Below are 144179 nucleotides of genomic sequence, written 5' to 3'. Positions count from 1 at the left end.
TTCTCTTGTTCATGATTCTCTTTCGACATCCTAACCATCTGCTAGCTTCCATTCGTTACAGCTTTCTTCAGATGCAAATAACGGCTATGACTACTATAGCATTTCTCTTGTAGAAATATAGCAAAAAATAATGCGCTATATAATACGATTCTTATAGCATTAAGATAAGTACAGTACCAATATTGTGAAGTGACAAAATGCTAATATGCACAGTAAATAGTAGAAACTATGTAAGGGTGTTGTAGGATAAGGATTTTCTGAAAGGTTTTAAAAGCTTTTTATTTAAGAAAGATCTTATTTGTAACCGTAATATAATAGCATGAAGATTCAAAACAAATTTTCAAAATAAAAATAGAAGCTATTAATGGTGGTGTAGATATTATCAATCTGCGTGTGTCTAAATTTGAATTGATGGAGTACTTAGACTTCTAATCTTTTTGGTTTAATACAATACTAAAGTAATTCTGATTAGATAATACATCTAAAATATATGTAATAATTGTACATTACAAATGTAATAATGTATTTTAAACTAGCAAAATTTCTCATTAACACGTTTTTCCATTCACTGTTTTACTAAAATTCTTTGCAGTATACAGTAAGAAACTTTAACATGAAAGGATGTACTGAAGCTTTCAATACGTCTCACAGTGGGATACCAAGATATGATTTCAATCTGAAACGCTTGTTTCTGTTCCCCTGACGTAAGCACCTCATTATTTGCATTGTTTAAAGCGTTGTATCTTCGTAGCTAAGAAATACTTTTGTGAGATTTTACATATGTGGTATGAGATTCGTTCTACAAGATAATGGTTTCAAACTGATACTTTTTGTTGGAAAGAAAATGAATATTGTTCATCAGTTCTCTTTTAGAAGTAGAACTTCTGAAGCGATGCAACACGTTTACGTTCGTTTTTAATTTTGTTTGTATACCGAATTTGAGACCTACAATGGAAGTGAATGTTCACATTAAGAATTTTCTGAATAAAAGATTTAAAACGTTAATAGTAGAAATTTTTCCCTTAAGTAATCAGAGTTTGCAAACGGCCGAAACACATCTTCGATTAATTTCAATTATGAGTTTGTGTAGCCAAATTTCTTACCTCCAACTGAAACGAATACTCACATAACGCATTTCTGTTTAAAACAATAGAATTTTGAATATTATAGAACTGGTTTTACCATTAGATGTAGTATTGTCGAAATATGTATTATCATATTTTTAATTAAGAGTTTAAATACCGAATTTTGTACCTTGAACTTGAGTGAATATTGACATTTCGCAGCTTCAAATAATAAGGAGTCGAATTTTGTAAGGTAGAAATCGCATTTCTTTTTGATTTAAGATTAGAATTTTCGAGAAATACTGAAACCCATGTTCAGTTCTTTTTAATGAGAACCTTATATGCAAAGTTTCATCTTGCTAATGTGAGAAACTTCATTCTTTTGGAAAAATAAGGCGTCTTTAATCTTCCTATTTTCATGCGAAAAGAAGTTTCCTGTTTTAATTGGCTGTTTCTATTTATAGTACATGGCTTTCTGTTGTTGAGTGAGTCACTTTTACTCTTTGATATAATAATACAGATTTGAAAGGAAAAAATCTAAACCACTACAACATATTATAATAATAAGGAAATTTCCAAATACAATAATTTGTATGATACTGATCATTGGCATAGCAACGAACATAACTAGGAGAGCATTAATAATTGGCATAACGGAGAAGTGAGCTAACATACACAAAAAAGCACATTAACGAAGCGTTATATGACGTAATCAGCAGAAATGTATGCTACTTGGTCAGCCAGAATAATTTGCGGGCTTCTGCGACACGAAGTTTAGTATTTTATTACAGTACAGAAATTAAGATGAATTGTAGGGAAGAGACGCAGGTTAGAAAGAAGTATTACTCTGTTTAGTTTTCTTTTCTTGCACAGATCTGATATATTCACTAAATTTGGTAAGAAAAACTAAAGTAAACTTCCTGGCGCTTCAGTTATGAAACGCTGTCACTCGCCAGATCGCTCATGTTGAATTGGGTGATGAGTGACCAGCGCATTGCTTCTCAGACGCATTTAGATCAACCATTCTGGATAAGTTACTACCTCCTAATTCGTGTAGCACAACAATTACCTCATTATAGGGGTCAATACCAGAAAATGTTAGTGCTCCCATCGAGAAAAGAGCCAGCGACCTTGTGACTAAACGAGACCTAAATAATAATAGTACTTATCGAAACATTCAAATCCTTTGGTAGCCTCTATTCGCACCCATACATATTAAATTTTCATGTTCTTGGTAACGAGAAGATTTCGAAAAGACTAAGAGTCAGTCCTTATAATAAATTTTTGTATACACTTAAAAATAGAGCTTATGGAAAGCATGTGTTCTTTTAACATATCCATATAAAGCTTAATTTTCATCTAAACTCATCTACAGGGTACCTGGAAAGTAATTCAATATTTTAAATATTTTTGCCTCCAAAAATATTGTAAGTATACACTTAATGTTTGCATACATGTATTTTGTTAGTTGTTATACCATTATCTTTCCAAAATTTACAACTCAATGTGTGCTCCAGTATTTCATACACACTGTTTCACATGACCTGGTACGAAATTTCTCAAGACCTAAGCAAGAACACCATTTATGAACTCGCGGATTTTATTCTCAAGTTCTCCAAGAGTATTTAATTTGCTGCGATATACATTTTCCTTAGCCGACCCCATGAAACGAAATCGTATAGGGTGAGGTCAGTATCTCCAGCTGGTATTTTCCTTTAAATTTTACCGCAGCTGGGTTAAAAAGACAGCAGACGTTATGAAGCCTCCTATCTTTAAATTCGTCCGAATGGTTTGATATCATAATACCGGACTTTAATTTTTCGAATCTTGTAATTATTCATTTAATCTGTTTACGTTTTCAAAAGGTAATATACGTATTATTAGATTTACATGAAGAATTTATCTTATACATTACACTAGTTCGTTATGATTCAGTTTTTTAGTTATTATCATTTGTATGCGAATTTCTGTCATCATGACATGGCACGTGCTCAGGTTGCGGATCGAGGAGATCTCTAGATGTAGAAGTTACCTATGAATATACTGTATAAGCAGTTGCGGACAGTCGACAAAAGATGATCCTCTAGCTTGTTGGTTTTGGGCGAGACTTACAATCCCCTGCCGTACAAAAAGTCACTTCCTCAGGAACATTCACAGAAGTCTCGCACAATGTGATTGACAACTTTGCACGACTTGAGCAAAGTAAAATGGAAATGGAATATAAATTAAATTTCTTAACGAGTGAGTTTGAGAATTATAGGTTGGACTAATATGAGAGAACGTTAGACTGGAAAGAGAGGGAGTAGTGAAGTCCAGAGTGCACGTTCTTTTACGGGGAAAGAAATAAAAATCACTAAGAAAAGTTTTTCGCTCATACACGAATAATATTGGCAATTAGGTGGGTTGAATTGGTTAATTATAGACTTTCATTTATTACTCTAAAAGGTTACTGGCGTGATAATATTGTTTTAATTGTACATGCCCCAACAGAATGTAAGGGTGACGACATCATAAAATACAGTTTCTACGAAGAAATAGAATGAATATTTTACTAATTCCCGCAATAGCATATGAAGATCCTATTATTGAATTTCAATAGGAAAATAGGACGAGAAGATATTTTCTAAGGATTAAAGGGAATGAACATCTACGTAAGGAAAATAATAACAACGGTGTTAGATTCATGAACTTCACATCATCCTAAAACCTTATCGTGAAGAGCAGAACATTCTTACATTCCACATTGATTCGTGATGTCTGGACTTAACCAAATGGGAGAACATATACTCAAGTTGGTCAAGTTTTAATAGAAAGAAGGAGACGGTCTAGCACAACTGATATTCGGTCGTTCAAGGGAGTTGACTCTTACATTGATCACTATATGATAGTAGCGATAATAAGAAAGCTTATCATTTAATGAAGGAAATATTAAATACCTAGAAGCGGAGAGATTTAATTTAAAGAAATTAGGTCAGGGCAAAACGAAAGAAGAGTATGTAGTGAAATCATATTGCGGATACTTGGGTTGAAATTAGACGCAGCATTAAACTTCCAGCAAGAGATAAATCAGTGCACAGAGAAATATGTACGAACAAACCATGATTTGACAAAGAATACATAAAGCTAGTGGAGAAGGGAAAACAGGCAAAATTGCGCCTACCACAAAATCCGAAGAAATTAACTACAAAACACATCAGGTAAAATTTCGGTGACATCGGACGAAAGAAAATCCAAAACCTTTAGAAGAAGGAAAAGCTATATTTCGAAAATTAAAATTAATAAACCTAAAGAGAACAGAAAAACCTGGACATGAATGAGGCCATCGACGAATTTAACCTCTCTTTTATGTATTAAAAAAAACTGACAGGACAGAACAATTCTCACTAATAAGTGTAGAATCTTGAATAAATGGGAAAAATCTATAGCGATTACCTTAAAACGCAGCAAACAGCCAACAACTAATGTATGTGAGGAAACGAAAATGCACACATTTGAACCATATATTGAAGAATCTAATTAAACAAAAGTAGAAATCTCTACGAAGAACCTAAAGAAACATAAATCTTCAGGTGTAGCCAATATTCCGACTAAGTTAATATTTATAGAACACGATACACAATCTCATCCTCCTTATCTGAAACAAGAAGAACTGCCACAACAGTGGAAAGAATTAACAGTTTTTCCAATTCACAAGATAGTGAAAAAACTGATTGTCTTAATTATCGAGGCATTTTTCTTCTGTCAACATCATTTGAAATTACCTCAAACATTCTATTAGCAAGATTGATTAGATACGAAGGTAACGTTATTTGAGATTAACTACCCCATGGGGAAATGCCGCCGATGTCCGTCTCCGCAGCGAAAGGACCACCCACGACTGTACGACTCGCGGAAAATATGCTACGAAAGTAGCCGTGCAGGCACAACAACTTCGGAACAACTTCCCACAGGTCGAGCTTGGATTTGCAAAAGTGCGGCAAACCTACGACATTGATTACAATGTGCAACAAATTTCAACTTTGTTTCTGTCCTTCAAATGTACTTATGTGATTAAAACTAAATGACAGGTGCTGAATTCATTGGTGGATACCAAAATGTTCCATCACGTCACATTTTTGTTGGGCAGACCACAACACATTATACGAAATGTACATATTTGCATATATTTACTGTCTAATGTAGGCTAGGAATGCCTATTATACTGATACTGAATTTTGTAGATTTACCCTTTAAAATATTTTTTTTCTGGTTTGCGATGAAGACATCTTCTGGAGTCTCTCTGATGATAGACTATCAGTACTCAGCCAGCATACTTTCAGTACATTTTCCCTTGTAGCGCTTTTAAAATATGGCAATGTCCTGATGAAACCGTTCTCCGTATTCATCACTTACTTTGCGAGGTTTCAAGGGAAAAGCTCAAGATGTGAGTGCAAAAAGTGTAATGTTAATGACATATTACATCCCATGTGTTGAGAACTGCGCATCATGTCACTAACAATAGCTTCATAATTTTCAGCCTTTACATTTCCAACAAAACCTGAACATAAATATTTAAATGTCAGCCAGCTAATTTCTCAATTTCATAGAGTTTAGTTTCGAAGTCTTCATTCTGTATGACTGTTTTAGTCTGTGGACTAACAAATACTCCTTATGTTTAGTCTCACTTTAGTTTTGGAATTTCTTCTTTTCTCTGTCTAGTGCTTAACAACAATCTTCATCAACCCAAGCTTAATATAGAATGGTGGCAAAAATACATCTTGAGGGTTCACAATTGGTTTACGAGATATGTTCTAGCTGCAAGGAAGGGTCTAGGTCAAAACCCCCACAGCCAAAACCCCCACACTCAAGAAATGTCAAAACGCCCACACGATTGGTCATAACTCCCACACAAATGGACAAATCCCCCAAACGCACGAACGGTCAAAACCCCCGTAGCCAAAACCCCCACACTCAAGAAATGTCAAAACGCCCACACGATCGGTCATAACTGCCACACAAATGGACAAATCCCCCAAACGCACGAACGGTCAAAACCAACACAGCCAAAACCCCCACACTCAAGAAATGTCAAAACGGCCACACGATAGGTCATAACTCCCACACAAATGGACAAAAATCTCCCAAACGCACGAACGGTCAAAACCCCCACAGCCAAAACCCCCACACTCAAGAAATGTCAAAACGCCCACAAAATCGGTCAAAACTCCCACACATAGCAACGGTCACATTCCCCACATAAATGGACAAAACCCCCACACAAATGGACAAAACTCCCACATGCAAAAATTTTCACAACTTCCACACAAATGGACAAAACCCCCACACAATCGGACAAATCACCCACACTCTGAAATGGTCGTGATTGCACGTGTTTGTTGCAGCTCTTTACGACGCCTACTTTAGTGTTTCTGTCATTACAAAACATGCAAGAAGAATAGTTGCAACATCAGTTTAAGTAGAATAAAAAATGTTATTAAAAAGTACAAGGGCAACATTCAACCAGGACCATTTCAGAGTGTGGGAGATTTGTCCGATTGTGTGGGGGTTTATTCCATTTGTGTGGCAGTTGTGACAATTTCTGCATGTGGGAGTTTTGTCCATTTGTGTGGGGGTTTTGACCATTTATGTGGGGATTGTGACCGTTGCTATGTGTGGCTGTTTTGTCCATTTGTGTTGGTGTTATGACCGTTGGAGATTATGACCGATTACCAGTGTGGGGGTTTTGGCTGTGGGGGTTATGACTGTTCGTGTGTTTGGGAGATTTGTCCATTTGTGTGGGGGTTATGACCTTTTGTGTGGGCGTTTTGACATTTCCTGAGTGTGGGTGTTTTGGCTGAGGGGGTTTTGACCGGTTACCGCTAGGAATTCAATTTGTCTTTGAAGCCAGAAGTTGCCACAAATACGCCTTTGATTTTTTTATATCCAATCAAGTCCGATATTGCACTCATACTTCATACGTTTCCTTTGTACGAGTCACATATGCTACAGGAACGGATGGGTGGAAATTTCCAATATGGAGAAGAGCTGCTTTCAGACTTAGTTTAAAGCTGTCAACAAACAAGCGCCAATCGGCGGGATTATGTTCATGTTCCAAAGACTGAAATAAGACATCTACATCTATACAATAAGCAATTCCTTCATTTCCAACTAAATAGTCCTCAAAATGACTTTGTCATTTACTAAATAAAATTATTTTAACATCTTGAGCTAAGAGATTCCCACCCTGAAGCTTGGAGCATAACAGTTCCGATTTCATTTTAGGAAGATTTAAGTATCGTATAACATTGTCAAGCTCTTATGGTGTGATCAAATGAGGTTGACTGGGATATAGATGGCTGAAAGTCTACATCTTCCCTGTTGCTTGGAACATCTGATGTATCTTTGTTCTGAATCAATAGTATAACGTACTGGAGCTTTAGGTACTGGAAGATCTTTACTGTGAGGAACTGGTCGAATAGCTGACTTTATATTTTGTACTGAATCTGATGTTTAGATTTAGAGGTAAAACCCTTTACATCTGCCAAGCAAAACTAACAGTCAGTTACATGTTATATTTGTTCACATCAAATCATAGGACCAGCAAATTTCACAGAACTACGTTTTCCTTATAGCCAGTTTCTCAAATTCCTGGAACATATAGTGCAACATATGTGTAGGGCCCAAGACAGATAATTGTCTCCAACTCTACAGCCAAATTACAGTTAATAAGCCTTTTTAACTAAAGGTGTAAGGCTGCTTTATGAGTATTAGATATAAGCTCATCACAAACCTAACAAAATAAGTCAGGTGTATTTTTACACGCACGACACATTGCACTCCACTGCACGTAGGTAAACGTTTATTCAGCATTTTTTTTGAAATGGAGGTGTACAGAATACACTACCAAAAATGATAGAATGCGGCATATCTAACATCAGAAGGAAACAATACAATCGAACAAAAAGTTAGTTAAATCCTAGACCATACGGCAGCTTAGTTTAGCAACATAAATCTGAACTAGCTTATCACTAGATAATAATGAAGATAAAGAGTGAGGAGAAATAGGAGAAACTAGCGTTTCCTCGTGTAACACAGAAAAAGTCTCCTACGCAGTAGGAGGAAATTGGAAGTGTGAGGAGATTCTCTCTTTAAGCAGCGTATTTATTCTGTAAACAAGAAAATTTGTCGCTTGGATGGCGTTTAAATGAGCGTATAGTGTATGATATATTACGAATACAACAATTTTTATCTTAAATACATTTCTGCCCTCACCGGTGGTGTAATGGGTAGAGCGTGCGCCTTCGGTGCATACGGTCTCGGTTTCGATTCCCAGTAGCAGAACATTGAATGGCACAGTGGCTCGGATTTCACATTAAACTGTAGGCTCAGTTTCTAATAATCTTGCTGCTGAAGAGGTACGCTAAATATTTATAACCGAACTAAACATTAATCATATTTCATCACCACCCGTAAACATACAGTAATTCACAATACATACTTTCAAACTTCTCGATTCTTCTCAAAATTGATACATAAAAAGTAATCACAGATTTGACTTTCTCTTGCAAAAATATATAAGAAAATCATATTTTCATTTAAAGGACAGATTTCGTGTTGCACAGTGTTATAAACAGATGTCTGAAAGACAATATTCCCTCCGTTGATTTACGGTTGACAAAACGAGGACGTACCGGTAAGCAGTATGGGGTTTTGAAGTTGGTGTAAGGTCGATAATTTGGCGGCTAGTTGCTAATTCGTCTCGAAAACGACGGCGGCACAGAAGGCGCTCTTAACTTCTTCGGCAAAGAGTCGGATTTATTTCACCAGTCTGCCGCGACGTTGCGTCTGTTCCGATATACATCAGCAAAGGGTCGAACAGGGTCAGTGGCTACCTGTCAACTCTGATCTGAGCAGGCAAAGGATTGTTTTTCTGTACATAATTGTCTATGTTCCGAACCAGCGGCCGTCAACCGTCGGCTGTGGCCCTCATACTTTTCGACTGGGATTTACCCATGGGGTATGTAACAAAAGTTAACTTCTGTTTTGTCCTTGGGATGATGTTGTTAATTTCTAATTTAGAGTGTCCGAATATGATGGAAATTGTTTTTTTATATATAATTCAAACTATGTTTGCGTTGGGGATACATTGAATTATTGTCCTTTAACTCATTTAAATTTCTACATCTTACACGGATGTTAGTTAAGTACTACTACCTCAGCACTATTAATCCGATAATCATGCTTTATACATCCTTCTGTTTAGAATAAAACATGCGTTCAAATAGTACCACGCTTACTCACACATGGTGTATCCTAAAAATGAAATTTCGGGAATTTTGGAAAATTTATCTACAGAAAAAAAATACCAGATCTCGCGGCCTTCTGGAGTGACCCTGGACATAGGTTTCCAAAGAAACTCTACATTAGAAAATATTTATGCTCTATAAGTAATTCCTCCGCTAAATTTCATTGCAATATTTTTAATAGATATGAAGAAAATAGTTAACAATCCTTGTTCAAAATACAAAATTTATTACCTAAATAGAAAATAAAATAAAAATAATTTCTAAACAACAGAATGAACTAATTTTCTTTACACATGTACTGTATTTGGGCTTTTCAAAGAGATTGAACTATTTAAACTTCATTATCGGTAAGAACTGTTCTTGCTGACAGTGGCTTGCATGGAAACCATATTTCATTCCGTTCCAATAAATGCTTTAATGCAAAACATTTTCATAACATCACTTTCAAAAGCGTGTGTGTTTCTACACTGACGTTTATATGGTACATCATTCTCCAGAACCAAGGACGAGATATATTCTCTGGAATCTCTCCCCGTTCCCTTTGGAGTAAGCTCCCATGTTTGCTTTCAATATTTCCAGATGTGAATGCAGAACATGAATTTTGAGGGACATCCTACATCCTATTTTACGATTGTTTTCCACGACATTGTCTATCAGCTCCGTATAATTTTCTGCTTTATGATTGCAAAGAAATCCTTGAATCCCTGCTACACAACTTTTCAAGCATTCCCTTCAATTTAAATGAGTATCTGAGGAAATACTTCATACTGAGCAACCTTGTTTACTTCTTGGCGTGTAGAAATTCCGTTTGTTATCTTTGTAATTGACGATTAGGGAACATGCCTTTTAAATATGTGAATGTTGCGAACCATTTATTAACAGTTTTATCAAACTCTATAATTAACCCTTACTTAATATGCACGGGGCATTAGTACCTTTCGAGGGTCTATCAGTGGTCAACTTTAACGTTTCGCTCTCCCACTAAAACGCTGTCCGTAGTAGCCAGTCGTCCTTTGTGCGGTAATGAGCACTAGTGTCTCTAATATTCCAAAGGTAAATGTAGCATGGGAACTTTGTAAAACCACCTTAAAGACCCATTAGGATTGCGATAACTTTGAAGTCTCCTATAACTTCCCATTGATATTTTTCATAACTCAAGAACTGCAATAGAATCTTCACTCTATTGTGTTCCGCCATCAGATGTACAGAGTGAGCCAAGGGAATAGACGGAAACTTGTTTCCATTGTGGGGATGCACTGCTTCCAAACTCTTAGATAAACTATCAATGAACAGCCTCCACTCATGAGGGATACAATCAATACCAATTAACTCGAACAACTCAGTGCCATTGTTACAGAAGCACGACCCTTCTTTCAGAGTGAAAAAACGTGGAAAAGGCTTGTGAGGTGACCTCTGAAAAGATACGTTTACGGACTCGTCTTTTAAATTCCACTGTTTCAATCTTCAAGTTAAAAGTTCGCCATTGGCTTTAGTGAGACCAAGATCTCTGATCAAATCGTCAAGAACTTCCTGATTTGGATAGTACTTTCCTGGTGGCGGAAAATCACAAGTCTAGTCCGCATATTTCAAAACTTTATTATCAGTGTTTCACGAGTCAGATTTTTCAGAACTGTATGGTTTCTCGGGGGAAGACGGTTCAGGATATTGGAGGTTGTGTGGAACTGGTTCCAGAGACGAAGGAATGTTGGGATGCGTTACTTTAGGTGTATTTTTACTACTTCGTCGTTTCGGTGGGCAGAAATATCAGTTGATACTGTGGTCAGTTGGTTCCCTCCAAGTTTGTGGTATTGCAAACTTCATTGATCTCTTTTCCCCGATGTACCATCCTGTCTCGAAAGAGAAACCAAATATTAGCACCATACGAAGAAATCATATACGGTACATATATAGTACAATTAATTTACAATTAATACTGTACAATTGATTTACAGTGCTATATGTTTGTAGCAATGGTGGTCAATTACAAAACATATAGCTGTTTAGCTCACAATTGCATTGGTCTAATACCTAGTTCATAAAAATGGCGTAACATACGAAAGCTGGGTTCTAACTTCATTCTATCCTTATAACGTTAATTCAATTTGACTATCAAACCAATACCAACGGGCCACAAAATTGCCTTGAAGTTAAGTGATGGATAGATACGAAATATATCTATTGAAATAAAATTTGTAGCGCGAGTTGGATGTACGAAGAGATACGAAGACGCTTATATGGGGATATACTCGTAAGAATCTGAAACTTGAGTTTCAGAACTCGATATGTGCAGCCTTTGCTTTCTTTTAAAACATTCAAGATACAAAATTGTTACTTAATTACTATTTAGGAGCACATTAGAGATCACATCGTTGTGCAATTGACTACATCACGTAAGTTAAGTCTTTGCAATTATATGGGCATAATCATTGATGTCCATTGTTCAAACTGATTTCAGTAAATAGTATAAAAGAAAGAATTGAAATGACCCTACGGTAGTAAAAACACTATATATAAAAGGCAATTTTATTAATTTGGTTGTCCGTACCTCGTGTTTCGAAAACTGGATTGGAAACATTTCTTACTATCATGTTCCTTTTGTTGTGTACTGCCCAAATGACATTTTCTGCAGGTCACATTGCAACGCTTTCGTAGAAGTTTACTTACTATATAAGAAGAATATACATGCCTAGCTAATTTATACACAGAAAATACAAGGGAAGCCTACATTCCAAAGTTCTTCGGCAACGCTCACAGGTCACATGCGGAGTCCACCGTTTATCTAAATCACCAATAGCCATTCTAAAATATGCTCTGTAAGCCGGACACATCTTGCGGTATGAATGTAAATAGTATCGTTTTCCTCTGTTCTTGATGAATTCGCCGCAGACATAGCAAAAATCGTCTGGAGAATACTTGCAGTGGCGGGACGCTAACTCCGAAATAAACGAAATATGTAGGAGACACATTAGATCTGTATTACACAGCAGACACATTATTACAGAGTTTAAACACTTTCCTTCAACCGAGAACGAAGATTGTTTCACATCAAATCTTAGTAAAAGGACTCTTTCCTTACAATTAACATGAAAATAGAATTCTGCAGGAAGGTGGAAACACTGTTTTAAACTTAAACATTTTATCAGTACCGCCTGGATACATTTGCTTTGTCACCAACACGAACACTCTCTTTACTTAATAAGATTCAAACAGATTCCTTCTTACAGAAATCTTTAGTACTTGTATCGCATATACGTATGATTACAATTCTAAGTAAATTAGAGATAAAAGTGAACTATACATTTACCTGTTTATCAATATTTCCGGGAGTTATTGCATTTCAGATTTCACCACGTTATTTGCAGCATAAGACATCCACACTAGACCCGTGCAATGTTGCCAGGTTCAATGTGGAAGTAATCTGAAAACGAACTGCCAATACCTCAGAAACTACAGAACTCACAGATGTAATTTTTAGCACAGGTTTTATCCTATACGTCACAAGAACAAATTTTATACAAAATAATATAGCCAATAGAAAATAACAATTAGACTTCAAGGACAAAAGTGTGTTATGTAGTGTTTACAGTGCGGATTTATGGGAAGTCGATCAACTATCGACCAAATATTTTGTATTCGACAAATAGTCTAAATGAAATGGGAATACATTAATTAAGGTACATTAATTATTTATTAATTTTAGAAAGGATTATGACTCAATTAGGAGAGTATCTTTATACAAGATTCTCGCAGAATTTGAAGAACCTAAAAAGATTGTTATATTTTTTTATGCCAGCTAGATGGTTAGCTCCCCCAAAGGGTTATGATCTTTATATTGGAAGAGAAGAAAGAGGATTTTGGACAGAAGGTAATACGGATGCTCTATGAATGCATTGTTTATTTTTAGTTCCAATAAACAAACAAAAACAAAAATATAGAAATATTACGAAGGTAAATACAGAATCAGATGCGAATATATAACAGCATGCAATATAGTATTATGCAATAATCATAAGGATTGGGAGTACGTACGTTTGCAAGAGATGGCATTGCCTTTATTGTGGTTTTGAGATCATATGAAGGACATTATAGCTTTAATGCTATAATCATCAATGAGGGGAAATATATGAGATTGAAATGAAGTGCATCAGACGTCACAACACGTGGGATGTGTTAGTGAACGAATGAGCTTATATTCTGGTCGTGGGGTGGCTCAGGTCAATGATGAGGACCGTGTGAACCCTGTTAGAACAAAAGGACTACTGTGCAACATAAGTTAGAAATATGAGAGTCGGTTTTGAAAGCAGCAACGGCATGAATATCGGGATGATCAGGGGATAAAGTGTAGTGATTGAAAGAAAATAGAAGGGAAAGTGAAGTATGATGAAGGGGGTGAGAAGGGGTATAAGCTATATTAAAGTTCATTGAGTCTAAGAGGAGGGCATGTCGTTCCTCGAACCGTTTATTAATATACTTCACTCGGAGTGTTTCGAGGTGGTATAAAATATGGGGAAAAGTTAGGCGCTCGTAAAGTTCATGTGTAGGGCTGGGTAATTCAATGGGGAATGCAATACGTAATGCAAGGCGTTCAAGAATTTTTAGTTTCCCATAATAAATGGTAGAGGCGTTACTCGAAGCCGCGAACCCATACGTAAGTATTAGCCAGAAAAAATCCTTGTATGTGTTTAGGACGATAGATGATTTGAGGCCCCAAGTCGTTCCAGTGAAGCATCATAATAGATTCAATCTATTATAAGCTTTAGCAACAACCGTCTTTAAATGAGGACTCCAGATATGTTTATCGATGGTGAGACCAAGATATTTAACGCAGTTAGCGGGTTTCAGGCGAGTGTCGTCAACGGATAAATTGAGATAAGATGGATTTTTCTAAATTTTATGTTTTCTGGGAGGTAGAGAAAAATAATGTTTGCGTTTTATCTGGATTGATCTTGAACCTCCACTTGCACCAGCTGAAGAAGGAGTTGATAGCAGACTGCATAGCAGTATTAATTTGTTCTACTGTATTCCCTAAGGCAAGGAAGGTTGTATCGTCTGCGTATTGAAGAAGTTGGATGTTGTCTGGAAGTGCCGGTAAGTCTGCAACATATAGAAAATATAAAAAAAGGAGAAAGTGCTGAGCCCTGAGACACGACGGAATGTGGAAAGATGGGATGTGAAAGTGCACTATTGATAGAGATATAGGCGAATCTGCAAGAGAGAAAACTATAAATAAAACAGACGTAGGGAAGAGGAAGTTTGAAATTCAACAATGTAGCAAAGACATTTTGGTGCCAAACTTCAACAAATGCTTTTTGGAGATTAAATAATACATAAGCAGGATGGTTTGATGTTATTGTAATGATCAGTTGTTATAGTGAGCATTCGTAAGAGTTGGTCGTTGATAGAGTAAGTTGGACAAAAGCCTGCTTGATGATTCGGGAGAAGGTTTATAACAGAGAGGTATTGATGGAGGCTGTGAACGAGTATACGTTCGAGAATTTTGCTGTAGATGGATGTTAATTGAATTGGCCTGTAAGAAGCTACGCTATTGGCAGGTTTGTCCGGCTTTTGAAACATTAAAACCTTAGAGGTTTTCCGGTAGGACGGTATGTAATCTGTTTTGAGTATAAGTGTAAGAATGAGAGCTAAGAGGTGTAGGAGAATATACGGCCCTCCTTTGATATGGCGATATGTGATCTCATCTATGAAAGGAGCAGTATTGCGTTTTCGTGCTCTGGTGTCTTGAATATCGACGGTGGTGATAAAAGCTTTAAGTGGATGGGTAGCTGAAAGAGAGTGGGATGGATTTGGTTGAAGATGATGTGACTTAAAATTAACTTTTTCGATTGGATGAGTTTCCGACTGATTAGTAGGTGGTAGACGAGTAAAAATTGTTTGTAGATAATCAACAAAAGCGTCTGCTTTATCTTTATCGATACGATGAGCTATGTCATGGTGAATTAATGGATATGGTTTATGGGTCTTTTTACTTGTTAGGATGTTGAATCTTTTCCAAAATTTAGTATCTGAAAGTTTATTTCAAGTGTCTATCCAACGGCGTTGTTTATATACCCGTATGTAATTTCAGACTGTCCGTTAAAATTGTCTATGAAGCTTCAAAGATTCGACATGCCAGTGCGTTGATAATCTCTATAGAGTTCTCCGGAACGACTAATAAGTGGAAGATAATGGGGTAGGAGTTTAGGATGATGAGGAAAAATAGTAGACATGAGAATATGGGAGTTAGTGGATGCATGAATACACGATGTGATAACGTCGGGTGCATTATATAATCATTCTGTAGTAGGGGCTTATAAGTATTCAAGGCTGTGTTCAAGAGAAAGGTGGTATGCTTCCCAGTCTGCTTTATCAGATCGTGGGACTTCACGTGATGGAATAGAATTGCAAAGGTTTGAGAGTCGGCGTGTGATAGAAAGTCTAATTGGAAAGTGATCAATGCCCATCGGGTCGAGTACGTGCACAGTGCATTGGTCGATCAGATTATGCGAAAATATGACAACACCTGGTGTAGCGTTAAAAACATGTCGAGTTGGTTTGCGTAGTTGCAGAATAGTGTCTTAAGTATGCGTGGTTATGAAATCCTGGAAGTGGCCTTTTTGACGATTGGTACGGCTGTGAAAATTGATGTCAGCCATGATTATAAACATTCGAAAGTTATTAGAAATATATTTAAAAAAAAAAACAAGTAAGATCATGACCAGGGCGAATGTAATTTGTGGCAATAGTTACATAAATGTTTGAAAAATAGAGCGTAAGAATCAGGTTTTCAGACAGATTTTGTATTGGAGGTTGGAAGATGCGAGATAGTAAGCTTCGAGGGAAACCAATAGCTACCCCACAATTTGCTCTGCGGGCTGGTATGATGATGGTACTAGAGCGTGCAGCTGTAATGCGTTTCTTTAGTAAGAATGCATGAATGTTTTCCTCCAATAGAAGTTCATCAAACAAAGTAATGTGTTCCTGTAAGGAACTGATATTCAGAAACAATAAACTAATATGAGAGTCCATATCTGGAAACTAAATGTGGATCAGTTGTAAGATCAGTAATGAGAATAGAAGAGTGAAAATATACATTTTTACCAGTGTAAGTAGCTTGGAAGATAACATTGAGTATTCTTTTGGTTACCAGCTGAATTTGTTGGAAGACGTGTTGCCGTTGAAATGGAAGAATATTTTGAAGTGCTGCGGTGAGAAAGGATAGAAAGTGGTTGATTTGAATTGGTTGAAAATCTGAAGTTGGCGTATTCATAGGATTGGCGGTAGGTGAATTCGGTAGGTAGGTCTTAAGGGCATAACTATTTCCGGCTTGCTTGGTTCAGGACGGGGCCATGCTTTGCACTTGAAGCTAAAAGTGGGATGAGTATCGCCACAAATACTACAAGCCGGTGTATTTTGGAGATTTGAGCAGGTTTTCGAGTTGTGAAATTGCGAGCAGTGTCCGCATTTTACAGGATTACGGCATTCCGCTGTGCTATTGGAGTTATAAGTTTGGCATTTTTCGAACGCAATGGGAGGGGAGCTGGAGTGTTTGATGGCTCCACTCTGTGGCGTTTTTTTATAAATGAAAGCTCCATTGCAAAGTAAATCGTCAATGGTCTCTTGAGAGTGAGTCAAAACGAAGACATGCAAGTTGCGCCATGTATGCTTTTAATGCGTAAACACTTGAGAATGGATTGTACTTCAGCTTTTAGTTTCTCGGTAACTTCGTCATCGCTTATAATTGGTTCGACTTCACGTATGACTACCGATAAAGCAGGTTGTCGGCGTGGAGGAGGTTACTGTTTCATATGCTTATCTGTTACTTTCTGCAAGTCAGCGTTTTTGCCAAAAATTTCAAGTGAGTATTTATTTCGAATAATGATGGCGAAGTTGGGATCTGGTGATTTATTTATGATCCCCTTGCGACTTATAGTGATCTGAGTCACCTGTCCCTTAGTGAAATACTTTGTTAGTTGAAGAAAGATTTTGTTCTCATTTTGAAACTTCGGATCGTAATTAGTAACTAAATAAGAATGACAACGTTGGTTTCGAGATATCTTCTAGAGAAGGAAATTGCTGCATATCGTCAGGAGATGGTACTTCCATCTCGGTAGATTCAGGTTGCACAGGTTGCGAATAGAGGTGGTTTTTTAGCTGTGGCGATTTTTGCTGACTGCGAGTAGTTCGCATTGGAGCTGGAAATCGCGAATGATATCGAATACCTGTTCGTGATCCCTTGCTGTCTTTCCGTTTATGTCTTGTTGATAGCACCAGTTGAACCAGAAGGTAAGGGTGTTGTTCGACCGGTCCGTGGTAGTCTATATCAATGTGATGAAGCAACAAAGAGGATAACTCAGATGAAGGTATGCTGAATGAGAAAATGAAATGAGGCAATAGCCAAAAATAACTGGCCTCTCTCGGGTGAAACCCTCTATCTCGCAGCACCACTACGCCCGTAGCAATAATTGCCTGGTTGTGTCCACAAGTCAGGATCGATCAAAGCCTAGACTCGATACCTAGGTATCTCGGACGGAAAGTTGAGAGCCAAGTGGAAGTCTGAGATAGTTATATTAATTAAGATATATTTAAATGAATCTCAAAGTAAAGTACCAGCAGGAAATTTCTTCTCCAACAGGTTCCACATCGAGAATATCAAGGAAGAAGGAGATATTCACCATAGGTGTTGTAGAAATTATATTCAACTTTGTTCTGAAGTATGCCCTAAGGAAAAGCAACGATAGGAATCAGGGTCTCGAGCTGAATGATGTCCACCAGGTTATGGCATATGGGATGATAAGAGAACAGCAGAAAGAACTGCTGAGATCTTATTAATTTCTACGTGTATATGGTTCTGGCTTGTTACTATTGATTCTAGATATTTGAACGTAGCTACTTCCTAAAAGTTTTATTTGATATTTTAAGAAATCCTTAATTTGCAGTATTACTATCTCGACGAAAATCCAAGCATTTAGGTTTTTTATTGCATTTACTTCGAAATGAGTGTCACTGCAAGTGTTTAAATGTTAATTACAAGCATGGAATTTGTGTCATTATTCATTTCAAAATCTTTTGTTGTCTCCAGTTTTCTCGAGGAATTTAAAATAAAAAAAATATATAAAACGATAATCATGCCTGTTATGCTGTACGGTCGCGTACATTCGTCACTTATTATGAAAGATCGCAGACTGAAAGTACTTGAAAAAAAACCTCAATCGAACATTTGGACCCAAGAGGAATGGGAATGAGAATGGCGAATTTTTTTAAGGAGGCGATGCATCATTTATATTGTTTACAACACATTCTTAGGTTCAACATGTCTAGGAGTCACAAGTAGGCAAATCATGTAGCCGAATGAAAGAAAGCAGGAATACTTTGAAAGTTTTATCTGGATATCCAATCGAAAAACGGCCACTAGGAAGACCCAGACGCAGATGGAATGACAATATTAAGATGAATCTCGCAAAAATAGGAAAATTAAGTTGTAACTGGTATCATTTGTCTAAGGATAAAAGTCAGTTTGGAGAGTTTATGTAAACGCGGTATTGAACCTTTGGGTTCCATAGGTCACAGAGTTAGGTAATTAGTGTATTTCCCTTTTACAGTTATTTAAATTTTGACAAGTTCCTAGTCTCTAATGAAACTCTATGTATTGATCTAAAATATAAGGAACTTTATATCCAAAATAAGAACAGGAGGTACAACTGTTTTTTTTTCTCTTTAGTTTATATTATGAACATTACGACACATTTGCCTGAAATACAATTGTTTAACAAACACACACACAAAATATAGTTGTAAGTTGGTAACATTGAGAGTAGGACGAATAACAATTGATTCTTCAATAAGAAAAAGTTTCCTAAGGATGCAATACATTTTACTAATTAATGCATTATTAAGGCATACTTAGGATATATCAAATCCAATTAAAAACACATATCGGAATCTTGAATCAAAATCAGAATTTTAAGAAAAAAAATACAGATAACGTGTACCAATTTACAAGCAAACAAGCAGGTTACAGGCTACTTCGATTTTTTCTAATAGACATAAATAAGGCAAAACCGTAAGTGTAGGAGAAGAGCAAATAGCTTATCAATGTTGTTTATTCTATTGAAGAAAATTAAGACCTTAAGCATATATTTATATTATTTTCTTACTACACTAGACTTTCGCTAATCGCCTATGCCTCGCACATATAGGTGCCGGATTCGGGGAAGTGTCGGATTATTGAGACGGTCGGTAGTTGAAACACATAGGAACTATACAGGCCGGACTTTATTAAATACAAAGACACTGTATATTCATTTGCATAGAAAATTTAGTCGTTTAGTGTGTACATATGCAGTAGTATCACTCACTATGAAACGTGTCAGGAATTTTTAGTTCTATCAATGTTGATACGCGAGGTCAAGCGTAACATGTTCTCATTTAGAAGCCGCAATATGTACTGAACTTTACTGTAAGAATGTCACAATTTAAATACGTATGTATAGCATTGCTTAAGATGTTTGTACTAACAACATTGTTGCACACGATAATTCATTATTGTACACATGATTTTGACTTGAGTGGCTAGAGGCTGGGTGTAGGCCGAACTACCAAGAGGCCGGACTATTGAGGAGCGGATTAGAGAGAATCTAGTGTAGCAGTACTTTCTTTCTACTGAGGTTATAATTTGTATGTCCATACGATTCATGAGAAATATAACAACAGAAAATTGTATAATATGCATCCATAAATTTACTGAATGGCTTAGGTAATACTCGTGGAAAAATTGCAAATTAACTACTAATACAAAGAAGGATACTTTTTGTTACTCACCAGTGCCATCACTTAGTTCGTCAGTTGATAATATTGCCATAGCTTATTCTGATTTCAGCTGTAATTATAATTTGGAAAAATAACAATTTTCGATTCGACTTAGTTAAGATTTTTGCGCATTAGCTTTTTGTCCCATGTTTGAGCCGTGGTGTGAGTGATGAGAGAAGTCAACGTCGCAATGATAAGAATACAAGTAACTGCTGCAGCATAAATATTGGCAGAAGCAGAAAAATAGCTTTCCTCTTCACCAATCGTTTAACAATTGTACGCGCAGTAATAGAATATCATGAACGCAGTTTCTTTTCGAAGGCTGCAGTGAAAAATCACTGTAGTTTAATATAACGTAGAATTCTGAAATTGTACGTATTTTGATTCATATCTCTGTAGGTTATTAGAAAATTTAATCTTTTAAATCCTATCATTTTCTGTGTTACAGCCATTAAATCTTTCGGACAAAGGTCATTTTTGATGTTTTCCTACTTTCTCAGTTAGTAACTTATTGCTCTAGAACTTTTCAACCGATTGATACGGTTGAAGCCTTGTTTCTTAGAAAATTGAGTTGACACTTTTTTGGTGTAAGTTACATTGCCGTGTTGCCAACGGGAGGAAAGTATTGAGGGAAATGTGTAGGTGAAAATTAGCAAACACATTCCTATCCGAATAAAAAGTCTTTTTTTTTTGTAGCTGGCACCATTGTTGCCAGATGAGTCCAACTTACCTAAATTTAGTTTGGTGTGTTCACAAGGTACAGTAAAAACCTGAAGTTGGTGGCTGTCATAAAAAGAGATAATAAAAAATATCTGTCATCATACACATTTGATACTTCACAAATGTTGACACTTTTATGCCTCAGAAGCGAAAATCAACAAAACTAACGAGGCTTCCCTAATTATCCTTTTGAAACGTTTTATGGTGCATGTTCTAGTCCAAACAAAAGGCTTTCATATAGTGGTACCTTTGTATCAGTGTAAGCCAGCCAAAGGAACATAAAAGAGGAGGAAAGGGGAACAGTTCGGATTTTTTCACGCAAAATCGGGAATTAACTTTTTTGGGCAGGAACGACTGCCACTAGCGAGTGGTAAACTATCTTAAAATAAAACTTCCTACCCCTACTAATATATCCTACAATTATCATGTTAATATCAAATAAAGTAAGCATGAAATTAAAATAATATCTCATTCTACCTCAGAATTTCACCAATCCCTTGCCATTTACAGAACATGGTTTATTACAAACCTCAACTGTACTTTCTATAATTATCCTACTGAAACTTTTTAAAGTGCGTTGAGTAGAAAAAGGGGTAGGCTTTCATAAGATTTTACGAATGAGATAAAAAGAGAGAAAGAATAGAGACAAAAAAGGTAATTTTCTCCCTAAAATCGAGATTTTTCTGTAGCTCGTAACACTGAAACGACGCAGACGCGAAATATCTTAAAATAAACAGTAGTACACCACAAATATATGCTGCAAGTATCATGGTGATATTTTAGGAACATCGCTTCTAATTATAAAAAATAGATTACGGGAAACAGAAAAGATGGGGAACATTGTAAAAATTATGGGTTACAAACTAAAGAAGATTTTTTTTATTCTTCCTCTAATTATACCACTGTAACGATTTGTACCAGCTTTTGTTCAGTATGATTCAATGTACAACTAGCGTAAGTTGACTTGCACTCGAACGTATAGGTATGGATTTATAAGAGAAAATTTCCAATTTTTAGCCCAAAGTTTATTGAAACTTTAATTTCCCTAATTGGCACCACAGCTCGCGGGACGGCCCAATTGATGTCAACAATTACGTATTCATCCAAGGTATCTATCTGATTTTCTGCAACGGATGTTTCTGCAACGAATGAAGCTAGAGGCGAAAATGAAAATTGGAAATTCGAAAATTTTTGAAGTTTGAACTTTGGGCTGAAATTTCAAAAGTAGATCCGTCACCCAGAAGAAAAACAATCTAATATGACAAACTATAGTCCAACCTTAATTGGCCAAAATTATCCTAATTCCTTAATTAGTGTTTACACAGGAGTGGATTAAAAAGTGACGCATCCGTGTGTTCACTTTGGCCACCCGTGTCCGAAGTGTTAAACCGCCCGTGGTAAAGTAAGAAAGAATATTAAGTGTAGGTTGGAGGTATAGAAAATGATAAATCCGACTGACTGACCAAATCGACCACTTCTGGTTCAACGTTCATCGCTAAATGATAATAAATAGCATCAACTTCTTTTTTTAGCAATCAATTCAAAGTTAAGGAGAATATACAAGACATCAGATGTACTTGAAATATATTTCTACTTCCGGTTTCTATATTGATTTTTATAGAACAAAAATGGCAAGAGGAGAGAGAACCGCGTTTATGTAATCGACTCACCGTGCCAAATTTAAATCTTTTTATATGTTGTTAATCCTCTCTTTTAATTCTTTTCTTCTAAGTGGTAGAAATAAACAGTTTTCGTTTTTAAATCTGATCGTTGTGAAACCAAAAATCAAAAATAATAGAAGCTACCAACAAGTTTTTTTTTTTAAAAAAAAAGCAACTGAACGGATCAAGAGAACAAATTTATCGCTCAACTCAATATTCTACTCAAGCAGAAAGTAGTTGAAATTTACTAGTACATTTCGTTCCAATACTTATTTCCATAAAGCAAAACCGATTAGATGTATCAAGAAACAGTTATTGAAACACATTCAGAGTCTAAAGAATTTTGTCTCCTCTTCTATATAACTGTTAAACAGAATAAGGTGAAAATCAAGGAAATATTGGTTACAACACTGACTGCATAATGGGGATAATAGTTTCCATAATGAGCTCATTTTTTATATGTATGCATTACTTTACTTTATTTCTCTATTACAATCAGACGTGACAGACAGTAACCATCGCTGGCTTTAGTGTTAATTTCCATAGAGTAATAACAGTAAAGGTAGCTAGTAATGGCTTTCTGGTATTAATGAAGAAACCAAAGAACGGGTTCTATTATTGACCTTATTTCTCTTTTGCAACCAATAGTTACGAATGTAGTACATAAAGTTTGAAAATCGAATTCCCATAGTTTGGAAGTCTACCTTACTTTCACAGTGCAAACGAAACACACTTGTAGTTCTTTTATGACACATACGGAATGAGGACCCAGATGTCAAATATATTTATAATCGAAGATTAAGTTTAGAAGTAAATTCGTAATATCTAATAAAACCCATACGTTTGTCTGTAAGGATATTTTTCGGACGCTTCTTAATAGAAGAGCCCGAAAAAGTGCTTTATACAAAAATATACAGGTATACTTTCATTAGTGTATTATGTTTCTTATAAATATTAAAATATAGGACTTCGTTTCTTTGTTTGTTTTGAGCATAAAAATGTCCTCGTATTTGTTTGTTTTTAAACATAGTTACAGCAAATATTGCTGCACAGGTTTATCGAACTACATAATTTTAATTTCTGCAAAAGAAGGAAATAGTTCAATATAGGCAAACTTCTTTTCTATAGCAACGGATATCTATAAGAATAAGAATCAAGCGAGGAAATAAAGTTTTTATGTGAATCATCGATATTAGTCACTTCGCCTAAACACCTTCAAGAATTAATTTAGATTTCCTCTTCTAACCTAGATGTTTGTACCAGTAAACAATAACGTAAAAATATGTACGTGTATATTAGAGATGCAGAAATTCGTAATTTTTATTTTCCAAATCCGGAAAAACAAACTCGGAAAAGGAATTTATGAAAATTCTACAATTTGGAAAAAGGTGTAACTTGGAAAATTTTCAGAAAGCATAAATTTAAGAGATTACAAGGAAACTCAATGCCATGGTTGCATAGAGGAAACAATCGTAGTAGCAAATAGGGAAGACCACAAATTTCTGAATCCGGCGGAACCGGTTCCGCGAGGAACTTGTTCTTGGAGATCCTTTTCAGAACCGGTCCCAGTACTGTATCCGAAATCCCCAAAGACCCGTAAAAGAGGCACAAAGTTCACCATCAAGAGACAGCAAAGAGGACTACGCGCTTGTGCCCTCCCCGCCCAGATCCGCTTGTGCCCCCAGAAAAAAAATGCTGGTCATGCAGTAGGTTTTTACCCAAGTGAGTGTGCTGTTTGCCTGTTTAGCCAATGAGTTTGCCAGTTAAAAAGTTTGTTTAGCCAAACGAGACAAGTGGCCTTCGCCTGGGCGCCTGCCTGTCGCTTCCATCTTTTATCTAGGAGACTGTTCACAGGTTACCGGCAGCTCGGGTTCATCGTAAAGTTCCGGTTCCGGCAGAAAACCGATCCTTGGAGATGAGATTTTTCAGAACCGGTTCCAAACCTGGATCCGAAAAACCGGTACCTGAACAGAATCCTCTAGTGGTGAATCCGTTCAGAGCTGACAACTGGTTCCACCAGTAACCCTTCCCGGCCATCCCTAGTAACAAATGTTTGCCTTTAGTTGTTGAAATTTTGTTTTGCATTGAGATTTCCATATGCTGAAACTTTGCCCAATAATATCAACTCCTGCAGAACGTATGACAGTATGAATCTTATGAAAGGAGCTTGACTTGTTTTCTGTGGTAGTAATTTTTTTTCCTTCAATTTCTGTATGAGAATGCCTTTCGTACAAGAATCAGGGATTTCTCAAGATTATGATAGCATTCAACTGTTTTACTCCGGAAATAAAAAAAAAATCATTTTGTGGAATAGAAGGCATATATCTATGAAGATTCAATATTGTGTCTTAAAACCTAGATATTTTGATTATTATAAGAGAAATATTTAATATTAAAGCATTTAGTTTGGTGAATGAAAGAAAATTCGAATAATACAGATTTAACTCCTCTCAATTTATTTCCACTAGAATTTAATAAGGATTTCTCATACAAATGAAATGATACAGAATATATGTTATTATTATTAATAATAATAATAATAATAATAATAATAATAATGATAATAATAATAATAATTTTTATGTATATCCGTACTATAAACATTTCATACTGGACCACCTTGTAGCTGACAAAATATAAGGTTTAGGATCTCGTACAAACGCTCTAAACTTAAACGCAGCATTTATAACTTGCGATTTCGGCAGTGCCTCTACCATTGGATCGATTATGCGAACGGTTTCGATGAGAAAGGAAAATGCTCTAACCGCACGTTGAGCATACTCACTACATCTAATGGCGCTAACAGCACGTCTGGACACCGAAAAGTATACTATACGTATTTAGTCAAGAAGCATTGATATTTATATTGTTTAAAATCCAAGAATTTCATTTACCAATCTTGCGTATTCTGCGTTCATACAATTGGAAAAAATAATACCCACTTTTGACCGTTACTAATTCTCCATCTACAATGTTTATATATGCCAGAACTTCCACATCCAAATAATCTTGCTCAACCATATACACATGTTAGTCACTGCCCAGTAAACGCTAACTTACTTGTTTCTACAATATAAAACATATTCTTGTGTGATACTTCAACTCCAAAATACATTGTTAATTTGAATACCTTAGTCTGAATATATATATCAACTTTATTTCAAAAATATGCATATTATTTCAATCGAAAATTGAAAACATTTCAGTTAAAAATAACAAGGAAACAACGTAAAAAAAGCAACATTTTCTCATTGATGTGTCAATAAAACGATTATTCAGGCTTAAACTCTCATGAATCTTTGCTACATATCCACTACAAGTAAACATTGCATCTATTCGTTTTAATAGGAGTGCAAAGCTAGTGTACGAAAAGGGTACATGGTGATCTATTCGTACGGAGAAAGTGCGAAGTTAACGTGGGTATGCAAGAAAACTATTATTCATGTGTAAAACGCAACCAACCTGTATTAGGTGCCTTCTATAAGGATTTTGTCTCTCCTCATTTTACAGCGGTCATTATTCTTGGAAAAATTACAACTACGCTGTTCGAACAATATTAAGATATCCAGCGATCGCGACAGACTTGTACATGGTTTTCTCACTGGGTATTGTCCAATACAGAAGAGATCATTGATGCTAATTTCGTGACAGTAAGATAACACTTTTGTAAGTACCCATACATGTCAAGAAATACATTGATCTTTACTACTTCTTTGCTAATCTCATGACATTGCAGCCAATATCAAACAATTTATTCATATAGATCTTTCATCGCAGAAAATATCAACATGTCTTATATATAAGTTAGCATGTTACGAATATGTTTAAAGGTAAATGTTTCACCATTTACATAGTGCTACTCTACGTCTTGGCTAAACTGCATACAAATATATATAAAAATACAAATCTTAATAAACTGATAAATCGATAAATATAACACCTTATGTAATATCCCGAAATTATATTTTCTTTTAAATTTCCACATGTCAGTGATTTATATTTGTAATAACTAAAGCGTGTAAATTATTACATTTACATTTCACGCCTAAGATTACAATACATATACAAAACGGTAATTAAAATTATTTCTTCTAGTATACATGTGCTGTGAGTTATTTTATAGACAAAGTTATTATAGCAAATGAGCATTATTTTCAGTAATTAAAGAATAAATCAAAAATCAGTTCAAAAATTAGTAACCTTATGTATTGTATGTTGTTCGTAGAGTTTAATCCTTTTTTTCATGATGTAAGCTCTGCATTTTTCGAGTTATATCTTGCTGCCACCACACTCCAAGAAGTTACAGTAATTATTACTTTGCATCTGTGATATTACATAGGCTCAGTACTTCTTCTTACGTGCCCAAAGGAGAAAAATTGGTTTGAACACAATATAATAAATTATCTCAGCAACACTCAAGAAACTCACACCAATGAAAAATGAAAAAACGCCACCAAGAGACACTGAAAAATAAGAATAAATATTATTCTCGTTTGTTCTTACTGCTAGTCAAATAACTTATTATAAAACACCATCTATTTAAAATATATAATATATATATATATATATATATATATATATATATATATATATATATATATATATATATATATAGAATATTGGAAGTGTGAATAAATAAAGAACATGCAATTATTTCAAGATAACAATAATGAATGAACAAATATCAACAAGAGAAAATATGTTTACAGTGAAGATTTTGTTATGCAACGAAGTATTCCCCCTAACAACGGTGCCTACAATATTACAAAATCGTAAAAATGAAAGTAAATATTGCAGAACAGAAAACTACAAATACGTAATAATCAATTTCCGGTTCCTATATAAGTGTTATTCTATTCATAAACAAATTGATATTAATTCTAAGGGAATACTTAGTCATTTAAGTAATTATAAGTAATTTTTTATAGGAAAATAAAAATTCAAAAGAACATATGGTAACACGGTGAGTCAAACCGCTAGGATCGAGGGAAATTAAAGCTTTAACATTTTAGTAACTGAACGAAATTACAACAACTTTTTAAATATTTATTTTCACTGAATTGCATGATGTTTTTGCATAAAAATGGGTACGAAATATTAAATCTGGAGGTGGAATTAATATTCTTTCTGATAACATATATAATTTCTAGTTCTTTCTGAATGTTTATTATACTGGTTGTAATGTTACGTAGTGTGCTATTAAGGGTCTTGGTAAAGTACTGTTTGCTTAACAATTATATGAATGTTTTCCGCAGTACAGTATCCTGCCCCTTGTTGCCATCAGTAGTATAAAAATATAATACTACACATTAGCACGTATCATTTCACCAGTAGCTTCCTATTTGTTGATCAGTTGAAACTGTGACCTTGGACACCGTAACAAAAAATATATTTGTTTTTTCAAGCATTGTACGATAAACACAAAGAGTGAGCTCAATAAAAACGAACCAAGGAAATATCAATACGATGTAAAGTGCTTTGACTCTCTCGACAAATGACTCAAAGTATCGTGTTTCTTGTAAGCAGGTCTTGATAGCGTAATAGATAACAACTCGGAGTTAAGTCATCAGATCGATTCCTGCTGAACACATATATTTTGTTTCAATTAAATCAATATGATTTTCTTAGTTATCCAGTCGTAACAGAAAGGAAACTGTGTATAAACATTTCACTTTGGTATTATCGCGAAGAAACATTTTCATTTCTAGCAGATCAAACCGTGGTCAATAACTTAGTGACTATTTTTTTGGTCTTTTTATAAACAACGTCCAGTGTGTTCTCGTCAGCAAAGATCTTAATGCCACAGGCTTTTGTCGAAAATATTCTATTTATTATTATTATTATTATTATTATTATTATTATATCGACAAAAGGAGGAAAGGGAAACCCACATAGTCGAAACTTTGGTAGGAATATGAGACATATTTTATGTCAGATAAATCTCATATTTACACATGAACATAATAATATTACTACATTTATGCATTGATTTACAGAACTATTATTTTAGGACAACAAGAAATAAAGTTTAAACATTTATTACCAGGTAGCAGTAATCAACTTTGTTTCGCTCTTGTTCTAGATAAGTTCAGTTGATTTTGAGTTTGTCGTCCCTTTCTGCAGTTAGGTTATATGAAACGGGGCTTACTGATTAATCCGAATAACGTGAGTTCCCTCCAACAGTCGAAGCCAGGTCTTCTTAGGGAAAGCAACGTGAGGTGATACCTTGTATAGAATTGTTCTTATAACTGGAATTGTAAGTTCGATAAATATTGATAATTTGTCAAGTTCCTTTAATGCTTTATGCACCTTGCATGTAGCATTAAAAGCAATAATAACTTATTGGCGATAACTTATTGAAGGATGCGTCTGTTTGTATGTTCAAACACGGATCGAACTAACCAGGTCAGAGTAATGTGCGTATATCTTGAACCAATAAACTTATTTTTCTACTGTGGACAATGTTTATCGTAGACTATTCGATAGCGAGGTATTCAGAACATTTTGTTTCCAGTGGATCCATTCGCGCGCCCACCGATCCACTTTTATTTCTTGCGCGCAAGTAGAAAAGGCAAAAAACGAATCGAGGCAGATTAAGTCTGGAGATAACAAGTAAGACTGAACAAAAGGTATAGGTCCTAACGCAACTTCTTTAAAGAAATTTCAAAATGAAGGAAAGATGTGTTGTCTCTCTCTGGGAATATAGGAAAATATAATGAGAAATTGGAACGAGAAAATGGAAAACAGAACATGGCGCTCACTCTTCTTAGAATGATGATTAAAATATAACAATGGATTAAACGAATGTAACACCTTTAAATGTGTACGGCATGAGAGATAATTTTTCTCTCGCCTTTAGTACAGAAAAATTAAATAAACTAAAACATCGTCTTTGACAAATTTCAGCAATAGTCACTCAACTCTTAAAATGTAATAGCAACACATGAATGGAAAATACATGAAAATACAACAAAAGATATTACTTCACTGTTACGAGAATTGCTAGTGGAATTTACAATAATAAGCATAACAAAGAATTTCATTTTCTTAAGATCTTCAAAATGTACAAGATAAATAGAAAAATGAAAGAAATAAAATTTTAACTTGTGACTACAATAGAAAACTTTACTTTAGCTCCCCACAATTGTGCTGGCTAAGTAAGGAAGGTATGTAAGTAAATAAATAAACAAGGGAGTAAATAAATAAATAATATCAGGAAATAAATACATTTTGATTTGTTGGCTTTATCGTATTTACGCGTTCTATTAAATTTACTCTTATCTGTTAGTTTAGCTTAGTAAAAGCAAATTTTGCTGTCTGTTTTAACTTAACGTCCGGTTTATGGTTTCTTTCCAGTTATGGAGATAAGGTATGTGATCAAAAGTATCCGGAAACATTGCTGAAAATGACTTACAAGTTAGTGGCGCCTTCCATCGCTACTGCTGGAATTCAATATGGTGTTGGCCCATCCTTAGCCTTAATTACAGCTTTCATTCCCGCAGGCATACTTTCAATCAGGTGCTGGAAAGTTTCTTGGGGGATGGTAGCCCATTCTTCACGGAGTGCTGAACTGAGGAGTGGCATCGGTGTTGGCCGGTGAAGCGTGGCACGAAGTCCGAGTTCCAAAGCATCCCATAGGTATTCTACAGGATTCCAATCAGCACTCTGTGCAGACCAGTCAATTACAGGGACGTTAAACTAAACATAAGTGTACTAAACATACTTTCTAGTGGACGTAAGTGGACATAAGTGAACAGGGAGTGTACTAATATTAATTTGACTTACTGTCTAATATTTGTTTTATTCCACCGAAACGCATTAGGCAACTCTCCAGAATACTTTACTCAGTGTGTAGTGTCCTTTTTGACTCTTAGTATCCGCATAAACACATAGTATTGAATCACTAGTAAGTTTAAACAAAATCGATTGAGCCATTACTGGGAAATAAATTAAACCCACTTTTTCTGATTTTGCACCATTCCTCATGAACCAATTATAGTTGAGGCTTGGAACGTGAACGTTATGTATCTTTGGTGTGCCTACCTACCACCCATTTGTCATCCAAGATTCATTTCTGCTGTTTCACTATACTTTCCACCCATTCCCTTTCTTCCATATTGAACCAATCACATATGAAAACACTTCTTAGTTTGATATAGTAAGTATAGTACACATTTTTGTCAAGTACTAGTGCACTTTCTCCGTATTTTAGGTTCACTTAAACCCAAGGTCCGTCGACCCTACTGTTCCACGCTTTTACAGGTCCCTTCATAACCCCCTGTTTCTGCGTAGCCACTTTCTCCAGCTGTAGTGTGACGTCACCGCGGTGAAGCAGGGACAAATATCGTGTGCTAAGCCTAAGTTCTGCCGTAGTGATTTGCAAAGGAAAACCAATTTTTAAATGCAATAAAAATAAAGACTAATACACATACAATATGTACTCACTGGATCATTGAGTAGCACTTGAAAAATAGCTTTACATCCACTGTCTTAAAGAACATTCCTTCTGCGGAGTTTCTGTGTTTTTCTATTCAAAAACCGAATTCTGAAGTATGTTTTAGCCGTGCCGAATTGTTTCAAGATCGAAGTGTCTTTCTTAGGACATGAAACGGTCGGCCAATCACATTCTTTTTCTTTTATTTGATTCACAGTTTTTTGTGAAATGTTCGAAATATAACTTCATGCTAGTTTATTGCTTCCATCCACCTGGAAGAAGGTAAAACGAGACGACCACGTAGCCTCATATTGCCACCATTGAACTTCGAAAGAATCGCAACCATCTTGAATCCTGAGACTTCAACTTTAGATATGATTTCGAAGAGTAATTTTTTACTTTTCATAGTCTTATCGAAATCAAAATGCACTGGCTGTTTCCACACATCTATTAAGCCTCGAATCAATGCCACCTAGACATATCTGTGTGGTTTTTAAAATAAAGAAACCTGTTGGCCATAGCATACGCCCCTATTAACATTCATCATATATGAACACTGAAAATTTTTCCACACTCTTTAAGTAGCACCCTTGCTAAGTCAAAATTTTCAAAACTGGAGTAAGAATACCTTGTAAAAACATTAATTTTTCCATTCAACGTCGAACTTTTGACATATTGGGTACTGGGATTCTAACTTGTAACAGCAGATGATTGTATAATTTATCAATGAGGCGTGTTGTGGTAATGCACGAATGATATCTTAATCAATCAATCTTAGTTTTTTGTTGCGATTTATTAGCATATTTACTTGGTCTAGTGTAAAACTTTTTCATAATATATCATCATCCGGTTATTAACCACTTTATTGAAACGATCACAATATTATATTTTAGAACTGGCCTTTGAAATTAATTCTTTATTATATTTGCTTTAAATTCTTTTAACTTCGTTTGTGAACATATTATTTTGGCTTTGTACCTACTGTTAGACTTCAGTTTTCCGTTCTCTTTACGCAAAAAGGAGAACTCTTCTTTTGGTTTGTGATACTCACCCTCTACAGAACAAACGGGAAATAACATAAACAAAGTGTTATTTTTTGTTTCAGTCACAATAGTTACCTCATCTGGCTGCACCCCAATGTCTGATTTGTTTTTTTTTCTTTAAACACCTAACTTCCGTACATTTAATTCTTTCATTATTTACATCAACACGGTTTCGTATGGTAATGGTAAGTTTAGTGAAGGCACATATTGTTTAAACTTTTTCTTGAGTAGAATATTTAGAAGCTCACATTTTAAATTATGTCCATAAGCTTCAGGAATAAAATGATCAAAATAGACCCTGGCGTTTTCAACTTAAAGATGTCTTTCCAACAGCATTTCTTTTGCCCAACGTTCCGCAAAAAATCCGAGGGAAATACATGATATATAACTTTGGAACCCGTAGTATTTCTACTATAATTACGACAAGTACTTAGTGTGCAATTCGACATGCTTATAGGCTAACACGAGCACTACAGTAATTAATGTTTTCTTAATACAGGAAAGCAAGAATCACTCACTTTTCTGGAAAAACCAAAGAAACAAATGCAAGGGTGAATGACAAGGACCTTGGGCGAAAGCTGTTTCTCCTCCCGCCGTGACGTCACAATTTTACTGCATCTTCGGTTTTGAAAGAAGGGTAGTTATGACGCGACCTTAAAAGAGGAAAAGAACAGTAGGGACGACGGACCTTGACTTAAACCTGATATGTGGTCTGTACCTTTTACAAGTAACACAATTTATCTTCAGTGTTGCAATTTCTGAGGTTTGGATTTATGGGAGCACTCCTATAGCTAATAATGATTCATAGGAGTGAAAAGGAGTGTACATGACTTAATATAGTTTATAATATGGTTCTGATATGAAACGGCAGTACTCGTTCTCTTTTCTCTAATACGCATATCATCCAACACTACTTATTTATTTGGTTAGAGAGAGTCAGAATGGATACTACAGACTGAATGAAATATTCTGGATAGGAACCTAAGCAGTTTTGGTGGAGTGAAAGAAACCTAAGACAGTAATTTATTTATTTTTCGTATCTCCATAACTGGAAACAAACAATAAACCAGGCGTTAAGTTTAAAAAGTGAGCGAAATTTGCTTTTACTAACCTAAACCAACAGATGAAAGTAAACTTAGTAGAATTCGCATATGCGATAAAGATAATAAAATATATTTATGCCGTGATATTATTTATTTAGTTATTTGTTTTATGCAATACAAAAACATACGCTTAATCTTGCAGATAGCATTATCGTAAAGTCCATGTGTAGATAGTTTCTGTTGCATACTCACAGCAGGACATTTAAGAACATGCCACGATAACCGGGCTAAGTAGAACTGAGCGCTCGTCAATGAGACGAAATTATCGGTCGCACAGCAAATGGTGAGACATTGTAGCACATTGCTCCAGATCTTGGTTGTGAACCTGAAAGAGTTCGTAAGTGGCTGAATCTTTATGCAAAGAAAGAAGATAGTAATTGGGTAAAGACAAGATATTGAAGAGGCCGGCCACGAGCAACATCTGCAACAAAATGCAGAACTTATTGTGGTGCAACAGGTTCGAAATCAACCTCTGCATCATCGATCAATTTTCAGGGATAAAGCTGTAGAATAAGGTTCTTTGCACGAACCAATAACACAAAGCCTAATGTATGCTGGAATAAACCATGCACGATCCGCAAACAAAACTATCCGAACAGAAGAACACAAGATAAGAGCTCTGAAATGGGATTAGTTGCACGTGAATACTCCCCAAGCGTATTGGAGCCTAATCATCTGGCCCGACGAGAAGATATTTCGTTCCGACCAACAAGAAAGGATAATGTTATACCGGTCGCATGTTGCACTTAGTTTGAACTTAGAACTCTAGCCGTCTCCCAGCTCTATTTTGGGGTTATATGACAGGTACGGGTCCTGGTGAGCTCGTGCCTATTCCTGGGAGTATGACCAGCGCCACCTACTGTAAACCAATTATTAGATAACATGCTACTGCAATACCTTCAAAGTCATTTCCCGGAACAGGACGAATTTATTTTTAAGCACGACCATAATGCTGTTCATTCATCAAGACTGGCGACGGAATAATTCCATGATCAACTTGAATTTATCTCTACAGAGTGACCTCTCAAATCTTCTGACTTTGGGGTTCTGTGCGTTAAGAATATAAAAATACGTCGAGAGAAGTGTGAGATTGTTGTGTACAACTCCGTGCTCCTGGGTGTTCTCGATGTTCTTGTTTCTTCCCACATTATATATTCCACAAATTCTGTCATAAGATATCCACATCATACATAATCGTCTATGTACCATAGCCAACTCAACTGTGGGGAGTTAAAGTATATTTTGTTATTACACTCGAATGTGAAAATTTTAATTCATTCCTTTCTCTTATTTATCTTGTTTGTCTTGAAGCTCTCATGGAAATTAAATTCTTTGTTATGCTTATTATCATAAACTCCACTAGAAATTATAGTAAGAGGGAAATAATATATCTTGTTGTTTTTATATAGAAAACTTCATTTACATATTTTCCATTCATGTGTTGTTATTATGTTTAGTAGTTTAGTAATTATTGCCTCAATATTTCAAAAAGAGATGTGTTAGTTTATTTCGTTATTTTCTGTTGCTGCTTTTGAACGTGACAGAAAAACTATTTCTCACGTAGAAATAATTCATTTCTGACTTTTTTATAATGCATTTTTATATTTCACTTCTCTTGTTTTCCAACATAACGTATAAATTGTTGTATCCTATTTTATTTACACTCGAATCCTACACAGGGAAAATACATCTTTTTTCTATTTTTTTGTTCCAACAAGTCACGAAATGGCTCATACCTTGGTTCGGCATTTCTTCATAAATCTACATTTCATGTCCCTCAATTCGTTTTATGCCTTTTCCACCTGTGCGTAAGAATTAAAAATGGTTCGGCGAGCGCGGGAATCGGTCTGTGGACCACAAAGTCTTCAGACTACCTTGCTTTTGAATACTCTAGGAGCGACGATAACCAGAGAAGAAAAACTGATTAATTTATTCAAGAGCCATGTAAACATGGGCTTAGTAGTTCCATCCTCGTCCGAATTTACAAAACTAACTCAGTCTTCAACTTTTACTAATAATTTGGCCAATAAGTTATCATTAGTTTTAACGCTATACGCAAGGATTCAATAGCATTAAAGGAAAGACACCAATTACAAATAGTAATTGAACTTACACCTCTAATCACAAGATCGATTCGATTCAAGTAGTTTTTCTCACGTTCATAGCTAGAAGGAGACCCGGGTTCGATTCCCGGCGGGAAATCACGGTAGTGGGTAGGTCCCATCTAATATAGCCTCGTTACTGAAAGGGATTATCAACTAAAAATCAACTCAATCTATGACGAAGAAAGGCGAAACAAAATTCATTACTGCTACCAGGTAACAAATATTTACACTACATTTATTGTTGTCGTAAAATAGTAATTCTATATGTCAATCCATAAGTGTAGTGATATTATTACCTTCATATGTAAGCTTAAGAATCATCTGCCATATCTTATGTTCTTATCAATAGATTCGACTAAGTGGCTTGTTTCATTTCGTTTGTCGATATAATAATAATAATAATAATAATAATAATAATAATAATAATAATAATAATAATAATAATAATAATAATAATAATAAATCGCCTGTTTTCGTAGTGTAGTGCTTTGCTGACGAGAACACACTGGACATTTTCCATAAAAAGTCCAAAAAACGTTAATCACTAAGTTATTGACCACGGTTTGGTCTGCAAGAAATCATGTTTTTTTTGCGGTACTGTGAATACCAAAGTGAAATATGTTTCTACAAAATTTCCTTATCTGGAGTCACTGGATAGTTAGAAATGTTCTATTGTTCTAAAGAAAATAACAGATATGTCTTCATCCGGAATTCATCTCTGGACCCCATGATCTTGAGTGAAGTTTTTTACCTATTACGCCATCAATATATGCTTACAATAAAAGCGATACAGTGGTAATTTATCGAGAAAGTCAAAGTACTTTACATCGTATTAATTTTAACTGTTTCGTTTTTATTGCTTTCACTCTTTGTTTTTCGTATAATGCATGAAAAAATACACTTTTTATTAGTATGTCCAGGGATACTGTTTGAACCCATCAGCAAATAGGAAGCTACTGGCGATACGATATGGAGTAATGTCTAATATATTATTTTCATACACCGATAGCAGCATGGTGCAAGATACTATCCCGCGGAAAACATTCATACAATTGTTTGAGAAATAGTACAATTTCGTGGTGTCAATAAATTTGAATTCTAAATCAATATACAAACTCTGTCTCTAGAGGGTGAATTTCAATAACATTATCCACAACAAAATTTTAGAACACACTTATGTATATTTAGAATATTATCGATTAAGAGATAGCGAAGATTATGGCATACAAGGACAGTTTTAAATTCGTGCTTGTTTCTAGCTCCCAGTAATAGTTATATTGCAAAGCTACTTAATATATTACGTGTTCTCTGCAAGAATGGTGAGGAAGTGAAAGAAACTATAGATCCGTACTATGCTATGTTAGTGACATTAAACAACGAAGTTTCTGCATGTAGGGACTAATTAGTTGTTAAATAGGTAATTTATGAACTAGTTCTAATAATATGTCAGACTTTGTATAGACGGGATCAAAAGTGTATTCACACTTCGATTTTCACATCCGTCAGCGTTAGACAATCATATTTGCAGTGATGTTGGCTGGGTTGAGAACAAGATAAGAAGATTCTACAAATTCTCCGCTTTGTTGAAAATGTGTCAGCGTAGCTAACCGAAAAAAATAAAATAAAATCTATGCCTCTGAGGCGAATAAACAATTGAGAAGAACACATTATTTGGTATGCACACAATGATCAATATTGTTTTATCACTTTGAATTTCGGTGTTGGTAAAAATTGTTTTATATTATAAAGTACAACGTCCAGTGTTCAATTAGGCCAATGCATGGGAAACAACGACATTGAAATTTAAAAAAATGAAACAATACGAAGGCATTAGATTCAAAAAGCATGTAAATGTAAAGGTATGAATATGTTGTAGAATGCACGAAAACACGGTCTTTGTAATCTCTTGTATGTTTTCAAGAAATGCTTTGTAAAATCACGATCTATAAAGAAAATTTTCCTACGTACCCAGTTGAGCAAGCCATGAGGCGACAAACGTATGATGTTAAAATAATAATAAAAGAACCCGATTCAGGACGTCTAGGAAGAATGAAAACGCAGAAGAGTTAAGTCATATAAAATTTTATGATTAGGAGATTTCGTGTTTTTTTACTCGATCTTTGCTAGAATTATGTTAGGTGTGGGGTTTTTGCCTTTGGAATTTCATCTTCAAGATTCTAATGATTATGTGTTGACTTTTCGTTGCAACTCCGCCAGTACATCTCATATTGTTATCTTTAAGACTGATTCAGAGGCATATACGAACTGTAATTTAGTCTATGTTCAATATTGTAGTCAGGTACCAATAGGCAATTCTCCATCACAACTAGAAGACAAAAAGAGGAAGATAGAAGCACACCACCTTGGTCAGATTCATCACCACAGATTTGGAGTCACCAATTTTACCTATCCGGAGAAAAAAGAAAAAGACAGCAAGGCGATCCAGAATCAGTTGGAAATATAAGATCAATCTTGCTCATTTCGTAATGTTACTTTCCATGGCAAAACACTTGAAAACACACTCTCTCAAACATTTCTAAAGAATTTAGAATCACACCAAACTTATTAGAACCAAATGCATTCATGTTTTCATTTACACATCACACATCGAATCACAAGGCTTAGGCTGATTTGAAGTTAGTAAGTAATCACAACGGGATCTGGATGAAAATCGCTGACTCCCATTGATATTAAAAATAAGTAGTTCATTTCGCCCCTAATTCATACCAAAGAGAGGTGGACAGAATATTCTGGATTTCGAGTCTAAGCATTAGGATTGAATTAGGTGTAATGCCAGTGGTATCAATTTGTAATTTCATTTATTAAAAACCGAAATAGCGGCGTTCGTAGTCCAACTCTAACAGTATTTCTAATACATTTTTGGAGATGAAAGGATCGAAAAAAATCATTGCCCTGCGGTTGCTAATTTTTCAATTATAACAACATTAATTGTGTTATGAAGTAACGTAACATTTGGAATTAATTGAGGCGGACCAATTCTTAGTGAATAGTGTTAATAAATTTCTGTAAAACTTTCTAGGATCTAATAGATTAAGAATATTTACATATAATCCCATTAAATACATAAAATCAAGATGAAACAGGAGAAAATTTAGAAAGTACCGCAACATCATTTATAGAAGCTGTAAGTAATGAAGATAATAATATATTAGGTTCAGCATTAGATAGTATTTTAGAAACATTGACACCTCCTGCAGTTCGGAAGAAATATGTATTTTCTCAAGAAAAAGACACAAAGCATAGACTTAGAACAATGGCGCATGCACAAACATGTTCAAATTTAGAAGCAGAAGCAAATATGAATCAGAATCGACAGAATAAACAACATGAAGTACAGGAAGGACAAAAACTTCAGGTGCAAATTAATTCAGACCTTGTAAATCAGATCAGATCTTTCTAAATTAAAAAGAAACTTTGATTTTAAGTTAGGTAGAGGCACAGTTATGTTTTTCGAAGAATTTGATGATGCATGTGAGATTAATGAATATGACGAAAATCGAAAGAAGGTCCTCTTGCCGGCAGCATTTACAGGTGTTGGTAGGAAATCGATTAAAACATTTTTGAAAAGGAGAAATGTAAAGGAAATGAATATGACGAAATCAAGATTGAAATAATAGAATAGTTTCGTAATTCAAACTTTAATTTTGATATGGAAGAAACGTTACGAGATGAGTAAGAGCCAGTTGTTAGTTTCGTGTATGATATGTTAGCGTTGGCGGATAAATTTGATAGTGAGATGACAGATAAGAAGAAAGTAGGATTCATAGCTTCAGGATTATTACCATATTACTTAGGCAGAATAGGAGCAAATTCGTTTAGGACTCTAGAGGAATTTATAAAAGAATTGATGAAAATGAAAGAAAACAAGTGTAAGAGACAAGAAAAAAGAGAAAATAATTGAATGGCAGAGTCGGTGCAGGATCTCATTAATAAAGTTAGAAATTGGATTGTAGTGAATATAAATTCGTCAGATAGTGATAGTGAAGTTGAGAAATGAGTCATAAATAAACAGGCACAAACAGTGGTGAAAGAATAAGAGAGAAATACATCTAGTAAGAAAATGGAAAAAAATTAAGAAACGGAACATAATTCGAGGAATCAAATGTCTAGGGCGGAAAAAGTGTTGCAGGAACTGAAAGTTTCAATAACAGACAATCAGACAGGAGATACGAAAAAGCAGGATAAGTCTCAGCAGAATTCGGTTAGAGACAGATATAAGAATTTAGGAGTAATGGCAACAGACATACGTACCAATAGAGAAATTTTAGTAATCCATTACAAAACGAACGTTTTCTTCATAGAAGTAGTTCTAGAGGAAATGAAGAATTTTGAGGTAGAAATAGAAGTGGCCGATCAAGAATGTTTCAAAATATGAACTACAAGAATTCATACCAAACAGAGGTGCTATCACGAGACAGTTACAAAATGATCTTATTTAACCTTAGACATACCAAGGAAAAATTGATATTGTTTAAACTTTTATTTTGTTTTACAGCATCCTATAGTTTATAAAATATTTGAATCTTTTACATTATTCGTATCAACATAAACTTTCACTTTTGACAGTTTTCAGTGAAACAGAACCTGAAACTTTATGAAAATAATATGACGTTGTGATTAGTGGTTTCGCTCCTGTCTTTGTTTTGAGAAAATTCCTTATTTGATCAAAGCCACCGTATTTTTCATTTTCATTTTAATTTGTGAAAACCATTGCACCGTAAGAAAATTTAAAAATATGTTGCAAACAGTACAAAGAATAAAAACCTATATATTTGAGTATTTGTAAGCACATAATGTCTCTTCTTTAGCAGGCGTTTGTCTAATTTAATCTCCATTTAATAATACAAGCATGTCTCGACTAGAAGCCTTAACGACATTAAATTAACACAAGTTCTCTCTTGTCGAACGCTGTAATATATCATTCACTATCATTTGCTATATTCTAGGCAGGTACTGTAATTTGGTAATGAACAATACACAAACACATATTCAAATATGAAAATGGTTCCTGATAATTACCCAATATTACTATTCCTGATAATAATTCAATAATATCTATCTCCATTCTCTCTTTTTCTCTCAGATACTAGTAATATGTGAATGATTCTTCTGTCTCATTTCCAGATCGAAAAAAATGAGCAAAGGGAATTTATTCATCACATTCTAAAGACAAATTAAATTTAAAGGTATTAGTGTTCAGTAAGGTAATTTGAACCGAAGACATTGTCATTACAACAACAACCCCTACAACACCTTCCCTATTCTTACAGTGGTAGCGAAGTCTCCTAATTTAATAGTTGTATTTAGAAAATGAAGGCTGGTGGTATATATAGAGAGAAAGGAGGTGAAAACTAAGAAAAATTGAATGAAGAAAACCCAAAATTAATACAGATACATTTCGCCTCCCAAGTGAAGGTTTAAGTTGCCAAGTTTTGGTTATCATAACCCTTTGGAAACTAATAACCAAGCAGTCGGTTAAATAATACTTTGCTCCTGTAATCTATTTCTTATATGAGTTACCGAGAAAATTGTCAGAAAAGCGTTTTCACCAAATAATTCGGTTGCTTTAGGCAAGAAAAATTAGGCGATAAGCTTTTAGTTTGTTTCAGCTTTCGACCAATAGATATTTTGTCAAATATGCGGTTAAATTAGCAAAATAACTTTTGCTAAGTAGTGGTATGGTAAAATTTTCTTAATATATTGTGTAACAGTAAATCACTATAACTATTATAATATTGGGAAAGTATTTGTAGTCATACATCATAGATACAAGTGATACATTTACAGGGTAAAATTTTGTTCATAAAAATCTATAAACCATTTCAGATACAAAGAACAAAAACGTGAGCCCAGATCCATCGCTATTTCCTCAGATCAGTGCAGAGAGAATTGCATTTTCCCTTCGTTCTTGTATAGATTCTAGCAGCAAAACTTACTAGTGCCAACGGTAGTTGAGCGTGGTGAGGCACTAATCTTTGTAAGGAACCCATGAAAGTTCAAGGTGTGAGGCAATAATTAAATGTGTAATATTTCTCACACATGAAAATTTCAAATTTAGTGCTTAGTTGTCAAAATGTTTGTTTATTGCAATATATAATTGCTTTTTTTACTTAGAAGACTTAGTTATAAACACTTAGAAGACTTATGAGTTTAAAATTTCTAGAATAATCTCCGATACTTGGATAGATATGAAATTAGACTCAAATAAACACAAGGAAGCAATAAATTAAAAATTTATACACTAAACGAATTTTGTATCTGAGAAAATACATTGCTACTGCTAACATATTTGATTACCAATTAATCATAAAATACAGATAAAGTAAAAACAAATATAAGCTAGGTATATACATACATACATACACACAAATATATATATATATATATATATATATATATATATATATATATATAATTGAATTTAGCGAATTAAATTAAGAGTTTCCACAAATATCGCATGGTCACTTCACATCTAATACACAGCTACATCACAATATTAACAAGTATGTTGGTGTACGTAAAAATACAGCTTAACCTATTTCATTCATTCGGGCATAGTCAGCATAAATTTGATACACAATATTTGCACTGATGCATAGTTGTAATTCATAGAATATGACCGAAGTAGAATTACAATTAAATCAAACCAAATTCAAAGTGAAACAAAGCAAGAACCGATTAATATCATAAATAAAATAACACTTCAAATATATATTATTTATTGCTATCGTTTAAAGGATTTGAAACATTGTCTTTTAAGATTAAATTACTGTTCTTATATTCTTGCGAACAAATTGCTAACTTGGCTTTCATCCATTCTACGTCTTACCACATTTAAGTTAAGTTGGCATTGTCAAAAGATTCGATTAGGTTATAGTGAATAGCATAATCTTCATTACGGTCCTGTGTGTTGTTTACTTCACTAATTCTTTGGTTTATATCTCGAAAATTTCTGCCACCCACGTAATTATTACGAAATCCGAGATTTCGTGAGAAATTAGCCCGATTATTTACATTATTTCTAGAAACGGTACTATTATCATTTATGTTTCTTCTGAAGTTAGATTCTGACGTATTGTTGTTACGAGTAAATCTAACATTACATCTTGTACTACGATTACAATTGTCTCTAACGCGTATATTTCGAACAGAAATATAGTTAGCTTGAATTCTATTACTATTACGCTCCAATCTAATATGGCATTCATAACTTTGAACAATCATTATTAAATGATTGAAATTTATACATTGTGAAAAGATCAATACTTGTTGAAGCTTACAAGGTAGTAGTATTCTCACTGATGCCATAATACGTGACTCCTGCTGCTAGAGATTGATTTGTTTAAAATCTTTACTCGCTGGGATTAAAAAATCGGTAAGGATTTTTCGACTAATAGATCAAAACGTCGATTCCTGATCTAAGGATCCCTGTCTGATAACATAAAATCATTTTTTAAATTAGCTAACAAGGCATTTTTAAAATCAGAATCAGAACTACCACTATTGTTAAACCATACAGAACAGGGTGGTAATAAAATATGAGGTAATATCTTAAGGAAATTGGCCTTACCTATGCTAATTAATTCGTATTTTTCCTCAATTTTTTTCTAGAAAGAAGCTTGCTGGAATGTCTTCTGATCTGCCACTGAATTTGGTAAGTGACTTTATTTCACTGAATTTGACCTTCAGATGTCCTTTTAATGCGTACGATTCCTGTGAGGCATCTTCGTTTCCTCATTCTCCGTATTTGAAATAGTGTTCTCCCTGTCAGAACAGTTTAGGATGAATTGTTATCTTCTTCGCATTGTGTCTTAACTCAGGTCTCCTATATTCATCACACATAATATTGAAGGCAGGATCAGGATTACAGTTGATCGCACGGATCTCTTTTTTAATAGTATTGCTTATTTCCTGAAGAATTCGAATTTGATTGGCATGTTTGTTGCCTTGAGTTTCGAATACGTCAACAGTATTTTGCACCAATGCAAAGCTAAGAACAGTCTGTTCCATCCTATTGTCCGTTATCCCCAATTTAGTATTTATCTGTTCTAAACTCCTTTTTTTTAAATTTGGAATCCATTTGTTCCAATCTGTTATCCAACTCATGTCCAACTTGTTATGTCACTTGTTAGAATCTGGTGCCCAATTTGGTATCAAACTTTTGAGACATGGAATTCATTTCTTGTGACCTACGTTACCATGCCCTGCTTCTAAATGTTTATGCAATACGCCAGATTACCTTAAATAATTCAACACGGTAATACACTTCCTATATATATATATATATATATATATATATATATATATATATATATTATCCTTCAACTTATATATTGAACATTCAGATTACACAATATGGTTCATCGTTACATCTATATTTTTCTAGTTACTATGGCAACGACATTAAAACAGGTAAACAAATCGTCATGGCAACGACAACAAACAATATCTCAATATAACACATAATATTTAAATTATTTCTTTATATTGTTTCATGTTCTTCTTCTTGATAGTTTGTGCCCTTTTAAATAGCTCATTTTGCACGTAAATAAAGATAATACTTAAAAGTACTTAAGAAATATACATTATCGTTTTAATATATATATATATATATAAACGAAAGTGACTATGTGTGTGACATCGTAACTTTTTAACCAATTTACCGATGTCAAACAAAATTTCAATATAGTTAAGATTCGGGCCTGGAATGGCTTTTATCTGTTTATCTGTGTTACTTAGAGAGGGTAGGTACAAGAGGAAATGTATAAAAATAATCGAAAATGACCGATATTCTTGTCTGATTCGTAGTTGTTAGGTCGCTGATTCCCTTATCTTACGGGAGGAGCAAACATATATATAAAATATAAATAACATGAAAGTGACTGCATTTACGACAAATTAACTCATCAACTACCACCTGATCTCGAAAAAGTTTTGAACATAGATGAGATTCGGCCGTAGAATTGTGTTTGTCATTTCATCATTCATAATTCTTCGGTTCCCAAGTTGATTGGTGACAGTTCACGTGCCCAAAATGCAACGTATTCTCTCCTTGCAAAGAACGAATATTGCCATAGGTTTTGATAAAATAACCCCCTTTCTTTGGCTAAAAGAGTTAAAATTATTTATGCGTTATATTGATATTTTAACGAAATATATATACGAGTATAGTAAAGAATTGTTTCGCTATATAAATTTTGCTTAAGTGGATATATGGAACGTATGTTCTGTATTTCTGTAATCATGTTCTGTAATGATGTTCTGTATTTCGGTGAAAATGATTGAAACTGTGATATGTTGTAGATGTTGTGATCCTGAGAAAAAGTCTTAATGGGCATAACCGACAATCACTAACCGTTTTGCCACTACAGTGTCGCTTTCTTTAGCAACAATAGCTAACGACATTCTGGATTTCGGTGGAATTGCTTGAAACCGTGATATGCTGTAAATATTGTGACCTTGAGGAAAAGTCTTAATGGGCACAACTACCACTCACTGACCGTTTGACCACTACTAGGCATTTGTTTTAAAGCAACCGAAGACAGTGAAGTTTTTTATTGCGGTGAAAATGACTGAAACTGTAATATTGCTGATATTGTTATCCAGAGAAAAAGCCTTCATGGACACAACCGTAAATCACTAATGCTTTGGTCAGTACAGGGCCACTTTCTTGAAAACAGATAAATTTAACAATGTTTTGGATTTCGGTAAGATTTAGTACAACTCAGATATGTTGAATATCTTATCATGAGAAAAAGTCTTAATGGACACAACCATCGTATTATGACCGCTTGGCCATAGGACTGCCAACTCTGGATACTACTACTACTACTACTACTACTACTACTACTACTACTACTAATAATAATAATAATAATAATAATAATTACAGCTCCCCTTCAAAATTCACTATGGTATAGTCCTGAGTGTGAAATTTCTCTGTCCGGATGCATTCATGGGAAGGAAAAGTACTATCGTGAACAAAAGTGCACTAATACCTGTATTCTGCATATTCTTAGTACAATCACTAATAAGCTTAATATATATATGATGCTATAAATGAGAAACTGAAATCGCATTGATCATTTTATGGTATTTAACAGTAACAACCACTTCTTTAAAGTCATTGAAGCAGATGAACAAACGTATATTAATTTTTACGTGACAATTTGGCATTTGGAAAATGAAATTTATTCTGTAAACTTATACTTCAACTACAGGAAATTGCTTTAAGAATTTTTTTCACTCTCAATAAATACATAAAATTCAAATGCAAGCAAATTTCAAAATTTCCCTGATACAGTCCCTGTCTTCTTTAAAATTATCTAAACACATAAACAAAATACAGTATTTTAATCATTTATAGATGGATATATGTGACAGTTTTGAATTTACAGAATGAAAGTTACTTTTTAAATCTATAGCTCTACTTCGAACTTGATACTAATTTGAGAAAAAAAAGTCATAAAGGAGTTTGGTGAGACGTTACCAATCACCGACTTTAATCAAAGTAACGGCACTATTTCCGGCCATCCCGGCCAAAAAGCGACCAGTTGACAACCCTATTTGGCCACTACAGGTCCATTTAAATACAGCCGGTGTTAAGTCTTATATTATGTAGTAATATTTTTAAGAACTGGAAACACTGTTTTTACGAAATTTAGATTTCATTTGTTATTCAAGATGGAAAGTGTTGAAGAGAGAAGGTGCATAAGGCACGAGGCACGAACATTTCTTCCAGAATTGTAAAGTTAAGTTTGTTATTTAAGTGCAATGAACACAGTGAAGTTGTTATATGTACTTTGTGGTTTATTTTAAGTGTTAGTTGAAAACCAGCGATTAGTAAGGTACAATAAAAACTAAAAACAAGTATTGGAAGTTTCCATTGTTAGAAGACAGTCCATTACCAGTAAAGTAAATGGCGCACGTTTAAGAACATAAGCATAAACAGTTTTTTTGGTCCTCCAGTGCCGAATGGAAGAAGTGTTGTGCCAAGAAAAATAATAAGTGAATCATTCAAACATTCATATTGACTATGTGTGTGTAAAGACAGTGAGTGTTACGAATCAGAAGCAAAATTGACCTAGTGGACTTATCACGTACGCGCCTACGCATTCAGCTGTGCATTGCAATCTGAAGAAAAACAAAGGCGCAATGTAGCAGTCACGTAGCTAAGTATATTTTTTTGTTTCTTTTTTACTTGTGTAAAGATCTGTTGTTATAAGGACTTCAGGTAGATATATCACAAGCAATGGATTCAAATACTAATTCTCTTATAAAGGCAAGAGGCCTAGCTAAAGCTTCCCTTACAAGAATGAAAACATTTGTTGAACAATTTGGAGCAGACGGCGATGTAATGCAAATTAAAGTTAGGTGTGCACGTTTACCCAATATATTCAAAGAATATGATGAAGTGCAAAAACAGCTTGAATTAAAGGACGAAAACGATGAATACACACAGGATAGAGACTTGTTTGAAGCCACTTACTACGATACTCTTGCAAAAATGACGTCAATTGTTGAAACAGCTGAGAAGGCTAGTAGTAGCAATAGAAGTTCGTCAGATAATTCAACCGCGAATACAGGGTGTCTAAAATTACCAGTCATAAAGCTACCAACATTTAAAGGTCAAGTTACAGATTTCAGACATTTTCATGATACTTTCAGTAGTTTGGTTGTAAACAATCAGAGTTTAGATGATATTCAAAGATTTCATTATTTGTTGTCCTCATTATCAGGTGAAGCAAGCAAATTAGTTGAGAATATACCCGTGACAGGTGAAAATTTCAAACTTGCTTGGGAAATGATATGCAAAAGGTATAATAATCCAAAGCTAATAGCAACTGCTCATGTAAAGGCATTGTTTTCATTACCAACTGTCAGTAAAGATTCAGTGGCGGACTTAAGGACATTATTAAATCAAACTATAAGTAACGTAAATGCACTTAAGGCGTTACAGTTAGATACTCCTTTGGAGGATATATTGTTATCGCACCTAGTTTTGGAAAAGCTAGATGAACAAACACGTAAAGACTTTGAAAATCAAACAAATAGGGAACAGTTTGCTAGTTTAGAAGAACTTCATGTATTTTTAGAAAATAAATGCCAGGCCTTAGAATTGGTAAAATCTACGCAATCAAAGTCACATTTCAGTAAATCCAATGTTGTCAAGGAAGTAAAAAATGCTAGTCAATCTTATGTAAGTACTAATGTTTTGTGTTCGTTCTGTCAACAAAGTCATGCGTTGCAAAAGTGTAATGCGTTTCAGAAATTAAGTGTATCCAAAAGATTAAGTTTTGCGAAACAGAACAAGCTTTGTTTTAATTGCTTGAAAGTTGTCAACCATGTAGCGAAAGATTGTTCGCTAAATGCATGCAAAATATGTAATCTCAAGCATCACACGTTATTGCATAGTGATTTTAAGAAATCAAAGCCTAATCATGCTGTAAGTGTTGAAAATGATTCTGTTACGGAACCTGTAGGTGAAAAGTCAATGTCTCAAGGACAGGAAGTTGTTAATACTAGTACTTATTGCTCTGTGAAGCCTAAAAGTAATGTGCGTGTTTTACTTTCAACTGCAGTTGTTCAAGTTAAAGATTGCAATGGTAAATTACATATGGTTAGGGCTTTGCTTGATAGTTGTTCCCAATCTCATTTTGCAACAGAATCTCTCATTCAAAGGTTAAAATTAAAGAAATATCCTATGAATGTTCCTGTACAAGGTATTAATAATGTAAGTTGCAACGTTAAATACGGAAGTAAGTTACAAGTATTCTCTGCTGTAAGTGATTTTAGTGTAGATGTTGAGTGTTTTGTATTGCCAAAAATAGCGGGAAATTTACCTGATGCTGATATTGACATTAAAGAATGGAACTTTCCACCGAATTTACAGTTAGCGGATCCTAATTTCAACAAGTCTGGTAAGATTGATTTGTTGTTAGGTGCTGGAATTTTCTTTAGTCTACTCAAAGCAGGACAACAGGTGCGTCCAGGAGCATTTCCAGTTCTCCAAAATACAGAGTTAGGATGGATAGTTTCAGGACAATATCAGACGCCAAAGCACAACAACTTCACGCCAGAACATCGAACATTCTTTTTGCACAACAACGATGATTTAAGCCATCAGCTGCAGAAGTTTTGGAAAATAGAAGATATTCAAGAAACTCCTCTATCCAAAGAAGAAAGGGAGTGCGAAGAACATTTTATCGCAAACACTAGAAGACATTCAACAGGACGCTTTATAGTGAGACTGCCATTCAAACAAGAAGTGACCCAGTTAGGTGATTCTTATAAGACAGCTGTTCAGCGTTTACAACAACTAGAAAAAAGGTTAAATAGATGCCCCAAGTTACGCACAGATTATATGGCATTCCTTGAAGAGTATGAAGCTTTGGAACATATGAAGGAAGTGGAAGGCAACTCTAATATTACTCAAGGATATTACTTGCCTCATCATCCAGTTATTAAGGAAGCTAGTACTACTACGAAGACTAGAGTAGTATTTGATGCATCCGCATGCTCAACTAGTGGCATTTCACTGAACGATGTTCTCAAAGTTGGTCCAACTGTGCAAGACGATTTGCAGTCAATTATATTAAGATTTCGCACCTACCCTATAGCTTTTACTGCAGATATAGAGAAGATGTATCGACAGATTTTGATTGATGAGCGTGACTGTAAATTCCAGAAGATCTTGTGGAGAAGATCAGAAGAAGAACCCATTAAGGTATATGAATTAAAAACTGTCACATACGGAACAGCCTCAGCGCCTTTCCTTGCTACTCGCTGTCTCCAGCAATTAAGTGCAGAAGAAGCTTGTGAATATCCGAAGGCAGCACAAGTTCTGAAGAATGACTTCTATATTGACGATTGTATTTCAGGAGCTGAAAGTGTGGAGGAAGCTTTAAAGATAAAGGACGAATTAATACAAATGCTACAAAAGGGTGGTTTTTTGCTAAGAAAGTGGTGTTCCAACAGTACTGAGTTATTGGAATCCATCTCTGAAGAATTGAGAGAAACACAACTTCCATTACGCTTAGACGATAAGGGTCAAATCAAAACATTAGGATTACTTTGGCATCCAGCAACTGATCAACTTCAAGTGATGAATGGATTCACTCTAAATCAAAGGTCGAATAATAATTTAACAAAACGCAAGATGTTGGGTATTATTGCTTCAATCTTTGATCCGTTGGGAATTGTTAGTCCAATAACAATCGTATGTAAGATAATTCTTCAAGATCTGTGGCAAGCAGGATTGGAGTGGGATGAAACACTTCCTAAAGAACTACAGCAAAGATGCAAGACAGTACTTGAATTCATTCCTTCATTATCAGATATCAGTGTAGACAGAATGGTTCTTCAGTTGGGTACCTTGATAGACATTCAAGTTCACGCTTTCTCAGACGCTTCAGAAAAGGCTTATGGGACATGTGTGTATTTAAGATCCGTCAGCAAGGATGGTCAAGTTACTTCGAAGTTATTATGTGCTAAGTCCAAAGTGGCGCCCATAAAGAAGATTTCCCTGCCTCGCTTAGAGTTATGTGCGGCAGTGTTATCAGCAAAACTTGTCAAAAAGGTAACTAAGGCATTAAAACAACGAATATCCCAGGTGTATATGTGGACAGATTCTATGGTGGTCTTAGCATGGTTAAGAGCAAGTCCAAATAGATGGAAAACATTTGTTGGCAATCGAGTTGCTGAGGTACAAGAAGTGGGAGGGGAATGGAGACACGTCGCTTCAAGTGAAAATCCTGCAGATATTATATCAAGGGGAACAAGTCCTGACAAGTTAATACATAATAATTTGTGGTGGAACGGTCCTCAGTGGTTACAATGTTCTTCACTTGATTGGCCTAAGACGGAGCCTGCCCCACTCAGAGAGATTCCTGAACAGAAGAAATTAAAATCAAGTTACTTAGTGACAACTCAAGATAATAGTATGATCGAAAAATTCTCTACTTTGAACAAACTTCAGAGAGTCTTGGCTTATTGCATGCGGTTTTTCAAGAATGCTAAAGTAGAAGCATCGAGAAGAAATGTAGACGCTCTTACTTTGGAAGAAATTGAAGAAGTTTTATCAGACTAATACGAGAAGTTCAAAGTTCAGTTTATGCTATGGAAATGGCTGATCTTAAAGAAAGTGGAAGAGTTAGCAATAAGAGCAAACTCTTGTCTCTCAATCCTTTCATATGTGATCAACAATTACTAAGAGTTGGTGGAAGATTAAAAATGTCTGAACTTGAATTTGACGCTAAACATCAAATTATTCTACCACCAGATCATCACCTAACAAGACTAATTATGGAACATGAACATAGGCGATTGCTACATTCTGGATGTCAGTTAATGCTAGCATCACTAAGGCAAAGGTATTGGATACCTAATGGTAAAAATGCCATCAAGAAAGTTATTAGAAGGTGTATTACATGTCAAAGATTAAAGGCGTCTGGACCAGAACAATTAATGGGACAACTACCAAAACATAGAGTAGAACTAACAAGACCTTTTACAAATTCTGGAATTGACTTTGCCGGTCCTATTTACATTAAAACTGGTACCAGAAGGTCAAAAACAAAGGTGAAGTGCTACATTGCAGTGTTTGTGTGTTTAGCAACAAAGGCTATCCATCTCGAAGTTGTGAGTGATCTTACTAGTCAGGCATTTTTAGCTGCTTTGAGAAGATTCATATCTCGTCGAGGTAAATGCAAGCATATCTATAGCGACAATGGAACTACGTTCATTGGTGCCAACAAGGAACTTCAAGAAGTCGAAAAGTTGTTGCATACAGCTGACCATCAAGAAAGGATTAAGAATTTTGCAACTACTGAAGGAATCCAATGGCATTTTATTCCGCCATATTCGCCCAACTTCGGTGGTCTTTGGGAGGCTGCAGTTAAGTCCTTTAAATACCACTTAAGAAGAGTCATGGGAATGTCATATCTCACGTTTGAAGAGTTAACAACATTAACCACACAAATAGAAGCTTGCTTAAATTCGAGACCTCTTGTAGCATTATCCAATGATCCTAATGATCCAGTAGCATTAACTCCTGGTCATTTTATTATTGGTCAACCATTGACAGCGCTACCAGAACGAGACTTACATCACGAGAAGATTAGTTCAATTCAAAGATGGCAAAGGATCCAACAACAATTTCAACAGTTTTGGAGAAGATGGTATATGGAATATTTGTCACAACTACAAGGAAGAAATAAGTGGAAGAGAAGCTGTGCAAACATACAGCCAGGTCAATTGGTGGTTCTCAAAGAAGATAAGCTACCTCCTCTATCGTGGAAATTGGGAGTCATCACTGAAGTGCATTCTGGACCTGACGGTTTGGTTCGAGTGGCTACTGTTAGAACTTCCAATGGTTTATATAAACGCTCAATTAGAGGACTTTGTGTTTTACCAAATAATGATGAATCGTAATGTCATTCATGTTAAAGTATATTTATTTCCTGTTTTAGTCTATTTTATTTGTTGTTATGTAAAGTTTGTTTTCTTTTCTTTTTTTAAAAAAAGGTCTCTAGCCCTTTTTTGGCGGGCGGCATGTTAAGTCTTATATTATGTAGTAATATTTTTAAGAACTGGAAACACTGTTTTTACGAAATTTAGATTTCATTTGTTATTCAAGATGGAAAGTGTTGAAGAGAGAAGGTGCATAAGGCACGAGGCACGAACATTTCTTCCAGAATTGTAAAGTTAAGTTTGTTATTTAAGTGCAATGAACACAGTGAAGTTGTTATATGTACTTTGTGGTTTATTTTAAGTGTTAGTTGAAAACCAGCGATTAGTAAGGTACAATAAAAACTAAAAACAAGTATTGGAAGTTTCCATTGTTAGAAGACAGTCCATTACCAGTAAAGTAAATGGCGCACGTTTAAGAACATAAGCATAAACAGCCGGGTATAACGATTTTTTGATCTCGGTGTAAATTAATGAAACGGTGATATGTTGTATATCTGATCATGAGAAAAATTCGCCAGGTCTTTCCAGGACTTTGTGTTATCCCGCGAGATGAGCATGTTAATATGGGCTATGCTTAAATGATGTTCGCCGTTACTCTTCCCATCCTTTTCGGGGTTGCGGGATATGAATTTTCAGGGTTTCATAGAATTCTGCCAAAATTCCAGAGTATCCTTACATCTGCAGTTTAAAAATGTGGCTCCGCAGTTGAAAAATTGCCACTGATTGGTGGTTGTTACCATGAGACTTTTTCTCAGGGTCGTAATATCTACAACATATCACGGTTTTAAGCAATTCCACCATAATAAAGATTACCGTTACCTTCTGTTCCTTTTTTTAAAGTGTCCCTGCTGGCTGCGCCTGTTGAGGTTTCTTCCAGGATTACAATATCTACAACATATCAAGGTTTCAAGCATTTGCACCGAAATACGGAATAGCATTTGCTTTAGCGTCTTTTTAAAAGTGGTCCAGTAGTGTCCAAACGGTCAGAGATGGATGGTTGTACAAATTGAGACTTTTTCTCAGGATCATAATATCTACAACATATCACGGTTTCAAGCTATTCCACCGAAATCCAAAATAAGGTTACCTTCTGCTGTTTAAAAAATGGCCCTGCATTGGCCAAGCGGTCAGTAATGGATGGTTGTATAAATTGATACTTTTTCTCAGGATTACAATTTCTTCAATACATCATAGTTTTAAGCAATTCTACCGAAATCCAGAATAACGTTACATTCTCCTGTTTTCAAAAAAAGTGATCTTGTAGTGGCCAAACAATCAGTGATTAGTGGTTACTCCCATTAAGGGTTTTTCTTAGGCTCCAAATATCTACAACATATAAACGCTTCAGTCATTTTTACCGAAATTCAGAGTGTCGTTATCTTCGGCTGTTTTCAAAAATGTGTCCCTGTAGTAGCTAAACGGTCAGTGATTTGTGGTTGTGCCCGCTGTGCATTTTTCTTAGGAAAATCATATCTACAACATATCAGGGTTTGAAGCAACACCATTGAAATCCAAGTTACATAAGGATTGTGCTGGGCCCTTTGTCATTTCGATGGTTCATTTCCCCTGCAACCCTTTTCTCGCAAAAACAAAACAACCCGTTTTTCCTATTTTGAAGTCATTTTTGCATTGGCAGAGTTTCGTTTCATTAAAGTGGCCCTTTTAATCACGAGGACTTTTTTCTAAAAGGGACTCTTTGCCCCCTTAAACTATTTTCCGAAAGAAAAAAAATACGTGTCGATTTATTTTCATTCCAAGATCGAATGACAAGGAACCATTGTGAACCAAATATTAATAATGGTTTACAATAACATAAAGGCAACGGATGATTTTCAAGTTAACAAATGTTAATATATACATCCACTAAAGAATATAAAAGCATCACGCTAACGGCTAACAGTTATATCATACTACTACCAATTTGTGTCATTCGGAAACCATTCTGATACATCTGGTTATAATTTAGTGCGAAAGGTATTTCGCGACCTGTAGCTAAAATAGTTGCGAAAAGGACACAACTATATCTCACATTCTATTGTGTTAAATTGACATCTATGTTTGTATAAGAACTCACTTTGTGGAGGGGCTGGTAATTAGTCGCTTGTTTATCTATAATTTTCACTTCTTTCATTTTTAAAAATGCGATTTTTTAAAACTACATTCATACATGCTGCGATGATTTTAATAGGATTTGAATTTTTCGTAGTGACCTCGGCATCGTTGTTCCACGAGCGCCTAATAATAATAATAATAATAATAATAATAATAATAATAATAATAATAATAATAATAACTATTATTATTATTATTATTATCAGTAGCAGTAGTAGTTGTTGTTGTTAGATGGCTGCACGGGACGCAATTTCTAGCCTGGGCTCGGTCCGGCCCATGAATTTATGATGTGAAGCCGACCCGAGCCCGAAATATGTTATAGCATTTAGGTTGGTGGTTGTGGTTGCAGAATAATACCGGTCCTTTTCAATCATTTTTATACATTTTATCTCGCATCACTTCCCCTCTAAGTAGCACCATGAGAGTGAATAGATTAAAGACATTACAGGCCCGAATGTTACCTACACAACTCCAAAAGTGCATTACCACCTGCAATTCTCGTTTTCCTGCAATAGCAGGCAACCCAAAAAGCTCGGCGGTTGGGTTGATTCCGAATTCGAAAGGCGTTGGACCAAACCTCATTTCTCTTAAAAATATATCAGTGTGGCAAACTGAAAAATAAGGAAATAAAACAAATTGTTAAGAATGACAATTTTATTATCGTAACGGAGTTGGATGACATCAAAAGTTACAAAATGATCTTACTTAAGCACCTCAGAAAAGATGAATGGCAAAAGACACATATCAGAAAAAACATTTCTCTCCTTCTCCCCCCCAAAAAAAGAATTTAAAAAAGAAAAAGTTACATAAAGGAAAGCTTTAATATAAAAGCCTCACCCAAAATTTTGAAAACTGACACGCGAAAGGCAAGAATAACTGAACCGAAGTGAATAAAATTGTGCACAGATATTGCAGACGTAAAATGGCTTCATATTTTCCTGAAAAAAAAACGGTAGGGTGGGGCACGCACCCCCTCCAAACCCTTGGTCACGAGTTATAAAAAATGCTAGTGACAGTATGTCAGATGTGTACAAAGGACATGAAGAATTGTAACGAAACTTTTTCTATGGACAACTCGCAAAAAATAAAGGAATACGAGTTTTTACTGTTCTGCGGAAAACAGTTTTAGGGGGCAAAAGCCCCCATGAAAAATTTTTAAATTTGATGCCCGAAAGGTAAGAAGAAGTAAACCGAACTGAATGAAATTCTGCACAGATATTATAAACAAAAAATGGGGGAATACGGGTTTCTTATTTTCCTTTAAAAAAACGGCGGGGTAGGGAACGGACCTCTCCAAACATTTGATCACGAAATACCAAAAGTGCTTGTAACAATATGTGAGATGTGTGTAAAGAACATGAAAAATTGCAACGAAACTTAGTGTATGGATAATATACAAAAAACATAAGGATACTGTTTTTTTTTTTTTATTTTCTGCCTAAAAATGGTTTTACGGGGAAAAGCACCCACCCAAAATTTTGAAAGTTGACGAACGAAAAGCAAAGTCAAGTGAATCGAAATGAATGAACTTGTGGACACATATTGTAGGCGTAAAATGAGTGAATACGGGTTTCGTATTTTCCTGAAAAAAACTGTTGGAAAGGGCACGGACCCCTCCAAACTTTTGATCACGAAATATCAAAAAGTACTAGTAACAGTAAGTGAGGTGTCTCTAAAGGAAATGAAGAATTGCAACGAAACATTTTGTATGGATAATAACCATAAAATAAATCAATACGAGATTCTTATTTCCTGCGGAAAAACTGTTTTAGGGGTCAAAAGCTCCCACCCAAAATTTTGAAAGTTGACACCCGAAAGACAAGAAGAAATGAGTCGAAGTGAATGAAATTTGCATAAGTACTGCAGACGTAAAATGAGGATAAGGGTTTCGTATTTTCCTAGAGAAAACATTTAGGTGGGGCGCCGACCCCTGCAAACGTTTGATAAAGAAAAATCAAAAATACTATTAATAGTATGTGAGATGTGTGTAAGGAAATGAAGACTTTCAACGAAATTTTTTGTAAATACGGGTTTTTCATTTTTACGGAAAAACGGCTTTATGGGGCAAAAGACCCCATCCCAAAATTTTGAAATTTGGCGCCAAAAGGGAAGAAAAAGTGAACCGAAGTGAATAAAGTTTTGCGCAAATATTGTAGACATAAAATGAGCGTATACGGATTTCGCATTTACCTAAAAAAAACGGTTAAGTGTGGCACGGACTCCTCCGAATCTTTGATCACGAAATTTCATAAGCGCTAGTAACAGTATGTCAGATGTCTGTAATGGACATGAAGAATTGCAACGAAACATTGTGTATGGAGAATACGCAAAAAGAAAATGAATACTTGTTTCTCATTTTATGCGGAAAAATTATTTTGCGGGCAAAAGAACCCACCCCAAAATTTTGAAAGTTGACGCCCGAAAGGTAAGAAGAATTGAGCCGAAGTGAACGAAATTGTGCACATATATTGTATGAGGGAGTACGGGTTTCGTATTTTCCTTGAGAAAACGGAGGCGTGGGGCGCCGACCCCTCCAAACCTTTGATCACCAAATATCAAAATTGCAAGTAACAGTATCTGAGATATGTGTAAAGAACATGAAGAATTGCAACATATCTTTTTGTATGGACAATACGCAAAAAATAAAGGAATACGTTTTTTTTATTTTCTGCGGAAAGACTGTTTTATGGGGCAAAAGAACCCACCCCAAAATTTTAAATTTGAAGCTGGAAAGGTCAGAACAAGTGAACCGAAGTGAGTGAAATATTGCACAGATATTGAAGGCTTAAAACGAGGGAATACGGATTTCGTATTTTCCTGGAAAAATGGCTTGGGTGAGGCACGGACTCCTTCAAACATTTTGATCACGAAATATCAAAAGTACTAGTAACAGTATTTGAGATGTATGTAAAGGACACGAAGAATTGCAACATTACTTTTTGTATGGACAATATGCAAAAAATAAAGGAATATGAGTTTCTAATGTTCTGCGAAAAAACGGTTTTAGGGGACAAAATACCCTATCCAAAATTTTGAAAGTTGACGCCCGAAAGGTAAAAAGACATTAGCCGAAGTGAATGAAATTCTGCACAGATATTACAGACGTAAAATGAGGATATAAGTTTCGTATTTTCCTGAATAAAAATGTTGGGTGAGGCGATGACCCCTACAAACCTTTGATCACGGAATATCGAATGAGCTAGTATGTCAGATGTGTGTAAAGAACATGAAGAATTGCAACGAAACATTGTGTATGGAAAATAACCAAAAAATAAATGAATACTGGTTTCTTATTTTCAGCAGAAAACTGTTTTAGGGGTCAAAATCTCCCACCCAAAATTTTGAAGTTGACAGCCGAAAGAAAAGAAGAAATGGGCCGAATTGAATGAAATTTGCACAGATATTGCAGACGTAAAATGAGGATACGGGTTTCGTATTTTCCTAGGGAAAACAGTCGGGTGGGGCGCCTACCCCTCCAAACGTTTGATAACGAAAAATCAAAAGTGCTACTAACAGTATGTCAGATGTGTGTATAGGACATGAAGAACTGCGCCGAAACTTTTGTATGAATAATGCGCTGAAAACAAAGGAATACATGTTTTTAATTTTTGCGGAAAAACAGTTTTATGGGGCAAAAGAACACATCCCAAAGTTTTGAAATTTGACGCCAAAAAGTAAGAAAAGTAAACGGAAGTGAATGAAACTTTGCACAAATATTGTAGATATAAAACGAGGGAATACGAGTTTCGTATTTACCTAAAAAAAGCGGTTACTTGGGGCCCGGACTCTTCCGAACCTTTGATCACGAAATATCAAGAGTGCTATTAACAGATTGTCAGGTGTGTGTGAAGCCCACCAAGAATTCCAAAGAAACTTTCTGTATGCACAATACGCAAAAAATAAAGGAATACGTTTTTTTATTTTCTGCCGAGAAACAGTTGTAGGGGGCAAAAGAGCCCACCCAAAGTTTTGAAAGTTGATGCCCGAAAGGCAAGAAGAAATGAGCCGAAGTGAATTAATTTGTGCACAGATATTGTAGACATAAAATGAGGGAATACGAGTTTCGTATTTTCCTGGGGATAACGGAAGCGTGGGGCTCCGACCCCTCCAAACCTTTGATCACGAAGTATGAAAAGTGCTAGTATGTCAGATGTGTGTAAAGGACATGAAGAATTGCAACACAACTTTTTGTATGGACAATACGCAAAAAATAAAGGAATACGGGTTTTTTATGGTCTGCGGGAAAATGGTTTTAGGCGGCAAGAGACCCACCCAAAATTTTAAAAGTTGACGCCCGAAAGACGGCAAGAAGTGGACCAAATTGAATCAAATATTGCACAGATATTGTAGGTTTAAATTGAGGGCATACGGGTTTCGTATTTTCCTGAGAAAAACGGTTAGGGGGCAGGGACCCCTCCAAACCTTTGATCACGAAATATAAAAAATGCTGGTAACAGTATGTCATATGTGTGTAAAGGCCACGAAGAATTCCAACGAAACTTTTTGTATGGACAAATACACAAACAATAAAGGAATACTTTTTTTCTTTTCTGCGGAAAGACGGTTTTATGGGGCAAAAGAACCCACCCCAAACTTTTGAAAGTTGATTCCCGAAAGGTCCATGTTGTCTCAAAGATCGAAGGCATTCTTTATTGCTATTTTGAGGCAAAAATTTTCTAAGTCCAGCTTCGGGTATCTTCGGGGAAAAGTAAACCAGGTTCGAACCTCGGGGCCAATCTTTGCAATCGGGAGAAATTTTGCAGATGTGTTTTTCTTCTTTTAAGTATAATAAGACTTGTTATTAATTGTATAAAAAAGCAACATTGATTGAAATACTTAATAATACCATATTTCGAAACTTTGTATTAATATCAGCACATGCTTGTTTGTCATTTAGCACTCCATACGTAAAAGTCAAAATAGAACAAAAACAGCGTTTGCAGTGGATATGAATCAGAACCCTGCAGGGGCTGGGCGTGTCCTGTTCGGCCCGGACACAAATGCTATAGGGCCGAACCGGGTGCATGTATTTCCGGGCCGAGCCACGCCGGCTCGGCTCGGCCCGGACACACAAAGACGGGTTGGAAACTAATGTTGTCATTTTTTTCCTTAAATGTCCTCCACTACCCCTGCCTTTGCCGTGTTGGTACGGTCTTACTGTCAGTCTATGTTAATCGTAGTGTGTTTGGGAAACTGACTCTTTATTCAAGACTGCAAAGTAGTTTAATACTACTAATATTACTTCTTCTATTACTACTACTTCTATTATTACTACTACGACCACAGTTAATACTACTATAACTGCTACGATTTCGCGTCAGAGTTGACATGTCTGGTGGTACAGAATTTACCTTCTAAGTTCAGTATTTTATAACAAGACGTTTTAAACAGGGTGAAATATTCCTATTTTCATTTTCCAACCATTTTTGAACATACATCGACTTTTGCGAGGTGAAAAAGGAAGATATGACAGAAAGAAAACAAAATTATTGTAAAAGCATTATCATCAATATTTTGCATTCCAAAATACGAAATGTTTCTTAAAAAGACATAACTTTAAAAGAAATATCTTCTAAAATGAAAGAACAAATCATGGCATTTTAGGCGTGTGCGTAACAGTAATATACAAAATAAATAAATAAATATTACAATACTTTTGATGGTCTAGATCATTTAGATTATATATCGGTATTCCAAAGATAAACAAATGAAATGTTTTTTTTTTACTTTTGACTGAAAACGTGATTTTCAATTATATATATACATATATATATATATATATATATATATATACAAACTGTTCCATAATTCGTGTAATTTTCTACAGCACTGGGAGAAGATGAAGTTTTCACACCATTAATATAAAATTTGGCACTCTTATTGAGAAATATCTGAATTTTTCGAATTTTTAGGGGAAATAGGAGAAAATTGCTGTTTAGCCCCCCTTTTGGGAGTGTAAACACAGAAGTTAATTTTCCTTTTGGGAGATTCAATGTTAAATTTTGGAAGCAGTTTTTTTCGTAAAGATCTTGGGGCAAATGAGTTGTATTTGTTACGAAATGCAAAAACACTCATTCACAAAGCTAGTAAAGCCGTCTCAAACATTATTTTGGGAAGCCCCCCTTTCGGGGGGCAAGGGACGTAAAAAGATGGTGGGTGATATGTTATCAAAATCCCAAAATTTATTTTTGGAGTGCCAGTAAACGTCAGATTAATCACGAATGTCACAGGATCAATGCTCCTTACATGTAAGAGTGACTGATAATGGGGCTACAGCCCCCTTTCAAAAGTAAGAAAATCACCATAAATATCCTTAGTAAAGACATACGAGAAGAAGTTATTTTTTGTTAATTAATGTGAAATTTGGCGTTATTGTAGCAAATGGGTATGCATTTTTGAAATCTGGAATGCTATTTTGGTAACGCACCTCCTTAGGGGGCACAGGGGGCGAAGAATCTGATGATTGATCTTTATAAAAATTCAAAATTTTGTTCCGGAAATGTCAATGAGCGTCAGATTATTCACAAATGTCACAGAATTAATATTCAAATGCTCCTTGCATGTGCCAGTGACTTATATGGGGCTATAGCCCCTTTCAAAAATAAAAAAATAATCATAAATATCCTTAGTATTGACATACGGGAAGAATGTTTTTTTCTCAATTAATGTGCAACTCGGCGTCGAATTAGCAAAAACTTATGCGTTTACCAAATCTGGAATATTATTTTGGTAATTTACCGGCTTAGGGGGCACAGGGGTAAAGCATAAGCTATTGGATCTTTTTAAAGTTTCAAATTTTATTTTGGAAAATCCAGCGTGTGTCAGATTGATCGTAAATATTGCAAAATTAATATTCCGATGCTCTTTGCATGTGCCAGTGACTGATATTGAGCTACAGCCTCCGTTTCAACAATTACATTAAAAATTTATAATAAATATCCTTAGCAGGAACATACGGAAGAAGCTATATTTTGTCAATTAATGTGAAATTAGGCGTTGTGCTAGTAAAAATCTGGGATATTATTTTGGGAATAGGAGGCACAGGGCGCGGAGGGTAATTTGGTACTTTTGGGGATCATAGGGAGGGGGCTGATAGAAATTCCAAATTTTATTTTGGGAGTGCTCATGAGTGTCAAATTAGTTGCAAGATGCGCAGAATTAATACTCCGTAGTGCTTTTATGTGCCAGTGACTAATATGTTACTACAGCTATCTTTGAAAAGCATCATAAATTCAATATGATTATTCTTACGCAAAGACCTACTGGCAGAAGCATTTTTTTTGCTATGTGAAATTTGGCATTATTTTTTAGAAAATAAATGTTTGTGACAATAAGATAATACTCATATGTGGATTTATTTTAGGGGCGTGGACTCGGAATTTCTTTTACCTAATGGGAGTGTGACATAGGTAAATTTGCATTTATAGTTAGAAAATACAATAACACTCTTTCGCTTGTATCTATGATGGTACATGTGTCTGGAAATTTATTACGTCCACTCCTCCTTATTGGGCAACATAAAACAAAGAATTGTCCAGAGCATAGTCATCCAGATATGTTGGAAAAGGTGTTCAGTGGCTCTAGTAAATCGCATTAATTCATTCATGTCTTGCTCGTCTACGAGAGCATGCCGAATAAAGTAAGTTCATTTTATCTGTCTTACACTTAGATTAATGAAATATTTAAGCAATTTAGTTAATGACAACTGAGCCAAAGAAAAGTATTGTTTTTAGAAAGGGATAATATGTTTTCTTGGATTTATGGTATAGCCTGACTCAACCTAATCCTTATCCCTCGCGAGACATTTGTTTTTACTATAACCATGTTTCCATAGTATACGATTTCCTGACGTGCTTACATGTACAGTATACGAGTAGGCTAGTACGTGGAAAGTGGGATCATAAAGTTATTGTGGAACGCTTTTTCTAGGAATAAAGAAAACAATATTTTAATTTTTAAAATATTACTTCTCTTTTCGTTCGTGGTACCTGCGGCATTTTCCATTGTCATTTTGTGTTCTATTTCGAGCTGGTTTGCTTAAGTGTGCAAAAAATATGCTGGTAACTTTATGTATGATTTTATGCTATAAGAAGAGAACAATTTAGTTTTTAAAAACGCAAAATTCTTTGATTATATTCCAGTGATGCCAAGAAAGAAAAAAAAACGAAGCTATATCCTCAATCTGTTACACTGACAAACGATATTTATTAACACTAGATTCGAAATTTAAAAAGAAATTAAAACATTTTTCTACAATAATGACAAATTGCACATTAATTGTAAAGCATATTTACCTCCTTCCCGTAGTTCCTACTAAGGATATTTACCGTAAATTATATGATTTTTGGAAGGGTGGCTGTATTCTAATATCAGTCTTTGGCACAAGCAAGAAGCATCGGAATATTAATTTTGTATTATTTGTGATCAATCTGACACACAATGGATTTTCCAAAATAAAATTTGAAACTTTAAAAAGATCCAATAACTTATGCTTCACCTCCTGTGCTCCCTAAGGCGGTACATTACCAAAACAAATATTACAGATTTCATAAATACATAACTCTTTGCTAACCCGACGCCGAGTTTCACATTAATTGAGAAAAATCATTCTTCTCGTATGTCTCTACTAGGGATATAAATGGTGATTTTTTTATTTTGAAAGGGGGCTATAGCCCCACATAAGTTACTGGCACATGCAATGAACATTAGAATATTAATTCTGTGACATTTGTGAAAAATCTGACGCTCACTGGCATTTCCGGAACAAAATTTTGAATTTTTATAAAGATACGTCATCTAATGCTTCGTCCCCTGTGCCTCTAAGGCGGTGCGTTACCAAAATAGCATTCCAGATTTCAAAAATGCAAACCCTTTTGCTACAATAACGCCAAATTTCACATTAACAAAAAATAACTTCTTCTCGTATGTCCCTACTAAGGATATTTATGGTGATTTTCTTACTTTTGAAAGGGGGCTGTAGCCCCATTATCAGTCACTCTTACATGTAAGGAGCATTGATTCTGTGACATTCGTGATTAATCTGACGTTTACTGGCACTCCGAAAATAAATTTTGGGATTTTGGTAACACATCAAACACCATCTTTTTACGCCCCTTGCCCCCCGAAAGGGGGGCTTCCCAAAATAATGTTTGAGACGGCTTTACTAGCTTTGTGAATGAGTGTTTTTGCATTTCGTAACAAATACAACTGATTTGCCACAAAATCTTAGCGAATAATTATTGGAGAAAACTGCTTCCAAAATTTAATATTGAATCTCCCATAAGGAAAAATGAACTTTTGTGTTTACATCCCCAAGAGGGGGGCTAAACAGCAATTTTCTCCTATTTCTTTTAGAAATTCGAAAAATTCAGATATTTCTCAATAAGAGTGCCAAATTTTATATTAATGGTGTGAAAATTTCATCCTCTCCCAGTGCTGTAGAAAATTACACGAATTATGGAACAATATATATATATATATATATATATATATATATATATATATAAGTGTGTGTGTGTGTGTTATAGTATTTTGACTCAGTTTTCTGACCACCGTTACTTTACTTCTTAGGAATCTACAATTGCGTCACTTTTGAACAAAGAGACGTTTATTCTTGTTTTCCCTATGTAGTTCATAACACTTCATAATTTTAGAGAAAAATAACTGTAATGTGTATCACTTCTACTCTGCTGATTTACATAAAGAACCAATTATCGGTTGGTCGCAAACTGGAATTATTATTTTCCGCTGAGGAATCTTAAACTCTCAATCACATTTGGCCGACACATGAAAAGTAATGGCCTTGTCGCAGAGGAATGATCACAAATTGCATGAAATCAATAAAAGTATATCCACAGAAAGCTATATTGGTCCGTTTATCCACTCAAATTAGTTGATGATTTGCGAATGAAACATCGCAAGCAATATCTCACGGCCCAGAATCTCGCCTGGCGAAAATCTCACATAAAGAAAATCTTGCCAGACGAAATCTAGGCTGGCTAGATGATCGAGGGATAAAACTTAGCCATCTAAACTCTCGCGGGACCAAACCTTGCAGTGGCGATTTCTTCTGTATACAATGTTTAAAATATATATTTAAAATATTCACTGTACACTTTGAAAATAATAATAATTATCATAAATAAACTACAAGACAGAACATAAGTGATTTTATTAATTTTTAAAAGAGGAAAAGAAAGATAGATAAGTAGTTACTTCCCGGCTTATTAACACTTGCGTCGAAAATAGATCTTTACATTTCACGCTCACCAAATAATTTAATTAAATAGAGAGAAAGAACAAGAATTAGGTGGCCACTTGTTTTGGAAAATTTACGGATAAAACCCGTCAACTGAAAAACGAAGAACTTATTTATGTAGGCGGATAACTTGTAACTCATGTAACTGAGATACAGCAGTAGAAAATTTGTTCCATCACCATGATATTGTTCTATATGAACAATGCAATGAACATACGTATTTAGTAAAATTATGAAGTGAATTTGTATTTAATGACTAAAAATTATGAAAAAATCTTTTGACCAGTGGCGTATTTAGGGGCTATCGGGCTAATACCCACAGAAATAATTTCATTATTACGTTTTCGCATCATACGTACAACACAAATGATGATATAAAAGCAATATGAAGAGCATTTATCTACGTTTAAAATATCCTAGCCATTACCCAATTTACTCCAATAATAAATGTGGTTTAAATATTCTTATATCACACTATTCGTGGAACAATCGTGACGCGGAACGGTTGTGAAAACTCCTAATTGAAATTAAGAAAAAATAAGACATACATTTTTTAAACATAAATTAACAAAACTCAGCAGTAAAATTTCGAGACAAGAGCGAAAAATGTTTTCAGTGATCGAGACTAGACTAGACCTATAAAACTTAGGAGACGAGATGAGAAAATCTTACTTCTCGTCTCGTCTCACGAGGAACATTATCTGAACGAAGCAGATATCATTCTTGCTTGTAGTGACTAGCTGGGAGATGTTGGTGCATTTTTTGCATAAATAGTCGATTTTATGGCATATCAATTTCCAAGCATATCATCAATCTGTACGCTATTATTGGTTATTAGCCAAGAATAGAACGCTGTAGAATGCATTAGGTTATTATTTAGAAATGAAATGAAGTCTTTTAGATTTACATCCCACTCTTATACCGGATACACTAAAGGAGACTCTGATGATGAGAATGAACACGAAATGCTGTAATGAAGAAAGTTAGAGAAACGTGAGTACCCCAAGAAAACCCCACACATGGCGTTTGTCCACCACAAAGCTTACTTGGCGCGAGCTGAAATCGAGCCTGGAACCTCATACACCAGAGGTAAGCACTCTACCACTGAGCCACTATGGTCCCCGTTATTATTCAGGGCATAATAACTGATGCAAAAAGAAATCTTGAAATTCCCATATTTTTAATCTGCACGAAAATAGATTTAATAAATAATAATTCTTCTTTCTGTGTTTATTATACTTCCAAACTATGTTATGCATAAGAATTGGAAGTCTAATAGAACGGCTCTGCCTGTTGACAGTTATCAGACCAAAAGCGGTAAAAAAAATATTGAGAAGGATTTTCCGGAATAGATTTAGCGTCATAAGAATAGGTTCCATCTCCTCCGTCAATCTTCTATATAAATCGGAAGTGATAGAGATCGACAACTTGCGGGTCATAATAGCTAGCGACAAGCAAGTTTAGGGAATTGATTCAATGTCCCTCAAAAATGTGCCATTTCTACCCCTATCTTTCTATCAAAACCGGAACTGGTAGAAATTTACTACTACTTCCAGTTTCAATATTGATTTTCATAGAGCAAAGACGATAAGATATATCGAGAAGCAGTTTACTGGAATCCATTCAGCACCCCAAGAATAGGTTCCGTGTCCGTCTCCTCCAACAACCTTATATTTAAACCGTAAGTGGTAAAAATCGACTACAACCAGTTTCAACATTAATGGTCATAAATCAAATACGGAAATAACTAGGGACGAGAGGATTTCGGAAATCGATCAAACGTCAAGAAAATTTACCACCTATACCCTATCTCATTATTAAAACCGGAAGTGGTAGAAATTTACTACTATTTCCGGTTTCAATATTCAGTTTCATAGAGTAAAAACTGTCAGAGAGGTCGAGAAGTGTTCGGGAATTCAAACAACGTCTCAAGAATAAGCTTTCTTTCTTCCGTTAATCCTGCATTGAAATCAGAAAAGGTAGGAATAAACCGTTTTCGTTTTTAACATTGATCGCCATAAAAATTAATTGGTAGTAGATAGCGACAGTTTTCGAAAATCGATTGAGCATCTCAAGAAAAATACTATCTTCACCAAATTCTCTCTACTGAAACCGGAAATGGTAAAACAATTTTACTCTTCCAGTTTCAATATTGATCCCTATAGCTCCATAGAGCTCCCTCAGGCCTATGTGGATAGCATACGCGTCTTTGGTGCGGGAAACCCGGGTTCGATTTCCGGTGGGTTCGTATTCCCTCGCTGTAGGTCCATGTCTCATATAGCCTCCCTGCTGAACGGTACTCGAAGCTGAAATCAAACTAAAATCAAATCCATAGATCCATAGAGCAAAATCAATAATGAATATCAAGAAACAATTTTTTATTATTATTAAAATTCACCCACAATTTTTTTCTATCCCACCAGGCGAATATCACCAGGATGATGTAAATGAAATCTTTGAGTTTTACATCCCACGGTTATGCCGATTAGGCTAAAGGAGACGGTGATGATGAGTAATGAATGAAATTGTGGAATGAAGAAAGTGGGAGGAAACGGGAGAACCCCGAGAAAACCCACGCACACGGTGTTTGTCCACCACAAAGTTCACTTGGCGGGGGCTGGCATCGAACCCGGGACCCCAAGCACCAGAGGTGAATGCTCTACCACTGAGCCACCGCGGCCCCCAGGATGATGTACTCCCCACATATGCTCTGCCTGATTTTTACATTTCTTTGCCTTTGTTATTAATGTTTCGGTATAAAATGGCCTTTCGGCTCCATTTGACTTTTCGTTTTCTAAAATAAATATTAATTAATTAATGCATTTAAATTTACTCGCCAGTTGTGTGTGTGTCTAGCACAGCAACGGTCTATTTCTCAAAACTACTCGTCTTGTAATGTTTTTTGAGAATCCATCAAATATCATGACGCAGAAATGCTAGAATAATAGTAAAATTCATTTCTAAGTACTATTGCTGACAATTTTAATTTGCCGCTTTTTTACAGTATACACAAGTGTAAAATATTTGATTTTGAGAAGTTTCACTAACATTACAAGACTAGTAGTTTTGCAACGTAGGCCCCTGTAGTCTCAAGTTTGATTTTTAAAAAAGGCTCTCGATGTCATTCAAAACGCAGATATGTAAATAAAATATATATAGTAAAAGAATCGTACGGACCGTTCTTTATTTTTACTCATTTCTAGATTTATTAGAAAATGTTGATATAAATATACCTAACAGACAGTAAGTACCAGCATTTAGTATGTCGTCCGTTTTTCCTAAGACTTCTTTTTGATCTGTGTGTAAACTTTTGTCAGTTGATGCAACAAATAAGCGAGTTTGCTCTACTCTCTACAGTTCGAAACTCATTTTATAAGATGAATAGACTTCCCTCACTTGAAAACAACATAGACAGATTTTCTAAAACTGTCGTACCTTGTTAGCTGCAATATTCATGTACAGGTAATTATTCGCGGAGATGTTTACGTACAATCAAGGAAATCTTTACGATCTATGAAGAGAGACAAAACACACTTTGCTCTTATCTGCTGTCAATATGCATTCCATCGGTTTCTTTTTCTCCGCTGGCAACCCTAAGTTCACGCACGTGACCTAGCGAGGGCAGAGAAAGAAAGAAATCTACCTGGTTAGCTTCCTATCTGCGGTTCTGCACTGTTGCAAAATGCGGCCAATATCTTAAACAACTTTTAAATTGAAGAAAGTTAATTTTTTAATTAGCGCGCTCTAATATTACCTTAGCAAGAAAAAGTAAAAGTTATCATGCAATATTAATACTAATAAACATTTGGCCGAATTTTGAACTCTATAAAATAAGTAGATTTTATAAAATTTTGGAAAGAAATATGCTATGTTATTTTATATATATATATAACGTTCCCATCGCGTTCCCCCTAAGTTTTACCTCCCTATATATGAGAATTAACATTTCCCTTTATACTTATTATGGAAATAACAAAATGGATACTCAGAACAGTTTTCGTTTTCAAACACTTAATGCCAAGAAGCAAGCATATCTCCATGAAACAAGCATATCGTTTTGTTTATTTCTTTCTTCACTCTTCTCGCTAGGTATCTAGTGCATCGCCTGAAGGCAAAACATCGTACAGCAAGCAAGCTGATTCGACACGTGCCAACGACAGAACGAAAGTCTTGAATGCCCGCAGGCTTCGGTGCCTTGTAACATTGTGCTAAAAAAAACAATTGTGGTCAGTTGTGAGTTCCTTAGGTGTGAAACACCTAATAAGACTTTTATACAAATCGTTGTTGTTTGAAGCCTCTTTATTGCTCATAAAAACAATACATCCAGATTCGCGAAAGCCCACAGGGATTGTATTAGAAAGTTAAAAAAAATATATTTATCATTCAGATCCTTTATTATTATTATTATTATTATTATTATTATTATTATTATTATTATTATTATTATTATTAGTAGTAGTAGTAGTAGTAGTAGTAGTAGTAGTAGTAGTAGTAGTAGTAGTAGTAGTAGTACCACATAATAGTTTTCGTTAGTCCTTACAGCAATTAATACTTAGCAGCAGAGGTAAAAGTGCTTGGGAATGCAGGGGACGCCGTTCCACCTCCAAAAAATGTGTACGGCGTCCCCTCAGTTCCTAAGAAATTACAATGGGCAAAGATAGGCATGGGGGACAGCGTGACGTCATGCCGCTATCTACCGTTCCCCTACCTTTTCAGATTCACTTTATCTTTGCTTAGCAGGAAATCGATACAAGAGTTAGTAGGACAGCTACTCTTTATTGATAAAAATCGTAATTTGGAGGTTATTAGAAACAATATTTCTGTCTAGAGGTAGAAGAGAGGGGACCATGAAAGTTACTATTGCCACATACAAAAATGAAACCTGTATTCAACACTGACTACGTATTCAACACTGACTATGTATTCAACACTCAAGGATTAAAAAAAAGCAAAGTGCTTACACCTTTTCAAAAGTAAAATTAAAATAATTACTAAGAAATACATTCATTGAAAAACTCAGAGGTAGCAAGTCAACCGTCTTAAATCCGCTTGAGGGGCCGCGGTGGCTCAGTGATAGAGCGTTCACCTCTGGTGCTTGGGGTCCCGGGTTGGATCCCAGCCTCCCCATTGAACTTTGTGGTGGACAAACACCGTGTGCGTGGGTTTTCGGGGTTCTCCCGTTTCCTCCCACTTTCTTCATTCCACCATTTCATTCATCACTCATCATCACCGTCTCCTTTAGCCTAACCGACATATCCGCGGGACGTAAAACTCAAAGATTTCATTTCATTTTTTTTCAAATCCGCTTGAGAGCGCTCGATTCCAAATTCAAGTAAAGTTAACACATGGAAGACCCAGGTTCGATTCCCGGTGGGAGTTCATGTGATTCGGATTTGACGTTAATTAGTAGGACCACGTTTCATATAGCTTCGCTGCTGAAAGGGATGTTAAGCTCAAAATCAACTCAAGAAAAGTTATAACAATGAGAATGTTTTCTACTGTTTTGTCGTATGCAATTCTATGTTAAATAAAACTACATACACTATTTGATAATAGAAGCATTGTCAGAAATACAGTATCCAATAAATCAAACTTTTCGAGGAGGGTTTATCTGAAGATACATACAAATATTGAAAATAGTTTAAAGAGGTTCATAATGCAGAAATACTATTTTATCGCGTATGACCTTGAGGCTTCTAGAACAGCAAGTTCTGATCAGATAATAACACCGCAGAACCAGGATATGATCAAGGGATGGACTAAACCATAGTTTCCAATTTTACCCAATGTAAATAAAGTAGGATTGAAACCCACTCTATCCAGTGTGTACCTAAGCGTCATGGGGGGGGGGCGTCTGTAGACCCTACAAAATTCCTCTTGGATCCGCATTTGTTGAAACAAATTCATATTTCATAACTTCATACACGGCACGATCAAGCACTGAATCTATTGAAATCTTACTATGTAAAATAATTATCTAGTGTCTACACTTTTTCTATTAAAGCTCATAGTATATTCATAATATAAATTGTCACTCATGTAGTGTGTGCTAATGTAACTAGGGATGCGCACGAGACAAGATTTGTGGTTGTCTCGTCTCGAAAATGTGCTGTAAAAGTGATGTCTCGACTCGAAAAATGTATATTTCTCTATTGGAAGTGCCGTGTCTCGACTCGAATTTTGTCAGGAAAATCCTGTCACGATTCGTCTCGTGCGCATCCCTAAATGTAACTCATGACAAAAATGTTTCGTTTTAAAACAAAATGAAACGGTTGAGGTGGACTCTGCCGAGTAGAAGACATCCAATTTATTAAATCGCCTCGCAACCCACTTGGCCGCACACTTAGGTTACAGTCTTCACCTTTTTCCCATGCTATCTAAAGTATTGGCTAATCTTAAATTTGCATTGCGACTCAGGTTTACTAACAAGAATTATTATGTTCCAACTTAATGTGGATGTGAAATCCTGACTTAATTAGCATTTAAAAACTTCGCAGTATGCATTAAAATCATGACAGAAATATAGTTAAATCTCTGTTTTAAATTTCATGTCTACCTTGCATCCAAATACTTGTGCTGTCATTTCTTTCAATGTTGGTAGGAGCCGAAAATTCCAATTGATCCCAATTTTTCGCTTTAATTCCCTCTATTTGTTCATACATTTTTAAAGAAATATTATTATTAACAAGCAACACTTCTGAAATGTAACACTCCGATTTTGATAAAATTTGGAAGGTAGATACTACACATGAAATAAACGAATACGTGTTTCTTATTTTCTGCGGAAAAACGGTTTAAAGGGGCAAAAAATCCCACCCACAATTTTGAAAGTTGACGCCCCAAAGGCAAAAACCAAGGAAACAGAACTAAACGAAATTTTACACACATATTGCAGACATAAAATGAGGGAACACGTGTTTCGTATTTTCCTGGAAAAAACGGTTAGGTGGGGATCGGACCCCTCCAAAACTTTCATCACGAAATATTGAAAGTGATAATAACAATATGACAAATGTGTGTAAAGGACACAAAGAATTGCAACGAAACTTTGTGTATGAGCAACATACCAAAAAATAAAGGAACACGTTTTTTTTATTTTTTGCTGAAAAACGGTTTCAGGGGGAAAAGCTATCACCCAAAATTTTGAAAGTTAAGGCCAGAAGGCCAGAGGAAGTGAACAGAAGTGAATGAAATTGTGCACAGATATTGTAGACATAAAATGAGGGAATACGTTTTTCTTATTTTCCAGAAAAAAAGAAAACCGTTTAGGTGGGACACACATACCTCCAGATCTTTGATCATGAAATATCAAAACTGCTAATAACAGAAGTGTTTGAAGGACATGACGAATTGGAACGACACATTGTGTAGAGACAATACGCAAAAAATAAACGAATACGGTTTTTCTTTTATTTTCTGCGGAAAAAAACGGTTTTAGGGGGCAAAAGCCCCCACACCAAATTTTGAAATTTGAGGCCCAAAATGCAAGAAGAAGTGCACCGAATTAAATGAAATTGTGCGCGGATATTGTAGACGAAAAATGAGATAATTCGGTTTCGTATTTTCGGGAAAAGCGGTTGGGTGAGGCACGGACCTTCTAACCGTTGATTACGGAGTATCAAAAGTACAAATAAGCATACGCAAATGGAGAATTGCAACGAAACTTCGTAAAGGGACTATTTGCAAAACAGTATATGAAACATGTTTTAATTTTTGCGGAAAAACAGTGTTGGGGCCTAGGTCCCATCCGAAAAAAAAGAAAATATTACCGTAATAGCTCAGAAAGGAGTGGACCTAAGCAAATCAAATTGTGTGTAGATATTATATGTAAAATAAGGGCTCTCGTGTTTCTCAAGTGTTCCTATCCGTCTTGCTTCAAATTTGGCATATCAATAGCAAACTGGAAATAAATGGATATGTGTTTTTCTTTATGCTGAAAAAACATTGCAAGGATTAAAGGTGCCTCCTGAAATACTATAAAATACGCTATACTGTTTGTGTTTGCTGTTACTTGATCTGCCAAATTTGAAGAAATTGGACGGAGGCACGACACTTGTGAAACACGGAAGGCCATATTTTACATATCCAATATCTACATACAATTGCTTTCGCTTCGGTCCACTTCTCCCGCAACTCAACGCCTCGGTTCACTCACAAGTTTTTTTTCTTTCAGGAAAATACGAAACACGTATTCCCTCACCTTACGTCTACAATATTAGTGCACATTTCATTCACTTCGGTCCACTTCTTCTTGTCTTTTGAGGTCAAATTCCAAAATTGTAGACGGGAGCTTTTGTCAACCAAAACCGTTTTTAACCCAAAATTTAAAAATGTATTCGTTTATTTTTTGCGTATTGTCCACACACGCAGTTTGATGCAATTCATCATCTCCCTTACACACATCTAATATACTGTTACTAGATATTTTGATATTTCGTGATGAAGGGTTTGGAGGGGTCCGTGCCCCACCTAACCGTTTTTCCAGGAAAATACGAAAACCATATTCCCTAATTTCGTGTCTATAATATCTGTTCAAATTTCATTCACTTCAGTTCACTTCTTCTTACCTTTCGCGGGTCAACTTTCAAAATTTTGGTTTTGGGTTCTTTTGCCCCTAAAACCGTCTTTCCGCAAAAAATAAAAAACATATTCTTTTATTTTTTGTCCATACAAAAAGTTTTGTTGCAATTCTTCATGTCTTTTACACACATCTGACATATTGTTACTAGCATTTTTAATTTTTTGTGATCAAAGGTTTGGAGGGGTAGATGCCTCACCGAACCGATTTCTCCAGGAAAATACGAAACCCGTATTCACTCACTTTATGTCTACAATATCTGTGCACAATTTCACTCCCATCGGTTCGCTTCTTTTTGCCTTTCGGGAGTCAACATTCACAATTTTGTTTGGGAGGTTTTGCCCTCAAAAAACCGTTTTCCCGCAGAACACAAAAAAAACATATTCCTTTATTTTTTGTCCATACAAAAAGTTATGTTGCAATTCTTCATTTCCTTTACACACATCTGACATACTGTTACTATTACTTTTGATTTTTTGATAAAAGGTTTGGAGGGGTCTGTGCACCACCCTACTGTTTTTTCCAGGAAAGTACAAAACTCGTATTCTCATTTCACGTCTGCAATATCTGTGCATAATTTCATTCACTTCGGCTCACTTCTTCTTGCCTTTCGGACGTCAACTTTCAAAATTTCGGGTGGTGGCTTTTGCCTCTGAAACCGTTTTTCCGCAGAACAAAATATATATATATATATTTGCGTATTGTTAATACACAAAGTTATTTTGGAATTCTTCATGTTGTTTGCACACATCTGACATACTGTTGGAAGCACTTTTAATATTTCGTGATCACTGGTTTTGAGGTGTCCATGCAGCACCCAACCCTTTTTTTCCAGGAAAGTAGGAAACCGTATTTCCTCATTTTGCGTCTACAATATCTGTGCACAATTTGATTCACTTCGGTTCACTTCTTTTTGCCTTTCGGGCGCCATCCTTCATAATTTTGTGTGAGAGCTTTTGCCCCTAAACCCGTTTTCCTGCAGAACATTAAAAAACATATTCTTTTATTTTTTGTGTATTGTTCATACACAAAGTTTCGTTGCAATTCTTCATGTCCTTTACACACATTTGACATATTGCTACTAGAACATTTTATTTTTCGTGGTCAAATGTTTGGAGGGGTCCGTGCCCCACGCGGCCGTTTTTTCCAAGGAAATACGAAACTCGTATCCTCATTTTACGTATGCAATATATGTGAAAATTTTTATTCACTTCGGTTTACTTCTGCCTTTCAGTGGCCGTGGTGACTCAGTGGTGGAGTTCACCTCTGGTGCTTGGTGTCCCGGGTTCGATCTCCGCTCCCGCCAAGTAAACCATGTGGTGAACAAACACCGTGTGCGTGTGTCTTCTCGGGGTTCTCCGTTTCCTCCCACTTTCTTCATTCCACCATTTCTTTCATTACTCATCATCACCGTCTCCTTTAGTCTAACCGGCATAACCGTAGGACGTAAAACTCAAATATTTCATTTTTTCTTCTGTCTTTCGGGCGTCAACTTCAAAAATTTTGGATGGGAGCTTTTTCCCTCTAAAACCGTTTTTCCGCGGGAAATAAAAAAACAATATTCATTTATTTTTTTGTCCATACATAAAGCTTCGTTGCAATTCTTCATGTCCTTTACGGTTACTAGCACTTTTGATATTTCGTGATCAAAGGTTTGGAGGAATTAGTGCCCCACCAAATCGTTTCTTCCAGAAAAATACTAAACCCGTATTCCCACATTTTATATCTTTACCTGTGAAAAATTTCTTATATTTTGGTTCACTTCTTCTTACCTTTCGGGCGTCAAATTTCAAAATTTTGAGGTTGCCCCCTAAAACCGTTTTTGCGAAGAACATAGAAAATCCTGTGTTCCTTTATTTTTTGTGTATTATCCATACAAGAAGTTTCGTTTCAATATTTCATGTCGTTTACACACATCTGACTGACATACTGTTACTAGCGCCTTTCATTTTTCGTGATTAAATATTTGGAGGGATCGGTGCCCCACTCAACCGTTCTTTCCAGGAAAATACGAAACGCGGATTCCCCGTTTTGTCCACAATATCTGTGCAAAATTTCATTCACTTCGGTTCACTTCCTCCTGCATTTCGGGCATCAACTTTCAAAATTTTGGGTTTGAGCTTTTTCCCCTTAAAACCGCTTTTTCACAGAAAATTTAAATAAATGTTTTAATTTATTTTTTGAGTATTGTCCATACACGCAGTTTGATTAAATTCTTCATGTCCTTTACACACATTTCACATGCTGTTACCAGCACATTTGATTTTCCGTGATCAAAGGTTTGGAGGGGTCCGCGCCCCACCCAACCGTTTTTTCGAAGAAAATACAAAACTCGTATCCTCATGTTACGTTTGCAACATCTGTGCTTAATTTGGTATACTTCGGTTCACTTCTTGTTGCCTTTCGGGCGTTAAGTTTCAAAATTTTGGGTGGGACCTTTTGCCCCTAAATCCGTTTTTCCGCAGAAAATTTAAAAAGCCCGTATTCTTTTAATTTTTGCGTATTTTCAATACAAAAAGTTCCGTTACAATACTTCATGTCTTTTACACACTTCTGACATACTGTTACTAGCATTATGATATTTCGTGATCAAAGGTTTGGAGGGGTCCGTGCCCCACCCAGCCGTTTTTACCAGGAAAATACGAAACTCGTATTCCCTCCTTTTACGTCTACAATATCTGTGCACAATTTCATTGACTTTGGTTTATTTGTTCTTGCGTTTCTGGTGTCAACTTTCACAATATAGAGTGGGGCTTTTATATTAAAACTTACGTAACTTTATGTAACTTTTTCTTTTTTATGAGATTCTTTTTGTAGGAAGTGAGGAGAGAAATGCTTTCCTCTGATATATGTTTCTTGCCATTCATCTTGTTTGAACTGCTTAAGTAATATCATTTTGTAACTTTTGATGTCATCCATTTCCGTCACGATAATATTATTGTCATTTTTAACAATTTGTTTTATTCCCTTATTTGCAGTTTGCCACACTGATATATTTATTACACAAAATTGAGGTTTGGTCCAGCGCCTTTCTAATTCGGAACCAACCCAACAGCCGAGCTATTTGAGTTGCCTGCTATTGCAGGAAAAGGAGAATTGCAGGTGGTAATGCACTTTTGGAGTCGTGTATACATATGTATCTATATATACATACGTACAAAAAGTATCTGGATATACGTAGTCGATTTCATATATATATATATATATATATATATATATGTGTGTGTGTGTGTGTGTGTATTTCTGTGTGTTTGTGTGTGCCCATACTTTTTACTTTGTCAGTATTATATGAATAATACGTTATCAAATATGTTATCAGTAGTAATGTATTTTCTCAAATATGAAATTCATTTGGCATATAATTTCTCATATCATGTTTCCTTGTGTTTATTTCAGTGTATTATCTCATCCATCCACATGTCACTTCTTAATCTAGATATTTTAAACCGATACATTTTGTAAGCTTTTGTTTTGGAACGAAAAAACGCAACTGTATATAGCAGTAAACAAATATTTTAACAACTAAGCATTAAATTTGAAATTTACATGTGTAAGGATTGTTACACTTTTAAATATTTTCTCGTACCTTTGTGTTTAACAAACACCTCCGACTGAGTTTCATTGGTCACTTATATAGATTAGTGCCTTACCACGCTCAGCTACCGTTGGCACAAAAACATTTTGCTGCTAGGATCAATACAAGAACAGAGGGACAAAGTAATCCCCATCTGAGAGAATTGCGGTGGATTTGGGCTACGTTTAGTCTCTGAAATGTTTCTAGATTTTTCAGAACAGAAATTTTCCCTGCTAACGTATCACCTGTATATATGATGTATGACTACAAATAGTTTTTCAATATTATAATATTTTTAGCGATTCAATGCAACACAATATATGAAGAAAATTTTACAACAGCACTACTTCGCAAAAATGTGTTGCTACTTTTACGGCGTATATGGCAAAATATATTTTAGTCGAGAACTGAAACAAACTGAAAGCTGATTGCCAAGCCATAGTTAAATAAACCTTCATTCTGGAAGCGAATGTTATCTGTATTAACATTTGCTCTTTTTTCATTGAAGCATTTTTCGTTTTCTCTCTTCACCGGTATTCAATTTATAAATACAACTATTAAGTTATGAAGCTTCGCTACTACTGTAAGAATAGTGGAGGTGTTGTAGGCGTTGTTGTGGCAATGAAGCGTTTTCGCTTGAAATCACTTTACCTAAAATAATGCTTTTAAATTTTATTTTTTCATATAGGGTAAAAGTAGTACTGACCCGAGTTGGCGCGAGTAACTCACCCTCACTCTCTTTTATGGTCGGGATTTTTAAAATGTATTTCCTTTTATGGGCAAGATGAGAGACCTGATAACTGGTTCTGATTGGTTGACAGATGTCACGTGATCTTTGACCCTGGAATATTTGAAATTCGTTCTCTTTTACGGGTAAGATGAATGCTTTGGTACCGCAATGATGATTGGCTGATAGAGGTTACATGATCTTAGACCCGCTACACGGTGAACAGGTCACATGGTATGACGTCATGTTTTGCCCTTGCGAGGAAATCCATCACTCGGGATTTTTGAAATTGGTTTCCTTTACGGATAAAATGAGTGCGTTGGTACCTTGATTCTCATTGGCTGATAGAGGTCACGTGATCTTAGATCCTAGGATCTATGAAATTATGGTATCCTTTCTGATGTGTACTTTGGTACTAAGATATTGATTGCCTGATAGAGGTCAAATGATTTTAGACCCATCACACGGTGAGGGTCCGGGGTTCGATCCCAGCCCCCGCCAAGTGAACTTTGTGGTGGACAAACGCCGTGTGCGTGGGTTTTCTCGGGGTTCTCCCGTTTCCTCCCACTTTCTTCATTCCACCATTTCATTCATTACTCATCATCACCGTCTCCTTTAGCCAAACTGCATAACGTTGGGACGTAAAACTCAAAGATTTCATTTCATTTCCATCACACGGTGAACAGGTTACATGGTTTAACATGTGGAAATCCCTCACTCATTCGTTTCATTTTATGGGTAAGGTGAATGTTTTGGTACCTCGATTTTGATTGGATAATAGAAGTCACAAATGTTACCACATCCCAATGCTAGAAATTCATTTTTTTAGGTTACGTGATATAACAGCCGTCCATCCTCAACCCGGATTTTTGAATTTTGTTCACTTTTAATGGTTATACTTTTTGGTACCTTAAAGTTCCTATGGAGGGCTCAGCCTCCTTCTTAAATAACCCTTTTTGGTATCATGATATTGTACTGAAGTTTACATTAAATATTATCGTTCTCTTTGACAGATAAGATGATTACCAACTTTCTTACCTTGATGGAGAGACCTTATATGTTTACGTATGGAAATCTTGTCCTTGAATTGGTAGTCTATGTTTCTGAAGGGATACAATTTTTTAACAATGATGAAAGAGGGCCAATCCTTGTCGCTTGTAGATTTCTTATAATACATTGTTGTGAGCTTAAGCGATTTTTTAAACGCTCAGTAAGCGGTTCATTAATAGAAAGAGTGTTGTCAGATTTTTCTAGTCTAAAGTGCTCCGATTCTTTTCGAAACGGTTCCGCAGAGTGCAATAAATTTTAAACTAAAATTTTTTCGAACTAAAAAAAATCAAAACTAAACAATTTTTCAAACTAAAAAATTTGAAACAAAAAGTTTCAAACCAAAAATTTTCGAACCAACAAATTAAAACAAAGTTTTTCGAGCTAAAAATTTGGAAACTTTTCAAAACTTTTTTTTCGAAGTGAAAAAATTTAAAAATTTTATGAACGAAAAAAATGAAAAAAAATATCGATTTATATTTTCAAATTAAAATATTTCGAATTAAACTTTTAAAATTTTCGAACTAGAAATTTAAACCAAATTTTGAAATTTCAAACCAAGTTTTAGAAAACTAAAAGAAAATCCTAAGAAATGTTTCTCCAGGAATCGAAATCAGGTCTTTAAAACCAAAGACGTGTATCCTAACCGCTTAGCTATGAATTAATTCGGTTTTAATCGTGCTTGGTGGGTTTCGAACGATGGTCCTTGAAAAAGATACACTTATACTTTAAGAAAATAAATCTGGCAGTGTAACGCTTCCGTTCGTGGATTTAAAATAAAATGCTGAAAGTCTTCTTTGTGTCTTGACACAAAATCACATATGACTGAAATGCGAAGGTCAGTGAATGTTGTATCGTATTGCTTTTGTTTTACTACAAGCATGTCAGCATGATTCATGAAAAGCAAACATTTACATTCCCGTATGGAATATGTGGAAGATGAAATGTCACAATTTACGACAGGTATTGACATGATCCAAGCAGAAAGCATTTGGGATGATGGCATGATCGGAATTGCGATGCTAGATGTTGTAAGTATTGATAATCGTGAATGACGTCACGATCGATTGTTACACATCGTTTTGGTTCGTGATTCATGACAAAAGCAGCGTTTTGATTGGATCTTTGTGATGTCATTTTATAAATTTCCTCGTTTCTGATTAGTTGATGATGACATCGTTTTCATAGCGACCTAAATAAAAATCTAAATTTTATTTTCAAAATCCTACGCCGCTCTCAACTATCAACTGAAGAATGTGTTATTTTTAGAAGTGTCTTCTTTTAAGGTTTACTTCGGCGACTTTTTGTTCATTGAATTTGAGGTAAGTACAGCGAGATTTTATTTTTCACACAAGATTCGAAAATCATTTTATTTAATATTTGTGGGAACTACACTTGCGGATTAATAATACAATGTTTTACTCTTAGCACGAAATATTTAGGTTATGAAGGAATTAGTGAAATGGGAAAGTGGGAGTACCCCGAGTAAACTCACAAGATCCAATCAGGAACCCCACACATTAAAAGTAAGCACTAGAAATGATATGGTTTGCTTACTTTGGTTTAGCGTCCCTTCAGCTTAATGTTAAATGCGAACTCTAGTCGGGAATTGAACCATGGCTAGAAATGTGTGCGCTAGACATTTAGCTTAGTTTTGGAAAGAATACATAAACAACATTTTTAAAACTATGTCTGAGAATAATGTTGTTCGATACCCTTTGAAAGCATTATTTTAGTTTAGCGTCCCTTCAGCTCAGCTTAACGTGATATTCGAGCAATCACCTGGGATTGAACCACGGCCAGAGGTGTGTACGTCAACCAATTAGCTTAGTTTTGAGAAGAATGTATGATAACGCATGAGAATAATAAATTTCAAAAAAAGTTTGACAGCGATCCGACGTGGAAAGGAAACCCACCGAGGATCGAACCAGGGTCTTCCACCTTAGAAGGATGTACGCTAACCGTTTAGCCATTATGAAAATTAAAAAAAAAAGTGTATAAATATTTGGTTAAAAGTTTTACGCTATACAGATTTTGTTTTGACAATTACGTATGCGTAACGTTAATGTTTGATGGTTCTCTTCAACTAGCAAACGCTTAAGTCGAGGGAAAAATGCTTACGCGGATTTTGCCACATCTCAGCACTGTTGAAACGTTCATTCATTTCATGCATTCTTGTTATTATTACTACAGAACCTAGGTCAGTTAAATGCTGATGTAATAATCTCGAGTTTGATTTCCGGTATGACAGCAATAAAACAATCATTTCAGTAACATAATTATTTTTTTAAAAACTTTGATTTCTAGTACGTGTGCTTTAATATTGGGACTCTGAACGCACCGCCAGGAATCAAACTCAGGACCTTTACATGAATTGTTTAGTTAAGAATTTATCATGAATGTTATGATTTCCTATTTATCAGGGGATTAAGATTTTTCTTTCTTCTTTTCTTTTGTAGTAAATTTACACTCCTCAATTCTTTTTTTCCCCATTACATATTTTATACCGTAATTATACCAGTTTGTTTTATTTCTCCTTTTTAACCATGGCCGAATCGGGTTTTACTGTTCGTAATGAAATCACTCGTCATTATAGACGATTTAACATTGAGGGTAGAATGCTCGAAATTGAATTTAACGCACCACCCGAAGGAACCGATATTATCCAATACGTACATAATAGTTTTCAAGCGATGTTCGACCATTTATTAGCCAATGTCGATGATGAGGCGATGGTTGGTTTATCGGTAATATCGTCACGCAACACCAATAAGCCATTTTCGGTGACTTTTTGCCAAGCACGAAACCTGACACTGGAAACGATGTGATCTCGTTGGAAAAAGTTTTACAAAGTAACAATTCATTTCTCCTGCACGAACCATTCACCGTTTATTTTCATCGTGTGGATATTTCACGTGGTTATGGCGGTGGTTTGCGGCAAGGAATACTTCAAAATGAAGAATTATTACGTAGCAAGCGAGGGATTGTACGCGTACAAAATCGAGATTGAAGGTGTCTGGCGTACGCCGTTGTTATTGCTATTGGTCTTAAGACATACAAGAATGTAGATTTGAAAATATATTGGCAATACCAACGCCAATCTATATGTGTTGTGGACGTTGAAGTGGATGCGTTATGTGCAAATGCTGGAGTGAATATAGATCATGGTGCCAGTGTAAATGAAATACGACAAATCGAGTCATACCTCAAAGAATATAAAATTACAGCGTATACTAGTTTCTCAGGCCATGACATCATGTACAAAGGGCCCAGCGATGAGTATCGCACTCCCATAAATTTGATTTGTTTGGCTGGACACTTTGTTATCATCCAATCTTTAACTGCTTGTTTTGCAACCAAGTTCTGCTGTGAATCGTGCCATAAAAATATGATCAGCGTAACAGACATGTGAAAAATTGTCCTGTAACATGTTCAAAATGCTTACAGAGACCTCTATGCGACAAGAACCAAACGTCGATATTGTGCAATGACTGCAATCGTCAATTTTACGGCCAAGAATGTTTTAACAATCATCGTAATATTGTATATCATCAAGGGGAACCTGTATGTAAAATGATCAAGCAATGTACTAAATGTTACAGAGTATATTCTTTTGTGCGAAGTGGACAACGCATTCATGACTGCAATGAGATCTTTTGTAATGTTTGTAAGAAGATTGTTCCAGTATCGCATCAATGTTCTATGCTTCCAGATCGACAATGTTTGAAACCTGGTGTTCCTTCACTCATGCACGCAAAGAAAGCCTTATTGATTTTCTACGATATAGAATCCATGCAGGACAAGAACATTCACGATAATATGTTTGTACACGTTCCGAATTTATTGGTTGCACAACAAATATGTTATGCATGTGTTGAAAACGATACTATCCAGCAGTCTTGCAGTACGTGTGGTCAGCGCCAACATATTTTCCAAGAAGACGATCCAGTTTATGATTTTCTCCAGTACTTGCGGGAACGTCGTCCCAATATAAATAGGATTTTCTGTCTCGCTCAGAATTCCAAGTGCTACGATCGACATTTTATTCTAAAGACCATGATAGAACAATGTCAATGGAGACCTGACGTCATATTAAATGGGACCACGACATTGAGTTTAACCTTGAATAATCTAACGTTCATTGACTCTTTGAACTTCCTACCTATGGCCTTAAGCAAGTTGTCGAAAGCGTTTAATTTACCCGCAACCAAAGGATACTTCTCGCATTTCTTCAACACCAAAGGAAATCAATCGTATATTGGAAAACTTCCAGAAACGAAGTATTATGGAGCAAGTGAAATGTCCGTTGAAGACAGGAACAAGTTCATGCAGTGGTACAACGACCATCGTAATGACACGTTTGATTTCCAGAAGGAAATTATCAACTATTGTATTCAAGATGTCAATGTACTGCGACAAGCATGCGTTTCGTTTATGACGTCATTTGAAGCAGAAACCAAAGTGAATCCCTTCTTGAGACGATAACGATTGCAAGTGCTTACAATTTAGTATTCCGCTGGAATTTCCTCAAACTCAACACCATTGGAATTCTACCAGCAAATGGCTATCGATGGAGAAGAACGCAATCGATCGCTGCAATGCAATGGCTGGTCTACATTGAAAAAACCGAAGGAAAGGAAATCTTACATGCGGCCCGACAAAAAGAAGTTTTTATTGGGGGATTCCATGTTGATGGCTACTACCAATATCCTGAGACGTTACAGGAGCATGTCTATGAGCATGCTGGCTGTTTTTATCACGCTGTAAAGTATGTATTACTACAGATCGTAATCAGCCCATCTACGGCAATCCAGAAAACACCATGTAATTCCGTTATGAACGAACGCAACGAAAAAATGCAAGATTGCGTGAATTAGGGTATATTGTACATGAAATGTGGGAGTGCGAATTTAAACAGTTCTTGAAACAAAATCCAACAATGGCGACGTATATCAAGAATCATCCGTACATGAACTGCAGACCCTTAAATCCAAGAGATAGCTTTTTTTGGAGCAAGGTCCAATTGTGTGAAATTGTGTCACCAAGTCGATGAAAAAACAGGAGAAAAAATAAAATATTTCGATATTCTTTCGCTTTATCAGTACATAAATAAGTGTGCTAAATACCCTGTAGGACATCCTAGAATTTATCTACAGGGTGATGAAAATATACCACCAATAAATAGTCATTGGTTTGATCAAAATGATGATATTGCCAAGTCTCCATCTTTATTATGGTCTCCTGCCTTATCGATGCAACAAAAAACTACTGTTTCCACTGTGTGTTGCTTATGCCGAAGAAATGAACCGAGACCCTACAGAAATGTGTACGCACAACGATCAGGAGCGATGTCTCACTGGAACATGGGTATCATATGAAATACAAAGGCAATAGAATTAGGATATCAACCGGTGGAAATCTTTGAAATTTGGGATTATGACATCGAACAATATGATCCCATCACGAAAACAGGTGGCTTGTTCACGGAATACATCAACACGTTTTTGAAATCGAAAATGGAAACTTCTGGCTGGCTAAGTACCTGTGTCATTGAAGAAGACAAAACAAAATTTATACAAACCGTCCTGGAGCGTGAAAGTATTGCATTGGATCCTTCCAAAATTGAAAATAATCCTTCACGAAGAAGTTTGTGTTAACTCTATGGGCAAGCTTTTGCAGCGTACAAACTTTAGCAAGACCACAATTATTGATCGGCCGGAAGAATTTTATGAAAAACTCACTTCCCCTGATATTGAACTCCATCAAATTGTACCCATCATTAATACCATGTTGTATGCGTTCTGGGAGTACAATGAGCATGTGCGTGTTCAAAACCGAAACACCAACGTCGTGTTAGGAGCATTTACAGCATGTCAGGCACGTCTGGAACTGTACAAGTACCTGGAAATATTGCAGGAACGTGTTTTATATTTCGACACGGATGCTGTGATATTTACAGAAAAGCCTGGAGAGCCAACCATTGAACCTACTTGGGATGCTTATCGGATGAGATGAAGTCTTATGGACAACGAACGTACATTAAAACATTTGTTAGGGGAGGAACAAAAAGTTACAGCTTAGAAATATACAATCCAGAAACCAACGTCAACAGTTACATATGTAAAATTAGAGGATTTACATTAAACTACAATGCAGGACAGCAATTAAATTTCAGCACGCTAAAAGAAATGATTACAAATCAATGCCGTGGACAAGTCACCATTACCATCCCCATAAAATATGCAGGACAAAAGCCCATACCATCGTCACACGCAAAGAAGAAAAATGTACAGTATCCGATACACGAAACGTCGATTTATAGAACTCAATTCTTATGATAAGGTTCCGTATGGGTACGTTAAAAACAAAAGTTGGAACTGGAAAAAGAAAATGAAGAAAAAACTGTAAATTCACAATGAGGCCGCCATTTCTTTTTTCCTTTTCCTTTTTTATCTCCTTGACCATAAAGCAGTAACATCAAGAAAAAATAATGAAATACCCAGAAGAGTTCATAAACCACCCACAACATCAGTGGAAGAAATGCTGTCATCTCGTACCCGAGGAGAAAGATGGAACTAAACACATCAATCATTTACGAGTAAGTTTTATTTCTCTGTTATCAATATTTTCTCGTTTTTATAGTTTCAGAAAAAATGAAATTAATAAAGTAATCCATTGTTTCTTCTTTTTCATTACAGGATACGTCTACATCATTCGAAAATGATGACACGTCCAAAATATTCATTTAACTAGTTTCTGTATTTATTGTGTTCATAAAATTGTATAAGAAAAGCACATACTTTACGTTAAAATACAACAAGTAGAAAAAATGTTTTATTATTTCTTGAAACCTTGAACCCTTGTTTTCAAATAATGGTAATCTTGAAGATTTAAGGTGGAAAATATATCCAAGATTTGGTTTAAATGATTAGTTTGAAAATCTTTTGTTCGATAAAAAATAATTAGAGAATTTTTACTGTCCAAAATTTGGTCTTTAATTTTTAGTTCGAAAAAAATGGATTTGAAATTTTTAAATGTTGTTTATATCTTTAGTTCGAGACAGGTTTTTAAAAATTGGTGTAGTTCGAAATTTTTTTGTTTCAATTTTTTTGGGTTTGAAATTCTTTCTTCAATTTTTTAGTTCGAAAAATTCTGATTTGAAAAATTAGTTCGAACGTTTTTACTTTAAAATATTTTTAGTTCGAGTTTCAAGTTTCTAGTACGATTTTTTTAAGAAACTTTTAAGTTTCAAAATTTTTAGTTCGAAAATTTTGTTTGAAATTTTTTGTTTCAATTTTTTGGGTTCGAAAATATTATGTTTCAATTTTTTAGTTCGAAAAATTTTTAGTTTTGTAATTTTTTATGCGCTCTGCGGAACCGTTTCGAATAGAATCGGAGCAGTTCAGGTAAGAAAAATCTGACAAAACTGTTTCCATTAATGAAGCGCTTATTGAGCAATAAAACGCTGAGTGTTTGAAAAATCGCTTAAACTCACAACAATGTGTTATAAGAAATCTACAAACGACAAGGATGGACCCTTTTTCATCATTGTTAAAAAAATGTATCCTTTCAGGGACATAGGCTACCAATTCAAGGACAAGATCTCCATACGTAAACTTATAAGGTCTCTCCATCAAGGTAAGAAAGCTGGTAATCATCTTATCTGTCAAAGAGAACGATAATATTTAATGTAAACTTCAGTATCATGATACCAAAAAGGGTTATTTAAGGAGGAGGTTGAACCTTCCATAGGAACTTTAAGGTACCAAAACGTATAACCATTAAAAGTGAACAAAATTCTAAAATCCGGGTTGAGGATGGATGGCTGCTATATCACGTAACATAAAAAAAATGAATTTCTAGCATTGGGATGTGGTAAGATTATGTGACTTCTATTATCCGATCAAAATCGAGGTACCAAAACATTCATCTTAGCCATAAAATGAAACGAATGAGTGAGGGATTTCCACACGTTATACCATGTAACCTGTTCACCATGTGATGGGTCTAAAATCATTTGACCTCTATCAGACAATCAGTATCGTAGTACCAAAGTACACATAAGAAAGGATACCCTAATTTCAAAAATCCTAGGACCTAAGATCACGTGACCTCTATTAGCCAATGAGAATCAAGGTACCAAAGCACTCATTTTACCCGTAAAAGGAAACGAATTTCAAAAATCCCGAGTGATGAATTTCCCCGCAAGGGTAAAACATGACGTCAAAGCATGTGACCTGTTCATCGTGTAGCGGGTCTAAGATCATGTAACCTCTATCAGCCAATCATCATCGCGGTACCAAAACATTCATCTTACCCGTAAAAGAGAACGAATATCAAATATCTCTGAACCTAAAATCATGTGACCACTGTCGGCCAATCAGAATCGGGTACCAAAGCACTCATCTTACCCGTAAAGGGGAACGATTTTTAAAAAAGCCCAGAGCCTAAGATCACGTGACCTCTATCAGCCAATCAACATCATGGTACCAAAGCACTCATGTTACCCATAAGAGGGATCGAATTTCAAATATCCCAGGGTCTAAGATCATGTGACATCTGTCTACCAATCAGAATCAGGTATCAAAGCACTCATCTTACCCGTAAAAGGGAACACATTCCAAAATCCTGGTCATAAAAGGGAATGAGGGATATCCTCGAGGGGTGACCCATGACGTCATACCACGTGACCTGGAAATTTGAATTTCCCGCGCGGACGGGGGCTAAAGACACGTGACCACTATCAGCTAATCAAAATCAGGTATCAAACTACTCATTTTAGCCGTAAAAGGAAACGAATGATGGTGAGGGTGAGTCATTCGCGCCAACACGGGTCAGTACTACTGTATATGATAAATTATGATAGCTGAAAGTTGTCCATATTGAAATGAGATGCAATAATCATGCAGATATTAACCGATAGAATGGATATAGATCTATTGAATAATTATGAGTTACAATTCATATTCATATTTGATTTAGTTTTTCTTCATTATTCACTATGAAATTACAGTTTATCGTTTACTTAGAATATAGCAAATGATAGTGAATGATATGTTACAGCGTTCTGTAAAAGAGAACTGGTGTTCCGTTGATTTCGTAAATGGAGATTAAATTAGACAGGCGGCTGCTAAACTTACGGACACTATATGCTTACAACTACTGAAATATATACCTTTTAATTCATTGTCTTATTTGAATCATGTGATTCCATTTATATTGATCCAATAGTTTTCACAAATTAAAATTTCATATACTGTATATCTCGTTCTTACTTTCTTAAATTGTCCTTTAGTTGTATAAACTACATTTTTCGAAAAAAACTGAACATCAATTATAGAACAACGGAAAATATTCTTGTTAGCCTTAAATTATAAATGACATACTACTAATAATACTTACTTAAAAATGAAAAAGGAAAATACGATGGTTTTAAGGAAAGAAGAAATTTTCTCAAAACAAAGAAAGGAGCCGAATCTCCAATTACTACTTGATATTTTTTCATAAGGTTTTAGTAGAGACATTAAAACTGAAGTTTAATGTTGACACGAATAATATAAAGCACTCAAAGATTTTACGAAATTGTTTATACTCGAAAACAAAATGAAAGTTTGAACAACATTGATTTTTTCTTTGTATATCTAAGGTTAAATAAGATCACTTTTTTACTGTGTCATGATATCATTCATTCTGTATAGTCTGTCAGGAAAGTAAGTGTACACCTATTTTTCGAGTCTGGCATTCCTGCGCTCCATCCGTGGATAGTATGAGAATTAAATGAATGAAACGTTTACTGAGGGGCAAGAAGAAAATTATAATCTGAATAGGACATTGCAAAGAAGCACAAGCTGTGAATACAAATAGTGCATACTGTAAATAAAGGACGACACCGAAAGAAAAAGCCAGAAATAGCTGCTAAACGGATAAAAAAGTGTAAAATTTGTCGAAGTGGGAACATAATACACAAATACAAGAAATATGCCGATAAATAAATGCTCAGCACGCAATTATCTTGGTGTAGTGGTTAAGGTGCTGTCTTACAAATGCAAAGGACGCCAGTTGGAATCCCCGGCAAGGACATTATAAAAAATGATTGTTCATAATTCATACAGAGTATGAAAGATGTTAAAGAGGTTGTATTTAGTCTTTCGTAGCAATTATTATTGGTAATATTTAGTATTGGTAATAATTTTTGTCTTTGCGTATTGCTTTTATTTTTGTCTTCATTTAGAAAGAGAAGAACATCCGAACAAACGCCAACAAAATTCATCTTATTTTGAATGTAAACGCCATTCGCAATTACTAAAGAACAAAAGTTAAACGTTACGACGTAGCTGCAATAAAAAAAAGAGAAAGGGTTCGAACCCATACTCACGGTTAATAAAAATACCAGCTCTACATGCTTTAACCCTTTCCGGATCCTGGCTTTTTGGCTATTTTTTAGACTTTAAGTCAAGCAGCTACTGTATGGTAACTGTTTATAATAGGATCATGGTTCATACCTCATTCAATTCAGAATAGAGCTGGCTTTCGAATGGTACCACTTGCATGCTCATACCATATACCAGAAGCGGGGGAAAAATTTCAAAGTGAAAATTTCGGAGGGAAAGTTTTTTTTCTCGAACTTTGGCCCCCCTGGACCCCCCCCTCTGTGTGATCGTAGCCATAAAAAAAATCTGGTAAATAGTACTTGGTATACTTAATGTGTGTGCCAAATTTCAAGTTTCTATCTTGAATAGTAAGGGCGGAAGAATTTTTATAAAAAATTCCCACAATCCCCCAAAGTACCACAAAACACTATGATCTCAGGGGAAAAAATTCCTGAGACATCCCTAATTACCCTAGGACTATAATCCGCCAATCATTCTCTTCAGCATAGAACTGTCTTTCAGGCGGTACCATTCACATGTCTCCATCATGTATCAAAGGCAGGAAATTCCTGAAAAGAGGGACTTTTTGGGGCAAATTTTCCCTTTTTTCAACTTTTGCCCTTCTGGACCCCCTGTTTTTACGCAGAAATGGAAAGAAACTTCTGGTAAATACTACTCGGTGGACTGAATGTTTGTGCAAAATTTCAATCTTGTACGTCGTTCGACCGTCGTTTTTTTTAATTCGACCGTCGTTCTCTTTAGAATGGAACTGCCTTTCAGACGGTATGACTCACGTGGTTCTATCATGTATGTAAGGCGGGAAAACTCGAAAAACGGGATTTTTGGGGTAAAAAATCCCTATTTTTACCTTTTGCCCCTCTGGTTCCCCCCTGTTTTAGCACTGACATCGTAACAAAAAATCTGGTAAATACTACTCCGTAGACTGAATGTTTGTGCAAAATTTCAATCTTCTACGTTCAAAAATAGGCCCGCCAGAAAAAAATTTCCCTACCATGCCCCACTTTTAACCCATACAGAAGTATATTTGAATAAAAATTCACTGAGACGGCTCTAATTACCCTAGAATAATAATTCGACCGTCGTTCTCTTCAGAATGGAACTGCCTTTCAGACGGTATGACTCACGTGGTCCTATCGTGTATGTAAGGCGGAAAAATGACGAAATACGGGATTTTTGGGGTAAAAAATCACTATTTTTACCATTTGCCCCTCTGGTTCCCCCCCTGTTTTAGCACTGACATCGGAGCAAAAAATCTGGTACATACTACTGCGTAGACTGAATGTTTGTGGAAAATTTCAATCTTGTGTGTAGAAAAATAAGCCCGTCAAAAAATATTGAACATACGCTTAGAAAATGAGAAAAGAAATTTTTGACTTATGACGTCATCACCTCCTATGTCTGGACGCAGGACGGTCTGAAATCATACGTAATGTCTTCTGCAAGGCCTCTGGACTTGGAAAACAACAAAAAAACCGGACGAAAAAGCTCAAATAGAAGAGAAATAACGCAATATACCATGAAAAGTACAAATTGTACCATAGGATCCCGAAGGGGTTCAACCACCTGACCACGTTTCTATGTTAGCTAGTTAGATGCTTGTGTTTAGGTTAGGCTGGTCAATACGTTTTGCACAGAGGGCCGGTTTAGCTCTGACGCAGGACAGGTGAGAGAGAGCAGACGAAAAAAAACACTTTTTCTCTCTCCCTCTGTGTCTCTATTTATCTATCTATCTATCTATCTATCTATATATATATATATATATATATATATATATATATATATATATATATGACGCTATTTGTGAATGCCATAACTACCGTAACTGTCAGCGGATTGAGACAAAATTGGCACAAACATTAATTCCTAAAATATCTTGAGTGAGTTCGTTAACCAGAATAATCAGATGAGAATGTTCAAAATGGCGGTCCTTCAATCTCTTAAAAAGTTTCAAGGGATCCAAATTTCGCCCATAAATAGGTATTCACAATGTTCGAGTAAGTTTTCCTCTTTTACTGAATTTTTTTTTGCAGGGACTTATTCTCTTTTATTGAAATAATGCACCCCATTAATCGTCTAAACAAGGTTGACGCCCTTCCGCAACAGTCAGGCTTTTTTGCAGCAGAGGGGATATTTTTCTATAGGAGTAAGATGATTGTTAGTGATGATATGACGTTACACATTGGTAGTGAAGTAACATGTGAAACGTGTTATTTGAAAGAATAATATAAATAATGTTCTTTCACCTAATACAGATAACCGTAAATTATGTATTTCGAGTTCGGGAGAGTGAATGGCGAGGAGTGTTATTTGATTTGCTTTTGTGTAACACATTGCATTGCAAATAAAGGTAGGCAATATTAGTGGAAAGTAAAATAATAATAATAATAATAATAATAATAATAATAATTAATAATAATAATAATAATAATAATAATAATAATTATTATTATTATTATTATTATTATTATTATTATTATTATTATTATTATTATTATTATTATTATTATTATTATTATTATTATTATTATTATTATAGGTGTTGTTTATGGTAAGGCAATATCTTCCTTAATTCTTCATCAAACTCATCAAATCAATAATGATTGTAACGCTATATCTCCCTTACAAAAAGGTATTATCAATTTATGTCCAGAGACCGGGTATGGTAGAGTGATGGGAGCAACGTTGGACAGTATACACTCATAGTACTCAGAAAAATAAGTGATTTCTATTAAAAATCAACGATGATTCATTGTCATGGGGAATCATGGGGCCACGAAAGAGCCTTCTTAGGAAAAATTTCTATAACTTATATCGAGAGAAGAGGAGGTGATAGTAGGATGAGAACAACGTTGAACATAGTGGACACATGAGGCGCATCAAAAAATTAGGAGGAGGGGCGCCAGCCACCCTTACTTATTTCCACATAATAATATAAAATTATATTGTGCGAAATACACACACGAATTAGCTTATAATATTTCATATTATTATTATAATTATTATCATCAGCGTCTTTACATTACGTGTGCATGTCTGACATGAAACCAAAGAGAAGATCCATCATTCGTAGAAAAAATAAAAATAGCAAGTTACTTTAACTGTGAAGGATGACGAAAAATACGAAAAGAGTGACTACCTGTAGCGAAAAGAAACAATACTTTACTCAAATGAATAAAAAATCAAGCCAAGGTAGATTCGAACTCGCCTGGACGGCACGAGAAGCCAGAGCTATGTCTACTTTTTTAAAAAAGACTCACAGAACGTCTTTCAGTAATTTATTTATTGCTAATTTTACTTGCTTCACTCGTTTAACTTGCGTTTTCTAATAACTTATAAGGAAAGGGACACGAACACAGAAACATCGAGGACAGTTAAAAATCCTAAAGTATTCCCGCCGGGAATCGAACCAGGAACACCATACACCAAAGGCGCACGTGCTAGCGATTAGAACAACGGATAGGGCACCGCTCATCCCCTGTGTCGTTATGGATTACAATCACTGTATTGCCAGCTATCACTTCTGTGGGTTGTATAATATGATCACATGTTCATTCTTTACTGGAAGAGTTAAGCCTACATTCTATGTAATACATGAGGTATTTAGACCTACATGTTCTTCATACAATGTAATGAAAGGATCATGCTGGGAATAAGAAAAAGAACAATCCTTGGACAAAACGGAAACTATTGGCATCAAAAAAATTATATACGAGGCACGCGCAGTAGTATATTTGAGAATAGTTACTGTTTATTTCAGTAAACGAAGAAAGGGGTATAGAAAGATAATATGTCGCGTGAACGAGATCGACCACAGTTGACCGAGGCGGAAGCACATGTGTAGTAACACAACAAATTGGTTAAATTGATAATTCGTTCTGTATCCTATAGTAGATCGTATCACAACTTTACGGGAGAGCAGAGAAAGACTTACTAACGCTATCATATAGTAGACTTTACTAACACGATCATATAGACACAAATGGATGTAACTGTGTGTACCAGAACTTGGGTTTAACGAAAGCCTTTTAGATATTCAGTGGTTTGCAGGGTTGAATAAGACACAATACCATTCTTCATACCTCAGCTTCCAGTATCTGGTTACATGCAATTTCTGGTTAGATACTGAAAGTGCTGTCGGATTTTAATACATTACGTATTGCAGGATACAAAATGCTTTGCATTACTTGTTTGTTTGTAGACAGTTACTAGCTAAGTGTTCTGAAAGGATGTGTATAAACTAGAGATGGCCAATTCCGAAATTTTTACTTTCTGGACTGGGGAAAGTAAAACTGGACAAATTCTGGAATTCGCAAACTTCCGGAATTCGGAAATATCCGATCTTGAGAAAAATTCCGGAATTGAGAAAATATCCAGAATTTAGAAATTTCTCATTTTCAGAATTCCTGGATTTTTCTGAATTTCTGAATTTCCTAAATTCCGGATTCTTTCCGAGTTCCGGATTTTTTTCTGAATTTCGGTGTTTTACCGAATTTTATAATTTTGCGAAATCCGGAAAGTGAAACTTCCGCTACCGGAAAATTAATTTCTCTTGGTTAATCTGTAACGTGGCGGACATAAGTCTTTGATCACGTAATGGAAACTGCTTTGAAACAAATGCAAAGTATGAAAAAATGTGTGACGTGGATTTGCACAATCACCTTAAACACTAAACCGCAATCGCTACGGGATAAACGAGTTCTCTTTAGTCTGGTTACGTTAGGATTCTTTGTCTCCGCTTACAAACTTGTATGTTATATTTCTTCGATCTAAAATGTCTTTCGTATTTTTTTTATGATGTCATCAAAGTTTACATTAATAACTTGAGTTGTAAACCGTTGGTTCACAAGTTTTTTTTTCTCCACACGAAACTACAGATATGACAGATTGGACTCTCACACTCTCCATTTCTTTCAAAGGAGTCGCCATTACCTGGTCAACGACTTAATTCCTCCACGATTCATATTAACCAAAGTAAATTCATTTTCGGAAGCTGAACTTTCACTTTCCGGAATTCGGAAAATTATTGAATTCAGTTAACCTCCCGAATTCAGACGAATTACGCAACTCGGAAAGAATCTGGAATTTAGAAAATTCCGGAATTGAGAAAAACTCCGAATTTCGAAAAGATCCGGATTTTTTCGAATTCAGGAATGTTGAGGAAATCAGAAATTTCTAAATACCGGATTTTTCCGAATTCCGGTATTATTCCAAATCGGAATTTTCCGAATTCCGGAATTTCTCTGGTTTTATTTTCGGGAATCCAGAAAGTAAAATTTCCGGAATTGGCCATCCCTAGTTTATACACATCCTTTCAGAACACTAAGCTAGTAGCTTTCTACAAACAAACAAGTAATGCAAAGCATTTTGTATCCTGCAATACGTCATGTATTAAAATCCGACAGCACTTTCTGTATCTGATCAGAAATTGCAAGTATCTAGCTACTGGAAGCTGAGGTATGAAGAATTGTAATGTGTCTTCCATTTCTGTGTCTTATACAACCCTGCGAACCACAGAATATTTTATTTGTTTATTTAACGATCACCAGATACACCTCAGAGGTCATTTCACACTGGATATCTAAGAACAACAACAACAATAACAATGGAAAGGATTTGGGAAGGTACAGTTCAGGGCCTCTTTAGTAGGTGCCATCCCGGTATATGCCTGGAAGGACTGAGGAAATCCCTGGAAAACGCCAGTCAGGATGGTCGGCAGCGGGAATCGAACCCACGACCTCCGGAAGGCACCAACGCTCTACCACTTGAGCTACTTCGCTTGGTAATACCTAAAGGACTTTCGTTATATCCAAGTTGTAGTATTCACAGTTACATCTATTTGTATCTATATGATCGTCTTAGTAACGCTTACTATATGATAGCGTTAGTAAGTCTTTCTCTGCTCTCCCGTAAAGTTGTGATACGATCTACTATAGAATACAGAACGAATTATCAATTTAACCAAGTTATTTTATTACTACACATCTGCTTCCGCCTCTGTCAACTGTGGTTGATTTCGTTCACGCGAGATCTTTGCTTTTCACACCCCTTTCTTCGTTTACTGAACTAAACAGTAACTATTGTGAATTATACTACTGCGCGTGCCTCGTAGATATTTTTGATGCCAATAGTCTCCGTTTTGTCCAAGGAATGTTCTTTTTCTTATACCCAGCATGATCATTTTATTACTTGTATGAAGAACATGTAGGTCTAAATACCTCATGTATTACATAAAATGTAGGTTTAACTCTTCCAGTAAAGAACGAACATGTGATCATTGTATACAACCCACAGAAGTGATAGCTGGCAATACAGTGATTGAAATCCCTAACGACACACGAGATGAGCGGTGCCCTACCCGTTGTTCTAGACGCTAGCACATGCGCCTTTTGTGTTTGGTTTTCCTGGTTCGATTCCCGGCGGGAATACTTTAGGATTTTTAACTGTCCTTGATGTTTCTGTGCTCCTGTCCCTGTCGTTATAAGTTATTAGAAAACGCAAGTTAAACGAGTGAAGCAAGTAAAATTAGCAATAAATAAGTTACTGAAACACATTTGGTGAGTCAGTTAAAAAAAGTAGAGAAAGGTCTGGCTTCTCGCGCCGTCCATGCGAGTTTGAATCTACCTTGGCTTGATTTTTTATCAATTTGATAAAAATTATTGTTTTTTTTTTTTGCTACAGATTGTCACTCTTTTTGTATTTTTCGCCGTCCTTAACAGTTAAAGTAACTGGCTATTTTTATTCTTTCTACGATGATGAACTTTCTCTTTTTGCTTTCATGTCAAACATGCACACGTAATGAAAAGACGCTGTTGATAATAATAATAATAATAATAATAATAATAATAATAATAATAATAATATGAAATATTACTAGCTAACTCGTGTGTGTATTTCTCACAAAATATTTTTATATTTTTATGTGGAAATAAGTAAGGCTGGCTGGCGCCCTTCTTCGTAATTTTTCGATGCGCTTTATGGGTCAACGGTGTCCAACGTTGGTCCCATCTCACTATCACTTCCTGTTCTCTCGATATAAGTTATCTATTTTTTGCCTGAAGGGGTCTCTACCGTGGCCCCCTGACTCCCCATGACAATGACTCTTCGTTCTTTTTGTAATCAAATCTCTTACTTTCTGAATACTATGAGTGCGTACTCTCCAAGGTTTCTCCCATTTCTCTAACATTTCCCGTTCTCTCGATATAAATTACTAATATTTTTTGTAAGGAGATATGGCGTTAAAATCAATACGTTTGAAGAAGAATTGAGGAAGATATTGCCTTGCCATAAACAACACCTATTATTATTAGTAGTAGTATTATTACTATTTTTATTATTATTATTATTATTATTATTATTCTTGTTTTTGTTTTACTTACCGCTAATGTTACCTACCTTTATTTGCAATGCAATGTGTTACTAAAGAGCAAATCAAATAACACTCCTCGCAATTCACACTCCCGAACTCGAAATACATGATTTACAGTTCTCTGTGTTAGGGGAAGGCACATTTATTATATTATTCTTTCAAATAACACGTTTCTCTAGTTACTTCACTTTCAATGTATATCACTAGCTTGTTCCGATAGAAAAATATCCCCTCTGCTGCAAAAAAAGCCTGACCGGACCGAAAGAGCGTGAACCTTCTTTAGGCGATTAATCGGGTCCAATATTTGAAGAAAAAAGGATAAGTCCCTGCACACAAGTATTGCAGTAAAAGGGGAAAAGTTACTCAAACATTGTGAATACCTATTTATGGGCGAAATTTGGTTCCCTTGTAACTTTTTAAGATATTGAAGGACCGCCATTTTGAACATTTTCATCTGATTATTCTGGTTGACGAAGTCACTCAAGATATTTCAACAATTATTTTTTGTGCCAAGTATCGTCTCAATCCGCTGAAAATTAGGGTAGTTATGGCATTCACAAATAGCGTTATATATATAGATAGATAGATAGATAGATAGATAGATAGATAGATAGATAGATAGATAGATAGATAGATAGATAGATAGATAGATAGACAGACAGAGGGAGAGAGAAAGAAAAAGTGTTTTGCTCCATTCTCCCTTCTCTCACCTGTGCCACAGGTAAGTCGGCCTTTTTGCAAAACGTATTGACTAGCCCAACCTAAACAGAAGCCTCTTACTTGCTAACGTAGAGATGTGGTCGATAGGGGTAAGGCATGTAGAGATTTTTTTAATAACCATGAGTATGAGTTCGAACCCTTTTTCTTCATGCTTTTTTTACTTTTTGCAGCTACATCGGAACGTTCAATTTTTATTCTTTACTAATTGCAAATGGCGTTTACATTCAAAATAACAGTATGTTTGGTTGAATTTTTTAGATATTCTTCTCTTTCGAAATGAAGACAAGAATGAAAGCAATACGCAATGACAAAAAGTATTATCAGTATTAAACATTACGAATAATAATTGCTACGAAAGTCTAAATATGATCTCTTTTACTATTTCTCATGAGCTCTATGTATAATTAACATTTTTTTTTAAAATGCCCTTGCCAATGATTTAAACTGGCGCTCTTTGCATTTATAAGCCAGAACCTTAACCACTACATCAAGATCATTGCGTGGTAAACGTTTACTTGTTGGCGTATTTTTTGTAATTCTGTTCTATGTTCCCACTTCGACAATTTTTACTATTTTCTCCGTTTAGCTGCTGTTTCTGGATTTCTCTTTCGATGTCGTTCTTTATTTACACTATGCACTATTCCTATCCACAGCTCGTGCCCCTCTGCAATGTCTTATTCAGATTAGACTTTTCTTCTTGCCCCTCAGTAGACATTTGATTGATTTATTTCTCATACTATACACGGATGGAGCGCAGAAATGTCAGACTCGAAAAATAGGTGTACATTTCATTTCCTGACACACTAGACATACTAAGCGATATATTCTTGTGGATTTTTTGGCTGCAAACCCATGGAATTTTCTACCTTTTGCAAGTAGTTTATCTGAAATCTTTTTAAGAAACTATAGAACTTGTAGATTCGTTTTATCTTGTTCTCAACGCAGCCAACATCACTCCAAAAATTGTGGTCAAATTTTGACGGATGTGAAAACCGAAGTGTGAATGCACATTTGTTTGCGTTTATACATTACCTAATAGAAGCCTGTCACCTGCAGTCTACATATATATTTTATTTGTGTAGCCATTTCAATGCAATATTTACCTTTTGTACATGAGAATACTGTAGTAGAAGTAGTCGCTGCATACGAGAAAATTCATTATTTTTACTTGAATCAATTGTTCTTTGTGAGTTTATTGCTTAATTTTTTAAATTCTTTAAAGAAAATCTGAATATTGTCATTGCCTTAACAACATACCACTTTATAGTAAGAATAACTTAGTTTGGTATTAGGAAATATCAATATTAGCGAAAACATCTTCTAATTAACCTATTTACTCGAGGAGCTTTTTGTAGCACGAGGTAAGAAATAAAATTGAAATAGTAGGATGTTTACCCTAGGGAAAAGTTCCCTTAACCGAACATTCAATCTCGCGTGCTTGTTCTTATGTATTGACCAAAGGGCCTCTTGGATCTTTTAAACTTATAAAAAGGGTAGAAAATGTTGATCTACAGTTCATATTTTGCTTGCATCTCGGAATTACTTTAACTATTCAAAATTTTGATTTTGAAATATGGATTACTTTACATTATTGAACTTAACGTATTTTTATGAATATAAAGAGGTGTTATATCTATACTCTCCATACTAGCATATTAGTAATTTCAACAGAGTTACAGAATTAGACCCAAATTTATATGAACGTACTTTTCTTTGTTTTTGGAGAGCTCATTCGTGGCTAATCGACCCGTGTTTGATTCCAGATGGAAGCTTATGTCATTCTAATGTCAGGTTAAATACTAGGATTGGATGTAGATCACTAGATCTGGTATAAATTTGAATATTAAAATTACTCTACATTAAACAGCCACATTGCTTCAATCTGCTGTTGAGTAAGGTGCTCAGAGAACATGTTCGTAGTGTCCTAATATTAAAGATTATAATGCAATTTCATTTCTACTTGCGGTTATAAGAAAGGCGCGTCTGTATAATCCTAAAGCAACATTGCTTTATCAAAAATGCTTGAAGGCATTCTTTATATATGAATGTTAAAATAAAATCTTTTTTTCTGTACTTTCTTAAAAATAATTCTATATTATATTTGTATACATATCCCCAAACAATAGAATTTCAGATTAATAATTCCCCATTCTAAAGACAAATAGAAAGAAAACCCACTATTAAGAGTTTTGTGCTTACTACCTTTTTAAAGTAGGTAGAATGATTCTTTACTAATCACAAATTGAAACCTGTTATAAACCAAAAGCTAAAACCTTTCTAGAAACGATATGATAATATTCGTGAAAAAAATATGTTTAAAAATACCAACTAATTCAATGTTTTTAATATAAGAGTTATTGGAAGAAAAAATCGACAGTGTTTTTACGATGTATTTTGAAATCACAGTGAAAAACTTTCTCACTTAGAACATTTTACATCTGTATACGTAGTATGAATCTGGATACGTAGTAGAATCCTTAAATTTCTTATAACATTATAGGTCTTCGCTATATGATAGGAGACGAACAATTATATGCAGAGAGTTAAGAGTTTAAATGCAATTGCTGGAAGTTCACTACTAATCATTTTTTATAAAGTATTTTACCGGTGGGAAGCACAGAAACTTTAATTCAAAAGTCATTCATCTTCATTAATTATCTACCTCTTTTAGCCTAAAGGGTATGATAATTGTAGAACTTAAAAATAAAAAAAGGAAATGTCCTACCTACCTACAATGTCCAAGATTCCACGCACTACTTTTAGCCGGTGTCTTTCCCTTTCTGCTCTCAGAATGCCATTTAGTTGGAAGTAACCGCCTATGCTTGAAAGACCTCCACTGTAATATACAATATTCATTCTTTCTCAGTTTGAACTCTATATCATCTTAAGAAAATATATCACTACAGATAGATAGATAGATAGATAAAGAAGTAGTGAGTGGGTGACAGGTTGATTCTAGGATTTGTGAAGCAAGGTACAATTAAAGAAGAATTCATGAAAATTTGACGAGGAAGTCGCGGAAATAAGATTATAACTATTATAGTAATATTGTCATAACTTACAAGGGATGAGTCCAAAGTTGAACCTTGAGTCTGGGGATAAACTATATATTTCTTGAAAGGGTTTGTCGAGCAAGTACCAAAACAGGTTTCAATTCCCTGCCCGGGAGGGACCACAGCCGTATGTCCTATACATCAACGTGCTCCGCGTAACAAGTAGATTAAGAATATAATATTCACTACCTAATTATATACTACAAATAAAACCAGAAAATATTCTTTCTTATGAATACTCTAGACCCATAAAGTTGAGAGACCATATCAATGATATCCAGCCAACAGTAAGTCATTCGGTATCATTATTGATGTGACTCATTGCTATGGCTAGATGTGAGCGTATTTCAGTTTCTATATTTTCGTCATTTCACTTAGTTACGCTTTATATTAGTACGTCCATTATATATTCGTCAATTGCTTATCTATACGAGTTGTTTAACACGCCGGAATACGTTCAATAGACTTTGAGTTACTAACTAGGTGAAAACTAGACGTGGTAGTAGATTTGAGCTCATTTACTCGAAATTAACAGCACTTTCTTTGTAGCAATATAAACCCGATTGATCACTTTTCAGGGTTTGAACACTCTAACAACGACAATGCCCAGGTAATGAGTGAGACGAAAGCTCCGGTCGGATATTGTTTGCCGGAAGTAGATTTTTTTATATGTGAAAGCCATGTAATATCACGGTCCTGGAAAGATTGTGCTGAAAGGACTTGACTTTTGTTTTTATGGTGTGACGGTCATGTAAATCACACTGTCTCACGATATTTTTACGAGGTGCTAGTGATGTTCACTAATATAGAATGTTGATAGTGAAATAATCAATGTTCTTGATTTATTACCTCGATATTGAATATAATTGGGTAATGCATATTATATTCGTAATCTACTAGCCATGCAGAGAGCTTTGATATATAGGTGAAGTTGCTCTATATACGGTCACTCCCAGACAAGGAATTGAAACATGATATGGCTTATTCGAAAAACTCTATAGGGAAACGTATAGGTGATTCCTGGATTCAATGTTTGGAATCATTTCCATTTAGAATCTCTGAAGTGTAGAAATACGAAATTTTGTCGAAGCTTTTTTTACCATCACTTTCAAACATCAATATATCATCACGATCTACCTGAGAGATCAAAAATAGTCCACCCTCAGCATCGACTAACATTTGCCAACATTTGGCGGGCCATGCAGGCCATGTATTCAATCGCGGTAGAACTTAGTGGCCGTCAAACGAAGAAGGTATGAAGCGTGTTTACCACATCTACTAGGGATTTGAACTGGCGTCCTCTATGGTGATTGTCCAAGAAATAGGACAGGTACTACTCGGAAGGTGGAATATCCCGAGAGTATGGTGGATGCAATAGTGTTTCCCATCCAAGACTTAGAATTGTGTCCCGGGTAATCCTAGCGTTGCCCTGTAACCGGAGGACGCCATTCCGATTCAGAAGTGCTGGCTCTAGAGTTTTGAGTTTTCCTTAAACACAGCTCAACTGCTGATACTACAGTGTTACATTGATGCTCTGGTCAGCTGGTAGCAGTTCCTCATACTCGATGCCGCTATAAGTCCACCGAACACAACATAAAATATTTTCTTGTGCAATTCTGGTTTGGCTCTTTCGGAACCAGTTCATGTGGTGCTAACAAACTATGACGACGCCGTGAAACTTCGTACAAGATCCACTTCTCATCACAAGCCAACACCCTGCCCAGAAATGGCTTTTTCCTCAGGCGAGACAGCAAAGACCTAGTGGTGTCTGCTGGCGTCCCTTCTGGCCCGAACTCAAGTGTTTCAGGACCCATTAAACTAAGCTGTAATGATTCGCAAGTTCATGAAGATGTTGCCAAATGGTTTTCTGCACTCACACTAAATTGTAGTTCTAGTTCCTCACATGTCTGGCCACTGTTCGCCTCAATTGCTGCCTGGACATCTTCATTTTGTACATGGTTTAGTCTTCCGGTACATGGTGCAACTTTAAATTTCCGTCTCCGACGGTAAACGTGGTAGACCACTGCTGCACCGTCCGCGCTTTTACGACACCAGCACTAAAAGACTATATTTCGCCCCGCTGCAGCTACGTTTGACCCCAATTTGAACTTGTACAACATACACGCAGTTATGATGCTCTTTCAAGGTCCTATGTTCGCTTTGCCCTTACGAAAGTTCACGGTGTTCAACTGAACTGCCATATTCCCATATCAACAAATGACCTTCGAAGTATCTCCATTCGCATTCAACTCACGGTGTAAGAGCCAATTGCAGATAGACCTCCACAAAAAGCGACAGAACATTCTTGGTTAGGTTGTAATTAGATGCATGTTACACTTTTTTACGTCTCCTCTAGAAGCAAAGAAAGGCAGAAAGAACAAAGAATGATTTTGCGACTGTTAAAATAAGAGCACCATTTCTCGAAATTCTTTTGGATTAAAGACAATAAATTTATTACTTTGACTTTTCACTGAAAATAATTAAAGCCGTCTTTGCGTTTCCTTTAGAAGAGCAAAACTCACCAAGGCTGCAATTATTATAATAAGATATCTGAATAATAAGAAATTTCTCAAGCTAGCCATATCTTGATAAAATCGAAGATATTTTTGAAATGGTTTAATGGATATATGGGAAAGGTAATTGTGGGAAATAAGGAAAATAAAAAGGAAAAAGGAAATACAGGTAAAACATATAGGTATAATGCTCATTACAAGTATGCCAATTTACAGAACATGTACAGTAAAGCTCCTGGTAAATTGGCTAAATTTGTGTTTGATGATAGAGTTATACTCGCTAAAGCTCCCCCCCAGACCCCCGGTCATGACTTTGCCATAAGGTGTCAAGTTCTAGAAAACTATTCCTTGAGGAATTCACTTCCCTTTACAGCACACACCTGTTACCAACACATACTTCAATTGAACCAGTATTATTTATTCCATTTAACTTTGGACAGCAAACACACAATTTATAAGAAAGAACTCTATTACTACTTCAATTCTGGAAATCATGTACATGGCTAATTATATACACTTTGCGCACATGTATACATGTTACAGACAATAACAGAATTTATTTTCTGAAACATAAACAGCGGAAACTCTCTTGCAATAGCCTACCAATTAAACCTTTCATTTTCCGAAAACACTCACTGTTTACAAATGTGAATTTTTCCACCTTTTTAAATATTATGTTTTGCTGTGTAATTTAGTACATACAATGTATTATAATAGTGTCCCTGTTGTTAATTGTACATATTACCTGCATTAAAAGTAATTCACATCTGTGATATAAGAGTGCGAAAATATTTCAGGCTTCCTGCATATTTATTGTTGTATTTACAATGAAGACTACAATTTACTAGGTAATTTACAAATATGAGTATTGTTGGAAATTACTTAAATTTTTTTCATAGCATTTGAGTGAACACTACTTTTGTACTGTAATGTAGTACAGTGGATTATAATGGAAACCTTGGGCATAGTTGTACATATGACCTGCAGCAAGACTTTTTCAAATATTTCATATTTACTGCACAATTTCTGCCAGTTAACCTGTATTTCTCGTCTTGTATTTTCAATAAAGACTACAATTTGTAGGTAATTTATAAAAATGAATTTTGTTAAGGCTTTTTAAACATTAGTTCATAACATTTGATTCAACACTAGTTTTTGCAGTGTAACGTAGTACATCTTATAATTGTGTCCTTTGGTAAAAAATGTACTTACTGGGCAACAAGACTTCTTGAAATGTTTATATACACTGGGCAATTACATTGAGTCTTCGTGTATCTTTACTCTCATATTTTCAATGAAGACGATTATTGACTAAGTAATTTAGAATATGAATATTATTGGAGGCTTTTGAAAATTTGTTTATAGCATTTTAAACAAACCACTTTTTGCATAGTAGTATAACAGTGTATTGGAATGGTGTCTTTCTTATTTCTTATTACAATTAAATAACAAGACATCATTTCCTTAATGATACTAAAAAACGCATATATAAACCGATTACTATTCCGATTTTAGAGGTGTAATTCCCCACAGATGCCGGCAGCAACGTACCAGTATTATGTGAGCAGTAAGAACGAAGTCGAAAATCTAAGGAAATCGGTAGTGTAGCGGATTGACGTGAGCCTACTGGACAGGAGACCTGGGTTCGTTTATTAACAATCTTTTTCTCACTTTTTCTTTCTTTGAAAGTTAATTTTTATAGCATATATTGTTTGCCTATAAGGTTGAGTCTATTATAAAACGCATTTCACTCCAACCGGTCCTGTAAACAAATTACTGAACCGAAAGATGCACTTTTCCACGTATCCCGTATAAATATATTCTTTTCGTCTATGTCTGTAATAACGAAAATATTTTGTTCACGCAATGCCAAAAAAAAACTCTTTTGATAAAACGAAGCAAAGTGATAAAAAAAATAGACGTAAGATAAAATAAGGTTCGGCGGGGAACCGAACCCAGACCTGCTACTCAGAAAGCAGACACTAACTATATACGCTATAATAACTACGTTATAATAACTATATACGCTGCCAACGAGAAAATTCTCAAAGGATGCGTATATATATATATATATATATATATATATATATATATATATATATATTTGTGTGCGTGTGTGTGTGTGTGTGTGAGTGTGTGTCTGTGTGTGTGTGTATTTCCTTAAAAGTTATAATCTTATACTTTTTCAGTTGTGGTATAGACTTCAAACTTGGTATACGCATCTATCTAAACGACCAGTATAAAACGGGAGATTGTTTGCAATTATTTCCGGTTCGAAGCACACACTATCCTCGCGAGACACAATGTATTTTTGTCTCGTCTGTATACTATATCGTGGAAATGATGCTCAATGTTTTTTTTCAAAATGTTTTTGGGGGTTACACTGCCTCCTAGGGGCTCTTAGAGTGCCCCGCAGGAGACCAAATAATACGTGTATAATAGAATAATAAATAGAATACTATGAGCAGTGCCCCTGGGAATACTAACTGTGATCCTCAGGAACATTGTTTCTGAAAGAAACACTGGTGTTGCCCCATCTCTAAAGCTACATATGTTTCTTTCTAAATAGTTGAGTATCGTCTCGGAGCCTCACACGAACATACTGCCTAGTTTCGAGACGATATCAACAGTTAGTGTATAAATATATTCTTTTCGTCTCTGTCTGTAATAACGAAAATATTTTGTTCACGCAATGCCAACAGAAACTATTTTGATAAAACGAAGCAACGTGATAAGAAAAAAAACGTCATAAGATAAAGCAAGTTTCGGCGGGGAATCGAACCGAGACCTGCTACTCAGAAAGCAGACACTTTACCGCGGAGCTAACTTACTACGTTGAATTCTGTTTGTTTTATTCTCCTCAATATACCACATAAGACTCCAAATGAAGGCAATTCAAAAATATGGCAATTTTGCATTCAAGATGGCGACTTCTCCAATGATTTGTTTCTTCACTTAAACTGAACTACGTCCTTAATAACATTGCGAAACCTGGCTTACCTACCAAGAGCACAACTTACAATTTTCATGGTTACAAATTTTTTAGCCGCCATTTTGAATCGGAGATGACGACTTTTCCAACATGTCGGATTTTTCCCCTCACATGCGCTGTAATCTACACACTTGAACGCAATTTCGTGATTCCACCATATCTACAAGTTGTGTAGAATTAGACGCACCCTTATAACATTCCTAGCACTTTCTTACACCGAACATGACTATTTTTTTCAAGTTTAAGGGCGGATTCGCAAATTACGCATCAGAATAAACATCACCTCAAAATTTCAACGTCCTACATACAGCCATTACAAATTTCAAATTTTTTTGATTTGCGCCGCGAAACGAAAACGAATTTTAATGCTCTTCTTTTATCATAAACTATGTTCTTAGCTTCACTGCCTGATAAAATATGACGTTTCTATGGTGTGCGGAACTACTCTAAAAACCAGCATTTCGAAACCACGAAAAATTTCGACACTTCATTTCTATGGAAAATGTCGCCTTTTTCGTGATATCGGAATTTTCCCATTACTCACATCCCATGACGAACAAGTATGCAAAATTTAGTGTTTGTATGTTTTGTGGAAGTAAGCAAACAATTAAGTGTGTTTTCGATTATAGAGGTATATAATTCCCCACAGATGCCGGCAGCAACGTACCAGTATTATGTGAGCAGTAAGAACGAAGTCGAAAATCTAAGGAAATCGGTAGTGTAGCGGATTGACGTGAGCCTATTGGATAGGAGACCTGGGTTCGATTCCTAACAATCTTATTCTCACTTTTTCTTTCTTTGAAAGTTTATTTTTATAGCATATATTGTTTGCCTATAAGGTTGAGTCTATTATAAAACGCATTTCACTCCAACCGGTCCTGTAAACAAACTACTGAACTGAAAGAGGCACTTTTCCACGTATCCCCTATATTATAACTATATACGCTGCCAACGAGAAAATTGTCAAAAGGTACGTATCTATCTATCTATCTATCTATCTATCTATCTATCTATCTATCTATAAATATATCTATCTATCTATCTATCTATCTATCTATATATATATATATATATATATATATATATATATGTGTGTGTGTGTGTGTGTGTCTCTGTGTGTGTGTATATTTCCTTAAAACTTATAATCTTATAGTTTTCCAGTTGTGGTATAGACTTCAAACTTGGTATACGCATCTATCTAAACGACCAGTATAGAAAGGGAGATTGTTTGCAATTATTTCCGGTTCGAAGCACACACTATCCTCGCGAGACAAAATGTATGTTTGTCTCGTCTGTATACTACATCGTGGAAATGATGCTCAATGTTTTCTTCCAAAATCTTTTGGGGGGTACACTGCCTCCTTGGGGCTCTTAGAGTGCCCCCGCAGGAGACAAAATAATACGTGTATAATAGAATAATAAATAGAATACTATGAGCAGCGCCCCTGGGAATACTAACTGTGAACCTCAGGAACATTGTTTCTGAAAGAAACACTGGTGTTGCCCTATCTCTAAAGCTACATATGTTTCTTTCTAAATAGTTGAGTATCGTCTTGAAGCTTCACACGAACATACTGCCTAGTTTCGAGACGATATCAACAGTTAGTGTATAAATATATTCTTTTCGTCTATGTCTGTAATAACGAAAATATTTTGTTCACGCAATGCCAAGAGAAACTATTTTGATGAAACGAAGCAACATGATAAAAAAAACGTAAGATAAACTAAGGTTCGGCGGGGAATCGAACCGAGACCTGCTACTCAGAAAGCAGACACTTTGCCGCGGAGCTAACTTACTACGTTGAATTCTGTTTGTTTCATTCTCCTCAATATACCACATAAGACTCCAAATGAAGGCAATTCAAAAATATGGCAATTTTGCATTCGAGATGGCGACTTTTCCAATGATTTGTTTCTTCACTTAAACTGAGCTACGTCCTTAATAACATAGCGAAACCTGGCTTACCTACCAAGAGCACAACTTACAATTTTCATGGTTACAAATTTTTTAGCCGCCATTTTGAATCGAAGATGACGACTTTTCCAACATGTCGGATTTTTCCCCTCACATGCGCTGTAATCTACACACTTGAACGCAATTTCGTGATTCCACCATATCTACTAGTTGTGTAGAATTAGACGCCCCCTTATAACATTCCTAGCACTTTCTTACACCAAACATGACTATTTTTTCACGCTTAAGGGCGGGTTCGCAAACTACGCATCAGAATAAACATCACCTCGAAATTTCAACGTCCTACATACAGCCATTACAAATTTCACATTTTTTCGATTTGCGCCGCGAAACGAAAACGAATTTTAATGCTCTTTTTTCTTTCATAAACTATGTTCTTAGCTTCACTGCCTGACAAAATATGACGTTTCTATGGTGTGCGGAACTACTCTAAAAACCAGCATTTCCAAACGACGAAAAATTTCGACACTTCATTTACATGGAAAATGTCGCCGTTTTCGTGATATCAGAATTTTCCCATTACTCACATCCCATGACGAACAAGTATGCAAAATTTGGTGTTTGTATGTTTTGTGGAAGTATGCAAACAATTAAGTGTGTTTCCGATTATAGAGGTATATAATTCCCCACAGATGCCGGCAGCAACGTACCAGTATTATGTGAGCAGTAAGAACGAAGTCGAAAATCTAAGAAAATCGGTAGTGTAGGGGATTGACGTGAGCCTACTGGACAGGAGACCTGGGTTCGATTCCTAACAATCTTTCTCTCACTTTTTCTTTCTTTGAAAGTTTATTTTTATAGCATATATTGTTTGCCTATAAGGTTGAGTCTATTATAAAACGCATTTCACTCCAACCGGTCCTGTAAACAAACTACTGAACCGAAAGAGGCACTTTTCCACGTATCCCGTATATTATAACTATATACGCTGGCAACGAGAAAATTGTCAAAAGGTACGTATCTATCTATCTATCTATCTATCTATCTATCTATAGCTGCTCGAGGTCTATTTCGGTCCCAATAATAGATATTGCTTTTCTTTTCAGATATTCGACATTTAGCTGTAATTTTGAGTCTATCATAAGATTCTACTTATGATTAAAAGTAAAAATTAATAAAACAATATAATACTTTTCATATACGCTCTTTGTTAAAACATTTTGCTTCATGAAATATTTACAGAGTTTACGTATTTTCTGTAAAATGGCTCTTATTTCAAAGGGAGTGAGATTTGATTCCACCATTTTACATTAAAATAGTTATAAAAAGGTTTATCTACTCTATTATGGATTCACAAATAAAGAATTTTGCGTTTTTTGAGCAATGAAGTCTCTTTGAAACAGTAAAACCCACCAAAGCTTCTTTCTGTGAAGTCAAAAAATCGAAGAACAAAAAAAGTTTTTGTTTTGGGTCAATTCCGGTTCAGAATAATAATATATTACAAGATGTATTATCATAGAGAATTTTGTTAATTTATTATTTAAAAATGTTATATCTATACCATATCTAACGTTTTGGAAGGTTTATTACGGTCCTCATTTCCAGATAATTTTCGAAAAATATTTAATAATTTATGTGTTTTTGATCGAATTTAAGTGAAATTTTATCAATTTACGCTAACCGTTCATAGAAGTGTTATTGCAAAGTAACATAGTAAATAAATGAAAAAAAGAGAATTAATACGCAATTAATTTTTTTGGTCATGAGGTCTAGTGTGAACTTTTTCTAGTTATTTCATAGTATTACAACTCATTAAATTTCATACTTAAGAACTTAACCAAAGCAAATCGTACCACAACCATATGAAGGTTGTCTCCACTTAAACATTTCTTAAATATTGTAGTTGGAACATTGAAGTTTGTCATGGCTACCAACATTATGGATAACATTTCTACATAAAGAGACAATAGACAAACCACACGCTTCTTGTTGTAATCTTTTCGTCGGAGGAGCAGAGGAGAGGGGAGTATTTGTTGCCGTACGGAGAAGAGGGGGAGTATTAGTTTCTTTACGAACTGGCCAAACTACCGCGTACCATTCATATCTCGGTTGAATGGTTGATTGACAGTTCAGTACACAATGACAGAGAAAATGGTTTAGTGCTGTGATGATGTTCATGTATTAGTAAACAAAAGAACTGAGACTAGAGTTTAAAACATCACCTCGTGGGCGGTACAACGAGGAGTTAACCTTATAAACATATATTTTCTTGTATATACATTCTTTTTGTCGTAACTTCCATAGTACCCAACCGAATTTCTTCAAATTTTCACCAAAGAAAGCTTACACTTTTTTTTATTTGTTAGTACAAGTAAAATCAGGAACATACATTAACATTATTTTTTAACCGAAAATATAATTTCACTTCTGGCACTTCGAGCAATTAAAATAAAAAAGAAAGGTAGAAAGAAATCTCTCGGGGAAAGTGTATCTGGTAAGAATTTTAGGAATCGTTACAGCGGTTAAGTTCTATATTAGCGTTTGTATATCTATTACACTCAAACTATATAAATACATTAAGCAAAATCCTTTTAAGATATTTAATAATCTCGTGAAAATCATATTGCTGTTATACCTACAGAGTAATCATTTCCTACTCGTCTATATATAATAGGAGTAAGCTTTTACGATTAGAGCCAGGAGAGAGAGAGAGAATGAGAGCAAGTTTAAAAAAATGAAATTAAATCTTTCAGTTTAACGTCTCATGATTATGCCCGTTAGGCTAAGGGAGACAATGACTATTGTGTTTTTCAGATGTAAAGCATCACGGGCAGTAGCCAATGCTCTGCGATATTCCGCGCGGTGTTGCCGGATTTCGGACTCCCCTTTCCCTTCTGGCTCTTCCTCTAGTTGAGATTATTACACATACATTGGCAACATTATTCACAATGTAAATATACTATTCCAGCAAACTCAAAGATTTTGGCTGTGTATCCTAGAAGTATATATAGCAACTGAATAACCTACCTATTAACTTATTCCAGTGGAACTGCTAAACGTTCGTCTTCAACACTACTTTCACTATCGTCTATGTCAATTAATATTTCGCCATTGTCTGAATCTGACTCTTGTAAATTTTTTATTATGAGTTCCAAAAATTGTAAACACAAAAAATAATTCTTCGAGCTTCACTTCGTAGCACTTTTTTTTTTTAAAGAAAATTCCGCACTTGTACTCGGTTTCCTTAAAGACATTGTCAACTATAATTTTGGAGAACAAATGAACTACCACGAAAGAAAGCAACCTAGACACTGATGAATTCTGTTTATGCTAGAAGAAGAGAAGTTGCGTTCCTACACACACAATCAGCTCCTTTGCTTCCATGTAATAACATACTCTTATACTTGATGTAGGTCTCACAACAACAATCCATCTGATTCGTAAGCAACACGATATGGTCGAGTTTGTTTTGGGTTACAATAATTTATGACACCACTCAGACGCCTGGTGCTTTTGCGTCCCTGCTAGAGGAGTAAAGAAGGAGTACGTAATTGGCCACACATACGTAAGGTATTGAAACGAAGAAAAAAAATCATACTGCATTTCTTCTGTCGAATAAAGAAGAATATGGCATGAAGGCAATTTCAAAACAATATTACGAATGTCCCATACCTATTGTTCTTCCACATGAGCTCCCGCCGGGAATCGAATATATATATATATATATATATATATATATATATATATATATATATATGAATCAAATTGCAGAGGCTTGTTATTTAATTCGATCGCTTAATATTCTCAAGGGTGTAGAAACGGGGGAAAAGTGGGCCTTGACTTTCCAAACTATTTCCAGCCCCGAAATGAGGTTCATCTAGTATATGTTTAGTAAACTTATTTAATAATTAATGCAAATTAGGAACGTTTATAATAAAATAAGATTTTTAAAAAAAGAAAAAAGAAAAAAGAAAACATCATCAATACAGTTTCTGTACCTAATTACAAGGACGCTGATTTCTCTGTAAATTGGGGGGGGGGGTGCATTCAGATGCAGAAAGCATATATGATGATTTTAAGACAAATTGCATTCAAATTATGCCTAATATTGCACATTTACAAATAAAATGAGGGGCCCTGGCTCCCTCAGTCCCCCCAGGATCTCTCACTACTATATTATTGCATAATAATATCTGAGTTGATATTTTTTCGAGTTTTTTCCTTTTAGTATTTTAACCTACATAAACACAAAGTCGGATAAACAGACTGCTAGAAACAGCATTTGTTTTCTTATGAATAGCTTATTGATTTATCTCTTACAATCCGCTTTTCAACTTCAGTACTGTCAAGATCCGTCTTTTGTTAAGGTAGTATCGAGGAAACATAATATGTGTATAGTATACATGGTGAGTTAAAATGCTTTCATATTCTGAAAGAGGTCATTTGTTCTGTTTTTAATGTGTGAAAAGCTTTCCTCCCCCTGAAAGTAATGTTCCCCTAGAACAACCTGTTGGTTACACCCCTGATTATCCTTTAATAAATGTTGAGTTCCATTTCCAAATCGAAGAAAAATCCACTGGAAATTAGACGGGACTCAACGCTCGTTTTACTAATTGTTTTATATGGAAACCTTTCAAAGCGTGTATCATGACAACCAGTTATCATAAAAAGATGTAGTTTTCACGTATGTGTTCGTAATTCTTTTCTCTATTTCGTAAAGTGAGCAGTTAATGTGCTAATACAATATTTCTAATAAGCGCCTCTGCTATTGTCAAGATTCGCAGTAGCGCGAGAAGTCAGCGTGCAGAACTGCTTGTCGCGAATTGTCAACACCGCTCAAAGCCAATTGGACGCCGCGTAAAGCCAACTCAAGGCCATGCCGCTTCTCATCTGAAATCTGTTGTAAGGCAAGTGAATGATGATGGAAGAATTGGTGAAATGAGATTTCGAAGGAAACGGGAAAACCCACAGACATGATGTTGCTCATCAAAATCTTACTTGGCCGGGGATCGAACCAAGGGCCCCACCAGAAGGAAGCGCTCTATTACTGGGCCACCATGTCCCCCTTAGAATAGGTTGAGAAGAGAAACGGAGAGAATGATGTGAATGAAATTGAATAGAAAAAAAGCTGTCAGTATTCGATTAATCACGAATACACGAACAGTGCATCTGCAAAATCATCGACTTCGTCTTGTTTGACTGTATTTTATCAACAGTATGTTTGCTGCTTTCTTGCTTTCTACCTGTAATTTGCTGGGAACACGAGCAACAAACTGTGACGTCGCAGAGCATCCAGTTGAAAGTGATTGCTATAGAACGATAAATTCTATCACAATCCGAAACTGTCTGCATGAAAAATTCTTAATTCATATTTGATTGACACGAAATGCTCCACTCGGGACCATAGGCGTCAATACGTGGATGTTCCAGGACTCAGCGCCCATTTGAGATTCTTAAGGGTACTTAGCACAAATTGGATTTCTGCGTTGAAATTAATATCGAATGTTACATTTTTATACCAATAAAATAATTAGGTAATATAAAATGAGCTTCAGCAGTGAGTATAATTAATCTAATTACACGTTACAATTTTAAAAGACAATGACCAATGCTGCTTACACATTTAATATCGGAAAATAAAATTTTAATGTTCAGTCCAAGTTCAATAAAAAAAAAATAATAATAAAAATAGGTAATGGTGTTGTGAAAAAAAAATTGACGACTTTGCAGTTTGAAACTAATTTCACAGTTCATTTGATTTCAGAGGCCAGTGTCCCTCCGTTGATAGTCTTTCATGCATCTCAAAGGGGAACCTTAGATTGATAATCACTAATCTATTGAATCTGTTGAAAAAATTAGAATGAAAAACGTTGTAACTTTTCTTCAAAAACCGCAGATGAGCACCCACTGAAAACAATAATAAGTGAGTTTCGTTTCATAATGAGAAAGTACGGTAGACTTCCAAACTCTAGGAATTCAGTACTCAAACTTGAAGTAGTACATCTCTAACTATGGTCCTAATAGATTAATTAATACGATCACAGATAGAATATATACCTTGGACAATGAATCCATATCAAAAAGTCATTACTCGTTGTGCTTGGGGAATGGTTGAAACTGGAAATCGTTGATTTGAACCACTTTCGGATTGAGCAGTCGGTTATTGGAGAAGATAGAACATACTCTTAGGGAGCTGAATCTGTTGTAGAACTCTGCATCTATATATATATCTCTTATCGTTTTTCCTCTACGGAAATCAGTATTGAAACGGGAAGTAGTAGTAAATTCCGGCTTTGGTAGAGTGTTGTGGGCTATGAAGATATGTTCTCTTGACGCCCTGAATCGTTTGCAGAAAACAGTTTGCCGCTACATAGACCTAGTACCACTTTTATTCTATGGCGATCAATGTTGAAACTAGAAGTGGTTAATTTGAATCACTTCCGGTTTGAATACATGGTTAATGAAGGAGATAGGACCTATTCCTGGGATGCTGATTCAATTGCAACAAAGAACATCTTCAGATCTCTTACAGTTTTTGTCCTATGAAAATATGTACTCAAACCAGAAATAATAGTAAATTTGAACCACTTCCGGTTTTGGTACTTGCGTGTTGCGAATATATGCTTTCCTGAGACACTGAATCTATTGCAGAGCACAATATACCGTTATCTATTACCACTTTTGTTGTATGACTAAATTTTAAAACCGGAAATGATTATTTGAACCACTTACGATTTAAGTAGAGTTTTAATGAAGAAGGTGAGACCTATTCTTTGTACAATAAATCGATTCAGAAAACCGCATCTCGATATCTCCTAACATTTTTGAACAGTATTGAAATCGGAAGCAATAGTAACTTGGAACAACTTCTGGTTTGGGATAGTTATTGTACATTGCCCGTTTTCGTTCTAAATAAACGTTGAAACATGGAATGATTAATTTGAACCAGTTGAATGGATAGTTAATGGAGGAGATAGTAGCTATTCTTGAGACACTGATTCGATTTCGAGAAAGCGCACCTCGATATCTCTTACATGACCTGATTCCTGTCGACAGACGGTCACGGAGAAAGCCGTTCTATAAGTCTTCTGACACTTACGCTTAGCATAGTTTTGAAGTATAATAAAAATCGACGCTTATACTCAAGAAACAAATGTGATGACGAAAATCTTCATGTTAAATAAAAAAGTGTCAGTATCTCGAAATGTGTGGAAATGAATTTTGAAATTACATACTAGAAATACTTTTAACTTCCGAGGTTGGATTAAAGTTTAGCGTCTAATTTTAGCAACAAACGTGGATCCATAGCTTATTGTGGTATCCATACCACATGAGCTCTCACCATAAATCGAACCAGGACGTTCCGTGCCGAAAGCGTGTACGCTACACATATGGCTAAAAAGGAAGAGCTCATGTGGAAGTAGTGTATTATTATTATTATTATTATTATTATTATTATTATTATTATTATTATTATTATTATTATTATTATTATTATTACCAGAACGTTATATTTGAACTAGAGAAAGATACAGAAAGCTATAGAGATTGAACACTTGAGGCTTCCACATTTTTTTTTCCTAGATCGATCCAGGCGTGGTTGTTGCTACATGGTACTGCCCGCGAGAAGCGATTTGGGAGAGTCTTGAGTCGAAGTGGTGTCCTTAAAATGTTTTTGTCTCGAAAAATGTACCTTTGTCTATTGGAAGACCTTTTTCTCGCCTAATATGTCATCAAGAACATCGTGTATCTCTCGTCTCGTGGACAACACTACTCCTATATGTTACATGATTGTGCAACCACTTATTTTTAACCACAAACAGTGGCGGCGTAAGGGCGGGGCGAGCGGTGCCCTCGCCCCGGGCCCCACTTCGTGGAGGGCCCCGGACGGTAGTTAAAAACTAATTGCTAAAAAACTTTGTTAGTATGAGCCGTACAAAGGCCGTCAAAGGTTATAATCCTTCCCTAAAAGTAAACGCAATTAATTGTCGATCGAAATTACACCAAATAACTGATGAAACAACAGAAATATCTGTCTAATAAAACTAATCAGTGCCGACTTATGTGTAAGCTAAACAAGCTATAGCTTAGGTTCTCACTCTCTTGGGGACCTGGAAAGAAATTTAAAGAAAAACTGAATGTAGATTAAAAATAAATAAAATAAACGTTCCACGCTCTTTGGGGGGGGGGTAAAAAATTTAAAGGAAGAGGTTGAATGTAGGTGAAAAGCCAACTTTTTTTTTTTTTTTTTTTTTACTTTGCCAACTTTGTGCAGCAGCTAGATGATGAGAGCGGGGAAAGACTAAAAGCATGTTACTCTGGTTTGGCTTTGTTCTACCCGAATGACCTGGACGGCGTAGAATTATTTCAGGATTGTAAGCATATAATCCATTCTGTAAGGTGTGCTCAGATAGCTAAAGAACAACTTGACTTTTCTCCACAAGGCATACTGAAATATGTATCTTCAATGAGGATTGAAGCTACAAAAGTTTTGCAACCGCTCTTCAGAGTTTGATAACACTGCTCGTATCTGTCGCATCATGTGAACGGTCTTTCACCAAATTAAGCTGATAAAATCATACTTGCACTCCACAATTGGTCAAGAAAGTCTCACGAATCTGGCCATTCTTTCTATTGAAAATGAAATGAAATCTAATATAGTTGAGATTTCCGCAGCAACCAAATCAAGAAAGGTAACATTCTGAATGCTGGTGGAACACAGGCTACTAAGGTAGTGGAAATATCATTAAAAGTAGTTTCATGTTTCAACTTAAGACAATAAAAATATAAAAGTACCAAAAGAATAATAAAAAGCCGTCAAGATCTGTCAATTGACTGGTGATGGGTGGTACAACCCATAGTAGAATTCTGTGTTCACATATTTAATCTATGATATATATCCCAATTATTCAATATATTCAGGATATTTTGTTATAATATATTCTAATACTAAGGATGTTAGTAAATGGTAATAGAAAGTCATAAGTGACAGAATATAAATATGAGTGAATTATTAAACACAAAATGATGCAATCATAATACAAGTGTGAAATATGGAAACAATAGTAAAAAAGACAAGCAGGAGAGAAACATACAGTGCTTAATTATTCACTGATATTTCAGCAAAAGCAGTGGGACTAAATAGATCGTATATTATCACTGAAGAGAAACCTAGTAAAAGATAAATGATAACAGGCAGGAGAGAAATCTATTCTAGCCATTATTTACTGATACTTCGGTAAAAAAAAAAATAAATAAATAAATAAAAATAAAAAAATAAAAAAAAGTTAAATATCGTGTGTGATCACTGGAGAGAAACCGAATGTTAAAGTGAATGGGGCTAATTGCAGGAATAAAATCTAATTAAATAAAACCCATGTAGTGTAAACTCAGACAGGTAAGAAACCATGAATAAACTTAGCCATATAAGAAATTGTACAGGAAGAACACCAAAGGCGAGAACCGAACAAGAAAATTCTAGAAAACTTGCTTACATTTACAGCTTACATTTAAAAATCGCGCCGGTTATATTATTATTTGCGATTTTTTCAATATCAGCTCATTGTTACATTTTGCACATAAATTTGTCTCTAAATATATTATTAGGAGCATTACTCCTACTATTCTATCTAATTACAGTACACGTTTAAACTAGGATAACTTAGATGTAGGATAAATTTTGGATTCTTTGTAGCTTCCGTTAAACTTGTATCTCTAACCCTTTTTCTATCGTGTCCCTTGTTTAAAAATGAATAAAAAATATATGTAACGATAGCTCTGGTCCGGTTTTATTTTTAGATACCAGCCTGAAGGCGGTTCTTAGCGTTAATAAAACAGACAGGGATGCTGAATGTCACCCAAATTAAGTGGTTTAAACACACACACCAATGGGAAAGGGGGGAGTAGTAAACAGAAAGAATGATTATGTAAATGAATGTCAAAAATAGAAGTTTATAAATCACGATTACTCGAAAAGGGGCCCCGATCTACTTCACTGGCCCCGGGCCCCAGTTTGCCTTACGCCGCCACTGACCACAGACATGCTTTTAACGTGTTTGTGTAAATGATAAATATATGCTCTCGAGCGCAAATTTGTTTCAAATATTAATATAAATAAAACTGAACAAGAAAGTACAGTTTACGTTTTTGGAAGATGAGAGCAGCAATTGCATGCTGTAATATTGAGTATACGGCAGAGAGTTTCAATTTCTTAACATGGATAAGCCCATTTATTTTTGTGGCTATTCTACTCCTCCCATTGTTTTCAAGTTGTTGCAGTCCACTTCACAATTACAAGCAGTATACTTCCATAATACTGTAGTTACAAACAGAGACGACGCATACTTGCTCTTTATTTACATATTTCTTTTTTCTAGGGGGGAGGGGTCAGTAAAACAAAGAAGTTTGAGGGTGTTAGTTACTTGTCTAAATACAAAAGAGGATATTGTATACTTCTAGACCTACATTACAATACATATCTGGGAAACCAGCCGTGGGACAGCTACGAGGGGCGTGGTGCACTCGCCCTTCCTAACCCTTCTGGTGTTGTTAATGCTTACAAATATCTCCATTTAAAAGTGTTTGACTCAAATATTTTTATCTCTCGTGAGTGACGGAAGAGTGAGAAGAAAGGGGAGAGTTAGAAGCTGACAGAAACGTTTTACAAAAATACACAACTATAAGCATGATGGTAGTGTATACAATAGTATTCGAGTTATTTGCACGAGGTCAGGGAGGATGCTGTATAATATATTCGGAATTTGTTTCAATCAATACCATAAATTTATATCTTATTTTATTACTAGTATGCCAAGAGATTGTTGGAGTGGTTTCCAGTCCTTAAATACGATGAAGCACACGTAACAATACATTTTATGCCTTGCAGTATATGATATATCTCATTCAACTAGTGTATAATAAGGTCAAAGTAAAGCTTTTGTTTAAAAGAAACTTATGTTGAACAGTAATACTTCAATATAATGCGTTCAGTGGACGAGGAAATCAAGTCTATTTCTAGTCATTTTGGACATATTTCGTAAGTAGATTGGGTAGCTAACTTCTGGCCCACTTTTCCCCCCACCTCCTAACTAACAAAAACTATGAAGCCACCACTGACCATTGTACTTTAACACAGAAGGATAGCATAAAGCCCCCTAACTAACAAAAACTATGAAGCCGCCACTGAACATTACACTTTAACACAGAAGGATATCATAAAGCGAGATTGGGTAATTGCACTACGCATATGCTTTTATGACATTTAAAAATCAAACAAAAATGAACTAAGTATTTTGAATATTTTATATTTAATAAATCATGAAGAAGTGTGTAATTTGCGGAGAATTAAAACAATACCAAGAGTTCTCTAGAAATGGTAATAAAAGACGAGATGAGTGTAAAGCATGCCGGAATAAAATGAGCAAACAAAATGATGAAATAGAAAAAATGGGCGCGTTTGCTTATCATGTTGTAAATCCTGAACAATTATCTGAAAAAGAATTTAGAGACTTACAAAACGAATTGAATGATATCAAACTAATGTTTTTAGAATTTTACATCGACTACAAGAATGGGAAAGCTCAACTTGATGAAAGAGCAAAATATCATCTTAATAAAATACACGAGCTGTGGAATAATGCATTACCCTATAAGAATTTAGACTACTATTTTAGTTTTAAGAACCATCATATCTTTATTAATCATATCAATAATAAGAAGTGGAATGATTATATAAGTGCATTTTTGAAATGGAGGGTAAGGATGATACCTTATTCAAATTGGGAGTAAAGCTAAATAAACATTTGTTTTATGAAATTACTCATAAAACGCTTACATCTAAAACTTACAACCTAAAATCATACATCTAAAACTATTTCTCTTCTATCTTATAGTGTCCCCATGGTAGAGTATCTATCCCATTCTTTAAAACACACCTCTTATCATCTACACAACTTAAAGCTAGCTTATTTACTTCTATACAGTACAAATCGTGCTTATAACTTCTAATCAAGTTCATCTTCTTATAATATTCTTTTTGGCTAATCAAACAGTCCTTATATTCGTTAAATGAAAGTTCTTTATACACAACGCTCTTCTTAACACCTTTAGCCTTCTTACAACACTTTTCTTTATCGAACTTACCTTTAAAGTCTTTATCTGTTAAATCTATTTGGGGGGCTTTTATACTGTACATCTTACTTCTTAAACCCACAAACTCTTCTATGATTGTGCCTTTAATCTCATCCTTCATTTTACCAAGTATTTTCTTATTGATTTGCGGTATCTTATATTTGTTATCTTTAGGGTAGTCACTGGTATCGAAGTAATCAATGTAGTTTTTCATGTCCTCGTACACATCTTCTGTTTGAATATGGTATATATAGCTATCAGTATCTGTATAACATACTTCTATTTTGTCTTGGTATTTTGGTTTCATCACATTGTAATGGAAGTCGTACATTAAATATTTCGATAGATCTAAGATACTCATTCCAACATATATTGGTTTATTGAAAATTAATTTTGTTTTATTCATTATGATCGCACATAGATTCTCAGTATATATAATTCTATCTTTAAAATTTGGTTTAGCAATTAGTTTTTCTACTTTTGTTGGGTCACATTCTATTTTTATAGGTTTACATCTCTTTCTAATATTTTATATAGTCTTTCCAAAAACTGAATTGTTTATGAGCTTATAAAAGTCTTTTTGAAAGTCATTTGTTGCTCTAGTTCTCATCTGCGTGTTTAAATCAATATATTTCTTTAACCAATCTGATTGTTCGAACTCTATTACTCGGTGTATCTTGTTAAGTTTTAATCCAAGTGAAAGACATTGTTTTAGGTTTCGATAGTGAATTACATATTTTTCTTTGTCATATAGGGTTGTTAAGAGTTTTGATTGTTTTGAACCAGGTGGACACATGTTTTGAGGTGCTAATGGGTAGTCTTTGTGATAGTCATGCAATTCTTTAGGATATTCAAGATCAACTTCTAATATGTAACCAGTATCAGAATCATCAGGTATACTTGTGAAATCTATTTCTCTTATCTCATCTTCACTTAACCATCTGAAACCCTTATACGACATATATTGACTCATTGCCCACCCATACAAGTTATTGGCATCTAGATACATTAAGTAAGAATCTTCTTTATTCTTATTGTAATCTTCCATATACTTATTGTTTGCTTTCACATATCTTTTTGAGCATTGACTAATCCCGCCTCTTATACCTTTTTCTATCATCAATACCATATCGTAATCAGTTAATAACTCTAGTTTTATAGTTGTCATCTTTAACATTACATCCCAAGCTAAACCTGGTGCTGTCATATACCAAGCTGGATCGAGACCATAAGCTTTAAGACATGTTTCTCTAAAGTTCTCAAACACATCTGCTAATAACAACACATCGGTTTTTAGATATAAGTCATGGTATTGTCCGAGATTCTTAATTTTAAATGTTTTCCACACTTTCTTTGCATGCTTATAATCCTCATCGCTTATATGTGTGTTGTTAAGCTTGTTGTAGAATGCTTCCTTTGGTGGTAATTTTCTTTCTCTAAACCTATCCCAATTGTTAACATAATCGTACGGATAAACACCTTTTCTTGTTACAAGGTTAAATTGTTCTTCATCAGGATAGAAGTGTTGTGTGTGCACCATTTGTTCTCTCGTTAGGTTTGATGATAATTTGTCTAAACTACATGCCATAAATCTAAATGAATCTACGAATTTTAATTTGATAGTTCCAACTTTTTTACTGAATGATATGTAGCGTTGCTCGTTATTAGGTATTAATTCTATTTGTTCTTTATTACATCCTAGCTCTTTTATAAACAAGTGAGAGTCATATCCGGATAAGTTGTGTATAATCACTGGTACGAACTTAGGTATTCTAACTTTCAAATTACAGTTGTTACATAATGCAGCTACAAACTCTCCTGTTATATGATCGTGATGTTTAACTTTATGGTTTTCTGGTGTATATTTTACTTTACAGTAAGAACAGGATTCGGATTGGTTGAACTCTTTTATCTGTTTACGTGTTAATGGTAATTCATTATTTTGACTATATATGTTTGATATTTGTTTAGCTTCTTTCTTTAACATTCTTATGAACTTTTTTGCTGCATCTTTACCTCTATACACAACAGGATTAGTTTTACTCCCATCACTTTTTACAATATAGTAACAGAATCCAGATGGTTTGTGCTGTTGATATTTTTTGGTATATGGCTCGTTATCCGGATAACATTCTTTACAACCCATAACTTTATGTTGCAAACATTCAAAATCAGCGTAAATCGTAAATGGCAATTTCATCGTAAATTGATAGTTTTTAAATTCAACGTATGTATCTTTCGGTGGCATTTCTATCTTAACAGCTTCGTGAGTGGAACAATCTTTTTCGTGTTTATCTAATGCACATTGTGAGTAAAAATATAACAAGCATCTATCACATAAGTATTTTCGAGCTCTCCATTTAGTTATTTGGCTGCTCACTAATCTACTTAGATCTTTAATCCAACAATAGTGTGTTTTAACTTGGTCTTCATTTTGTTCTTTTACATATAATAAATTCACATGGATGTCTTTCTTGTTTTTAGTATGATATAAAACGTATATTGTATATTTTCTATCATCACTATATGTATAAACGTTAAATGATATATTGAGCCGTCTTTCAATTTTTGGGATGTCACTTAGTTTTACAGGAAAATGAATATCTTTTTAATATTGTTTCTAAGTCTTTAACAACTTGCTTGTACTTTGGTGGTCGTTGTGGATGTTTCTCAACAGGATGCAATGCAGAGGCAATTGAATACAAGAAACATTTTTCATCTTTGTTCTTTACATTGATAACAGCTTTTTTCTTTTTAATTTCATTTGGTAGTTCTATGTATGATGATCCTCTATATGGTGCATATTTATTAAGAGCTAACTCTAAGTAGTTTATATTTGTAAGAGCCCATCCAGAACCTCTAGCTTGGAACTCATCCATTCTTGCTCGTAATATTTGTTTAGCATCACTTAAGAATTCTTTTAGATTGGTTGATTGGAATACCTCTTTGTTATTAATGTTGAAGTAAATGTCTTGAATCTCTTTACCTTTCTTATATTGGCAGCTTATTAGGAGATTAGCCTTTAACGATCCATGTTTTTGTAAGCTGATGTTCAATCTATTTATTAAAGCTTTCGATGTTGAGGTGATATATTGCTCTAGAGGATCATGTTCTTTGTAATCTGTTGTAAATCTCCATGTTTCTAATCTTGATTTGAATGCTGTGCTTTTATGTTTTACATCGATTGGTACTGATTCAACTTTGATTCCTGGTTCTTCAAATACTTCTTGTTGAAATGGATATATATTTCTAATCTGCCTTCTGCTTTGTTCATCGTCATGTTGTTTAACAAGGTCTATTAGTTCTGCTTTTCTTAATCGGGAATATCTTCTGATTCCCCTCTCTTTACATTGGCGCCTTAACTCTATTACAGAAAAACTTATTATAATTACTCATCTTATTTGTTATATAGAAAATCTTCGTTAGTACTCTTCGCCGGGTTATTTCAGTTCATTTTCATTTGTCCTAGTACAACGCTTAACATTGTACACTCCTGCCATTGTCTACATATTAAGTGTTGTATTAGAACACGGCTTTTATGGGAATAACCCATCAAAGTCGCATATGCACATTTAAAACTGAATCATTTTTGTAAGCTTACTCATCATCATCATCATCATCATCATAATCATCACTACCATATTTATATTCATCATCACTACTCAAATCAGATGTTTTTTGTTGCATTACTAATAACTCTTTTTCCTTTAACAGTATTTGCTTCTCTAGTAGTGTTGCTAATAGTTTAAGATCATGATGAATTAGTTCAAGTCTATCATGTAATAAATCAAAATGTGCTTCCATATTTATTACATAGAAAACCAACCCTAATTATCAGATAATAACCGATCATATAAACAATCAATTTCTTTAACCAATTCTTTTTCTGATAGTGATGTCCAAAACTCATTACCCTTACCTTTACGAATATCTAGTTCTTGCTGCATTAGGTTGAATAGCTTAATACTGTTAGGATCTCTAAACTTTTCGTATATTACTACATGATTCGGATATTTTTCTTCTGCATCATTAAGAGGCTTATATAAACTTCTCTTTTGACATCTGATAGCATAATAAGGGAAAGGATCATTAGGTTTGTTCTTATATATGATTAGACAATTATCTTTTGAAACATCATCTGTATATGGTGCTGCAATTTCTTTTAAGCTCTCGTTTTGAATTCTCAATCTCTCCATTGTTTGTTCTATCTCCTGTATCTTTGTTTCAAGTCGTTCTTTATCATTCTTATATCGTTTAAAGTCTTTAGAGAAATAGTCTTCAATAATATCGTAACACTTATCATAAAAGTCCTGTGAAATCCAAAAAGCAATAGCAAGGAATATTTTCCTGTAGACATATGTTCCTGAGATGATTGATGTTGTTTCTTGGTCACCTCCTTTAATTAGATATGTAGAGCAATCCCCCATATATGAGGAGTTGCTTATTTTTTGATCGTAGTATCTTATCAATTCCTTTGATTCTTTGTTCCTTAACCAATGATCAAACCTCTTTCCTCCATCTTGGCACAGTTTAGTAGCATTAAAGTAACCAGTCTTCTTATCTATAATCAGTCTAAAGTCACCAAACAAACCATACCAGTAGTCATCCTTAATCTGTTCATAGCAAATGTCATTAAGACTAAGAGAACTATCCATAGTACCCATATTTATTATATAGAAAATCTTTATTTTTTAGCTTCATTTTCGTTACCTGCTAATTTTGCAACCGGAAAATCTTCCGCTCGGTGGTTTGTACCTTTAGATGTGGGAAAAATACTTAACAGATAGGGAGCTCCGATCGGTGCTACCAAAAATATACCAGCAAAAATGAATCAATTTAAAAAATCTAAGAATAAAAACAAACATGACTAGTGCTAAGGAAATATTGTCTTACAAACCTGTATTTGATTGTGTGTGTAAATATTTAGATATTGGTGGTTATAATGATAAAGACAAAATAAATTTTAGCGTGTCCATAGGTATGTTAGATCATTTGTTCAAGAAGGCCACTAAAGAAAACAACTCATTTCTTACACAAAACATTCTCTATGCGAACGTTATGAACTTGTCAGATGAAATATTAGATTCACTGACTGATGAACAATGGCTATCTATAGGCTATGATGATTATGAGAAGGAATATAACTATGATCACATTACAGAAGATTTCATACGCAAACATCTGTCGAAAGTTAATTTGAGTGAAATATGTTTATGGAAAGAGTTATCGGAAGAGTTTCCTGGGAACTTCGAAGTTTGTTGTAGTAGTCTAATCTCATATAATGGCTGATGATGGTCCCCGGTTTTCTGGGAGCCATGCTTTTTCCTGCTTATTTTCTAACCATTTATAAAATTTCTTCCCTCGCTGTTTCTTTATCTCCTCCTTTTACTAGGTATGTGGAGCGTCTCCTATGATTAGAGGAAGCGCTTTTTCTATCATAATATTCTATTAGTTCTTTTGATTCTTTATTTCTCAACCAGTTATCAAACCTTTCTCCACCTTTGATTGTGTACATAGAGCGGTTGGTAGAATAGCCCCCATCGCCTTTTTTATTGTTTTGATAATTTCATCGGCTCGTATTCGAGCGCTGGAAATATTTGCTATGAGTTTTTCAAAGGGGTCCACCAGCACTGGCCCCCTTTCAAACATACAAACTAGATCAACCCAACGACATGTTATGGGGGTATCGTTTCGCTACCCTTATCTCATTCAAACCAACCTTTTATGGAATAATAGTCATAAAAGACAACATTTATATTTACACTACAACATTACTCTTATCTATCCAACTATTATGTGAATCATCAAAACCTAACCATTTAACGTATACTTTGTCACCTTTCTTTCTCAACACCTTTTCTACCAAGTATTCATCTTTATGCCTCGTCTTTAATAGTTCTGGTTCGTAAAATCTACCTTGCACATCGTCTTCTTCTAAATCTTTAATTCTATAGGTAGGTGGATTAGATGGAATAACTTCACTAATAACAAATACCTCTGTTGACCAATTAGGTGTATATCCTTTCTCAAATAACCCTTTCGACTTACTTATACGAACATGATCACCTAACTCGTATTTGGGCTTAACACGCTTATATTCTTTTTGATACACTTTCTCCAATATTGTTTGCTCATTCTTCTTGTTAACTTCTATAGGTTTTAAACCAATTGTTCTATGAATTTGATGATTATACTCTTTAACTAGTGTTGGTAATATCTCTATCCATTTGTAATTCCCTTGTGTCGTGAACCTTTTCCACATGTTCTGCTTAAGTGTTCGATTAAATCTCTCAATAACAGAAGCTTTCTTACCACTATAGGTTGAGTAGTGATTAATCTTATTTTCATCCATTAACTTCTTAAACTCTTTATTGTAAAACTCTTTACCTTGATCTGTTTGTAAGTTAGTAGGTTTTTTCGTTCTTAATATGGATTCGAATGCTTCTGTAACATTCTTCCCACTCTTATCTTTAACAGGAACAGCAAACGCATATTTCGAAAACACATCTATAATCGTTAGCAAATACTTATAACCTTTATTGATTTTGGAAACACCTTTTAAAACTCCACTATCCATTTCTACAAGATCAGCTTGCCAAAGATCATCGATACCTTTTATAACAACACTTAATCTATCAAAGTTTTTTCTAGATGGTTTGTGAATTTCTTCTATAATGTCTTCTCTAACACCTTTACCTTCTTCTAGTCAATCAGGCTTTTTAACGAATTGAGTTTTAGTAACACCACATACAGAACAAATACCTTTCTTTAGATATCTTCCATTCTTTGTTTGTTCAATTCTAATAGTATCTTTCTTCGTATCTGTCGATTTCTTACACTTAACACAATACATCCTGTTTATTATATAGAAAATCAATAACTATCACTGTTGAATATTATGCTATCAACATTCTCACCATCATCATCACTATCTTCGTCTTCTCTTTCTACATGCATAAGAAGCAATAGTAATTTACCATGTTTCAGATCAGAATCTTTAGATGGTCTAACTGCTAGATTATCATTTGTATTAAAGTGCAATGGAAAAGTTTCAACTAGAGAATCATTTAAATATAGATCTATATAATACGTATTGTAAGATGACTCTATATGCATTATCCTACCTTTATAAAGAAATTTGTATGCGATAGATAGATTATGTATTAAAAAGAACGGAGTTTCAACATTTTCTGATATCAATCGACTATGAAGCTCTATAACATAACTCCGTTTGGTGAAGTTAAGCTCTTCTTTCAACATGGCAATATCTTCTCTCACAACTGCATTATCTAACTCTGATGTCATTTTAACATTACCAAAGATATCCATATTTATTATAAAGCAAACGTCTTTAGGAAAGCTCTCTTTCTATGTACATTACAACAAACAATAATTGTCCTTCTTCCATAGCAGAATTTTTATTTGGTTTAATCGTAATTATATCGTTCTTCTTAAAGTCAAAAGGTATCTCTTTAATCAAAGTATCACCCAAATATATATCTAGAAAGTATTTATCCAAACTTAAGTCCATGTGCATTATTTTTCCATTATAGAGAAATTTGTAACCGTTAGAGAGATTAAATATTCTAAAGATTGGCTCCTTAACGTATTTAACTTTTAATCGATATAGTAGAGGCATGGTTTCTTTCTGCATAACCAATTCAGTAGTATCCATCCTAATCTTTTGAAAATCTTCTTTCTTTATGTATGTGTCTTGTAACGTTTCTAATGCATCTTCAAATCGTTTTCTATCGTTCTCTAATTGGGCTTCTATTGATCTAAGTTGACTTACGCTACCAACATCATTTAAATTCTCCAACAATTTTAATTTTTCTTCACTAATATCAACATCACCTTTTCTATCTTTAACATTAGCAAATATATCCATACTCATTTATTATACAGAAAATGCCCATCCTAATTTTTCAAAACATTTCTTTAACATCTCTATTTGTCTAGGTGAGTGTTTAAAATCAATATCAACATGAACATCGTGCTTTTTCAATAGATGGTACAATACACATTTCAAGTTAATAAACAATACTCTTTTCGGATACAGCTCCCTAAAGACCTCGTGTAAGTTTTCGAAGTCGTTTATAAGTGTCTCCTCCATATGTTGTAATTTTAATGGTTTTTGATCGGTAAGGTGATCGTGTATTAAATAGACATCATCAAAATATTTTGTGTATTTGATTTTCTTTAGTACTTCTAGAACATCTTTTGTTGATATTAAATCTCTTGGTATATCTCTAAGTTCATCATTTAACATCTTGAGCACCTCTTCGGGGACAATTCTATTCTGTAAAGCTTGCAAACGAGATAGCTGTAACTTAAATCTTTTTATAGTATCATACCATGGTTTTCTTACGCAAGCAGCTTTCGTTTCTTCACAAGTACTGTAAACCCAACCACTCTCTACAGAACAATCATCACAAATGTAACTACTCATACCTTTTGTTAATGACTTACTACCACAATAACTGCATTGTAATGGTCTAGAGCTATAATTCGACAACAAGTCCTTTAAGGTAATTATTGGACGTAACTTTTCCAACTCTTCTTCCGTGTACAAAAATTTCGGTGTTAACCTTTTCCATAGATCAATAACATTATATACGTTGTTTTTATCGTTTAAGTCTATCTCGTCCTGAAAATACTGATAAAAATTATATCTATCTAGTTCATCTAGTTCATCCTCATGCTTCTCAAAATAATCTAGAAATCTATTGTGTATAGCTTCCATATTTATCTTAAAGAAAAACTTTTATGGATACAAACCATAAAAGCGCTTAATCATTTTTAATCATATACATAACATCACTAAATGAATGCCCTTGATTTAGAAGATTTAAAACCTTAACACAAAGATGACCACATATAACTGAGTTAAAGTCTTGTATTCGTTCGTCATTGTAAAGTAAGTTTTCGGTACCAAGATATTGTACCAGTTGTTTAGGAGGAACACCACCATAAGAATCGAACACGTACTTTATGTTGTTATTTTTCCAATAGCATATCCAATGAGTACCAATGTTTTCTGATTTATCGAGGTTAACTACACCACACTCATGTACATGGGGTTTTTGTGGAAGTTCATCACTCATAAATACACCTCTAAATCGTTTTATCTTTAATTCTCTAGCCAACCTCTCTATATCGAAGTTGGTCAATGGTTTTAGTTTTTTGGCTTCTTTGGTTTACCTGCTCCCTGCTTTTCTTCCATAGCCATATTGTGTCTTTTTTGTTCTTCAAGTTCTTGTTTATTCTTCTTAGCATCCAGTACAGTTTTAGTAATCGCTGCTGCACCACCTGCTAATGAGCCAACTGCTCCTAAAGCTGCTAGAATGGCTGGAATTGTAAAGATAAAACCGCCAATATGCTCTTTCTTAATCTTTTTCATTTGTGCAGTAGTTAAAGTTAAATCCATTCCTTTACCTTCTTTAATTTTCTTGGCTTTATCGTTAAGTTGTTTCTTTGTTAATACATGATCGATATTTAAATCCTTTAGTTCGTTATAAGGAACACTAAACATACAACCTTTAATAGAACACATCTTCCTATTTATCTAAGAGAAAATCTTGGTTTGCAAAAGTACAGTTGTTGTTGCTCCACCAAAATCAATTAAGGAATCATTCTCATCTGTTATCCTTATCTCAAAATTGTCGACCTTGTCTTTGGATATAGGGAAAAATAATGGATAAGTAGGCTCGTAAATAATACTATGTTTGAACTCAGCATCCGTTTTGAATGATGCTATAATTCCTGTTTCTCTATGTGTGTATTCTGTATCTTTAACAAACATGCCATCTGCTATATTACAGTGAACATTTATAGTATCAAACGGATGAAACTTTGGCAACTTACTTCCAATATGTGTTTTGTTCTTTTCTAAAACTTCAAAAACATTAAACCCGAGGACAGTGCCTATACTCCCAATTGTAACATCATTACTATCAGTTTCAATTTTAACTCTATTTCTTAAATGATCTTCTGATAATGTTATGTTGATGGATTGAGATTTTAAATATTCATTAAGACTGTTTAAGCTGTATTGCCCTTCTGGTATAAAAACCTGTCTATCGCCATATGAGAAACTGTTTTTCTTTGTTGTTATGTTTGGAGTTAGATATGTACTGTAAAACCCAAGTAGTCCTATACTTAAATAGTTGCTCTTGTTGTCTAATTCGTAATGGAGTTTCTTCTTTAAAACAGAAGTATCACTCGTTAGCTTAAATACCTTAGCCATTTATTATATAATAAATGAATGAGTTTGATTTACCTAGAGATATTCCAAAAAAGAAAGTAATCAAGTTAATAGAAGATGTCATTCGAAAGTTAGAATACAGTTTAAAGAAGAAAAAGAGAAAACTACGAATTGTTAAATATGCATACTACACTTTGATCGCGTTGTCGGTTACCCTTTCTGCAACAACTGGGTTTATTAATATTTTTATACCTGTAACAATTTACTCGATATTAACAACGTCTCTTGCAACTGGAAGTGCTATAATAACAGGTTTGTCTTCGAAGTTAAACATAAGCAAAAGAAAAGACGAATATAAAACCATTGTCACTTGTATTAACTCATTTAAAGAACAGTTAGAGATGATAATAACATTGAATGGTGAAATGGATAGCGAATATATAAAGGATACGTTGCTTAAGATCAGAGAACAACTTAAAGATGTAAGATCATAAAATTTGCCCCGCTGTATTCGGAGGTCCAAAATGTTTCGTGTTTGTATAAAGAACTCTAATCCTTGGCCCTTCACATGTGAAGGGACTGAAAGTGTGAGCAAAACGCTCGCCTTACAGTTCATCCTCAAACTTTAAAAGGGGGCCAGTGCTGGTGGTCCTTAAGGGTGAGCAAAACGCTCACCCTACAGTTCATCCCCAAACTGTTTAAAAGGGGTCCAGTGCTGGTGGACCCCCAACGTGGGGCATTGATTCAATGCCCCTAACTTCTGAAAAAATTTTCTTATCTTCGTCTACATGATCTTGGATGGTGTTTCTAGGTTGTGAATACTCTAAGACAAATAAGATCATAAAAGATGATGATTTTCTCTATAATAAATGAGTAAGAAAACTATTAATTGGGATGTAAAAGAGATGATAAAAGAAACAACAGCTAAGAAAAGAAATGGAGAGCTTATACCTGATGATGTTCGTTGTCTTATCGTGGGTCCGCCGGCGTGTGGTAAAACTTTTTTGTTATTTAACTTCTTATTACAGCCAGGTTGGTTAAACAATAATTACTTCTACATATATTCTAAAAGCATGAATCAGCCAAAGTATGAGCAGTTAAAAGATCGATTTGAAAAGGCAGAACTAAAGTTCAATAAACAAATAGCAACGTTCTTAAGCGGTAATGATTCTATTGTGCCTATTGGTGAATGTGAAAAATACTCTGTTGTTGTGTTTGACGATTACATTTTGGAGAATCAAGATACTGTTAGAAATTACTTTACAAGAGGTAGGCATAGACATTTAGACTGTTTCTATCTTGCACAAACATATTCAAAAGTACCTAAACAGCTTATAAGAGATAACGTCAACTTCCTATGTATATTCGGGCAAGATGATACTAATCTCAAACATGTGTATAATGAGTTTGTTGGAGGAGATATGTCTTATGATAAGTTTAAAGAGATATGTTCAAAATGTTGGCAAGAAGATTATGGTTTCATAGTAATTGATATGACAAGGAAGGTAAACAATGGCAAGTATAGGAACAAGATAAAACACTTTATAGACGTTTGACGTTTTTTGATGTTTGACGTTTTAACGTTTGCCGTTCTTTGACGTTTATTGACGTTTATTGACGTTCTTTAACGTTCATTGACGTTCGTTCGTTTGCTATACAATAAATGGATGAGAAAGAAATTGATAAGAATATTAAGTTGAAGGAGTTCTTGATAAAGGGCTTCAAATCTTGGAAGAAAGAAAAAGCAGGTATATACGATAAATTTAAGACACAAGAGCAACCTGTAATTGATGCTATTCAAAACTTGGGAAGTGAGATCAAAGAAGTAGCAGAACAAAATAAAAATCTAATAACTGAACTTGTTCCAGTTGCACATAAGACGGCTTCAATAGATCCCAGTCTACTAGAAACACCTAAAAAGATAACTTATGATAGTTCTCCAAGTAGTAGTGATACGCCTATAACGGGAGAAGTAAAACAAATGAGAAAACAAATTAAAGACAAAGTGGAAGGAGTAGAACCTTTAACAACAGCACAGTCATTTGGTAAGATTGCAACGAAATATTATAGTAAAAGAAATGATACTGTGTTTGGAATAAGAACTGTAGAAGAAGATGGAAAAATAATAAACAAGATAGGAAATTTGGAAGTTAAAGTGAATGGTGATGATTTGATAATTAATGGTAAAACTTATAAAGGAACAGAAGGTCTATGGGAATTGTTAACGACGAATACTAGTAAAACCATTGAAGATTATGATGATGATGATTTTCAACAGTACAAAGAAATAATAATAGATTCAGATGCTGCCTTCCAAAAATATAATCGAGATAAAAAGGTAGCATCTAGTAGAGGTTCAAAGTACATTAATATTATCAAGCATATTTGGGATAATTATATTAAACCAACTTTACCCCCAACTCCTAAAAAGAACACGACACCTAAAAGGACTGGTGAAGGAATTAAACAATATACAGAGATACCTAAAGAATATATATGGATGGATGATGTGAGAAAGTTAATTGATCGGTTAATAGTTATAGATGGAGAAGAAAAGGCTGGAAATCATAACTTTTACAATGAGAAAATAGGTATAGTGAGTATGATTAATAATAAGCTTTCACAATTCGTTCCTAATGATCCAAAAGGTATAGGTTATTTGATTAAGATCATAAATACATTACCACCACGATTCTGGAATGATGAGAAGCTTGGAAAAGGATTAGTAAATGACTTGATTAATAAACTCCCATTTGAATTACATATTCCAGGTTTTAGATTTTGCGGGCCTGGGACCAAGCTTCAAGAAAGGTTAGAGAGAGGTGATGAAGGTATTAACCCATTAGATGAGGCTTGTAAAGAACACGATATATACTACAGAGACAATAAAGATACAGAGTCGAGACATATTGCAGATAAGGAACTGGAAACTAAAGCATGGAAAAGAGCATTTAGTAGTGATGCGCCAATTGGTGAACGATTAGCTGCTTTTGGGGTTGGTACTGCTATGAATGCTAAGGTTAAGTTGGGATGGGGATTATAAGTTTTTGACTGTTAATATGCCCTTTACATGTGAAGGACCAATGATTCTTTTATGGGTATATCCCATCAAAGCGTTGTTTCAAGATTTTCTTTATAATAAATGGATAGTGTTGAAAGTTACGAGTTACAGAGTTTTAAAGCTAGCACAAGAACATTTAATAATTTGAATGAAGCTAACAAAGATATTGAGTTCGATTTCAGTGTGGGTGATGGGTTCGTACATCCACACAAAGCAGATTGTCATATGACTTTTGAAGTTGTTGGTGCATCAGCTGGAGGAACATTTGGTGCAAATGATACTATAAAACTTGTAGATAACTTCTTCCCATTCTTCTTTTCTCAAATTGAGGTTAGAAAGCATGGTGTTGTTATAGACAAGATTGAGCTACCAGGGATAACATCTACAGCTATCGGAACATTAAAGATTTCCAAACCAGAAGTTGAATATCTAAAACAAGCGGGATTTGAAACAGATGATAAACTTGGTCTAAGAAAGGACTTTAGTGTTTTGTACCCATTAAGATTAATTCCAGGCTTCTTAAGTGATTATAAAGAGGTTATGTGGAAAGGTGGATTGAGAATAACATTTACAAAAGCTAACAACAATAACGATGTCTTGTACAAATGGACTGGATCGGGAGCAGCTCCTCATGATTGAAAAATAACAATAAAAAGTATGGAGATAAGAATGCCTATTGTTGAATACGAATCTAATTATGAAAACAAGTTAAAGTTGAGCATTCTTAAAGAACCAAAAATCATATTTTCATTCCATACTTATCAATGTGTTCAAAAGGCTGTTGCAGGTTCTTTCTTGGAGTTTGATGTTACTACTCAATTTAATTCTAGACAATTTGATATGCCTGATTTCGTAGTTGTAATGTTCCAAACTGATAGAAGTGGCAAACAAACAGCAGATGCAAGTAAGTTTGATCATTGTAAGGTAAAGAATATCTATCTTAAGAATGGGAGGAATGAGGTATTTCCAAAAGAATCAAGAAACTTAGATATTGCTAACAAGGATTACTTTAAGATGTACGAAGATTATACTGCATTTAAGAGAATAACATGTGGCAACACGGAAATGTACTATGACCCTAAAGAGTTTATAGACAACAGACCAATGTATGTGATTAATTGTAGTAAGAGAAAGAATGTATCGATAAATGAAAGAACGAACATAAAGATTGTTGTAGACTTTGCAGAAGCTGTGGCTGCTAATACTATGTGCTATGCGATTTTAATTGGACGAAAGAACTTTAGATATGATCCCAAGAATGAAAAAGTAGTAGAAGAGTTTTAGTTAGTTAGCAAAATATCAACGGGTATAAGGGTATCGAAAAGATACCCTCAAACTGTTTTCATTAACGATTGTTTTATGGAAGTTTTTCCATCAAACGAAATTGATAAAAAATGATTAAATATTTTTAGTGAAGATAAAAATTGAAGATTGATTTTCTATATAATAAATACGATGGTAAAACACGTTGATTTTTTAAACAAGCTTGGAAGTCTTGAACAAAAACAGGTTATTGGATTAAGAGAATTAGAATTATATACAGAATATAAGATTGTGAAAATGGAAAAGATTAAAACTAAGTTTGGGAAGAGCATATTAGCTGAGTGTGAGAAGTTCAAGGTTTTTCTTCCACCGAGATTTACAAAACACTTAACAGATAAAATGATTGATGAGATCGCTAAAGATGGAATAAAAATCAAATACACTGGTCTAAAAGGTAACTATCCAACTGTTGAGTTCTGTATGTAAATCCAAAAATGAATGAAAATGAACAAAAATATGTTGTCAGAAGTAAAAAATGGTGTGATTAGAATGGATCCCCAAAAGAAGTTTATACTTACTAACAATTTCAATGTAATTGTGAAAAATGTGCAGACCGAAGTTCAAGTAGTTTTTTATATTAACGGCTGTTTATTCAGCTTGAATTACGATCAGTGGACAGAGTTTAAGAAGTCATTGTTTCCTATAGAGAACGAGGTTAACAGAAGATTCCATTATCAGTATCCAAACTTGTAATTTTAAGTATTTTTTAAGTGTTTTATGGTAATAAAGCCATAAAACTGAGATCTTTGAATATACAAATACAACTCAGCTATTGCATGCTTTCAACTCTAGAATGTGTGGGGAGAAAAAGAGATGCGAGAAAATACATTTTGTATGTGAAACACTAGCGCGCGCATATGGCATGTTTTGGAACTAAATAGCGGCTCTGTCAAGGATGCTCACAGCCAAAGTCCGCCGTGTAACAGCGTGAAATGTTTCGCTCGGATTCTGATCGTTACGAATCGTTACGAGAGAAAACTTTAGCGAAGGATACAGCGCCCGAGCTATGTGAAGCCGTTAATTTCAATACTAAGTATATGAGAGGCGACGTATATGCCGTCGTTAATCATTCTCTCTCTGTTTTCTATTGCATATACCTCTCTGTTGTTCAGAGCTGATGGGAAGGAAAGAGAGAGAGAATGAGAGAGAGAAAAAAATTGGCCAGCGTCCAAGTTTTACTTCCTCCTTCTTCTTTGCTATATATGTATATGTGTGCTCGACAGCTGATATTGTAAATGTATGTGTGTGCGATTGAGCGAGAGTGCATATACATATATCTGTAGTATGCAACATAGTAAACTTTATCTTCTTATAATTCAGTTATTTTTGAACCAATTTACACCAAACAAAAACTATTTTTTCAATCAAAGACAGCGCTATAAGTTGTAAGTTTTAGATGTAAGTTTTTATGATTTTAAATGTCATAAAAGCATATTCAATCTCACTTGGGGGTATCCTTTTGTGTTAAAGTACAATGGTCAGTGGCGGCTTCATAGTTTTTGTTAGTTAGGGGGCTTTATGCTATCCTTCTGTGTTAAAGTACAATGGTCAGTGGTGGCTTCATAGTTTTTGTTAGTTAGGAGGTGGGGGGAAAAGTGGGCCAGAAGTTAGCTACCCAATCTACTTTCGTATATGAGATATCTACTTGAAGCTCCTTTCAGAGCTTAAAGGAATCTTTTCCAAATGTTATATATAGCTCTAATAATAATAATAATAATAATAATAATAATAATAATAATAATAATAATAATAATAATAATAATAATAATAATAATAATAATATGAAAATATTGACCTTTTCATGTACTTACATATAGGGCTGTAGGCGGTATACGCTATACACCTTCTGTTTAATCTTAGTCGTTAAAATATACTTTTTGCATCAAGGCGTAGTTTGCTTGCATATAAGCTTGTTTGTGATTGTACAAAATTGAAAAATGTAAACAAATCCTTATCTCTGATTGGTGGAATGTCTATTCACGACATTAAAATGAAACTTGTAGACATATTTGTATTTTTTGTTTTCTTTGATGTAATTTTATTTTCTTAACAGTTTTCCAATAACTAATTAAGTTAGTCAGAGTTGAAATATAACATTCTTTTTTCTTCGTGTTCGATCCCAGCCCCCGCCTAGTGAACTTTGTGGTGGACAAACACCGTGTGCGTGGGTTTCCTCGGGGTTTTCCCGTTTCCTCCCACTTTCTTCATTCCACCATTTCTTTCATATCTCATCATCACAGTCTCCTTTAGCCTACCCGGCATAATCGTGGGACGTAAAACTCATTTCATTTCATTTTTCTTCGTTAGTAACATATTGGGTCATGTCTCCCTATAGAACAACTTGCTATCTACATCCCTGAATGAATGTGTGTTGGTCTGTGCATACTTCGTGTGTTGCTTTACATTGAATTAGTCCAAGAAGCGACAGTCCTATTAGCGACAGGAACTGTTATCTGTCCTATGAGCGACCGATTCATTTACATTGATATGATGGAAGATGACATGATTCCATCTCGTAAAACATGTTTGCCTCTGGCGTTATTAGCACCCGAACAACCTTGGTATGAAATATGTACGTGCCAGTGATACTATTCGTCAAATATATAACTAGACGAACTGTAAAATCCTGCGAGAGATTTGTAACTTGTGTAATAATTTCTTCGAATACACCGTGTTTTTAGATTTCTTTGATATTCTCAAATGGTGAACACTTTTTCCATGGGCACCCGATAGGAAGGCAGGGGTCGCCCCCCTGGCTCACAAAAATGTATACGTAATATGGCAAACCACGCATATTAAATAGCAGATATACCAGACGTGATACAGCAAACATGGAGATGCCCCTCCCTAGAAAATTTCTTCGGACGCCCATACCTCTTTCTGATTTCCTTCTTATGCCATAAACATATTCAAGCTAAACTTATGCTCCGTATCATTTTAACATGAAAATTTTAATTATATTAGAATCATAAACAAAGACGGAGCTACTCTAAATATTTAATTAGTTTTCCTTTTGATAGAGTCAATGTATTCATATAAATAAATTCAAAAATATAATATTAGGAAAAACGTATAAAAGATTGTTAATATAATGAGAGCATTCTCACGTATTAAATTCAGGTAGAGCGAAATTTTTCATAGTACATTTTGTTAGGTTTTAATCACACTAGCATAAAACAAGTTAAAGAAGAGAGAACCTTATCTTCTTCCATTATCTTAGTATGAACGAATCGGTGACTCATAGGGCAGTGAATACATCGAATCGGTCGCTCATAGGACAGTTAACAGTTCCTGTCTCTAATAGGACTGTCGCAAGTGGGAAGACACCCTTTACATTAGTAGTCTAGCAATGTATGTTGAATTTCTTCTTTTTTTCTTTTCTTATGCATATTGATTCTATTACAATATACTCCAAATGGAATCTAGAACGTTTTCGTGTGAGATTGTTTGGTTGTAAGGGATGTTTCGTTATAAAAGATATTTGAGAGCATTAATTATATACTCGTAATGAGAAAAAGGGAGAATTAGTTCACATAGAAAATATAAAATAAAAGTTGATTTAAAAAAAAAGGATTTTGAATTTTGTGATTTTATACTTGAACACACCGAAACTTTACACCAAACCAGCTTCACACCAGCTTCACGTCCTTATATCGAAATGTCTTACCCAAAACGCCCTACACTGAAACAGCCGTGTCTCACTCCAAATTATTGAGTTTGATTGACATGATTACGTAATGGATGACATACTTTCTTCAGAGTCTATTCCAGTATTAGAAATATATTCAATGTTTATCTTGATAATCAGCCTTAGTGTACGGTTGAGTGTGATTTGCGCCCATGGAGAAAAAAAAAACCTGTTCAAGGGCTTCAAATGCGGCTATTGATAGTTGTGTCCAAAAGTTCTTTAGATAGACACGTTATTTGCGGCCGTGTGGAACTGTTAGGCTCGATTCGATTCCATTCGATTAATTCTGAATTACACAAGTTGAATGTACTTTGTTGTAATAAGGATGGTATTTTTGTGAAAGGTTATTTTTCAAGGAGTATTAAAATATCGAACTTGAAGAAATGCGTTTGTTTCGAAGAAAACCACTCGCTAAACTATTAGTTGTAACGTTAGATTCCAAGTAAAATCAATCCTAAGGAGTCGTACACTATGATGCAATACCTATAATGGGCTATACATATTTCCCTTACGTTACTAACACCAAGGACAGTAAATTATGTTTGAAATTCAGAGTAAATGGTGTACCTGTCATAGTGGAAAGCCATTAGAGTTCTACGTAATTTATAGATCAGTTCTAATTTAAAATGTGGAGGAATATCTGGCCTATTGCATGCAAGAAATCGTTGACTTTCAGTTTACTCGCCGAAGTAGCTCTAAACAGCAACCTTCTGATTGGCCGAAACTAGATATCAACTAATTCTTGAAAGTAATTGGCTAATCATTTTTCCATATTGTTTATTTCAAATAAGAGGCATTATAGGCCTTAGTTTCAGTTGTACTAGCTGCCAAACGCTACAAAAATTGAATTATTTATATTATATTATTTAATCGAAGCTATTTTATAAATAATAGGCCATTACTTTTTAAATAGCTTTCCATAATAAAGTACATGCAAATTTAGTTGCATATCAAATAGAATTTACCTTTTTGTTGATAGTCTTATATAAGAAAAATATTTGTTATGCTATAGTTTTCTACTTAATGGTCATAAAATGAATAAAATGAGAGACATAAGCCATGAGAAAAATCTTACTGAATATGAGTTGGTATACGATAATATAGTAGAATTTGAAATAAAGCAAAGTCTTGATTTATTATCTTACACTCATAGCACACTATAGGTACTGCACCATACTATACGACTCATTAAGATTCTTTTTACTGCAAAATTTATGTTCAATAAACAGTATTGAGGGTGTTCTTCCACGGGAGGTTTATGTTAAAGATAGAGCTTATGGGAAGTAAAGTTTTTGAACATGACTCCATGACTTGTTTTTTCGTAATGAATTACAGTATGTATATTCCTATTTCAGAAAATTTAATTTAAATTGTTCTGGAATGGCATTTGAAACTCCTTTAGGAGATCGAGCTAAATGTTAACTATGTTTACCATAATTACTTAAAATTAGTATGGGTTCTTTCCGATATTGTTTTCCCTTAAAAAGAAAAGGTATTTGTTAATTTATATTTCTCTGACTACTTCTAAATATTGACATAAAGAAGCAACTTACTTAGTGCAGGCTGAATTTTATATAAATTAGTTTTCAAAAATAAGTAAATTAAAATTTGTAACAATATTATAAAAGACAACTAAGTGACTTCAGATCTATGCACACAGATCCTACAAACCAGAAATACATACCTACAAGAGGGTTATGATGCAGGTGAGTCATAAAAATGAAATGAAATCTTTCCGTTTAACGTAACACAATTATGTCCTTTAGGCTAAGGGAGACGACAATTAAGGCAAGTGAAAGACGATGGAAGAACTGGTAGAATGAAATTGTGAAAGGAAACGGGAGTACCTGCAGAAATACTAAGGAGACGATATTGTCCACAGTGAATCTCGCTCACGAGACGTAAGCGTTCTACCACTGGTGGGGTGCTGACTGCCACGGGTGCTGACTGCCACAGCCAATTAATGGTGCTGATTGCCACGACTGGCGCTGATTGCCAATATCAAGGTGCTGACTGCCACGATGGCGTGCTGACTGCCACGAGTCTGAGCGAAAGTTGCTAGACGTAACATTACCGGACGCCAAGAAGCATGAAAGAAACTAGATGATCCTTAGGGTCGTGTTGTTCAGACCAACAAAGGTAAACAGGTCTCTGTATGTACACTCATGTCCAAAATTATTGTCACATGATTTTAAATATGTTGTTCTAGTAATATAATTTGATAACGAATTCGCCCGGTATTTCTTATAATTTTAGTATGTGTATAATCGGCAAAGACAAGTATGTGGTAAATTTCATGTCAAAAGAGCAGTAAATAAGAACAATAAAACGAAAATAAAATTTTCTTGTCCATTTAGTTACATTTTATTTTACTCATTATGATTTTCGTATTTATAATTCGTTTCCTATGAAATTTATCACAAATATAAATTTCCTCATTGTACACATAATATAAGTATTAAAAGTACTCTGCAAAATTATCAAATTATATTCTTACAAGAAGACAGTTATAGATATGCGACAATAATTTTGGACATGAGTGTACTTTCAGTTTTGTCAGGGATCGGTGCGTACAAAATTGGTACGTTTTATGTATTCTCACTTGAACTCCCTATGTCAGCATGAACTGTGTACAGCTGTGCAAATTGTTTCGAGCAGCTCTTGAAAGTTCCATCAAAAAAGCACTGCTGGCTGTACCTCACAAGGGAAGTTCAGGAGAAAGCACTCGCCTGCAGATAAACTAAGCATGCCATTTGAAGTCCCAATTCATGCTGATTATAACAAGCTAATAAAATTCCTGTACGGTTGAGAACGGTTCGAGATATTCAACTTGGAAGTTTATATGAGAAAATGAGGATATACGCATTTATACGCGTTAAGTACAACGTAATTAATAACGAATATTGACATACGAATTGAAAGCTATCGGAAGTAACACAAAAAAAGTGTTTCGCAATAACTAACGGGTTTGTTAGATTCAATTAGTCATTACATTGTTCACAATAATCATAGGTTAGAGATGAAAATTGATCACTGTTGTTCTTCTGTTTTATGAAGAAATGGCGCAGGCAAAATACTCCCTTGCACCATGAACATTTTATATGTGCAATTGTGTTGCATCCGTCAAGAGAACAGTTCGCAGAACCAAAGCTAAAAGCAAATTCGACAAGTGATTCAAAAGTTATAGGCCTATAATTTGTTCGTAACCTGCCTTGCAAAACGCAAACTGAAATAATCCAATGTATCGCGGTGATCGGAAGTGATTCGTATGGACACGAACTTTATTTGATTGTTTCGTTAGTACATTATAACGTCCAGATGAAGAAGATTCATACTATGTACAAATCTCCTGCCATAATCTTTGATTGATCGGAATCAAAACACATCAAATGGTTGCACAAATCGTGTGCAATTCTTTGGTATCTTCTCAACCATTAGGTCATTGCCATCCGTCATGGAACTTGTAATAGACAAATTGTCTGTGAATGTACCCCAGTGATCAAGCAATAGCAAGTTCAAACCATCAGGCTTCGCCATGGTTGAGAATACTTAACGCATTGAAATGTGCATCCATTCATTTTCTTATAGAAATTTCCAAGCTGAATATCTCGAACAGTTCTCAACGTACAGGAGTTTCATTACCTGTTGTAATCAGCATGAATTGGTCCTTCAAATGACATGCTTATTTCTCTGCAGGCGAGTGCTTCTCCCAAAGTTCACTTGTCAGCTGGCTTCAGACCATCATATCCATTAAATAATACAATAAAACAATTAATATAAACAATGAAATGTACAAATTGTACATATAACAGAAAAGACAATCACTTTATAAACATCCAAGTGTATGTCGTTCCACTTAGTGAGCAACTTTGTAACTCATAGGATGCCACATAGATTTGCTGTGATGATTACTAAATTATTCCCTACTAAATTAATTAATAATCATAAATTTAGTATGAGGGATTAATTCCTCTCTTTCCAAATACAGTTTCTCCCAGGCTCGTGGCAGTCAGCACGCAGTCGTGGCAGTCAGCACCTTCATATCTGCAATCAGCGACAGTCGTGGCAGTCAGCACCAATAATTGGCTGTGGCAGTCAGCACCCGTGGCAATCAGCACCTATCCCTACCACTGAGCCACCGTGCCCTCCCCCTTCCCATGTGGCTCATTGGAATGTTATGCTAGAGGGAGGAGGAGAAAAATCATTGATAAAAACTAAAAAAAAAACAATATTAACCAACTTCAACAAAGCGCTAAAAAGAGATAATAATAATAATAATAATAATAATAATAATAATAATAATAATAATAATAATAATAATAATAATAATAATAATAATAATAATAGAGCACTTAACAGCAGAAAACAATTATTTATCTTTATGTATTAAAAAATTAAGTCTGTGCTGTCCCCCGAAAAAATAATACCTAATGAAAAATTTCCTATAATATAAATGCAAGAAAGATTAAAAAGAAAGATAAACGAAGAAGACAAAAAGAAAAGAGAAACTTACGAAAGACATTTTCAGGGAAAAAAGAAAACTCTTACAGATATTAATTCATTAGATCAGCTACTTCTAAGCTGCTTAGAGCGAAAATACTATATCTAACGAAAAATGCCCCTGCCACATAAATTATTCCATAGTAGCTCGTTTCGGTCCGAAATCGGACTTCGAACTGACACGTTTGAGAAGAGAGATAGTTATCTTGAAGTGCCATCTGAAGTTCGAAAATTCGGTTGGTACTTACACTAATTTTCCAAAAGCATAAGTTCGCACCAGGAATCGAAACTGGGTCTCCTATGCCAAACTCGCATACTCAACTCTCAAAAGTAACCTATTGTTGTGGTAGGTATACTTTGGATACAGTATAATAAACTATAGCTTGCTTTTAGTTTCCTTTGATTTTCTTTACCAGCAGCACAGAGTAGTCATCGTATTAAGGTATAACTGTTGGAATTAATATGCATAGGCCTATACTCGTCCCGGTTTCAGATTAAAAAGGCAGAAGTAGGATAAAAATAGAAGACTGTCCCGACAAAATCGGGTCATTTGGTAGCCCTGAGGTTGGATTCTAGTTTAAACTGCGTTATGTGAACGTCTTATATGGCTTCAGTAGCGAAAATAGACGTCAGGCCTGAATATTGAAAAGTTCGGCAACTATGAGCAATCTCAAACCAAGAGATGTGACCGTATTATCAACCGGGCAGTCGGATTAACCAAGGATTATATCGCATTACAAGTGCAAAACTTTAACGAAGTAAGCGAAAGATTATCTATTATTATTATTATTATTATTATTATTATTATTATTATTATTATTATTATTATTATTATTATTATTATTATTATTATTCACTTAGAATCAGTTTGTGGCTGACGGAGGGATCTTAGGGACTTCCCCCTTCACAAGAAATTGCATCCCCCTGGAGAACTAAATTTTAATCCTTGACAGGAATTACTTCTCCCCTTTCTAGATTTTTTTTTAAAATCAGTTTGTGAAACATCTCATTTCTCAACATTCTTGTAATCATTAGAATCATGCATTTTTGTTTCTTTAAATATTTATCTCCTTATGAAGAAAATGCATTATTTTTACCATGAGCAGGCTAGAAATCCTCGAAGAAGGTGGAAAGAAAAAAATAAATTGGAATATTTAAGTTTTACGTCCCACGATTATGATGAGTAACGAATGAAATGGTGGAATACCACAAAACTCACTTGACGCTAGCTGGAATCGAACCTAGGACCGCTTGCACCACAGGTGAACGCTCTACCACTGAGCCACCGCATTCGTGGGAGCTTGAAAGGTCACCAATTATTTAATTTAAACATTTTTCCTTTTTTGATAATTTATTTTCATGTTGTCAGCCATTATAAGCAGTGTATGAGGTAATAATTCTCTCCAGAAAGAATGAATTTAACCTGTATACACACCTAGCCATCACACACACAAACAATAGCTATAGTTTCTACATATTATTATTCTTATTTTGCATATTTAAGGAATATGGGAATCATTCTTATAGTCAACTGTAAGAAAAGATTTGTAATTTTTAACCATAATAGACTTACGGATAATTAAAAAGGAATAATAACATTCGCAACGAAGTGGCTCATATAATGCTCTCTAACCAAGTGGTTAGTGTGCGTGCGCATGGTTCTGGATTCGATTCTTGATTATATCCTCAGGTTTTTCGGTTCAACCCTAGCATCGTGAAACAATTGGATATGTATATACAGGGTGTTTCAAAACAACACCGACAACGTTTGGGAGGTGATTCTTGATCCCAAGATAAGCCAAAAAATATAGACCAACCTGGGTGCACAAAGGCTTCCTTTCGGAGATATAGCTGTCAAAAAAATGAAAAATTCAACTTTAAAGGTCCATAGCTCCAATACTATGGGACCTACCGTAGTCGACTAAAGACTTCACTTAGGAACTAATATGTACCCTATCCAAATATCCATACTTCAGAATCCTGCGGAAGTTCCCCAACAATTTTTATAGAGGTAGTTTGTGAGTACTTCAACTCGTACGCCCGTGAGTACCTAGGATTCTGAAACACGTATTTTTGGATAGTGTACATATTAGTTCCTAAGTGAAGTCTGGACCCGACTACGGTAGGTCAAATAGCTTTTGAGCTATGATCCTTTAAAGTTCAATTTTTCATGTTTTCGGCAGCTTATAACTCCGACAGGAAGCATTTATGCACCCAGTTTTGTCTATACTTTATGTCTTATCTTGGTGTCAGGAATCATCTCCCAAACGTTGTCGGTGTTGTTTTGAAATACCCTGTATATTGCTTCCACACATC

General features: G+C 35.0%; 1 protein-coding gene across 1 annotated transcript; it reads left to right on the top strand.

Annotated features, from left to right (window-relative positions):
• The first annotated feature begins 46493 nt into the window (after positions 1-46493).
• On the top strand, positions 46494-50330 carry LOC145685182 (uncharacterized). Its single transcript, XM_081757537.1, has 2 exons — positions 46494-46797; positions 46981-50330. The coding sequence occupies exons 1-2, from the start codon at positions 46494-46496 to the stop codon at positions 50328-50330; spliced, it is 3654 nt and encodes a 1217-aa protein (XP_081613663.1).
• Positions 50331-144179: the final 93849 nt, after the last annotated feature.

This window comes from Thermobia domestica, chromosome 5, assembly GCF_964235325.1.
Source record: "Thermobia domestica chromosome 5, izTheDome1.hap1.1, whole genome shotgun sequence".
NCBI classification, from domain to species: domain Eukaryota; kingdom Metazoa; phylum Arthropoda; class Insecta; order Zygentoma; family Lepismatidae; genus Thermobia; species Thermobia domestica.
Note: the sequence above shows the minus strand (reverse complement) of the source record. Positions and strands in the feature narration are given on the sequence as shown.

Bases quoted from the DNA above. Each gene is read 5' to 3' on its own strand.
- LOC145685182 (XM_081757537.1), top strand. From the start codon at position 46,494: ATGGATTCAAATACTAATTCTCTTATAAAGGCAAGAGGCCTAGCTAAA. The intron at 46,798-46,980 runs GTTCGTCAGATA...CCTCATTATCAG, and splicing joins GGCTAGTAGTAGCAATAGAA to GTGAAGCAAGCAAATTAGTT.